The sequence below is a fragment of the Amphibalanus amphitrite genome, unplaced genomic scaffold (assembly GCF_019059575.1).
Source record: "Amphibalanus amphitrite isolate SeventyFive unplaced genomic scaffold, NRLGWU_Aamphi_draft 000865F_arrow, whole genome shotgun sequence".
Taxonomy (NCBI): domain Eukaryota; kingdom Metazoa; phylum Arthropoda; class Thecostraca; order Balanomorpha; family Balanidae; genus Amphibalanus; species Amphibalanus amphitrite.
The window spans coordinates 20,030-160,548 of NW_024882359.1; the positions used below are offsets into that span (position 1 = coordinate 20,030).

Here is a 140,519-nt window from a genome sequence, read left to right on the forward strand (position 1 = left end):
GCCATACCATGCCGCGCTTACGACGTCCTAATCACAGCTCGCGTCACATGCGACGCCGCCGCGCCGTCCGCCGCAATGCGCCGCGCAGCGCGCCACAAAGGCCTCAGTGGAGTCGGCCCGTTTTTCGTGGTCCGTTTGAAGATGCGCTAATGGTGACAATGTGACAGCGGCTGTCCGGGAGGGTCATTACCGGTCGCACGGGCGGCAGACAGAGACCGAGACGGCAGCGGGCCGGGCGGGAGAGAGGGACACGGCCGGCGGAAGTCACGGAACTCACGGGACAGTTGAGCAGTAGAAGTCGAGTGAGTCACGACTCACGAGACGCAAAGACACGGAACAGCTATACCCGTATGAACATAATTGATTGTGTGGATTGAGTCTGTGGAAAAGCAGGAAAAATATGTTACTGGTGGTGAAATTCGAACAGCTTGATAAAAATATTCAGATAAATTTCAGCGGCAAATACACAAGGAAAATAGGTCGAAAAGAACAGAATAGTTAATTGAGGTGGGAGCAAAAACATTTTATTTTTGCTTATCATATTCACGCTTGCTCATACATAGGTATACTTTATTCAACCAGGCTAAGTCATGTCAACCACACTTAGCCTACGTGTGATACTTTTAAGCGTAACCGTATGGATGTATTATTATACGCGATTTGTAACTACATAGAATGGTGGCGCGGAATTACCCGTAACACTACCGTGACCCGTGCTGAGTCGGAAGCTCAAACAAGAATTATGGTCGAACGATCTGCCGAGGGCAACAGAAGAGCGATGCACTCATCTCGGGTGTCCTGCTGTCTTTCTAAAACCGTCATCAATAATCCATGATTTACACCGCACCCAACCGGAATCACTGCTAACTGTGACGAAAAATTTTATTACACGGCACTGATAAACAATAGTGGTGAAATGAAGCGATTTGTATCGTACGACAAGGTTCTGATAACAATTTACGAGCAGAGGTCGAATGTGCCTCCTTATCCGAGAGCTATAGGGGGAAACTTTTTGTGGCACAATAACTGCGGGATAGGTATTCATATATGACACTTCAATACGTGTCGGTAAGCTTCCAATGTCCGGAAATACAAGCCGGTTATCTTCAACAATGTCCCATCTATCATGCTTTGATTTCCGTTAACCAAGATTAGACCCGGCAGCCGATATTCATGGGAAAGTCGTGCTAACGCCGCGATTTACACGCTCACCTCAGAACTCGTCATAGTCAATTAAATTTGTGCACGTGAAAATGTGTGTCAATTTTTCAGAAATGCTGCCGAGGAGCGCGTCGGCACGGCCGGTTTGTGATTTCCTCGGTACCGACCCCACTTTCGCCACGGCTCCCAACACTTATCACCTCCTAACAAGACTTAGATTAAAAATAATATACCATCCAGAGTAGAAAATTAACGCGTCGAATTTTAATTTCCCACCTCTAATTCTGTTTCGTCGGTCAGTTACGTCACGCGGCGGCGTCCAATCGGCGTGCGCCGCTGCCGCCGCTCAGCCGTCCGTTCATGGTGCATTCTGAACAATCGCCAATCAGTTTTCAGCGATTTGCACGCGCGTCAGCCGGCGTCGGCGAGCAGCGGCGTCTGATTTATCTGGTGGCTATCCATCTGGCGGCTGGGAGCGCGGCCGATTCAGGTCGGCGCCGTGCCGAATCGCCCTCGGCCGAGAACATGTGTCGGGTGAGGCGGCGGCCCGGCTGCCGGCCACCCGAACTCTTTATATGGTGGCAGGAGCGAGATCACGGCACCAGCTGCCGCCACCGCCACAGCAACAGCAGCAGAAGCGACAGCCACAGCAGCAGCAGCAGCGACAACCGGGAAACGCGGGACGGCTCTAGGAGGAGAGGCCGCCCTCTGATTCTCTGGCTGCTTTGGGCGAAGAGCGATTCACGGGGGTGGTCCGGCTAATTGTGGTAATGGCTTTAATGGGACTAATGGGGTAATGGTAGCGGTCGGCACGTGCGGATACTAATTGTACCTCCTCACGGAAGCTGCCAAGCACAGACTGGATGGGACAGACGGCCGAGAAAGTGCCGAGTTTTTGGACACGCTGGTGTGAGTTCTAAATGGCCTGGTGTAATAAAATAAGTTATATGTAACCGTGCATTTCTATTCTTTTGCCCTGTTTGCCTTGGCATGAACTGCTGTCTTATTCAAGCGTTGGAACACATTTTAGGGACGACTTTTGACAAATAATGCGAGTTGTAAGTAAATGACCCAAACGCGCAATGCCTTATTCATTGGGACAGCTGTATCGTTTTGTACGAGTAATGTGAATAAAAATGTAGAATCTATTTGCGACCAGATTCGTGCTTGTAAGGATGTATAAAATATCTTCGTGCATTTCGTATCGATTTCCTCAAGTAGTTCAATTGTTTGTGTACTTGTGACATTTGGTAATTTCTATATCAGGAAATAAAACGCGAATCATAAAATGTTAATTAAGAACGTAGAACCATTCCAGTCTTACGGAGTTCTAAGCAGTGCACTATCTCTCGCATCTCCCACCCTCCCCTCCCCTCCCTCCCCGGTCTGTGATTGCCGCGCTCCGGCGGCTGATTGCGTTCCAGACGAGATGATGCGCGGCGGCATCACGTGACACCGTTCTAATGACGCGCACTCCATCAGGTGACAGGCGAGCTGATGGGCGGCGCGCCGGTGGACGCGACTCCAGGTGTCCGGGCGATCAAAGGCGCCGGCGCCGCTGCAAGGCCCGGCCAGCAACGACGCAACGAGACAAAAACCGGCGCCCGGCCGGCCGGTAATTTACGGCCGGGACGGCGGCGACCGTGGGCGGGCTGAGGGCGCCGCCCGGCCCCGCATTGTCCGCTCCGGAAGAGGCGATCACCGCTACTGAGCTGCCCCTGTCCGCGCCGTCCCCCGCTGTCCTCTCGCTGTCCTCCCGTTGTCCTCCCGTTGTCCGCCGACTGTCCAGTCTGTCCCGGCGGACTACTCCGGTCTCTGGTAGCCCCGCCCACCCTGCGCGGCAGTCCCGGCGCGGCGGTTTACGATAGTGGCGCACAAAGGCCCCGGAATGGAGAAACAATCGGCGCGCTCGTAAACATTGTCCCAGCAGCGCGGTAACGACAGCCGGCTACCGGTGCTGCCCGGAACGGGCCGGCGTGCCGGCGTGGCGGCAGCGTGGGAACGGGCAGACGGCACGGCCGCGCACGGCCACCGGGGAGGCACGGGCACGGTTCGGCCACATGGGGAGGCACGAGTACGGTACGGCCACGCGGGGAGGCACGGGCACGGCACGGCCACACGGGGAGGCACGGCCGCGCACGGCCACCGGGGAGGCACGGGCACGGTTCGGCCACACGGGGAGGCACGGGCACGGCAGGGTCACACGGGGTGGGAGGGGCACGGCCGCGGACGGCCACACGGGGAGGCACGGGCACGGTACGGACACACGGGGTGGGAGGGGCAGGGGCAGGGTACGGCACGGCCACACGGGGAGGCACGGGCACGGTACGGCTACACGGGGTGGGGAGGGGCACGGCAGGGTGCGGCCACCCCGGACGGTATCTATAAGGTAGGGATACTATACAGATGGGATATGAGTGCGACAGGAAGTTGTTCGAGTTTGGCGGCCGAAATAGCGGCGAAAGGAGCCCGAACGATTAATTACCTATCTTCCGTGATGTAAGAAGTATTGTAATGGGATGGCTGGTTTTGACTTCACTAGAATGCTCAGGAGGGCCCACCGTTTCAATCCATAAGACATGTGCAGGACTATATACGACAAGTTATATGATATGTGAAACCAAAGTTCAAACACCATGTGTCCCATTCCGTTCTCAGTCCTCGCCTATCCTCTATACGCCATGCACCGGTCCGCCGGGGGTCAGGTCCGCTGTGTCGAGCACCTAATTTGCACGTGAGAGAGTGGTGGCCTGTTGCAGGCGCCGTCAGCCAGCGTGCGCTGATGGCTCCTCAGAACCGCGCCGGCAGTAAACGACCGGCCGCCAAATCAAACACGAAGCCCGTGACCCATTACGAGGCGCAGATCACAGGGCGCGCGCCCCGGCCGCTCCGCGCTTTACGACCTCTCCGACGGCAATAATAGATTGGCGCTGTTTTATCGTGCTTCGCCAAGATAAATGCCTGGCAGCGGCGGCGACGAGGGCGGCGCGCCATTGTGACTGTGCTGCGCCGCTATTGTCGCCACTGCGCCGTAATTGACTACTGGGCTTGAGCGTCCGCCCACCGCTCGCCGGGCCTCTCCGGCTGGGTAGGAGAGGTCGGGCTCGGCGGCGGGGGCGGGGGCGGAACTGGCCGGGCCGCGCAGGCCAGCGCACAGCGAGACGCGACTCGGGTGGGCCAGGTAAATTCGCGGGGGTCACAAAAAGCTGTTGAGTTGATTGCACTGTCATCAACTCGGCCAGCTCGTTGACACGGCTACATAAATTTGACCCTGGAGCTGTCGAATTTCCCTTATCCTAGGAGAACACACCCGAAGCAAGACATTTCTACACTTAGTCGACCTTTGTTATTGTCCTTCTTGGCTTTATCGCTTCCAATAATCTCCAGTTACGTTTAACCCTATTAGTGGCAGGCTCCTGGCTACCCCATATTAGTGGCAGGGGGGGGGGCTGTTTACGACCCCCCCTTGATATCTCGAGATCTAACCGGCCGATTTTCAAAATTCAAACGGCATTCGATTTGGCTCAACGAGATCTACATTTCTAAAAAAAAAATAAATTAAAAATATCAATAGGGGGGTAGAGGGGGGTAAAAACGGGCAAATTGCAGATACATTTTAGACTGTTTATCACGGCCAGGTTTCTGATCCAATCTTAACGCAACTTTTGCCGATCGATAGAGAATGAACCAGGAATTCACATGGATCCTAAAAATATGCATTTGCAAAAATCATAGGCGGATACAGATCATTGAGATTGGGGGTACACAAAAAGTATAGTAAATAAGGTTTTTGTTGGTACTGTTTCTAAAAAGGGTGGCAATGGTCTTGTTTTGTTACAATTTTCTTATGAGAGAACGACTAAAATTGTATTGGTCATGCATAGGCGGTGTCAGGGCACCTATGTTGGGAGGTAAAAAATAACCCCCCTTTTTGGACGCCTGGATCCGCCTATTATAGCAAAAACGTGTCAAAAGAGGATGCACAATAACTTTGTATATGTTATCACATGATACCTTTCATTCACTGTTCGTAAAACTGGTGCAGCATCGTGATCTTCGCCCAAATGACTCGCTTCACGAATAGGACCCCCCAATTCCCAGTGCTCTGGAGCCGCCCCTGGTAAAGTTATGAACTTGAAATTTTCAGGGAATGTGCCCAATTTAGTCTTAGGAAAAGTCAGAAAATTTCAGCATCGTAGCTTCAGCGGTTTCGGAGATATTCCCGAAAAACCTGAGGGGTGGATAAAAACAACCCCCCTGCCACTAATAGGGTTAAGACAGAAACGACAAACGGCTTATCCTATTCCCATTATCCTTTTTAACCAGCTTCCACACAACTTCGGAAGCCGCAACCACTCGGGCCCTTCCAGGGGACAGCCCCGGACCGACCGGGCACCGCCTCCTTCGCCTTCTCGGGTGATACCGCCGCTCCGAACGGCCGAAAACAACCAGGAATGTAACGGCGAAAACCCTGTATGGTGACGGAACTGGAATCATTAGCGGCGTCTCACTTAGGGACCCGTTGGTTCAGTTGGAAATTACAAGGGTCTCGATTAGTAGGTGATCAAAGAAGCTATGTGAATTGCATACAGCATTCCACTTTTCAGGATGAATTTATGCATGCGAAGAGCTAAGGAGTCAAGATGGGATATCTCACCTTTTCGCTTATGTGATAGACAACTGAGGTAATACTACAGTGACACGGTTACGGAGAATGACTGATATTTAGAAGCACTGCATGGACGGCAGCACATATGTATAACCTAGTTTTGTATGTGTGTAAAATGTTATAACATCTTGCTGGAAAAGAATACCTATATAACACGACAAGGAATGACAAATCCAGCTAAGAGCTGCGTCTTATAATGAATGCCAAAGGCTTATGAAACTGGATTAGCAGATCTATTTTCGGTAAAAAGGGAGCCGACAATGAAGAAGCTTGGAACTTTTCGTCAGGAACACACATCTAGTTGTCAGCTGTCATCGTAAGCACATAGTCCGATGATTCTGTTTGGTTCCTGACTCCTGTATTTAGCACTCGTCCTGCGTGATGAAAACCTTCAAGTATTTACTCAGTAGGGCTCACACCAGCCGGTGGTCCAGACCCCGTCCACCGGGTCACCACGCGGGTCGGGGTCAGGCACGTCGGCCGGCACTAGCTCCTTCGACAGCTCCAGCAGACGCTCCAGCATCGCCTGCACCGTCTCCGGCATCAGCGACGACAGGTCCAGGCGCTCGGTCGGGTCGGCCGTCACGTTGAACAGGTAGACCGGGTACTCGCCGAGACTGCCGAGACTCGAGCGGACCGATCGCCACGCGCTGGCCGGAGCGCGATCGGAGGAGTCCGGCAGGGCCTCCAGCACCGGGTACCAGTCGCTGGAGCCGGAGTTGTCTCCCCAGAGCAGCTTCATGTCGCCGATGCGCAGTGCCGCGTTCGGCAGCTTCTCGTCGATGTTATAGACCATCTCTGTGCGCGCGCTGGGCTGGCCGGCGCTCAGCATGGGCCACTGGTCGAAGCCGTCCAGAGGGTCTCCGTCGGCGCTGGCTTCGGCCAGCCGCAGCAGCGTCGGCATCCAGTCGGTGATGTGGATCAGCTCGTGGCTGACGTAGCCGGCCCGCTCCAGCAGCGGGGAGTGGATGAAGGCCGGCGTGCGGGTGCCGCCCTCCCAAAGGGTTGTTTTCTCCCCTCGCAGAGGAAAGTTGTTGCCTCCGTAGCCGTCTCGACTGTCTTCGTCGTACAGATTTTGACTGTGAAGGTGACTATGCACTTGTCCTCCGTTATCACTCACGAACAGAATCACCGAGTTGCTGTAGAGGTCAGCATCCTTGAGGGCCTGCACCACTCGTCCGACCGAGTCGTCCAGGGCGGTCACCATGGCGCTGTAGGTGCGCCGGTCGGCGTTCATCGTGGCCGGGTACAGCTCCTCGTACTCGGCAGGCGCCTGCAACACCGGAGGTCGTATAAGGCCCAACAGCTTCATAGTCACGGCAAACCCATACCGTGCAAAATGTGTGACGATGCATACAACACGCTTGTGTACCATCAGCATTCATAGAGGGTCGATACAATACCAAGCGATCTTTTATATTTTGTGAATGTTTCACGAGAAAGCCAAACAATCTCGAATTATCGACTAACCTCCAATGGTGTGTGCACGTTCTGGTAGGGCAGATAGAGAAACAGCGGCCGGCTGGCATTGTGTTCTTTGATGATGCTCTCTGCGCGGTCGGTGAAAGCAGACGCCGAGTAGATACCGTCCAGCTCAAACAGCGGCCGCTCGCCGTCAAAGAAGTCGAGTGAGCCGCTCCTCCTGTGTGTGTAGTAGTCTATCATGCCGCACCAGTAGCCCAGGAAGGTGTCGAAGCCGCGGCTCGGCGGCAAGTATTCGTGTGCGCAGTTGCCCAGGTGCCACTTGCCGACCATGTGTGTGCTGTAGCCGGCTGACCTCAGCCGTTCCGGCAGCAGGGTGACGTTGATGGTCAGACCCGTCGGCATGTAGGGATCCAGGGCGCCACCCTGTGCGAGAATAAAACAGGGGGAAACGATGATGCAGCCACTCATGCCTGGGTTCTGGGAGATTTTTTTGCCATCGGTCAACAATGCCACGCCGCCGTTGTGTTTGAATATAGTACCTTATCCAAATCGAAGATTTGTGTTCAATGGTTCAAAACACCATATATGTTATCAATTGTGTTTTCCGCATTAACAATAGGAATAAGTAAGATATATGGGTAGTGTCATAGCCGCCTGATATCACTTTATTATCTTGGTACCTATTCTCAAGCGCTACTGTTTACGGTGTGCTGTAAATTCTTGGCTGTAGGCCGCGTAACAACTGCTGTTATCTAATTGGAATGCTGTTATCGATTGGAAGTTGCCTCAGCACGTCGTTTCGTCTCATACCTCCACGTCCTTCCTTATCTTCATGTCATGTGAATAGAATGCTGACATATTTGCCAACTGACCTGTCTACCAACGTGAAAGGGATATCTGCCGGAGAGCAGCGCGCTTCTGGAGGGAGTGCAGAGCGGCTGGGCGTAGTTCTGCTCCAGAATGACACCCTCTCTCGCCAGAGCCTCCAGCGTCGGGGACAGGATGTCGGGGTTGTGCCACGACACGTCATTGTAACCTGAAACGGTGGATGAGCTCGTCCATGTAAATTGGGTACGGGTATGAAAATAATTTACCAGCTTTATACATCAACGGCTCTTTTAATGGCCATCGCATATTGTTACCCGTCAATAAACAAGAAATGACAAACTATGGATACTATGGATGAATCAAGTGAGGTATCTAACGAATAAATTCCGATAAACGATGAAAATGGTCAATGGAATGCATTTACTTTTTCTTTACGTCGGCATAAATAGTTAATAGGTATAAACTAGTGATGTCAGCTACAGAAAATCGTAATACCAATACCACACAAAATACCAACCAAAACCACGTGGAAATACCGAAACCGAACCAACTTGCGAATATGAGGGAAATACCAACTTTTTACCAAATTCACAGCCTCTTTTACATTAGTGAATAGTGAGGACTAGGGTGACCCGCGTGCTCCGCAACGCAAAAAGGGGTATTTTCGATTGACGGATGTTTGGTTGTTCTTGTGTCGGTTTGGTTATCTATCCATTTCGGTCGATTGCTTTTTGATGGCTAAATGATTTGGTTTGGAAAGAATATCCATCGCATCGAGGTGCCCGTGTCTGATAAGCATGCTTTTTACTTCAAAATCTGTCAAATGTGCTTTATAATTGAGGTGCGTAGTTTTAAGACAAATGAAAGGCGTAGATAATTTTCGCTAAAAATCGTTTTGCAGAGGTTTAAAACATTTATATTTTTAAGAATACTGTTGCTTGTCATGCAAACGTGATGATTGGATCTTGGAGAGAATTGAATGCTCTTTCTAATGATAGCATTTTCAATTGTCAAGCGTATCAGGTTAAGCAGCAAATCCCGTGTATCTTTTTAGTGGCACATTATGGACAAATACCATTTTAATTCAGCGATTTTTCCACATTGTTTTTGATCAATTAGCTGTCCACAATTTTTCCATGAGAGGCGGTACATTTCTCTTGGCAATTGACGTTGTTTCAACTCTCTCAGTCTGATGGTCACGGGAAAATAAAATAAAATCCAAAATCCGTTTAAAATGGCACTTTTTGAAATGAAATTGCCCTCACACTTGCACGTGGCGCGTGCCACCCCTGCACCGCACACTATTCGATTGCCCGTTCGATTCTCTACACGATGCTGTTTTCCCCGTGCCGATCGGGCGCACGGCTACCGAGATATTGCACGGGGAACGGACCCGTGTCGGGCAAATTTAGCCATTTTCGCCCGTTTTTGCCAGCCGATTTATACATGTAAAGTCTATGACGCGAATTTGCACTTTTTGGGCACGCGCCACGCGCTCGCTATCGATCCGATCGAGCCGAGACCGCTCAAAGGCACGTTGTCCATCCTTGTTCTAAAACTTGCGCAAATTTCAGCGCGGTAGGTGCAACGGTGTGATCTGTAACCCGCGCTACGTAGCACCATGTCGCGACCTTCGTAATAGACAGAAACTACGCCTTCCTCAAATAGTAATATAGACAAGCGACTTTGTCGCTTGCTTTGCGTCGCGAGGATATGGTTTGCGCATAATTGGCCAGTTCGAGTAGTGGATGTTTCACGTCAGTGTGACATCTATAAGCAAAGATGTACTCGAAAATGTGAATTTATGGCCACTTGCTATTAATATGGCATAAGGTCAGTATATGGGTCAAGTTAGGTCCGTTGGATTATGTCAGGTCGCGCTGAGTTGTGCCAGTTCACAGTGGTCACTGAAAGTCGGTAATCACAGGGGTTACCTTTGGCCACGCTGGAGCATGTCATATCAAATGAGTTATATGGGGTCAGGCCACCGTCACATCGGTTCGTGCCATGTCACAGGTGTTATATGTACTATGTCAAGCCAGATCGCAGGGTCTACCTCTGCCTGTGCCCGGTCAGTCCCTCACTGGGCGAGGCCTTATATTTATTTGATAATTAAGAAGTTTTAAGCGGGGCCCAAATGAATAATTGCAAATGTCATTGAAGAAGAACTTTACAGAGAAGGGCGGTGCAAGAACGCTTTGATACTTTTCTTTGCATTTTACCAATTCTATTTCGATTTCCCGACGTGACCGTTTTACACAGAAACATACATGCATAGACACAGACATGGTCAAGGACATTCAAGCGTTCAGCCGCCGATCACCGCAGCGGTGACGCAGCATGCTCCCTTGGCGGCTACAGAGACCCACCAGAACGCTATACTCGGATAATCTTTCTGCATATGCTCTCGTGAAGATAAAAGAAATATAGGTAGCCATTACGCTGGCGCTCTTCACCAAGAACGTCTGTCTCTTCGACGCAGCTGGGCGTCGTAGTGGTACCATTTATCACGGCCCACACCGTACACATCGGATACATAGTGACCTGAGTGTGTACCGCCACCGTAATTACTCACAATACCATTACGGTGGAACTTGCTCTCAGTTTGTTATCGATGTCAAGTCTTATACGATTTTCAATGGATGGTTATTGTTACGCTCTCCCCAAACCACGTCTCTGGCAAAAATTGGGTTCAGGCGCTGATGTAGCATTATGCCGATGTTAAGACTCACAGACATATCAAGATTAATCTATGACCAAGGACCTATTGTCATGTCATTCACAATTGTCCATGTATCAGATGTTCCTGGCTCAGTATTTATTAATAGGCGGTTTCCCCCTCAACCATCATCTCGTATTTTACGTTTTTCTCAGCCCCCCTTTTTCGCTGTACATTTCGCTATGTCTATTTCCGTGTTCCGATGTGAAATTTTCCATGATGGGCCCCTTTTGTTTGTCCTCATAGATCCTATGTGTCGTGGATCGCGTTCATTTCCTCACCTGTCGAGTTCCAGAATTTGCTGTTCCTGTTCCCTCACGCCCATCGTCAAACCGCAAACCTCCAGAATAAAGAGATGTAGATAACGTGAAACTCCATATATGTGCGTGTCCACTTCGGCATTATGTTTATGCACTCACCTTCCACACTATTTACATGCAGCTGTGCAGCCTGTCTAAGTACGGCTAAGATACACGTGCATTTCATAGCAATACGTGCATGCAAATGTTATAGCTCAGCGTACATACACCATTGGCGGCTATGACACACACCTTTGGAGGACAGATGAATAAATACCGACAATTTTCTGTACTTTTACAACAAATGTGAATATCAAAGCTATAAAACATCACTTATCATACAAATATAAGAAACATCCAATAAAGAAGATATAAAAAGGTCGAGCAGACGGTGCTCACCGGCGGCAGACTCTGGCGGGCAGTGCCCCTCTAACGTAGGACCTCGGGGTAGACTACGTTGCGGGTCGTTGGCCCGCCGAACAGCTCTATGCCGCCAATGCTACCCACTCGGGACATTGCGACATAGAGCTGTCCGTGAGAGAACACGGGGTTCTTTAGGCAGACTCCCACACGCTTCTTCGTCTGGCCCTGGCTACGGTTGATCGTCATCCCGAAGGCCACGCTCACGGGGAACTGTAGCCTCCGGAATGAAAATCCCAAGCCAGAGTCAGCCGAAGACTCGAGTGGGAGTCGCGGAACAAAAATACTGTTGCCGCGGTCCGGTCCGGTGAGCACCGTCAGCTCCAACACGTTGTGCATCAGCGTCTTTACGACACAGAGGGTGCCGTTGACAGCCCGAGGTGCATCCAAATTCCTGATCAAAATGACCGGAGCGCCGGTCTTCAGACGAATTTTGTGGGCCGGCATTCCAGAAAGTTCGATGTTGTTTAGCACCTCGGTTGCCAGCGGCACCGCGTCAGGGTCGGCCATGGAGTCCACGCTTGTGTACTCCATCTCTGGTCCAGGCATACGCGCGATGACCAGGTCGTTGACCTTCTTTGCGTCGGAATTTAGGACGGTCAAAATGGCGCGCTCTTCGAGCCAGCCCAAGTTGGGCAAATTTTGGGCCAGATCGGGGTATATCCGGTCTATCAGCTCGTCCAGAGTCCGAGCCGGACTCAGGACGGCTGGCGGGAGCTGTACAGTGTCGGGTGTGCCTGGACACAGAGGGAGCCGACCCGAGCCAAGCTCGGCCAGGAACTGGGCGTACTGGCCCGCCCCCGCGTCGCCCTGGAGCTGCACCCGCATGTTGGTGTGCAGCTCCACACACACCACCTCTCGCCAGAGGGGCGACGCCTTCAGAGAGGCGGCCACTACCTGGTGGCGGGCAGCGCCGCGCACCACCGGCAAAATCTGGTGCCAGTCACCGGCAAAGAGCGTGAGCAGCCCCCCAAACGGCCGGTCGCACCCCCGAATGTCCCGGAGGGTCCGGTCGACCGCCTCCACTGCCCAGCGGTGGGACATGGCAGCCTCGTCCCACACCAGGAGGCGGCAGCGCTGGATGCTGTCGGCTGCCTCCGTCCTCTTGCGGATGTCGCAGGTGGATGTGGGAGTCAGTGAGACGGGGATCTTGAACCGGGAGTGGGCGGTGGTGCCGCCGTCCAGGAGGCTGGCGGCGATGCCTGTGGTAGCGACGGCAATGGCCTCGCCACCCTCGGCTCTGACGGTGGCCAGGAGGGTGTTCTCCAGGAAGGTTTTCCCGCACCCTGCGGATCAAGCAATAAGGCTATACTGTGGAATAGTGCTTTCAGCAAAGGACAGATAGCGATGCTTTAAAGGAAGTTGCAAAGTTGTGTACGAAAATCAAAATGCGATATAGGGCAGTGTAAGAGAATGGTCTCCACCTTTTTGCTTGACGACAGTCAGCACAGGACACACCACGAACCGGAACCATCATTTGTTTTTCTTTGTATTTTTATATCCCCGTTCTTACATCAAACGCTTATGAATAAATCGGTGTTGACATTCCTACACGCTATTTGAGGAAGGGGAGAGCACTAAATTAACGCCATGAAATTTTCCAGCATTGATTAGCAGGACGTACGCAGTTTTCGGGCCGTCACGTTGGTGCAGATTCATGCGTTCTATCAAGGCGTTCGGGTAGCCTTATATCAGTGTGTATAATTACTTTTGAATTCGATTGTCTACTTGAACTGTATGACATTAGCTGTCCTGATATTTATTTTTGGTAAGAGGCACACCAAAAATAAATCTCAGGACGATTTACTAATGAATCTGTTCACATTAGACTGCACTTCTACCAACTACCACCTTAAATTTTGCAGTGAGCACCAAGCATTACGTTTGTTTGACATTGAAATAAAACACTGCAGGATGAAAATTATCTTCACATTTTATTGTTCTCCTTGGAAACGCTGTTAGCTGCAAATGAGTATCCGACGGCTGACGTCTGAAGAATGAAATGTGTGGGTAGACTTTTCCGCAATGCACACGTGTATGGCGGAACACGGCGAAAACGTAAAGCGGCAATATGCTTTCGGCACTGGTGGAACAATGAATTAATCTGCATGGGTAGTGTTTTGAATGGTGCAAAATGTAACTAACGATCAAAATGCAGCGACTGGGATTTAAGTGAAACCATATTTCATTCATACGGCTTAAAGTGAATGTTTCAATGTAAGTACGTTGTCCAGCAGTTAACTGTTTCACCAATGAAAGCGGTAGTTTCTTTCCGCTGTGGCCTGTGGAACTTACCTCCTGGCGCCTGGAGAAACATGAGTCCTCCCTCGCCGGTGGCCAGTCGTCGGCCGACCTCCTCGAACACGGCGCGCTGGTCGGGGGTCAGCAGCGGCACGTGCTCGGCCACCAGCTCCCGGTGCCGTGCGGCCGGGTCTGGCTGGTCCGGTGCGGCCTCGTCCTCCGGCGGCTCCTCAGCCGGTGCCTCCGGTGGCTGCGGCAGGCCGACGGTCGCCAGCGTGTGGCCACTGATGCGGAGGACATGTCCTCCGATCAGACGGAGCGCTTCGGTGTAGACGGGGTCATTTAGGCCGTCTCCGTCCTCGCCGTCGTCGCCGTCCTCACCGTCGTCGCCGCCGTCGCCGCCGCCGTCCATCCGCCGTCCATGTCTCTGAAGCCGCCGTCGCACGTCCTCAGACATGGCCGCCCGGTAGGTGCGCCACAGCAGCCGCAGGTCGCAGGTGGCGCGGCCCTCGATGGCGATGAGGGCGAACAGGCGCCGCAGCTGCCGGGGGAAGCAGATGACGGCCGCCTCCGCCATGGCCCGGTGCCAGTGCTGGCCGTCTTCCAGCAGGCCCAGCGCCGAGCAGGCCTCCTGAAAGGTGGCGCAAAGGCGGCCGTCCACTGTCCGTAGATCCGCGTAGGACCGTGGCCCAGGCACCTGGTGAAGCAGCACGCGCATGAAGAAGGCCTCTCCAGCGCGCGGGCTCACGCTGAACACACGACCAATGGCCTGAGCGACAAAGATGCCGGCTGCCTCTGGGTGAGGTGCACCTCGTCGCCGCCGCCGCCAGCTGCGCGTCGGCTGCTGCCAGGTGAAGTAACGCGGCACCTGGTGGTACAGCAGAGTGGCCGCGAACTCATCTTCAGCACAGAGCTTGAAGAAGCTGGTTAGCTTGGTGTCCGCCCCGCGCTGCACCACCTCGTCCAGCCTGTCGCCGGCGGCGAAGCGCAGCGGCTGGTCCTCGCCGCCCAGATGCACCGGCAGCTGCTCCACCGTCGGCGCGTGGTCGTGGACCGGGTAGGCCAGCAGACGCCAGGCCGCCTCCATGGCGCTGAGGTAGCGACTTTGCTGGTAGGTGGCGATCTCGTCCACCACTTCCTCCCCATCCGCAACCCTGAACATCACCTGATCGGCGCCCTTAGTGACATATTTGATCACATATTTTATGCACGTGAAGGCGTGAGTTATTATTTCGGCATTCACGTGGCAGTCCAGGGCGCGGCTGAGGAGGGGGTTATAGGGGACGACCCAGCGGTTGTCAATGACAACCTGGCGGCCCTGCCTGTCGAGCACGACGGTGCGTCCACCGTCCGCTGGGCTCCGGCGGCGGTACTGGGGGTACCCATTGTCGGTCACCGCGGTGACAGCGGCGAACGACTTGGGGTACCGTTTGCTGCACACGCCGTCCGTCATGCAGGAGGCTGCCGGCCGGTGGGCGCCGCACGGGCCGTGCACCATCTTGGTGGTCACGGTGGCGTGCAGCTCTGGCTCCGTCACCGGGTCGGGGATCTCGGCCGACACGAACTGGTCGATTGTGTCCGGCCGCGGCTTATCTTCGGGGTCGAGCCAGAGAATAATGTGCGCGTGTGGCAGGCCGCGCTTCTGCCACTCGATGGCGCACACGTAGGCTCGGACGTGTCCAAACACTGCCCCCTGCTGCAGCAGATGGATGAGGCCGCGGATCTTCTGGCGGAACACCTGGGAGACGATCTCCGGGTGGTCTGGAGACCGCTGCCCAGGGTAGAGACGGTGGAGGGTCTCTGTTATTTCCGGCCAGAGCGGGTTGCAGGTGGCGGTGATGAACAGGTCGCCGCCGCCGAACTCGCGCACGTACGCCAGCGCGTCGTTCAACTTTTCCACCATGTAGCGTTTGCCGCCGGTGAACGACGCCGGCAGCACGATACGTCCGACGGCGGCTCCCTGGACGTCGCCGGCGTGGATGGCGTCCGTCAGGCCGCGCACTGTGTCGGCCCGGAGAGCGTCCTGGTTGTGGCGCAGATAGCAGAGCCGGTCCGACTCCACCTTGGCGAAGGCGTCGACCAACAGCTGCTGGAAGAGCATGTAGCCCCTGGAGATGAGGTTGAAGTGGCCGGGCCGGTACCGCAGGTGGAAGGCGTAGTACTGCCCGGCCGTGACGCCGAGCTGGCGCTTCATCTCCAGGGACCAGCCGTCGGTGCCGTGCGGATGGAGCAGCACGTAGTGGAGCGGATCGTAGCTGCGGTGGTTTTCGCTGATCCGCTCCAGGTGGCCGTCGCGACGGTGCAGGACGATATCCCGCTGCCCGTGCGGTTCCTCGGGCAGCAAGAGCGCGACCTCGCCGGTCTCGGGCAGATTGAAGCGCCGCTCGTGTTCGTTGGCCGGCCGCCGCCTAGCGCTAAACACGATCTTGATGTCGTTCTGCTCGGGCGGCAGCAGCTCCATCGCCGAGCGCAGGCCGAGGACGTACACGTTGGTGGCGTGTAACATCTCCTGGAGCTGCTGCAGCACGGCCGGCTCCAGGTCGACAAAGACGTTCCGCCGCGCCTCCAACGCCTGGTCGTAAAAGTACACCTGCATGTACTGAGGCTGGTCGCCCTCAGCCGGGAGCAGGCTACCGATCCGGTGGCAGACGTTGCCGTGGACCGTGAAGGTCGGGTTCCATCCCGGCTGACGGACCTGCTCGCAGCCCATGCTGGCCAGCTGGAAGGCGCGGTTGTAGGCCCTGATGTTGTGGGTGAAGTGCCGATGGTATGGCGAGTCGGGAGACAGGAGCTGGCACAGAGCTGGCGGAGGCGGCGGATGAAATGGCAGAGCCACCTTGCCGGCGTGGCAGCAGGCGCCGGGCGACTCCTGCCGCCAGCGGAGCGCACCGCAGTGGGCACAGATGACGTCCATCTGGCCCAGCTGCAGCCGAGGTGGTGCCACGTAGACCTCGCGGCTGTAGTGCAGAGCCAGCTTGTGCGGCGCGCGTCGGCGCAGCTCTTCTCGTTGAAGACGCTGCCGCTCGGCGTCCGCTGCCAGCAGCGCGGCGCGGTCCTCCCGCTGTCTGGCGGCAGCGTGGCGGGCGGCGTCTTCAGCCAGGCGCTGCTGGCGTTCCGGAGTCGGCTCCCGGTCCCGAGCGGCGGCTTGATGGGCGGCATGTTGCTCAAGCCGTTGCTGTCGTTCCGGAGTCGGCTCCCGGTCCCGAGCGGAGGCTTGACGGGCGGCCTGCTGCTCAAGCCGTTGCTGGCGGTCAGGAGTAGTCTCTCGAGCTCGGGCGGCAGCTTGGCGAGCAGCATTTTCTTGGAGGCGCTCCTGACGCTCTCCCTCGGTCTCCAAAGCTCGGGCAGCTCGTTTCCTCGCAGCGTCTCCAGAATAATCACGGGGGCGCTTCCTGGATGGAGTGCCGTCCTGAAAAGAGGAAAAACGAAAAGGTTGTTCATGTGAACAGAATCGGCAATTAAAGTCATCACATATATACACTGGGTTACTTTGTTGTTTGGTTGAAACTGGGAGCATCGCCCCCTGAACCAATGAAGTAAAAATCAAAATTCCAAATCCGTCTTTGGCTGCGTGATGTTAATTACTGGATAAGGGTTGGGGAGAAGGTTGTCGCCTTTTTCGATTATTAAAGAAAAAAAAAATGGGTGCAGAGGGTACCTGATATTGCTCTTTTCATATGTTGCTAACCAACTTTGACAAATATTAATCAACGCCGTTGCTTTTTGTATGAAAAGTTCGAGCATTGCAATTGTACACAAACCTAACAAACATTTCGTACTTTTACTTAGGGGAGAGAGGTCATATTGCGCCATGTTCTTAAATGCGCCACACCTTCCTCCTGTCCAAAAATCGATTCGAATGAATGCTCGAATGTGTGCATTTACTTCACCACCAATAACTCGCTCTTATTCCGGTCCACGGGGGCAGGTGAGGTGTCTCAGCTTTCTCGCAGACCATTTTTTGTGATTTCCTCTATTTTCTTACGCGAAACAGCCTATTTCGACCTTTGCTAGTGTCATGGTTTATCTTAATAGTGATTCAACTAATAATCATTGTTAATTGCTCGTTTAATGGTAGTTTTGAAAGTTTATCACCACCGTGGCTTCGCTGTCCTCGCCATATTTGAAGCTCATGAAAATGTGTTCCATTCGTAATGGCGCCCACCCTATTTGCGCCCTATTCTTCAACCCAGAGAAACAGCATCCATGGTGGTTGGGACACATTTCATTGAACACTTTGATTATTAGAGCGCTCACCTTACCATTACCTTAGCCATCACAGCATAAATGGTTAATAGGCTGACACGTTCAAATAGGCTACTTAGTTAGGTGGCAAACCGTTGTTTTTAATAGGGCGCTTTTACATGAGAGGCATGGGCGCTTTTTGATGGGGTAGTCCCGAGTCCGTAAATGCGCCCTTTGCAGGTGTGTCGGAAAACTTTTCTCTTGTTAATTTTTATGGGTGTGATACAAATTAGGAGTTGTAATTTGATGCCAAAATAACTGAGGTACAATTTGAGATATCATCAAGCATGACAGCTGGTCAACTTTAGCCGCAATAGGCCGATATCCTTAAGGTGGCGCAATATGACCTCTCTCCCCTACACGTTAATTAACCCTCGCCGGCACAGGGCGGGGGGGGGGTTGATGCAAGGGAGTTGATGCAACCCCCCCCCCCCCTAAGGTTGTTCGCGAATAACTCGTGTAAAAAGCGGTCGATCGCGACAAAACTTTCAGTACCCTCGCATTGATCAATTTTACACCTACCCTGAAAATTTCATGACCCTGTCCCAAATGAACTTTGACCTGTGACCACTATTCCGAAACCATGTTTGGCCGGAATCGCGATTCGGCGTATGTCGGCTGGCATTAGCCGCGCGTTTGCAAGCTTTTCGTGGTTTCAAACGTTCAAACATGTGATTTGATGTTGCTCCCATGCATAAGGGTGGGTGTCAAGGTCACCTGAAGGTCAGGTCAGGTCATTGACCTTTGTTGACCTCGGTTCACTTTTTCGAGTTTTACATGTTTCTAGGCTAGTTTGTGGAGCTGAATTAGAATTTAGCAACCATTTGAACATTTAAGAAGTAATTTTGGTGCCTTCTCAACATGTTACGAAGCTGTCAGAGGCGGATGACAGGTACTACGAATACCCGTCACGACCCCTACCGGTTGACCCGACCTGACCTGACCCGACCTGGCCTAAACGCTTAACGACATCATCTGTGATCAAAACTAACACGATATTCGTGATCAGCACCCCGGAAAACCTCTTAGCAGCCACACTTTACGACTTTCTAACAGGTCCCGATATTCCCGATTTTTGGGTCATTGACCTGGCCTGGAAGATCAACCGATGACCTAGGACATTAAAATTGGGTTTCATTGGCTTCCTCTCGTGACGGGCAACACGCTCGTTTTTTCCGCGAAGCTCTAGCTCAATCAGGGGCCAAACGCAAGGGGGGTCGTACCCTTGTGCCGTCAAAGGGCTCAAAATGGCCTGTGCCGGCGAGGGTTAAGATTTGCCTTAACAACATGATTTTATTCGAAGGTATTCAATGCTGCGCTTCTAATGTACCGGTAATCGGTATCAAATGAAAATGCTAGCCAATGTGTCCAGAACTTAAGGTTTGATTTTTCCGTAAAATGCCCGAGCTGTACCGCAATGCCGTGTCCGCCGCATGTTACTTCCTGAATGCAAACTGTACCGCATTTAGTGACACGAATTAAATTTGTAATGCTAGTTAACTGGAGCTGTTTCCATCACACATCGTTAATAATATTCTTCTTTCCCTGTATACTCACCGATGACGGGTCAGCCCTCCTCAAGATCGCCGGCGGCCCACTGCTGCCCTCGCCGGGGTCGACGGCGGCGGCGGCCGACACCCCCGCAGCGGCAGAGGTGCCGGGACCCTGGAAAATACAGCAACAGATGTCATTAATGATGTACTACTCCCAAAAATATACAGTAAAACACAATTAAGGATAGCCAGTCTATTTAAAAGGAGCCTACCAGCAGCAATCTAAATTCTAATGCACCGGCATTGAATAAATATTGAATGAACATGTTAACAGATTTATTGCAGTCAAATGTAAATTATGCCGTAATACGTTCTACTCGTCTGAATAAGAATCTGACAGCATACGTATGGTAAAACATATCTTTTGGTGTCACTGATTAAATTGTAATGTTATTTAACTGGACTGCTGTTTCCATCAAACATCATTGTAATATTCTCCTTTCCCTGTGTACTCACCGATGAGGGGTCAGCCCTCGTCCTTAATGCGGCAATCACAGGCGGCCCACTGGTGCCCTCGCCGGGGTCGACGGCGGGGTCAACGATGTTGGCGGCCGAGACCCCCGCATCGGCAGAGGTGCCAGGACCCTGGACAATAAACAAATGGATGTCATGAATCTACTACACCCATTAATAGTCTTTTTACGACGGCCATCTGGTACACATTTGGTGCACATTTGGTGCAGATTAGGTGCAGATTTGGTCAATTAAGGATTAGTGTGTCTCTTAGTAGCTATCAGCTAGGGTTGCACTAATTGCTTATATGCCTGCTTTGCCATATTATGAGAGAGCATCATCGATTAAAACACTGAAATAAATTCATAAAATAAAGATATTTGCTGTAAAAGAGATAAGGTGCAGATTTGGTCAAATTAGTTGCACTCGCCGTATAGCCCGTCGTGAAAACGGCTACTACACAGTGTACAGCAATACACAGTGGTACATGTGTTGAAGAGTTTAATGTGAAAATTCGCCATAATACGTTCGGCTTGTTGTGTGGGAAGCTGGCATTGCAAATGCATTGCAAAACGTCTACCTTTTGGTGTTACATATTGAATTTGATATTATTTAAATGGATCGGTTTCCATCACACATGGTTATAATATTCTCCTTTCCCTGTGTACTCACCGATGACGGGTCAGCCCTCCTCAAGATCGCCGGCGGCCCACTGCTGCCCTCGCCGGGGTCGACGGTGGCGGCGACCGAGACCCCCGCATCGGCAGAGGTGCCGGAACCCTGCAAAATAAACCATCGGATGTCATTAATGATGTACTACTCTCAAAAATATACAGCAACATACAGCAAAACACAATTCAGGATATAGTCAGTCTAGTTAAATGGAGTCTATTATCAGCAATGTATTTTGTGGTGCCACGTATTAAATTTAATGTTATTTAAATGGAGTTGTTTCCATCACACGTCGTTTCAATATTCTCCTTTCCCTGTATACTCACCGATGACGGGTCAGCCCTCCTCAAGATCGCCGGCGGCCCACTGCTGCCCTCGCCGGGGTCGACGGTGGCGGCGACCGAGACCCCCGCATCGGCAGAGGTGCCGGGACCCTGGAAAATAAACCATCGGATGTCATTAATGATGTACTACTCCCAAAAATATACAGCAATATACAGCAAAACACAATTAAGGATAGTCAGTCTAGTTAAATGGAGTCTATTATCAGCAACATATATTGTGGTGCCACGTATTAAATTTGATGTTATTTAAATGGAGCTGTTTCCATCACACATCGTTAATAATATTCTTCTTTCCCTGTATACTCACCGATGACGGGTCTGCCCTCCTCAAGATCGCCGGCGGCCCACTGCTGCCCTCGCCGGGGTCGACGGTGGCGGCGACCGAGACCCCCGCATCGGCAGAGTTGCCGGAACCCTGGAAAATAAACCAACGAATGTCATTAATGATGTACTGCTCTCAAAAATATACAGCAACATTCAGCAAAACACAATTAAGGATAGTCAGTCTAGTTAAATGGAGTCTTATCAGCAATATATATTGTGGTGCCACGTATTAAATTTAATGTTATTTAAATGGAGTTGTTTCCATCACACGTCGTTTTAATATTCTCCTTTCCCTTTATGCTCACCGATGACGGGTCAGCCCTCCTCAAGATCGCCGGCGGCCCACTGCTGCCCTCGCCGGGGTCGACGGTGGCGGCGACCGAGACCCCCGCATCGGCAGAGGTGCCGGGACCCTGGAAAATAAACCAACGAATGTCATTAATGATATACTACTCCCAAAAACATACAGCAACATACAGAAAAACACAATTAAGGATAGTCAGTCTAGTTAAATGGAGTCTATTATCAGCAATATATATTGTGGTGCCACGTATTAAATTTAATGTTATTTAAATGGAGTTGTTTCCATCACACGTCGTTTTAATATTTTCCTTTCCCTGTATACTCACCGATGACGGGTCAGCCCTCCTCAAGATCGCCGGCGGCCCACTGCTGCCCTCGCCGGGGTCGACGGTGGCGGCGACCGAGACCCCCGCATCGGCAGAGGTGCCGGAACCCTGCAAAATAAACCAACGAATGTCATTAATGATGTACTACTCTCAAAAATATACAGCAACATACAGAAAAACACAATTAAGGATAGCCAGTCTAGTTAAATGGAGTCTATTATCAGCAATATATATTGTGGTGCCGCGTATTAAATTTAATGTTATTTAAATGGAGTTGTTTCCATCACACGTCGTTTCAATATTCTCCTTTCCCTGTATACTCACCGATGACGGGTCAGCCCTCCTCAAGATCGCCGGCGGCCCACTGCTGCCCTCGCCGGGGTCGACGGTGGCGGCGACCGAGACCCCCGCATCGGCAGAGGTGCCGGGACCCTGCAAAATAAACCAACGAATGTCATTAATGATGTACTTCTCCCAAAAATATACAGCAACATACAGAAAAACACAATTAAGGATAGTCAGTCTAGTTAAATGGAGTCTATTATCAGCAATATATATTGTGGTGCCACGTATTAAATTTAATGTTATTTAAATGGAGTTGTTTCCATCACACGTCGTTTCAATATTCTCCTTTCCCTGTATACTCACCGATGACGGGTCAGCCCTCCTCAAGATCGCCGGCGGCCCACTGCTGCCCTCGCCGGGGTCGACGGTGGCGGCGACCGAGACCCCCGCATCGGCAGAGTTGCCGGAACCCTGGAAAATAAACCAACGAATGTCATTAATGACATACTACTCCCAAAAATATACAGCAACATACAGAAAAACACAATTAAGGATAGTCAGTCTAGTTAAATGGAGTCTATTATCAGCAATATATATTGTGGTGCCGCGTATTAAATTTAATGTTATTTAAATGGAGTTGTTTCCATCACACGTCGTTTCAATATTCTCCTTTCCCTGTATACTCACCGATGACGGGTCAGCCCTCCTCAAGATCGCCGGCGGCCCACTACTGCCCTCGCCGGGGTCGACGGTGGCGGCGACCGAGACCCCCGCATCGGCAGAGGTGCCGGGACCCTGGAAAATAAACCAACGAATGTCATTAATGATGTACTTCTCCCAAAAATATACAGCAACATACAGAAAAACACAATTAAGGATAGTCAGTCTAGTTAAATGGAGTCTATTATCAGCAATATATTTTGTGGTGCCACGTATTAAATTTAATGTTATTTAAATGGAGTTGTTTCCATCACACGTCGTTTCAATATTCTCCTTTCCCTGTATACTCACCGATGACGGGTCAGCCCTCCTCAAGATCGCCGGCGGCCCACTACTGCCCTCGCCGGGGTCGACGGTGGCGGCGACCGAGACCCCCGCATCGGCAGAGTTGCCGGGACCCTGGAAAATAAACCAACGAATGTCATTAATGATGTACTACTCTCAAAAATATACAGCAACATACAGCAAAACACAATTAAGGATAGTCAGTCTAGTTAAATGGAGTCTATTATCAGCAATATATATTGTGGTGCCGCGTATTAAATTTAATATTATTTAAATGGAGTTGTTTCCATCACACGTCGTTTCAATATTCTCCTTTCCCTGTATACTCACCGATGACGGGTCAGCCCTCCTCAAGATCGCCGGCGGCCCACTACTGCCCTCGCCGGGGTCGACGGTTGCGGCGACCGAGACCCCCGCATCGGCAGAGTTGCCGGAACCCTGGAAAATAAACCAACGGATGTCATTAACCCGCGCCCTGGTGGGGTCTGTTTATAACGCGAGCTGGTGGGGGGGGGGGGCTATTTTTTGCCCCCCCTCGTATCTCCGAAACTACTTGACGGATCCTCAAAATTCAAACGGCGTTCGAAAGGCCTGTCAAATTTGTCGAGGGAAACCAAATTTCATTGACCTCGGGGTCACCGATGACGTCACAGGTCAGGTCAAAGATGACATGTTTCACCGTTCACGGGTCATCTAGGGAATGCGCTATAACACCGAAGAAAACGCATTTTGTCGAGAATCAGCGATAGGGCGTCAGTTGCCTAGTACATATGTTGCTATAAGAGGTCACTGACAATACCAGGTCAGGTCACAGGTCAGGTCACCAAGGGTCAGAGTCCAGAGGTCAGGTCACATGAACCTAACATTAGGTACTTAGGTTGTGTGATGCATGTTTTATGGCCAATTTTTCATTTCCAACTCAATGGTGTTGGTTATAAGACTATCAGGTACGGCTTAGGTCACTTTCTGGTGAAGGTCAGGTCAAGGTCAGGTCAAGAAAGGTCAAATTTTAAAGTTGATAGTTTTGCATAAAATGGGTATTGATTCGATGCAGCTCGTCACGGGGAGTCTAATGGTGGTCTTTGTTTTGCGCTACGGGGTCTAGAATTGCTAAAAATTGAGTTTGAAAATTTGACGTCATCAATTTTGAACAGTTTTTTCGCTATAACTTCGCCAAAAAATGAGGTATCAATCTCAAATTTGGTATGTGGATAGAAGGCGGTAAGGACTATCATATATATATTCCGGTTTTTGCGAAACTCCAAAAACTTTTTGGATTTTTCGGTTATTATATTCAAAAAATCTATTTTTTTGATTTTTGGGGGTCAAAATCCAAAAATTTCAAAAATCCGAGATAGCAGTTTTGTAGCCCTGTCCATTTTACATCTTTTATGTCTTTATCGTTTTTCTGTATTTGCAAAGCTATAGGCCTGACAGCTCTTCCCGCGAAACCCTTTTTTTGGTCGAAAACGGCAGAACATGACGTCACTCTGACGTCATTTCCAGCCAACCTATCATAGCCTTTGGAAAAATTTTTGGTCAAGATGTGTAAAATTGATGTCCGAGAGGGTACTGAAAGTTTGGTGGCGATCGGCGCAGCGGTTCTGGAGATATATCGAAAAGTCTGGAGGGGGGGGCAAAAAATAGCCCCCCCCCCCCCACCAGGGCGCGGGTTAATGACATACTACTCCCAAAAATATACAGCAACATACAGCAAAGCACAATTAAGGATAGTCAGTCTAGTTAAATGGAGTCTATTATCAGCAATATATATTGTGGTGCCGCGTATTAAATTTAATGTTATTTAAATGGAGTTGTTTCCATCACACGTCGTTTCAATATTCTCGTTTCCCTGTATACTCACCGATGACGGGTCAGCCCTTCTCAAGATCGCCGGCGGCCCACTACTGCCCTCGCCGGGGTCGACGGTGGCGGCGACCGAGACCCCCGCATCGGCAGAGGTGCCGGGACCCTGGAAAATAAACCAACGAATGTCATTAATGATGTACTTCTCCCAAAAATATACAGCAACATACAGAAAAACACAATTAAGGATAGTCAGTCTAGTTAAATGGAGTCTATTATCAGCAATATATATTGTGGTGCCACGTATTAAATTTAATGTTATTTAAATGGAGTTGTTTCCATCACACGTCGTTTCAATATTCTCCTTTCCCTGTATACTCACCGATGACGGGTCAGCCCTCCTCAAGATCGCTGGCGGCCCACTACTGCCCTCGCCGGGGTCGACGGTGGCGGCGACCGAGACCCCCGCATCGGCAGAGTTGCCGGGACCCTGGAAAATAAACCAACGAATGTCATTAATGATGTACTACTCTCAAAAATATACAACAACATACAGCAAAACACAATTAAGGATAGTCAGTCTAGTTAAATGGAGTCTATTATCAGCAATATATATTGTAGTGCCGCGTATTAAATTTAATGTTATTTAAATGGAGTTGTTTCCATCACACGTCGTTTCAATATTCTCCTTTCCCTGTATACTCACCGATGACGGGTCAGCCCTCCTCAAGATCGCCGGCGGCCCACTACTGCCCTCGCTGGGGTCGACGGTTGCGGCGACCGAGACCCCCGCATCGGCAGAGTTGCCGGAACCCTGGAAAATAAACCAACGGATGTCATTAATGACATACTACTCCCAAAAATATACAGCAACATACAGCAAAACACAATTAAGGATAGTCAGTCTAGTTAAATGGAGTCTATTATCAGCAATATATATTGTGGTGCCGCGTATTAAATTTAATGTTATTTAAATGGAGTTGTTTCCATCACACGTCGTTTCAATATTCTCCTTTCCCTGTATACTCACCGATGACGGGTCAGCCCTCCTCAAGATCGCCGGCGGCCCACTACTGCCCTCGCCGGGGTCGACGGTGGCGGCGACCGAGACCCCCGCATCGGCAGAGGTGCCGGGACCCTGGAAAATAAACCAACGAATGTCATTAATGATGTACTTCTCCCAAAAATGTACAGCAACATACAGAAAAACATAGTCAAACATAGTCAAAAACATAGTCAACATAGTCAGCCTAATTAAAAGGAGTGTACCTATTATCAGCAATCTAAATTCTAATGCACCGACATTGAATGAATATTGAATGAAAATGTTAGCTTAAGTATTCCACAGTCAAATGCTAAATTTTGCCGTAATGCGGTCAGCTGGTCTGTATAAGAATCTGACAGCCAGCGCATTGTAAAACAAAAACTGACTGGCTCCTAGATTCCAAGAGTATATACGCAAATGGATTTATTTTATGATTTATTGGCATCGAGGTAATTGAACTACCTAGCACCGATTTAAGAAACTATTGGCATATTATTGGCATGCATTAGGCCATTTTTATTCAGAAAAAGCCACTGCTAACCTGTTGCTGCCGGAGAAGACTTTGTCGGTACTTTTCTTGCCGCTGTTTACGTTTTGTCCTTTCTTTGGTCGGCATAAAGTAAGTCAATTAATAGTAACGATTGTTTTACTTAAATATATGCAAACAACACATTTCCAGATCGATACGACACAATCAGTCAGTTCGCTGATGTAAGTAATAAAAATGAAACGGTATTGTTATAGCACGTGACGCAAATGTGATAAATTTTCACGAAAACTTCCGTCACCAAATTTTGGTACCGAAAGAAAATGGGCGCCTACATTTAAAGAAATTCAAAGGCCTGGGAAAGAGAAAGCATGAACATTCTGTTTTCGAAGGTTGTTGACCGACGGCTTGTGGCAAGCTAGGGCCTTTTGGCACGCCAAGGCCGAAACTGCGATGAATGCGCCTGGCATAGCAGCCAAAACATTCATTCTCTCTCGCTAGATGGCGGAAGTGTCAAGCGCCTGAATGCACGCTGTACCGCAATGTCGCGTGCGCCGCATGTTACCACCTGAATGCATTAGTACTGTATCGCAATACTGTCTCTAGCGAATATGCACATATTAGCCGTTTTCACGACGGGCTATCCGGCGATTGCGCCTGATTTGACCAAATCTGCACCTAATTTCTTTTACAGCAAATATCTTCATTTTATGAGTTTATTTCAGTGTTTTAATCGATGATTCTCTCTGATAATATGACAAAGCAGGCATATAAGCAATTAGTGCAACCCTAGCTGATAGCTGCTAAGAGACACACTGAACCTGATTTGACCAGATCTGCACTTAATCTGTACCAGATGTGCACCAAATGTGTACCAGATGGCCGTCGTGAAAACGGCTATTAAGATTATTAACCACGTTTAATAGTATCAGGCTTAAATTTGGATCATTGAAAATATGTTCAATGAAAAATCATACCATTCTGCCCTTAAAACGATTTTGTTCAACGAATTCATCATGTTTTAATATTAACTCACCGTTGGGTTTGTGTGGCTATTAGCATTAACTGCCTATTTCTTCATATGGGTATTGGGGCTCCCACATTGTGACATGGAAGTTTCGCTGCCCCCTCCCCCTCCACACACATACACACTTTTCGTGATGCTCCAGCGCCCATGAATCCACCGCGTGTAGGCTGCCACATCGGACTACATTTCTTTGTTTACAGAAGAAACTCCGACAGGTGGTTGCAAAGCTCACCGATGCCTGCGGGTAAAGAACCCTAAGCGTGTCGTTTTCGTTGCCGTCGTCGTCGTCGCCGCCGTGGGCACGGCTCGCGGTCGAAACTTCAGTGTAAACCTTGTCACGGGTCACGCCGTGGCTGCAGGCGGGGAGGGCGAAACGCAGGTCATCTGGCCGGCCGACGCGCGAGGCCGCCACGTATAGCTGGCCGTGGCTGAAGGTGCGCTCCTCGAGGAACACAGCTACCCTGCCGAAGGTCTGGCCCGTCTGACCCTGGGCCTTATTGATGGTACAGTACAGCCAAGGCCGTAACAGCGTGCTTTCCGCACGCGATGGTGGCCTCGAGCAGCCGCGGGCTCACCACTCGGCCGGTGGTCAGACGCGTGGCAGGCCGAGGCTCTGGAATGCTTTCCAAAAACTGCTGTCATGTTGGGAAAAAATTATACCCTTATCGCATCATATTTGGAATGGAATAGCACCTATTCATGCCATTCCATTACGCTCAATCGTATTTGTCGGAAATGGCGCATTGTGACAAATGTGGCTCGTTGCAGCAAACGCGGCGTATTTTCAGCAGGCGATTGAGGCGCATTGTCACAAATGTGGCGCATCTGTACCTGTTGTTTGAGCATGCATCCTTGCACCAAATTGCACCCACATCGGACCAAATTTGAGAAAACTGTGCGATTTGCGGCAAAAATGACGCCCTGAGATAATTGTGGCGCATTGCGGCAAACGCGGTGCATTTTTATACTTGTATCGCAAACTGTTCCTGTTGAACGAAAAATCTACACATTCTCTCGCCACTTTTTATTCAAATAAATAACTTGCCCATCCGCCAATGCGAGGCACCCGCCACCGATCGGCATGCATTTAGTTCACAAAGGTTGTCGACCCCGGCTCTCAATGAAGATCTACGAACCGATCAAAATTTCATTGGCGTTCTTCCAGCGCGCCCCACGCGCGAACCGTGCACCCCAGCGAGTGGAAACCTAGAAAAGGCGTTGACCCGCTCTGTCATCTAGAAGGTGTGCAAATTTCAACCACCTACGTCGTACCGTCTGCGCTGTAGGCGAGGTCAATTGAACCCACTACACGATGTGCGGACACACAAACTCACAGACGGATTCTGTTAGAATAGTAAGTTAGACAAGCGGCTGCGCCACTTGCTTTGCTGCGTGGTAGGAAAAAAATTGCGGCACCGGCCAATTTGCTTTCGAATGGTGTTCGATTCAAATCGATGTGTCGTCTAGAAGCATAGATATGGACGGAAATGTGAAGAGAATAAAAAAAAACTGTTCTGAGGGCTTCGTTGGATGAAAGTGGGGTGATACGGGGTCAAGACGGGTCAAAGGGGTCAGCCCCGGTCACTTTGGGTTAGGCCAGGTCACCTAGGTCACCTCTCGTCCGATGGGATCAGCCCGGGCCACTGTTTAACTTTTGCCTCCACCACTACCCCTACCACTACCCCTACCACTACCCCTACCCTTACCCCTACCACTACCCCTACCACTACCCCTACCACTACCCCTAACCCTACCCCTACCCCTAACACTACATCTACCACTACCACTACCCCTACCACTACTACTACCCATACTCCTACCTCTACCACTACCCCTACTACTACCCCTACCACTATCCCTACTACTACCCCTACCACTACCCCTACCCCTACTACTACCCCTACCACTACACCTACCCCTACCACTACTCCTACCACTACTCCTACCACTACCACTACCCTACCCCTACCCCTACTACTACTACTACTACTACTACTACCCCTACCCCTACCACTACCCCTACCCCTACCACTACCACTACCTACCACTGGGTCATGTCAGCTCACATAATAATTGGATCCATTTAACTTTTTTTTAAAATCAGACTTTAAAAGTGCTTCTAGCCCTGCTCCTACTCGTGCCATTCCATTAGCCTTAGTCGAGTTTGTCGGAAATGGCGCCTTGTGACAAAAGTGGCGCATTGCGGCAAACGCGGCGCGTTTTTACCCGGTGGATGAGCATGCATCTTTGCACCAAATTGCACCCACATCGGACCATATTTGACAAAACTGTGCGATTCGGGGCAAAAATGACGCCCTGTGACCAATGTGACGCCTTGCGGCAAACGGGGTGCATTTTTATACTTGTATCATCAACTGTTCCCATTGAATGAAAATCACCACATTCTCTCGCCACTTTTCATTCAAATTAATAACCTGCCCATCTGCCAATGCGAGGCACCCGCCACCGATCGGCATGCATTTAGTCCACAAAGTTTGTCGACCCCGGCTCTCAATGAAGATCTACGAACCGATCAAAATTTCATTGGCGTTCTTCCGGCGCCCGCCACGTGCCAACCGTGCACCCCAGCGAGTCGAAACCTAGAAAAGGCGCTGACCCGTGACGTCACCTAGAAGGTGTGCAAATTTCAACCCCCTACGCCGTACCATCTGCCGTGTAGGTGAGGTTAATTGAACCCACTACACGATGTGCGGACACACAGACTCACAGACAGACGGATTCTGTTTGAATAGTAAGTTAGACAAGCGACTTTGTCGCTTGCTTTGCGTCGCGAGGATATGGTTTGCGCATAATTGACCAGTTCGAGTAGTGGATGTTTCACGTCAGTGTGACATCTATAAGCAAAGATGTACTCGAAAATGTGAATTTATGGCCACTTGCTATTAATATGGCATAAGGTCAGTATATGGGTCAAGTTAGGTCCGTTGGATTATGTCAGGTCGCGCTGAGTTGTGCCAGTTCACAGTGGTCACTGAAAGTCGGTAATCACAGGGGTTACCTTTGGCCACGCTGGAGCATGTCATATCAAATGAGTTATATGGGGTCAGGCCACCGTCACATCGGTTCGTGCCATGTCACAGGTGTTATATGTACTATGTCAAGCCAGATCGCAGGGTCTACCTCTGCCTGTGCCCGGTCAGTCCCTCACTGGGCGAGGCCTTATATTTATTTGATAATTAAGAAGTTTTAAGCGGGGCCCAAATGAATAATTGCAAATGTCATTGAAGAAGAACTTTACAGAGAAGGGCGGTGCAAGAACGCTTTGATACTTTTCTTTGCATTTTACCAATTCTATTTCGATTTCCCGACGTGACCGTTTTACACAGAAACATACATGCATAGACACAGACATGGTCAAGGACATTCAAGCGTTCAGCCGCCGATCACCGCAGCGGTGACGCAGCATGCTCCCTTGGCGGCTACAGAGACCCACCAGAACGCTATACTCGGATAATCTTTCTGCATATGCTCTCGTGAAGATAAAAGAAATATAGGTAGCCATTACGCTGGCGCTCTTCACCAAGAACGTCTGTCTCTTCGACGCAGCTGGGCGTCGTAGTGGTACCATTTATCACGGCCCACACCGTACACATCGGATACATAGTGACCTGAGTGTGTACCGCCACCGTAATTACTCACAATACCATTACGGTGGAACTTGCTCTCAGTTTGTTATCGATGTCAAGTCTTATACGATTTTCAATGGATGGTTATTGTTACGCTCTCCCCAAACCACGTCTCTGGCAAAAATTGGGTTCAGGCGCTGATGTAGCATTATGCCGATGTTAAGACTCACAGACATATCAAGATTAATCTATGACCAAGGACCTATTGTCATGTCATTCACAATTGTCCATGTATCAGATGTTCCTGGCTCAGTATTTATTAATAGGCGGTTTCCCCCTCAACCATCATCTCGTATTTTACGTTTTTCTCAGCCCCCCTTTTTCGCTGTACATTTCGCTATGTCTATTTCCGTGTTCCGATGTGAAATTTTCCATGATGGGCCCCTTTTGTTTGTCCTCATAGATCCTATGTGTCGTGGATCGCGTTCATTTCCTCACCTGTCGAGTTCCAGAATTTGCTGTTCCTGTTCCCTCACGCCCATCGTCAAACCGCAAACCTCCAGAATAAAGAGATGTAGATAACGTGAAACTCCATATATGTGCGTGTCCACTTCGGCATTATGTTTATGCACTCACCTTCCACACTATTTACATGCAGCTGTGCAGCCTGTCTAAGTACGGCTAAGATACACGTGCATTTCATAGCAATACGTGCATGCAAATGTTATAGCTCAGCGTACATACACCATTGGCGGCTATGACACACACCTTTGGAGGACAGATGAATAAATACCGACAATTTTCTGTACTTTTACAACAAATGTGAATATCAAAGCTATAAAACATCACTTATCATACAAATATAAGAAACATCCAATAAAGAAGATATAAAAAGGTCGAGCAGACGGTGCTCACCGGCGGCAGACTCTGGCGGGCAGTGCCCCTCTAACGTAGGACCTCGGGGTAGACTACGTTGCGGGTCGTTGGCCCGCCGAACAGCTCTATGCCGCCAATGCTACCCACTCGGGACATTGCGACATAGAGCTGTCCGTGAGAGAACACGGGGTTCTTTAGGCAGACTCCCACACGCTTCTTCGTCTGGCCCTGGCTACGGTTGATCGTCATCCCGAAGGCCACGCTCACGGGGAACTGTAGCCTCCGGAATGAAAATCCCAAGCCAGAGTCAGCCGAAGACTCGAGTGGGAGTCGCGGAACAAAAATACTGTTGCCGCGGTCCGGTCCGGTGAGCACCGTCAGCTCCAACACGTTGTGCATCAGCGTCTTTACGACACAGAGGGTGCCGTTGACAGCCCGAGGTGCATCCAAATTCCTGATCAAAATGACCGGAGCGCCGGTCTTCAGACGAATTTTGTGGGCCGGCATTCCAGAAAGTTCGATGTTGTTTAGCACCTCGGTTGCCAGCGGCACCGCGTCAGGGTCGGCCATGGAGTCCACGCTTGTGTACTCCATCTCTGGTCCAGGCATACGCGCGATGACCAGGTCGTTGACCTTCTTTGCGTCGGAATTTAGGACGGTCAAAATGGCGCGCTCTTCGAGCCAGCCCAAGTTGGGCAAATTTTGGGCCAGATCGGGGTATATCCGGTCTATCAGCTCGTCCAGAGTCCGAGCCGGACTCAGGACGGCTGGCGGGAGCTGTACAGTGTCGGGTGTGCCTGGACACAGAGGGAGCCGACCCGAGCCAAGCTCGGCCAGGAACTGGGCGTACTGGCCCGCCCCCGCGTCGCCCTGGAGCTGCACCCGCATGTTGGTGTGCAGCTCCACACACACCACCTCTCGCCAGAGGGGCGACGCCTTCAGAGAGGCGGCCACTACCTGGTGGCGGGCAGCGCCGCGCACCACCGGCAAAATCTGGTGCCAGTCACCGGCAAAGAGCGTGAGCAGCCCCCCAAACGGCCGGTCGCACCCCCGAATGTCCCGGAGGGTCCGGTCGACCGCCTCCACTGCCCAGCGGTGGGACATGGCAGCCTCGTCCCACACCAGGAGGCGGCAGCGCTGGATGCTGTCGGCTGCCTCCGTCCTCTTGCGGATGTCGCAGGTGGATGTGGGAGTCAGTGAGACGGGGATCTTGAACCGGGAGTGGGCGGTGGTGCCGCCGTCCAGGAGGCTGGCGGCGATGCCTGTGGTAGCGACGGCAATGGCCTCGCCACCCTCGGCTCTGACGGTGGCCAGGAGGGTGTTCTCCAGGAAGGTTTTCCCGCACCCTGCGGATCAAGCAATAAGGCTATACTGTGGAATAGTGCTTTCAGCAAAGGACAGATAGCGATGCTTTAAAGGAAGTTGCAAAGTTGTGTACGAAAATCAAAATGCGATATAGGGCAGAGAATGGTCTCCACCTTTTTGCTTGACGACAGTCAGCACAGGACACACCACGAACCGGAACCATCATTTGTTTTTCTTTGTATTTTTATATCCCCGTTCTTACATCAAACGCTTATGAATAAATCGGTGTTGACATTCCTACACGCTATTTGAGGAAGGGGAGAGCACTAAATTAACGCCATGAAATTTTCCAGCATTGATTAGCAGGACGTACGCAGTTTTCGGGCCGTCACGTTGGTGCAGATTCATGCGTTCTATCAAGGCGTTCGGGTAGCCTTATATCAGTGTGTATAATTACTTTTGAATTCGATTGTCTACTTGAACTGTATGACATTAGCTGTCCTGATATTTATTTTTGGTAAGAGGCACACCAAAAATAAATCTCAGGACGATTTACTAATGAATCTGTTCACATTAGACTGCACTTCTACCAACTACCACCTTAAATTTTGCAGTGAGCACCAAGCATTACGTTTGTTTGACATTGAAATAAAACACTGCAGGATGAAAATTATCTTCACATTTTATTGTTCTCCTTGGAAACGCTGTTAGCTGCAAATGAGTATCCGACGGCTGACGTCTGAAGAATGAAATGTGTGGGTAGACTTTTCCGCAATGCACACGTGTATGGCGGAACACGGCGAAAACGTAAAGCGGCAATATGCTTTCGGCACTGGTGGAACAATGAATTAATCTGCATGGGTAGTGTTTTGAATGGTGCAAAATGTAACTAACGATCAAAATGCAGCGACTGGGATTTAAGTGAAACCATATTTCATTCATACGGCTTAAAGTGAATGTTTCAATGTAAGTACGTTGTCCAGCAGTTAACTGTTTCACCAATGAAAGCGGTAGTTTCTTTCCGCTGTGGCCTGTGGAACTTACCTCCTGGCGCCTGGAGAAACATGAGTCCTCCCTCGCCGGTGGCCAGTCGTCGGCCGACCTCCTCGAACACGGCGCGCTGGTCGGGGGTCAGCAGCGGCACGTGCTCGGCCACCAGCTCCCGGTGCCGTGCGGCCGGGTCTGGCTGGTCCGGTGCGGCCTCGTCCTCCGGCGGCTCCTCAGCCGGTGCCTCCGGTGGCTGCGGCAGGCCGACGGTCGCCAGCGTGTGGCCACTGATGCGGAGGACATGTCCTCCGATCAGACGGAGCGCTTCGGTGTAGACGGGGTCATTTAGGCCGTCTCCGTCCTCGCCGTCGTCGCCGTCCTCACCGTCGTCGCCGCCGTCGCCGCCGCCGTCCATCCGCCGTCCATGTCTCTGAAGCCGCCGTCGCACGTCCTCAGACATGGCCGCCCGGTAGGTGCGCCACAGCAGCCGCAGGTCGCAGGTGGCGCGGCCCTCGATGGCGATGAGGGCGAACAGGCGCCGCAGCTGCCGGGGGAAGCAGATGACGGCCGCCTCCGCCATGGCCCGGTGCCAGTGCTGGCCGTCTTCCAGCAGGCCCAGCGCCGAGCAGGCCTCCTGAAAGGTGGCGCAAAGGCGGCCGTCCACTGTCCGTAGATCCGCGTAGGACCGTGGCCCAGGCACCTGGTGAAGCAGCACGCGCATGAAGAAGGCCTCTCCAGCGCGCGGGCTCACGCTGAACACACGACCAATGGCCTGAGCGACAAAGATGCCGGCTGCCTCTGGGTGAGGTGCACCTCGTCGCCGCCGCCGCCAGCTGCGCGTCGGCTGCTGCCAGGTGAAGTAACGCGGCACCTGGTGGTACAGCAGAGTGGCCGCGAACTCATCTTCAGCACAGAGCTTGAAGAAGCTGGTTAGCTTGGTGTCCGCCCCGCGCTGCACCACCTCGTCCAGCCTGTCGCCGGCGGCGAAGCGCAGCGGCTGGTCCTCGCCGCCCAGATGCACCGGCAGCTGCTCCACCGTCGGCGCGTGGTCGTGGACCGGGTAGGCCAGCAGACGCCAGGCCGCCTCCATGGCGCTGAGGTAGCGACTTTGCTGGTAGGTGGCGATCTCGTCCACCACTTCCTCCCCATCCGCAACCCTGAACATCACCTGATCGGCGCCCTTAGTGACATATTTGATCACATATTTTATGCACGTGAAGGCGTGAGTTATTATTTCGGCATTCACGTGGCAGTCCAGGGCGCGGCTGAGGAGGGGGTTATAGGGGACGACCCAGCGGTTGTCAATGACAACCTGGCGGCCCTGCCTGTCGAGCACGACGGTGCGTCCACCGTCCGCTGGGCTCCGGCGGCGGTACTGGGGGTACCCATTGTCGGTCACCGCGGTGACAGCGGCGAACGACTTGGGGTACCGTTTGCTGCACACGCCGTCCGTCATGCAGGAGGCTGCCGGCCGGTGGGCGCCGCACGGGCCGTGCACCATCTTGGTGGTCACGGTGGCGTGCAGCTCTGGCTCCGTCACCGGGTCGGGGATCTCGGCCGACACGAACTGGTCGATTGTGTCCGGCCGCGGCTTATCTTCGGGGTCGAGCCAGAGAATAATGTGCGCGTGTGGCAGGCCGCGCTTCTGCCACTCGATGGCGCACACGTAGGCTCGGACGTGTCCAAACACTGCCCCCTGCTGCAGCAGATGGATGAGGCCGCGGATCTTCTGGCGGAACACCTGGGAGACGATCTCCGGGTGGTCTGGAGACCGCTGCCCAGGGTAGAGACGGTGGAGGGTCTCTGTTATTTCCGGCCAGAGCGGGTTGCAGGTGGCGGTGATGAACAGGTCGCCGCCGCCGAACTCGCGCACGTACGCCAGCGCGTCGTTCAACTTTTCCACCATGTAGCGTTTGCCGCCGGTGAACGACGCCGGCAGCACGATACGTCCGACGGCGGCTCCCTGGACGTCGCCGGCGTGGATGGCGTCCGTCAGGCCGCGCACTGTGTCGGCCCGGAGAGCGTCCTGGTTGTGGCGCAGATAGCAGAGCCGGTCCGACTCCACCTTGGCGAAGGCGTCGACCAACAGCTGCTGGAAGAGCATGTAGCCCCTGGTGTTACCGAACGTGAAACCGCCGCCGATTTGGCGGTCGTGGGCGGCTGTTGTGTCCCCCTGGCGGCGCGCCTGGAAAGCTGTAGTTGGATCGCGAGAGTCGGTCGGTGGCGCCGAGTGGTCGGCCATGGCCATTGTCGTTGATAAGCGTGTGGGATATGCCACGTGTCGCTCTCGTATCGCAATCGTCGTATCGTATCGTGTCGATGTGTTCGGGTTGAAAATACGACCTAAAGCTAACGTCATTCGTTTCGTTTCGTAACATATGGTGCCGAAACTACCCGGGATCGGTTGGAATCGCTCGTGAAATGGCCGATCTTGAGAAACTGAAGCGGCGCAAGATAAGCGCTCAAGGGTGGCTCACTCGAACAGTTGTGAAACTCGAGCAAAGCCTGTCTTTGAAGGAGGTTAAAGTGATTGACCTCGAAAGTTTGCTCTGTGACTTTGATAAGCGGCTGAGTGATTTTGATGTTGCTGAGGAGCTACTCGAGCAAGAGCTTCCAGAAGATGGCATCATGGAAGCCATCGAAGCCGCTGGTGAGATCAGAGACCGTGCTGTGGATGTGCGAAACAAAGCCCAGCAAACTCTTGGTGTTCTTAAGGTGAAGGATGGGGCTGATGACTCGGCTTCTTGTGCCAGTGCGTCTCAGCTTGGATCAGCTGATCCTTCCGTCAAGCTCCCAAAGCTTCAGTTGCCCAAGTTTTCTGGCAACGTGCTTGAGTGGCCTCAGTTTTGGGATGCTTTTTCTGTGACTGTGGATGCCAGTGACTTACCCGAGGTGACCAAGCTGACATATCTCAGATCCTTGCTGACTGGAGAAGCAGCAAAGAGTGTCGAGGGTCTTGCGTTGTCAAAAGTGAACTACAAGACAACCTGTGAGATTCTCAAGGACAGGTTTGGCAGAAAGGAGCAGATTATATACAACCATATTCAGGCGCTCCTGCAGTCGAGTTGTGATAAGAAGTCTGAAGGCCTTAAGTCTTTCCAGGATGAACTCTTAGTTCATGTCAGGAGTCTGGAGAACTTGGACATTACTGGTGAGAGGTATGGCGTCGTGCTGACACCTATCATTGTGTCACGCCTGCCTGAAGTGATTCGGATGGAATGGGCCAGGAAGAGTGCTGGTAAGGAAGCTGACTTGGAGTTTCTGTTAGAGTTCTTGAAGGAGGAGATTCAGTGCCGTGAACGCTCACAGACATTCAAGTGTGGTGCAATGGCCAGTGATTCTGGAAGAGAGACGGAGAAGAAGAGAGATCATCAAGCAGGCCGATTTGCTGGTCAGAGACAGAGAGTGGCTGCAGCGTCAGTGCTTCACACTGCTGCTGCCAGGTCTAACTGTGGGATTTGCCATGACTCCCACCCGCCGGCCAAGTGTCCGGAATTGCTGAAGCTGGCTGTAAGGGACAGGCCAGGGAAGATAAGAGACTCAGGTTTGTGTTTTCGATGCCTCAAGGAGGGCCACAGAGGTAACTCGTGCGGTGCGAGGTGTGATAACTGTCGAGGTAAGCACCACGCTGTGTCATGTTTCAGGATGGCTGCCCCAGCTGCAGCCCCAGTGAGTTCTCATGTGATGTCTCAGTCAGCTGATGATGTTAGAGCTCAAAGTGTGCCCAAATCACCCAATGTGAACCTGTCATGCTCAGAACCAGCTGGCAGTCAGAGTGTTGTGCTTCCTACTGCTGCTGTGTTAGTGCAGGGTCGTGATGGTAGGACTGTCCGAGCTACTGTCCTCTTTGATACTGGATCGAACAGATCGTATGTGTCATCTAGTCTTGTGCGCAGATGTGCTCCTGAGTGGGTTGAGAGCAGGGAAATATCTTACACTGCATTCGGTGGCAGTGAAAGTGGCTCTAAGTCCAGGAACATCTATTGTGTTCAGATGTCTGGTGCACATGTTTCAGACCCGGCAGTGGTCCGGGTGGAGGCTGCTGAGGTTCCAGTGATTTGCTCCCCTCTGGCCCGGCCGTCGGTTCCCTCCAGCCTGCTGGCCTTGTTCGGCAACCTGGAGCTGGCTGACCCTCCGGGTGATGGTGGTGAGCTCACTGTTGACATCCTCATCGGCCTTGATTACTACTGGCAGCTCATGGGCACTGGGTGTCTGAGATCTGATCTGGGTCCTGTAGCGCAGCAGACCGTGTTTGGGTGGATCATATCTGGGCAGTACGAGTGTGCTAACAGTCAGAACTCGAGTGGTACCCAGTTGCTGGTGATGTCTGATGTCTCTGAGGAGAGGCTCAGGCAGTTCTGGGATCTGGATGCAATAGGCATCAAGCCTCTAGATGATGACATAGGCTCTGACCCAGTGTTAAAGGAGTTTGAATCATCAGTTTGTTTTAAGGAGGGTAGATATGAGGTCAAACTACCATGGAAGCCTGATGGGCAGGATAAGTTGATGGACAACAGAAAAACAGCAGAGGTTAGACTACGCAGTCTCACTAGGAAGCTAGAGAAAGACCCCCAGTTGCAGTCCGACTATGACCACGCTCTAGAGGAGCTTGAGGCAGAGGGGATTATTACTGAGGTGTCCTGTGATGCCGACGATGCTTTCCCTGTGTTCTATCTGCCTCACCGGCCAGTAGTCCGTCAGTCGAGTGTGACCACTAAGGTGCGTCCTGTGTTTGATGCCAGCGCAAAGGGTCCGAACTTAGTTAGCCTCAACGATTGTCTAGAGACTGGACCATGTCTGCTCCCTGATTTAGTTCAGGTGCTCTTGCGATTCAGACGCTGGAAGTTCGCTGTGTCAGCTGATATCCGAAAGGCATTTTTGATGGTGCAACTCTGTGACAAGGATCAGGAGGTCCACAGGTTCCTGTGGCAGCATGGGGACAGGATCAGAACTATGAAGTTCTGTCGTGTCACGTTTGGGGTGAACTGTAGCCCGTTTCTTCTCTCAGCTACCATTCGTCACCACCTCAAGGGGTTTCCTCCTTCCAACACTGTCTCTGAATTGGAGGAGAACTTGTATGTCGACGATTTTCTGAGTGGTGCTGACACTGAGCCTGAGGCTTGCGCTCTGTTCGCTGAGGCTCGTGATGTGTTGGGCCAAGCAGGGATGACACTGACGAAACTGAACTCGAACAGCAGGGTAGTGCTGGACAAAGGTCCAGCCTTGTCGAGTCTTGATGGTGAAAGCCACAAAGTGTTGGGTGTTCAGTGGGATCCGTCACAGGATGTGTTGTCGTTTGAGGGTGTGGATATCCCATCAGACATTGCTGTGACAAAGCGAGTGATCCTGTCTTTTATAGCCAGGCTGTTTGACCCACTGGGTCTGCTCACGCCCTACATCATGACTGTGAAACGCCTCTTTCAGGAGACGTGGCGTTTGGGACTTGACTGGGATGACAATGTGCCTGAACATGTGAGAGTCAGGTTCCTGAGGTGGCTCGATGGGCTGAGCTATGTAAAGAGTATCAGTGTGCCCCGTTCGTACTGTGTGAAGGGGTGGCATGATGTACACGTTGTTGAAGTCCATGCATTTGGTGATGCTTCAGAGGTTGGCTATGGAGCTGCGGTGTACCTGCGCCTGACACTGAGGGACGGCTCGGTGGTGACACCGCTGGTGATGTCTCGAGCCAGGGTGGCCCCGCTGAAGCAGGTCAGCTTACCCAGGCTGGAGCTGCTTGCCAGCCTGCTGGCTGCTCGTCTGCTCAGGTTTGTCTGTCGCGCTTTGAAGCTCCCCTCTGAGACTCTGTATTGGTGCTGGACAGACTCTATGGTGTCACTCGGCTGGATCAAAGGTGATCCATCCAGGTGGAAGCAGTTTGTGAAGAATAGAGTGATTGAGATTCAGAGTTTGACTGATCCTGCACAGTGGTCTCATTGTCCTGGTCAGGACAACCCGGCTGACCTGATCACGAGGGGTGTGTATGCTGAGGCACTGACTGACTCACCTTGGTTCTCTGGCCCCGACTGGCTGAGTGACTGTGCTGGTGCTGACTTGTTGAGTTCACCTGAGGTCTTGCTGCCAGAGTCTGAGCTGTTCTCAGCAGCAGAAGGTGAGCCGGCAGCAGCAGCTGTCGAGTCGGCCAGTGCTGACGTGTCGAGTTCTCCGGAGTCAGAGCTGTTCGTGGCAGCTGAGGGTCAGTTGGCAGCAGCAGCGGCCACATCTGACTGTTCGCAGCCTGTGTTTGAGGTAACACGCTTTTCCTCATTGACCAAGGCCATCCGTGTGGTTGGACTAGTGTTGAGGTTTATTGGGAGGCTGAAGGAGAGTAGGTCTCTGAGACTCTCCCAGGGTCGCCACCCTGCCTCCAGCTACCGCAGCCCTTCTTTGAGCTATGTTGAGTTGTCAGAGGCCAAAACATGTCTGATCAAAGTCACCCAGCTTCAGGCATTCCCTGACGAATGTCGAGCCCTGAATAAGGGCATGTTTGTGGACGGAAAGTCTCGTATCGCGTCTCTACGTCCATTCGTTGATGACAAGGGCCTGCTTCGTGTGAGAAGCAGACTTGCGAACACTGATCTGACTCTGGGAGAAAAGTGTCCGATTTTGATTCCCAAGGGTCATCTTGCTGACCTCATGATCCGTTTCCAGCACGAGCTGCTCAAACACTGCGGTGTTGACACCCTCCTGACGACCCTGAGGAATGAGTACTGGATCGTTGGAGGGAGGAGAGCGGCCAAAAGGGTGAAGCGGGCCTGCACAGCGTGTCAGAGGCAAGATGCTGCTGCCCTCAACGCGCCAGTGGCGCCTCTACCGGCTCAGCGGGCTAGTAAGGCTCCGCCTTTCTCAGTGACGGGCGTTGATTTTTGTGGCCCGCTCTTCTGCTTGCCCAAGCAGAAGGTGTATGTCTGTCTATTCACATGCGCTGTAACCAGAGCTATTCACCTTGAGTTGACGGATTCCATGTCCCAGTCAGATTTTTTGCTGGCGTTCAGAAGGTTCTGTGCCAGACGTGGTACCCCTACGATGATGTATTCGGACAACGCCAAGACGTTTAGAGCCGCGGCTACCAGCCTGTTAGCTGAGCTGGGTCCGGCGGGCCCAGAGTGGAAGTTTATTGCCCCCCGCGCGGCATGGTGGGGCGGTCACTGGGAGCGGTTAGTTCGTACTGTTAAGAGCTCCCTGAGAAAGACTCTCGGCAGGAGCGTCCTCTCCAAGGTGGAGCTGGAAACGCTGCTTTTGGAGGTGGAGGCCTGTGTAAATTCTCGTCCACTAACCTTTGTCAGTGATGATGTGGACGGAGCTCGGCCTCTAACCCCGAGTCACTTTCTGTCCGGCAGAGTAGCCGGTGTTCGTGCGTTTGTGGTTGATGATTCGGACCAGGTTTCAGCGTCGTCCCTGACGGAGAGGGACGTTGAGCACCAGAACATGTTGGCGAAGTTCTGGAGTGTGTGGCAGACTGACTACCTCCGCAGCCTGCCGCATTCGGTTAAGAAGTTTAAGTCTCGTGGGAAGCTCCAGATAGGTTCCGTTGTTCTCATTCGGGAGGACAATGTCCCGAGGCTGCACTGGTTGATGGGAGTAGTAGAACACCTTCATCCGGGCAGTGATGGTGTCGTGAGAGCCGCCGACGTCAGGACGGCTCAGGGCGTTCGTACGCGGCCAGTACAGCGTCTGCATGACTTGGAAGTCTTGGATTAGGAGTAGCTCAAGTTCCGATGTACCGTGCCTTTGATGAAGCGTTGCGCGCATTGTCATCGTTGCGAGTGTTATTTTATCGTGTATATCGTCGTGTGTTAGTATTAAGTGAAGTGTCGTATCTCGTTTGCTGTTAGACCGTTAATGTATGTTACCGTTCTAACAGGCGGGGAGTGTTACCGAACGTGAAACCGCCGCCGATTTGGCGGTCGTGGGCGGCTGTTGTGTCCCCCTGGCGGCGCGCCTGGAAAGCTGTAGTTGGATCGCGAGAGTCGGTCGGTGGCGCCGAGTGGTCGGCCATGGCCATTGTCGTTGATAAGCGTGTGGGATATGCCACGTGTCGCTCTCGTATCGCAATCGTCGTATCGTATCGTGTCGATGTGTTCGGGTTGAAAATACGACCTAAAGCTAACGTCATTCGTTTCGTTTCGTAACACCTGGAGATGAGGTTGAAGTGGCCGGGCCGGTACCGCAGGTGGAAGGCGTAGTACTGCCCGGCCGTGACGCCGAGCTGGCGCTTCATCTCCAGGGACCAGCCGTCGGTGCCGTGCGGATGGAGCAGCACGTAGTGGAGCGGATCGTAGCTGCGGTGGTTTTCGCTGATCCGCTCCAGGTGGCCGTCGCGACGGTGCAGGACGATATCCCGCTGCCCGTGCGGTTCCTCGGGCAGCAAGAGCGCGACCTCGCCGGTCTCGGGCAGATTGAAGCGCCGCTCGTGTTCGTTGGCCGGCCGCCGCCTAGCGCTAAACACGATCTTGATGTCGTTCTGCTCGGGCGGCAGCAGCTCCATCGCCGAGCGCAGGCCGAGGACGTACACGTTGGTGGCGTGTAACATCTCCTGGAGCTGCTGCAGCACGGCCGGCTCCAGGTCGACAAAGACGTTCCGCCGCGCCTCCAACGCCTGGTCGTAAAAGTACACCTGCATGTACTGAGGCTGGTCGCCCTCAGCCGGGAGCAGGCTACCGATCCGGTGGCAGACGTTGCCGTGGACCGTGAAGGTCGGGTTCCATCCCGGCTGACGGACCTGCTCGCAGCCCATGCTGGCCAGCTGGAAGGCGCGGTTGTAGGCCCTGATGTTGTGGGTGAAGTGCCGATGGTATGGCGAGTCGGGAGACAGGAGCTGGCACAGAGCTGGCGGAGGCGGCGGATGAAATGGCAGAGCCACCTTGCCGGCGTGGCAGCAGGCGCCGGGCGACTCCTGCCGCCAGCGGAGCGCACCGCAGTGGGCACAGATGACGTCCATCTGGCCCAGCTGCAGCCGAGGTGGTGCCACGTAGACCTCGCGGCTGTAGTGCAGAGCCAGCTTGTGCGGCGCGCGTCGGCGCAGCTCTTCTCGTTGAAGACGCTGCCGCTCGGCGTCCGCTGCCAGCAGCGCGGCGCGGTCCTCCCGCTGTCTGGCGGCAGCGTGGCGGGCGGCGTCTTCAGCCAGGCGCTGCTGGCGTTCCGGAGTCGGCTCCCGGTCCCGAGCGGCGGCTTGATGGGCGGCATGTTGCTCAAGCCGTTGCTGTCGTTCCGGAGTCGGCTCCCGGTCCCGAGCGGAGGCTTGACGGGCGGCCTGCTGCTCAAGCCGTTGCTGGCGGTCAGGAGTAGTCTCTCGAGCTCGGGCGGCAGCTTGGCGAGCAGCATTTTCTTGGAGGCGCTCCTGACGCTCTCCCTCGGTCTCCAAAGCTCGGGCAGCTCGTTTCCTCGCAGCGTCTCCAGAATAATCACGGGGGCGCTTCCTGGATGGAGTGCCGTCCTGAAAAGAGGAAAAACGAAAAGGTTGTTCATGTGAACAGAATCGGCAATTAAAGTCATCACATATATACACTGGGTTACTTTGTTGTTTGGTTGAAACTGGGAGCATCGCCCCCTGAACCAATGAAGTAAAAATCAAAATTCCAAATCCGTCTTTGGCTGCGTGATGTTAATTACTGGATAAGGGTTGGGGAGAAGGTTGTCGCCTTTTTCGATTATTAAAGAAAAAAAAAATGGGTGCAGAGGGTACCTGATATTGCTCTTTTCATATGTTGCTAACCAACTTTGACAAATATTAATCAACGCCGTTGCTTTTTGTATGAAAAGTTCGAGCATTGCAATTGTACACAAACCTAACAAACATTTCGTACTTTTACTTAGGGGAGAGAGGTCATATTGCGCCATGTTCTTAAATGCGCCACACCTTCCTCCTGTCCAAAAATCGATTCGAATGAATGCTCGAATGTGTGCATTTACTTCACCACCAATAACTCGCTCTTATTCCGGTCCACGGGGGCAGGTGAGGTGTCTCAGCTTTCTCGCAGACCATTTTTTGTGATTTCCTCTATTTTCTTACGCGAAACAGCCTATTTCGACCTTTGCTAGTGTCATGGTTTATCTTAATAGTGATTCAACTAATAATCATTGTTAATTGCTCGTTTAATGGTAGTTTTGAAAGTTTATCACCACCGTGGCTTCGCTGTCCTCGCCATATTTGAAGCTCATGAAAATGTGTTCCATTCGTAATGGCGCCCACCCTATTTGCGCCCTATTCTTCAACCCAGAGAAACAGCATCCATGGTGGTTGGGACACATTTCATTGAACACTTTGATTATTAGAGCGCTCACCTTACCATTACCTTAGCCATCACAGCATAAATGGTTAATAGGCTGACACGTTCAAATAGGCTACTTAGTTAGGTGGCAAACCGTTGTTTTTAATAGGGCGCTTTTACATGAGAGGCATGGGCGCTTTTTGATGGGGTAGTCCCGAGTCCGTAAATGCGCCCTTTGCAGGTGTGTCGGAAAACTTTTCTCTTGTTAATTTTTATGGGTGTGATACAAATTAGGAGTTGTAATTTGATGCCAAAATAACTGAGGTACAATTTGAGATATCATCAAGCATGACAGCTGGTCAACTTTAGCCGCAATAGGCCGATATCCTTAAGGTGGCGCAATATGACCTCTCTCCCCTACACGTTAATTAACCCTCGCCGGCACAGGGCGGGGGGGGGGGGTTGATGCAAGGGAGTTGATGCAACCCCCCCCCCCCTAAGGTTGTTCGCGAATAACTCGTGTAAAAAGCGGTCGATCGCGACAAAACTTTCAGTACCCTCGCATTGATCAATTTTACACCTACCCTGAAAATTTCATGACCCTGTCCCAAATGAACTTTGACCTGTGACCACTATTCCGAAACCATGTTTGGCCGGAATCGCGATTCGGCGTATGTCGGCTGGCATTAGCCGCGCGTTTGCAAGCTTTTCGTGGTTTCAAACGTTCAAACATGTGATTTGATGTTGCTCCCATGCATAAGGGTGGGTGTCAAGGTCACCTGAAGGTCAGGTCAGGTCATTGACCTTTGTTGACCTCGGTTCACTTTTTCGAGTTTTACATGTTTCTAGGCTAGTTTGTGGAGCTGAATTAGAATTTAGCAACCATTTGAACATTTAAGAAGTAATTTTGGTGCCTTCTCAACATGTTACGAAGCTGTCAGAGGCGGATGACAGGTACTACGAATACCCGTCACGACCCCTACCGGTTGACCCGACCTGACCTGACCCGACCTGGCCTAAACGCTTAACGACATCATCTGTGATCAAAACTAACACGATATTCGTGATCAGCACCCCGGAAAACCTCTTAGCAGCCACACTTTACGACTTTCTAACAGGTCCCGATATTCCCGATTTTTGGGTCATTGACCTGGCCTGGAAGATCAACCGATGACCTAGGACATTAAAATTGGGTTTCATTGGCTTCCTCTCGTGACGGGCAACACGCTCGTTTTTTCCGCGAAGCTCTAGCTCAATCAGGGGCCAAACGCAAGGGGGGTCGTACCCTTGTGCCGTCAAAGGGCTCAAAATGGCCTGTGCCGGCGAGGGTTAAGATTTGCCTTAACAACATGATTTTATTCGAAGGTATTCAATGCTGCGCTTCTAATGTACCGGTAATCGGTATCAAATGAAAATGCTAGCCAATGTGTCCAGAACTTAAGGTTTGATTTTTCCGTAAAATGCCCGAGCTGTACCGCAATGCCGTGTCCGCCGCATGTTACTTCCTGAATGCAAACTGTACCGCATTTAGTGACACGAATTAAATTTGTAATGCTAGTTAACTGGAGCTGTTTCCATCACACATCGTTAATAATATTCTTCTTTCCCTGTATACTCACCGATGACGGGTCAGCCCTCCTCAAGATCGCCGGCGGCCCACTGCTGCCCTCGCCGGGGTCGACGGCGGCGGCGGCCGACACCCCCGCAGCGGCAGAGGTGCCGGGACCCTGGAAAATACAGCAACAGATGTCATTAATGATGTACTACTCCCAAAAATATACAGTAAAACACAATTAAGGATAGCCAGTCTATTTAAAAGGAGCCTACCAGCAGCAATCTAAATTCTAATGCACCGGCATTGAATAAATATTGAATGAACATGTTAACAGATTTATTGCAGTCAAATGTAAATTATGCCGTAATACGTTCTACTCGTCTGAATAAGAATCTGACAGCATACGTATGGTAAAACATATCTTTTGGTGTCACTGATTAAATTGTAATGTTATTTAACTGGACTGCTGTTTCCATCAAACATCATTGTAATATTCTCCTTTCCCTGTGTACTCACCGATGAGGGGTCAGCCCTCGTCCTTAATGCGGCAATCACAGGCGGCCCACTGGTGCCCTCGCCGGGGTCGACGGCGGGGTCAACGATGTTGGCGGCCGAGACCCCCGCATCGGCAGAGGTGCCAGGACCCTGGACAATAAACAAATGGATGTCATGAATCTACTACACCCATTAATAGTCTTTTTACGACGGCCATCTGGTACACATTTGGTGCACATTTGGTGCAGATTAGGTGCAGATTTGGTCAATTAAGGATTAGTGTGTCTCTTAGTAGCTATCAGCTAGGGTTGCACTAATTGCTTATATGCCTGCTTTGCCATATTATGAGAGAGCATCATCGATTAAAACACTGAAATAAATTCATAAAATAAAGATATTTGCTGTAAAAGAGATAAGGTGCAGATTTGGTCAAATTAGTTGCACTCGCCGTATAGCCCGTCGTGAAAACGGCTACTACACAGTGTACAGCAATACACAGTGGTACATGTGTTGAAGAGTTTAATGTGAAAATTCGCCATAATACGTTCGGCTTGTTGTGTGGGAAGCTGGCATTGCAAATGCATTGCAAAACGTCTACCTTTTGGTGTTACATATTGAATTTGATATTATTTAAATGGATCGGTTTCCATCACACATGGTTATAATATTCTCCTTTCCCTGTGTACTCACCGATGACGGGTCAGCCCTCCTCAAGATCGCCGGCGGCCCACTGCTGCCCTCGCCGGGGTCGACGGTGGCGGCGACCGAGACCCCCGCATCGGCAGAGGTGCCGGAACCCTGCAAAATAAACCATCGGATGTCATTAATGATGTACTACTCTCAAAAATATACAGCAACATACAGCAAAACACAATTCAGGATATAGTCAGTCTAGTTAAATGGAGTCTATTATCAGCAATATATTTTGTGGTGCCACGTATTAAATTTAATGTTATTTAAATGGAGTTGTTTCCATCACACGTCGTTTCAATATTCTCCTTTCCCTGTATACTCACCGATGACGGGTCAGCCCTCCTCAAGATCGCCGGCGGCCCACTGCTGCCCTCGCCGGGGTCGACGGTGGCGGCGACCGAGACCCCCGCATCGGCAGAGGTGCCGGGACCCTGGAAAATAAACCATCGGATGTCATTAATGATGTACTACTCCCAAAAATATACAGCAATATACAGCAAAACACAATTAAGGATAGTCAGTCTAGTTAAATGGAGTCTATTATCAGCAACATATATTGTGGTGCCACGTATTAAATTTGATGTTATTTAAATGGAGCTGTTTCCATCACACATCGTTAATAATATTCTTCTTTCCCTGTATACTCACCGATGACGGGTCTGCCCTCCTCAAGATCGCCGGCGGCCCACTGCTGCCCTCGCCGGGGTCGACGGTGGCGGCGACCGAGACCCCCGCATCGGCAGAGTTGCCGGAACCCTGGAAAATAAACCAACGAATGTCATTAATGATGTACTGCTCTCAAAAATATACAGCAACATTCAGCAAAACACAATTAAGGATAGTCAGTCTAGTTAAATGGAGTCTTATCAGCAATATATATTGTGGTGCCACGTATTAAATTTAATGTTATTTAAATGGAGTTGTTTCCATCACACGTCGTTTTAATATTCTCCTTTCCCTTTATGCTCACCGATGACGGGTCAGCCCTCCTCAAGATCGCCGGCGGCCCACTGCTGCCCTCGCCGGGGTCGACGGTGGCGGCGACCGAGACCCCCGCATCGGCAGAGGTGCCGGGACCCTGGAAAATAAACCAACGAATGTCATTAATGATATACTACTCCCAAAAACATACAGCAACATACAGAAAAACACAATTAAGGATAGTCAGTCTAGTTAAATGGAGTCTATTATCAGCAATATATATTGTGGTGCCACGTATTAAATTTAATGTTATTTAAATGGAGTTGTTTCCATCACACGTCGTTTTAATATTTTCCTTTCCCTGTATACTCACCGATGACGGGTCAGCCCTCCTCAAGATCGCCGGCGGCCCACTGCTGCCCTCGCCGGGGTCGACGGTGGCGGCGACCGAGACCCCCGCATCGGCAGAGGTGCCGGAACCCTGCAAAATAAACCAACGAATGTCATTAATGATGTACTACTCTCAAAAATATACAGCAACATACAGAAAAACACAATTAAGGATAGCCAGTCTAGTTAAATGGAGTCTATTATCAGCAATATATATTGTGGTGCCGCGTATTAAATTTAATGTTATTTAAATGGAGTTGTTTCCATCACACGTCGTTTCAATATTCTCCTTTCCCTGTATACTCACCGATGACGGGTCAGCCCTCCTCAAGATCGCCGGCGGCCCACTGCTGCCCTCGCCGGGGTCGACGGTGGCGGCGACCGAGACCCCCGCATCGGCAGAGGTGCCGGGACCCTGCAAAATAAACCAACGAATGTCATTAATGATGTACTTCTCCCAAAAATATACAGCAACATACAGAAAAACACAATTAAGGATAGTCAGTCTAGTTAAATGGAGTCTATTATCAGCAATATATATTGTGGTGCCACGTATTAAATTTAATGTTATTTAAATGGAGTTGTTTCCATCACACGTCGTTTCAATATTCTCCTTTCCCTGTATACTCACCGATGACGGGTCAGCCCTCCTCAAGATCGCCGGCGGCCCACTGCTGCCCTCGCCGGGGTCGACGGTGGCGGCGACCGAGACCCCCGCATCGGCAGAGTTGCCGGAACCCTGGAAAATAAACCAACGAATGTCATTAATGACATACTACTCCCAAAAATATACAGCAACATACAGAAAAACACAATTAAGGATAGTCAGTCTAGTTAAATGGAGTCTATTATCAGCAATATATATTGTGGTGCCGCGTATTAAATTTAATGTTATTTAAATGGAGTTGTTTCCATCACACGTCGTTTCAATATTCTCCTTTCCCTGTATACTCACCGATGACGGGTCAGCCCTCCTCAAGATCGCCGGCGGCCCACTACTGCCCTCGCCGGGGTCGACGGTGGCGGCGACCGAGACCCCCGCATCGGCAGAGGTGCCGGGACCCTGGAAAATAAACCAACGAATGTCATTAATGATGTACTTCTCCCAAAAATATACAGCAACATACAGAAAAACACAATTAAGGATAGTCAGTCTAGTTAAATGGAGTCTATTATCAGCAATATATTTTGTGGTGCCACGTATTAAATTTAATGTTATTTAAATGGAGTTGTTTCCATCACACGTCGTTTCAATATTCTCCTTTCCCTGTATACTCACCGATGACGGGTCAGCCCTCCTCAAGATCGCCGGCGGCCCACTACTGCCCTCGCCGGGGTCGACGGTGGCGGCGACCGAGACCCCCGCATCGGCAGAGTTGCCGGGACCCTGGAAAATAAACCAACGAATGTCATTAATGATGTACTACTCTCAAAAATATACAGCAACATACAGCAAAACACAATTAAGGATAGTCAGTCTAGTTAAATGGAGTCTATTATCAGCAATATATATTGTGGTGCCGCGTATTAAATTTAATATTATTTAAATGGAGTTGTTTCCATCACACGTCGTTTCAATATTCTCCTTTCCCTGTATACTCACCGATGACGGGTCAGCCCTCCTCAAGATCGCCGGCGGCCCACTACTGCCCTCGCCGGGGTCGACGGTTGCGGCGACCGAGACCCCCGCATCGGCAGAGTTGCCGGAACCCTGGAAAATAAACCAACGGATGTCATTAACCCGCGCCCTGGTGGGGTCTGTTTATAACGCGAGCTGGTGGGGGGGGGGGGCTATTTTTTGCCCCCCCTCGTATCTCCGAAACTACTTGACGGATCCTCAAAATTCAAACGGCGTTCGAAAGGCCTGTCAAATTTGTCGAGGGAAACCAAATTTCATTGACCTCGGGGTCACCGATGACGTCACAGGTCAGGTCAAAGATGACATGTTTCACCGTTCACGGGTCATCTAGGGAATGCGCTATAACACCGAAGAAAACGCATTTTGTCGAGAATCAGCGATAGGGCGTCAGTTGCCTAGTACATATGTTGCTATAAGAGGTCACTGACAATACCAGGTCAGGTCACAGGTCAGGTCACCAAGGGTCAGAGTCCAGAGGTCAGGTCACATGAACCTAACATTAGGTACTTAGGTTGTGTGATGCATGTTTTATGGCCAATTTTTCATTTCCAACTCAATGGTGTTGGTTATAAGACTATCAGGTACGGCTTAGGTCACTTTCTGGTGAAGGTCAGGTCAAGGTCAGGTCAAGAAAGGTCAAATTTTAAAGTTGATAGTTTTGCATAAAATGGGTATTGATTCGATGCAGCTCGTCACGGGGAGTCTAATGGTGGTCTTTGTTTTGCGCTACGGGGTCTAGAATTGCTAAAAATTGAGTTTGAAAATTTGACGTCATCAATTTTGAACAGTTTTTTCGCTATAACTTCGCCAAAAAATGAGGTATCAATCTCAAATTTGGTATGTGGATAGAAGGCGGTAAGGACTATCATATATATATTCCGGTTTTTGCGAAACTCCAAAAACTTTTTGGATTTTTCGGTTATTATATTCAAAAAATCTATTTTTTTGATTTTTGGGGGTCAAAATCCAAAAATTTCAAAAATTCGAGATAGCAGTTTTGTAGCCCTGTCCATTTTACATCTTTTATGTCTTTATCGTTTTTCTGTATTTGCAAAGCTATAGGCCTGACAGCTCTTCCCGCGAAACCCTTTTTTTGGTCGAAAACGGCAGAACATGACGTCACTCTGACGTCATTTCCAGCCAACCTATCATAGCCTTTGGAAAAATTTTTGGTCAAGATGTGTAAAATTGATGTCCGAGAGGGTACTGAAAGTTTGGTGGCGATCGGCGCAGCGGTTCTGGAGATATATCGAAAAGTCTGGAGGGGGGGGCAAAAAATAGCCCCCCCCCCCCCCCACCAGGGCGCGGGTTAATGACATACTACTCCCAAAAATATACAGCAACATACAGCAAAGCACAATTAAGGATAGTCAGTCTAGTTAAATGGAGTCTATTATCAGCAATATATATTGTGGTGCCGCGTATTAAATTTAATGTTATTTAAATGGAGTTGTTTCCATCACACGTCGTTTCAATATTCTCGTTTCCCTGTATACTCACCGATGACGGGTCAGCCCTTCTCAAGATCGCCGGCGGCCCACTACTGCCCTCGCCGGGGTCGACGGTGGCGGCGACCGAGACCCCCGCATCGGCAGAGGTGCCGGGACCCTGGAAAATAAACCAACGAATGTCATTAATGATGTACTTCTCCCAAAAATATACAGCAACATACAGAAAAACACAATTAAGGATAGTCAGTCTAGTTAAATGGAGTCTATTATCAGCAATATATATTGTGGTGCCACGTATTAAATTTAATGTTATTTAAATGGAGTTGTTTCCATCACACGTCGTTTCAATATTCTCCTTTCCCTGTATACTCACCGATGACGGGTCAGCCCTCCTCAAGATCGCTGGCGGCCCACTACTGCCCTCGCCGGGGTCGACGGTGGCGGCGACCGAGACCCCCGCATCGGCAGAGTTGCCGGGACCCTGGAAAATAAACCAACGAATGTCATTAATGATGTACTACTCTCAAAAATATACAACAACATACAGCAAAACACAATTAAGGATAGTCAGTCTAGTTAAATGGAGTCTATTATCAGCAATATATATTGTAGTGCCGCGTATTAAATTTAATGTTATTTAAATGGAGTTGTTTCCATCACACGTCGTTTCAATATTCTCCTTTCCCTGTATACTCACCGATGACGGGTCAGCCCTCCTCAAGATCGCCGGCGGCCCACTACTGCCCTCGCTGGGGTCGACGGTTGCGGCGACCGAGACCCCCGCATCGGCAGAGTTGCCGGAACCCTGGAAAATAAACCAACGGATGTCATTAATGACATACTACTCCCAAAAATATACAGCAACATACAGCAAAACACAATTAAGGATAGTCAGTCTAGTTAAATGGAGTCTATTATCAGCAATATATATTGTGGTGCCGCGTATTAAATTTAATGTTATTTAAATGGAGTTGTTTCCATCACACGTCGTTTCAATATTCTCCTTTCCCTGTATACTCACCGATGACGGGTCAGCCCTCCTCAAGATCGCCGGCGGCCCACTACTGCCCTCGCCGGGGTCGACGGTGGCGGCGACCGAGACCCCCGCATCGGCAGAGGTGCCGGGACCCTGGAAAATAAACCAACGAATGTCATTAATGATGTACTTCTCCCAAAAATGTACAGCAACATACAGAAAAACATAGTCAAACATAGTCAAAAACATAGTCAACATAGTCAGCCTAATTAAAAGGAGTGTACCTATTATCAGCAATCTAAATTCTAATGCACCGACATTGAATGAATATTGAATGAAAATGTTAGCTTAAGTATTCCACAGTCAAATGCTAAATTTTGCCGTAATGCGGTCAGCTGGTCTGTATAAGAATCTGACAGCCAGCGCATTGTAAAACAAAAACTGACTGGCTCCTAGATTCCAAGAGTATATACGCAAATGGATTTATTTTATGATTTATTGGCATCGAGGTAATTGAACTACCTAGCACCGATTTAAGAAACTATTGGCATATTATTGGCATGCATTAGGCCATTTTTATTCAGAAAAAGCCACTGCTAACCTGTTGCTGCCGGAGAAGACTTTGTCGGTACTTTTCTTGCCGCTGTTTACGTTTTGTCCTTTCTTTGGTCGGCATAAAGTAAGTCAATTAATAGTAACGATTGTTTTACTTAAATATATGCAAACAACACATTTCCAGATCGATACGACACAATCAGTCAGTTCGCTGATGTAAGTAATAAAAATGAAACGGTATTGTTATAGCACGTGACGCAAATGTGATAAATTTTCACGAAAACTTCCGTCACCAAATTTTGGTACCGAAAGAAAATGGGCGCCTACATTTAAAGAAATTCAAAGGCCTGGGAAAGAGAAAGCATGAACATTCTGTTTTCGAAGGTTGTTGACCGACGGCTTGTGGCAAGCTAGGGCCTTTTGGCACGCCAAGGCCGAAACTGCGATGAATGCGCCTGGCATAGCAGCCAAAACATTCATTCTCTCTCGCTAGATGGCGGAAGTGTCAAGCGCCTGAATGCACGCTGTACCGCAATGTCGCGTGCGCCGCATGTTACCACCTGAATGCATTAGTACTGTATCGCAATACTGTCTCTAGCGAATATGCACATATTAGCCGTTTTCACGACGGGCTATCCGGCGATTGCGCCTGATTTGACCAAATCTGCACCTAATTTCTTTTACAGCAAATATCTTCATTTTATGAGTTTATTTCAGTGTTTTAATCGATGATTCTCTCTGATAATATGACAAAGCAGGCATATAAGCAATTAGTGCAACCCTAGCTGATAGCTGCTAAGAGACACACTGAACCTGATTTGACCAGATCTGCACTTAATCTGTACCAGATGTGCACCAAATGTGTACCAGATGGCCGTCGTGAAAACGGCTATTAAGATTATTAACCACGTTTAATAGTATCAGGCTTAAATTTGGATCATTGAAAATATGTTCAATGAAAAATCATACCATTCTGCCCTTAAAACGATTTTGTTCAACGAATTCATCATGTTTTAATATTAACTCACCGTTGGGTTTGTGTGGCTATTAGCATTAACTGCCTATTTCTTCATATGGGTATTGGGGCTCCCACATTGTGACATGGAAGTTTCGCTGCCCCCTCCCCCTCCACACACATACACACTTTTCGTGATGCTCCAGCGCCCATGAATCCACCGCGTGTAGGCTGCCACATCGGACTACATTTCTTTGTTTACAGAAGAAACTCCGACAGGTGGTTGCAAAGCTCACCGATGCCTGCGGGTAAAGAACCCTAAGCGTGTCGTTTTCGTTGCCGTCGTCGTCGTCGCCGCCGTGGGCACGGCTCGCGGTCGAAACTTCAGTGTAAACCTTGTCACGGGTCACGCCGTGGCTGCAGGCGGGGAGGGCGAAACGCAGGTCATCTGGCCGGCCGACGCGCGAGGCCGCCACGTATAGCTGGCCGTGGCTGAAGGTGCGCTCCTCGAGGAACACAGCTACCCTGCCGAAGGTCTGGCCCGTCTGACCCTGGGCCTTATTGATGGTACAGTACAGCCAAGGCCGTAACAGCGTGCTTTCCGCACGCGATGGTGGCCTCGAGCAGCCGCGGGCTCACCACTCGGCCGGTGGTCAGACGCGTGGCAGGCCGAGGCTCTGGAATGCTTTCCAAAAACTGCTGTCATGTTGGGAAAAAATTATACCCTTATCGCATCATATTTGGAATGGAATAGCACCTATTCATGCCATTCCATTACGCTCAATCGTATTTGTCGGAAATGGCGCATTGTGACAAATGTGGCTCGTTGCAGCAAACGCGGCGTATTTTCAGCAGGCGATTGAGGCGCATTGTCACAAATGTGGCGCATCTGTACCTGTTGTTTGAGCATGCATCCTTGCACCAAATTGCACCCACATCGGACCAAATTTGAGAAAACTGTGCGATTTGCGGCAAAAATGACGCCCTGAGATAATTGTGGCGCATTGCGGCAAACGCGGTGCATTTTTATACTTGTATCGCAAACTGTTCCTGTTGAACGAAAAATCTACACATTCTCTCGCCACTTTTTATTCAAATAAATAACTTGCCCATCCGCCAATGCGAGGCACCCGCCACCGATCGGCATGCATTTAGTTCACAAAGGTTGTCGACCCCGGCTCTCAATGAAGATCTACGAACCGATCAAAATTTCATTGGCGTTCTTCCAGCGCGCCCCACGCGCGAACCGTGCACCCCAGCGAGTGGAAACCTAGAAAAGGCGTTGACCCGCTCTGTCATCTAGAAGGTGTGCAAATTTCAACCACCTACGTCGTACCGTCTGCGCTGTAGGCGAGGTCAATTGAACCCACTACACGATGTGCGGACACACAAACTCACAGACGGATTCTGTTAGAATAGTAAGTTAGATTAAGAATACCAACAAAATAGCAAAAACATTAGGATTAAAATACCAAATGCCAATTTGATATCGGTTTGGTATCGGTATACCAAGAAGTTGGTATCCGATTGACATCTCTAGTATAAACATTAAACAGGTATTATTTTCTTATTCTCTTACCGAGGTCATCTGCCAGAATGAAGACGATATGCGGCTGGTTTGCAGTGGCGCCGTCACAGAGAGCCAGCACCAGCACCAGCCCTATCACCAGCACCAGTTGAGCGGGTCCCCGCCAGCCCATGGTGTATCCGGGCCGCACCAGAGCAGCTCTGCCTCGTCTGTGGCGGCGGACCGGGCGGTGGAACTGCATGCGAGCCGTGAGTTCCCACTTCTCAGGCAATGGGAGCCGGCAGGTGCGGCGCTATCGAGGCAGCACACGGTTTACTGCGTATCTACGTGTTTTTGAATAGAACGCAAAGACCAAAGCACGCAAGATCATGCTTTTTTCCGTCGATTGAAGATCTGTTTTGTGCAGGATGATAAGAGGTTTCGGGTTATTACAGGCCTTGACAGTGGTGCAGGCCGCAGGGTTTTCTCGTGGCAGAAAAAATGGCATTTTAACGACAGTAGGCAGATGTGCGTGACTGAGTGACATTGTTTCCAAAATCGTGAAAATAAACTTGGCTGAGGTAAGCGCTAAAAATATAAATGCAACAATAATCGGAGGTCCTAGTAATGGAGACATGTGACAATCGATAGTACGGTGGCTGGGATAAAGTGCCCACTCGTGTTTGTCAATGACCTCACCACTCATGAAACATATCCTCTGTTCCCATATCTGGGAGGTCGCGACTTCCCGAGAAGTACGCGAGTCTGGCTATCAAGTATCGCTGATAATGTCATCACACCTGTCCGCTCCCAGTCTCCGGTTCCTGGGACCTCTCAGATACAGTTCCGCCGCCCGGTCCGCCGCCACGCCGCGGCAGAGCTGCCAACCGCAGACAACATGGGCTGGCGGGGACCCGCTCAACTGGTGCTGGTGATAGGGCTGGTGCTGGTGCCGGCACTCTGTGACGGCGCCACTACAAACCAGCCGCATATCGTCTTCATTCTGGCAGATGACCTCGGTGAGACTATCAATAGATTGTGTTTGTTTTGATGTAAAACATTAAAAGCATTGTACAATGTACATACCTTGTTACGATTGCACCTCAAAGAAAGTATAGATACACCAGGCGGATGTATTTCTGGTCGACAACAAAATCAACAGCCATGGCAGGGCAGGGCTCCAACTCGGCCCAGTACAAACGCGACACCCAAACCAAGAGAAACCTACGAAATGAAAGCCGCGTTTATAGCTCCCCAACCCGTAAATAGCCTCCCTGAATAGGGGGGTTGCCGTGTAACAAAGCGTCCGTACATGGCACGCTCGATTGATACAGACAGCTCCGTGAATGTGCTCGCCGATCAGCCACTCAGACTGACACGGCTAACATATTCACGGCGCTGTGTTAACGGCGCTTGGATCCAAAAGCGTCTGTGGAAGCTAACCGGTCAGGCATAGCTCCAGATTTTGACCACCGAATGTATATGCGTCGCCGAGTAAGCCGACAGAATGCCACTCAGACAAGACTGCCGACGTCCCCAGCAAACGCATATGACATTCGAGGTCCCAACGCACCAGCCGCGACAACAGACATTGCCCGACTGCCCTCCGCCGGCGCGACCCCACCCGACCTCGCTTCACAATCACGTGGTCTGCGGCCGACCAATCACTGCACGAGCCCGCGCCGCACAGCCCCGCTCCAGCGAGAGATGCTGTGCCGCAATACAGCGGCCGCGCGTTGGCCGGGAAGCTCAGCCGGCGGCCGGGCTGAATCACTGATCACAAGGTACAAATAAATAAGGCACAACTTCACTCAAGACCGAATTTCAACATACCTACTTGAACAATGTTTTGGCACGTATGTACATACTATTTACATACTAAGTATTATTATACATACTAAGTATGTATAATACCATTATTATACATATATCTTGTCATTATTATACTAATATCATTATTATACATATATACATATATATTCATTATATATGTCATTATTATACATATATATTGGGTTGATGTCACCTCTGTATTAAAATTTGGGACGGATTGGCCCAGGGGTGCGCCGTCAGCACGCGCTCGCGTGCGCCAAAGGGTTAACACGGGAAACGGTCAAATCGAAGATCGGGCGAAAACCGGCCTGCGGCGCCCGCTTCCCGGCTGTATAAATCGGCAACGGAGAGTCGCAGCGACACGGGGTTGTCACCACTGGATAGAGGAGAGATGGAACTAGCGTATCGATATGGTTTCATAGCAAAGCACGCGTCACGTGCAAGACAGCACCCCCAGTTGTGAAAAAATGACCGATTTCGTGCATTGTGACGGGAAAATCGATGCCGCTGGAAAACGGCTTGATGGAATGAAATCGGTGTGGTACCATTTTGCAGGCAAATGTACGTGTAATCAGAGGATAGCACATAAAAAGTGATGATCCGTACCATTTCCTTAATAATGAAACATTAATTGGAAAATTTGATTCGCGCGGAGCGCGATGTCCTTTACAACATCAACACGTATTGAAAACGCTGACCAATGGCTATGAAACCTACATATTCGGAAAGAGCATTCTTTTCTGACCAATATCCACCCAAAATATTATCGAAAAGTCAATAAACTTTTGTGAAAATGACTCAAGCATGTGACCGTGTTTTGTTAACGTTACCGGTATTTTTTCGACAAAATGCGATCGATGGCTTATGGCCGGCAAGTCATTCAACTTTTGACAATATGTAGCTATCAAAGCATGGGCTGCAATACACCGCCCGCCAAGGGGAATTCCAAACACTGAAAATAAGCGCCTTCCAGTAAACAGCACATTTTTGTATTAGGAATAACTCAGCTACTACTGGGCCGATTGCGCTCAAACTTGGACTGTGGGTGGAGGGGGCACTCATCCGGCGATGCATGGTCATTTGTGACAGGTAGGGTGGATCGATTGCACGTGCGCACGTGAGGGGTCCACTTATACATCTCAAGAACGGCTGGGCCGAGTTCGCTCAAATTTTGTACACAGGAACAATTTAGAAGGGTGGCTGGCACAAGTCATCTAGAGTCTCAGTTAGCGCGTGCGCACGTGCAGCGGGCCGCTTTTATATCTCAAGAACGGCTGGGCCGATTGCGCTCAAATTTGGTACATTACTTTAATCGAGTATGAGAAGGGTACGAGACCTGATTACTTAGTATGTACTTAGGGACGGTAGTAAGATCGTCTCCAAAAATATGGACCGTGACTAAGAAGCCATCTGTGAGATCAAAAATCGTTTGTGCAATGTTCGCATATGGGCGCAACCTAGCGTTAAAAGTTAAAACAATCAGCGTGGCCTTGTTCATCACTAATTCGGGCTGCCCTGAAAGTTAGCAACTTCGCGACCATTCTAAACCAAATCCGACCAAACGCACATCGCTGTTATTCTACGATTTCTACGCAAAACACCAAGCTTACTTGCTTTTCAGGTTACAATGACGTGTCGTGGCACAACCCCGACATCCTGTCCCCGACGCTCGAGGCTCTGGCGAGAGAGGGCGTCATTCTGGAGCAGAACTACGCCCAGCCGCTCTGCACTCCCTCTAGAAGCGCGCTGCTCTCCGGCCGATATCCCTTTCACGTTGGTAGACAGGTCAGTTGACAAAAGAAAACGATACACCAGAGGAGTGAGATTTTCAGTAGCGAAATCATCCACCGATGGCAGTACGACCTACTACCGGGCTTCTCAAAAAAGTTAGACGATTTTATAACTAACGTATTGAAGGGTGCATCAGTGCAACAACACATAATTGGGTATCACCTAAAAGCCTCATCAAAGACATTTCGTTTGAGGGGATTTCGATCCTCGGCAGTCGCCTTTCTGAGCCGCGCCGAGGTCTTGTTCGAGATGATTCCCTGTTTGCTCGATGCACAGTTTAGCCCGGCGCAGCGCGACCTCTGCTGCAACACGACCCACGGAAAGCTGCAGACGGCACACCGCTGACTTCACTGCATCCCTATGATCTTCGGAACTTTTTGAGTGGTTTCGGTACACCTGGGACTTGAGGTGGTCCTATAGGAAAAAGTCCGGTGGGGTTACGTTCGGGGAATTCGCCGACCACGGGAGTCTCGAACCTCGCGATCACGCGCTGCTCGAAACGCTCCCACAGCCCCTCTCGGTTTTCTTTAGCGGTATTGGCGTGGCACCGTCTTGCTGGAAACATTGGATCTTAAGCGTTTCCGGATCTCTGCTCATCCTGATATTGCAGAACCCTCCAAAACGTCGCTGCAGAGCCACCCGATATCGCTGACCATTGACAGTCTGAGTAGCGCATCTCTCACACGAGTGGTGTTCGCCGTGAGCCTTTGATTGGGTTTATGGCCGCCGCTGTGTTCCTTGAATTGCTGAACCTATTGTTAACACTTCCTCGAGCCAGAAACTTGTCAATAATGTAGAAAATTTTGTTTCAAGATGTTGCTCTCTTTGCCCGAAAGTGTTTGCGGATCTATCGTGGTGTCGAACCGACCGACTTAGTCTGGGAAAGCATAATTTCACGAGTTTTTGCTTTTACTTCCTAAGACCACGGCTTCATTTTTTAAGCTCAAACCATGGTGTCATATAAATATACAAAAAAAATTCTCCGTTTTTCCACGTGCATTGATTTTGCTTAAATGTTGTTAGGGGTCCTCTATTCGCAAAAGAAATCCGTCTAACTTTTTTGAGAAGCCCGGTATTATTATAGTAAAACTAAGAGAAATTTAACAGAGGGTCCATTATATCTATGTCATCAAAGAAAAAAAGTTTTCTTTTACCTGTTAGTCGATGTCCTGTAAGAGAGGTCTATCGACAAGTGTGTACGATATCTTAACCCGCACCCAGTTGGGGTCTGCCGAGCAACGCGCCCCGCTGGGGGGGGGGCAATTTGCCCCCCCCCCCCCCTAAGATCTCGAGAACCACCCAACATAGCGACAAGCAGCAAACGGCGTTGGATAGCCCAACAGGGAACTAGCTTGTGACCCAATTTCTTTGACCTAGGTCAAAACGATGACGTCACACGTCAGGTCAAATGTCGAATTTTCACCGTTTACAGGCATTTCAAGAAATGCGTTGTTAAATCGAGTTAAGTGCATTTCATTTAAAATCATCGATGGGGTATTGCTTGTCAAACACATATTTTGCTATTTAAGGTCACTGATACCAGGCCAGGGCACAGAGGTCAGGTCACTGAGGGTGACAATATGAAAATATCATGTGATGCATGTTTTATGGTCCATTTTATATGCCAAATGCGATTAGGTGGGTCAAGCAGCCTTTGGGGTCAGTTTAGATTATGTTCTGGTCAAGGTCAGGTCAAGATCAGGTCAAGGTCAGGCCTAGTAATGTCAATTACGGAAAATCGTGATACCGAAACCAAACCAAATACCAACAACATCCATTGAAAAATATCGAAGCCGAACCATCTTGGGAATATGAGGAAAATACCAACTTTTTACCAAAATCTCAGCCTCTTTTACATTAGAGAGGATTCATAATACCAACAAAATACCAAATGCGTTCGTCTTGAAATACCAAATACCAATTTGGTATCGGTTTGGTATCGGTATACCAAAAAGTTGGTATCCGATTGACATCTCTAGTCAGGCCAAATTAGGTCAAAGTTCAAAGTTGATATTTTTGCATACAATGCATATGTACTCGATGCAGCTCGTCACGGGGAGTTCAATGGTGGTCTTTGTTTTGCGCTACGTGCTCTAGAATTGCCAAAAAATTGAGTTCAAAAATTTGAAGTCATCAATTTTGAACAGTTTTTCGCTATAACTTGGCCAAAAAAGAGGTATCGATCTAAAAATTGGTATGTAGATAGAAGAGCGCAGAGGGTATCACATGTATTCCAGTTTTTTTTTGAAATTCAAAAACCTTTTGTTTGTTTTTTTGCTTTTTTCTAAAAAAATCAACTTTTTGAATTTTGGGGGGTCAAAATCCCAAAAGATTAAAAATCCGAGATGGCAGTTTTGTAGCGCCGTCTTTTTTCTACATGACCATATAAAGAACTTTGAAATTGGCTTGTAACTGTAGTTTTTTGTGAGCGTTTCAAGATTTCATGTTTTTGCTCATTTTTGCTCGAACATGACCTCAGTTTGACCTCACTGAATAACTCCTGACCTAAGATGACCTAAGGCTTGAAATTTTTGTGTCAAGGTGTCAAATTGATGCCCGGTAAGGTACTAAAAATTTGGCGGCGCTGCGCGCCGTCGTTTTCTTGTTATTCAGGAAAACCACAGGGGGGGGGTCAAATTGCCCTCCCTGCGGGGCGAGTTAACACTCGTTATAGGCTGCATCCCAGGTAGTCCATTTATTATGCCTGTGCTATTTGACGTTTTTGTGCTCCTCACAGCATGACGTCCTGAGCCCGCACATGCCGACGGGTCTGACCATCAACGTCACCCTGCTGCCGGAGCGGTTGAGGTCGGCCGGCTACAGCACACACATGGTCGGAAAGTGGCACCAGGGCAACTGCGCGCCCGAGTACCTACCACAGAACCGCGGCTTCGACACCTTCCTGGGCTTCTGGTGCGGCCAGCTGGAGCATTACAACCACACCGTGCAGGACGCACTGGACTTTTGGGACGGCGATCGGCCGCTGCCGGAGCTGGATGGCGTCTACGCGACTTCTGTGTTCACCGACAGGGCTGAGAGCATCATCAAAGAGCACAACGCCAGTCGGCCGCTCTTCATGTATCTGTCCGCCCAGAACCCCCACGCGCCTCTGGAGGTTCGCTCGGATCGCTAAAAAATGAACGTTTGCCCAGAGTCCAGACACGGTCTTTGCCATCCCCATCTGTGATACTCCGAATATTTTATGAAGTTAGATTAAAAACTTATTCTTCATCAGTATGAATCTCTGGAGCATTTACCTAAAATAACCTTTCACTTGTCATATTCTTCAACCACCCTCAAATGATGTATTCGGTTGGCAAAATCGTAAACAAATGCAGCTTGCCAGTAAAAAAAAAAAAAACGACCAGGATTACCTACCTCAACCCGAGATCCAAACACCTAAACGAAGCTGACCAGCCCTATTCCGATCGCAGGTTCCATCGGAATACGAGGAGCTATACCCGGCCACGATGAACGCCGACCGTCGCACCTACAGTGCCATGGTGACCGCCCTGGACGACTCGGTCGGACGAGTGGTGCAGGCCCTCAAGGATGCCGGCCTCTACAGCAACTCGGTGATTCTGTTCGTGAGTGATAACGGAGGAAGTGTCTTTAGCAACCATGGCTCTCGTGACGGCTTCGCAGGCAACAACTATCCCCTGCGAGGGGACAAGAACACCCTCTGGGAAGGCGGCACCCGCACGCCGGCCTTCATCCACTCCCCGCTGCTGGAGCGGGCCGGCTACGTCAGCCACGAGCTGATCCACATCACCGACTGGATGCCGACGCTGCTGCGGCTGGCCGGAGCCAGCGCCGACGGAGACCCTCTGGACGGCTTCGACCAGTGGCCCATGCTGAGCGCCGGCCAGCCCAGCGCGCGCACAGAGATGGTCTACAACATCGACGAGAAGCTGCCGAATGCAGCGCTGCGCATCGGCGACATGAAGCTGCTCTGGGGAGACAACTCCGGCTCCAGCGACTGGTACCCGGTGCTGGAGGCCCTGCCGAACTCCTCCGATCGCGCTCCGGCCAGCGCGCGGCGATCGGTCCGCTCGAGTCTCGGCAGTCTCGGCGACTACCCGGTCTACCTGTTCAACGTGACGGCCGACCCGACCGAGCGCCAGGACCTGTCGTCGCTGATGCCGGAGACGGTGCAGGCGATGCTGGAGCGTCTGCTGGAGCTGTCGAAGGAGCTGGTGCCGGCCGACCTGCCTGACCCCGACCCGCGTGGTGCCCCGGTGGACGGGGTCTGGACCACCGGCTGGTGTGAGCCTTACTGATTCCACGACAGGTTTCTTCAGGGAATCGGTAGGGTGGCTGATAATGCTAATTGTGTGATAATGCGGAAGTGTCTTTTGCCATCAAGTGGTTAAAAATCAAGAAACATCAAGAACTTAGCGTACGAGTATAGCTGATGTCTTGCGACCTAGCCCTACCTCGGTCATATTCTTGTAACTAAAAGATAACATCAATAACTTAAGTCACAATCATCATGTACTCGTACTTGTAGTGACGGTGTTGTGACACGTATATTGATACGCATAAAATGATGGTGTGAGCATTATCACCGATTAAATGAAATCCATAGAATCGTATCGCCTACGTAGTTCCTTAATACAGTCGCCTCCTAGCGGTGGCTTTTCATTTTATCTCTAATCAAAGGCGATGAGAATAGCTCAGTCATCATCGATAGCATGAAGCATAATAGCATACCTACAAGTAAGTACCAGCAATGCTATATTTCATTTGCAAGTTGAATTCCTATATCTTATCCTTTCCTATCTTTGTGTATGTGCGTGTGTGTGTGTGTGTGTGTAAATGTAAATACCATTTTCTTATTCTCTCACTGAGGTCATCTGCCAGAATGAAGACGATATGCGGCTGGTTTGTGGTGGGACCGTCACAGAGAGCTGGCACCAGCACCAGCACCAGCACCAGCACCAGAACCAGCACCAGCACCAGCACCAGCACCAGCAACAGCACCAGAACCAGCACCAGCACCAGCACCAGCAACAGCAACAGCACCAGATCTGCCGGTCCGCGCCAGCCCATGGTGTCAGCGGCCACACCAGAACAGCTCTGCCGGGGCGCCAAACAGGTGTCCAATCGACCAAAAAGTATGTCATTGGCCTTGTGTTGTTATCTTTGGGTGTGATTCAAAATTACGTAGGTGCCTACTGAAATCATGAGCCGCTGATAATGTAACATCTGCCGGCTCCCAGACTCCTGTCCTTGGGACCTCATGCATGCTGCCTGGTCCGCCGCCACGCCGCGGCAGAGCTGCTCTGGTGCGGCCCGCAGACACCATGGGCTGGCGGGGACCGGTCCAGCTGGTGCTGGTGCTGGTGCTGTTGCTGACTCTTTGTGATGGTGCCACCACAAACCAGCCGCATATCGTCTTCATTCTGGCAGATGACCTTGGTGAGACTTTTTTTCAAACATTTATTGACAAACCATACAAATATGACACAAGTAAATAATAATCGAGGGCTCTCACGCCCAACAAGGACAGTCTCTGTCATGGCTTCTGACACGAAACAGCCGGTTTCCCGTCTATGCTAACGCGCGCTCCAGGTTGAGACGTTTAAACCCGCAAACACCTGATATGCACCGACACAATAGGGCTTTCAAAACCCCCACAACGTGCGAGTAATATTTGGCGAGCGTACACGCTGGCATACAGTGTTGGCAATATACACAAAACGGACGCCACATTTCAACTGCATTTTGACTGGGTGGCGGCCGAATTATAAAAATATAGCTCGCCACCACCACGTGATGTGGTGTGGCCCGCCTGGCCAAGCCGCCCCGGACCTTGGTGAGACTATCAATAGATTGCGTTTGTTTCAATGTCAAACCTTAAAGGGACCTTGCCGGCTCCCACCTTCAAAAAAGTTAATGAATTGGCAAAAAAGTGATGTCGTATGGTTCAGATTGAACAAAAATGAATATCTACCAAATTTCATTGAAAAATATAAACTGGTTTTTGAGATATTAGACAATTACTCTTGTTTATTTTTCGGAGCTTTCGCCGTTCCTGCGACGTCATTTGTAAGCAATAATTTGGTTACGGAGCGAGCGAAGCGAGCGTAGCCTTTCCTTAGATTAACGGAAATTTCTGAGAATGAGCGGCCGGCCGTGGTCACGATTTTGCGAGGCTTATATCTCAGCAACAACTTGACCGATTTACATGCGGTAATTTTTGTAGGGTAGCTTCATTCCTTCTACCAAGTATTGGACTATTCCCGATGCATGTGGGTGACCCCTTATGCACGTGCCACGTGCAAAACGAAGAGGTGTCACTTTTGTAATTGTTGCAACATCTCGGTAACTACTGGGCCGATTGCGCTGACAGTTGGCATGTAGTAGGCACCCACTAGGCAATGCATATCCATGTGCCAGAGTTGGGGTGCTGCTGCACGTGCGCACGTGCAGGGGTCGATTCCAGATATCGAGAACGGCAGCCGGCTTGACCGATTGCGCTCAAATTTGTTACACAGTTACGGAGCAGTTAGTAGGGTGCCGTGCACAAGTCAGTTGGGACACATCTTGCACGTGCGCACGTGCAGGGTGCCGCTTCCAGATCTCGAGAACGGCTGGGCCGATTGTGCTCAAATTTGGCACATCGCTAGAGACCGGTTAGAAGGGTGCCGCGCACAAGTCAGTTGAAGGTACCCCCTCGCAATTTCGCACGTGCAAGGCCCACCCTCTCGCTCGCTCCGTTAGTCGCCCCAAAAGGCGATATACTGGTATCTTAAAAGTGCGGCACTTGCGGCAGATGTTGCCCGCAAATAGCATATTGGCACACACTAGGGTTAAAATCATAAGCGTGGCCTTGTTCATCACTAATTCGGGCTGCCCTGAAAGTTAGTAACTTCGCGACCATTCTAAACCAAATCCGACCAAACGCACATCGCTGTTATTCTACGCAAAACACCAAGCTTACTTGCTTTTCAGGTTACAACGACGTGTCGTGGCACAACCCCGACATCCTGTCCCCGACGCTGGAGGCTCTGGCGAGAGAGGGTGTCATTCTGGAGCAGAACTACGCCCAGCCGCTCTGCACTCCCTCCAGAAGCGCGCTGCTCTCCGGCAGATATCCCTTTCACGTTGGTAGACAGGTCAGTTAACAAAAGAAAACGATACACCAATGGAGTGAGATTTTCAGTAGCGAAATCATCCACCGATGGCAGGACGACCTACTATTAGTAAAACTAAGAGAAACCTAACAGAGGAGCCATTGTATCTATGTCATAAAATAAAGTTTTCTTTTACCTGTTAGTCAATGTCCTGTAAGAGAGGTCTATCGACAAGTGTGTACGATATCTTAACACTCGTTATATGCTGCATCACAGGTAGTCCATTAAACGCCTGTGCTATTTATCGTTTTTGTGCTCCGTACAGTATGGCGTCCTGAGCCCGCACATGCCGACGGGTCTGACCATCAACGTCACCCTGCTGCCGGAGCGGTTGAGGTCGGCCGGCTACAGCACACACATGGTCGGCAAGTGGCACCAGGGCAACTGCGCGCCAGAGTACCTGCCACATCACCGCGGCTTCGACACCTTCCTGGGCTACTGGTGCGGCCAGCTGGAGCATTACAACCACACCGTGCAGGACGCACTGGACTTTTGGGACGGCGATCGGCCGCTGCCGGAGCTGGATGGCGTCTACGCGACTTCTGTGTTCACCGACAGGGCTGAGAGCATCATCAAAGAGCACAATGCCAGTCGGCCGCTCTTCATGTATCTGTCCGCCCAGAACCCCCACGCGCCTCTGGAGGTTCGCTCGGATCGCTAAAAAATGAACGTTTGGCCAGACACGGTCTTTGCCTTTCTCATCTGTGATACTCCGAATATTTTATGAAGTTAGATTAAAACTTATTCTTAATCAGTATGGATCCCTGGAGCATTTAACTAAAATAACCTTTTACTTGTCATATTCTCCGACAACCCTCAAATCATGTACTCGGTATTTGGTTGGCAAAATTGTAAACAAATGAAGCTTGACGGTAAAAAACGACCAAATTACCTCAACCCGAGATCCAAACACCTAAGCGAAGCTGACCAGCCCTGTTCCGATCGCAGGTTCCATCGGAATACGAGGAGCTATACCCGGCCACGATGAACGCCGACCGTCGCACCTACAGTGCCATGGTGACCGCCCTGGACGACTCGGTCGGACGAGTGGTGCAGGCCCTCAAGGATGCCGGCCTCTACAGCAACTCGGTGATTCTGTTCGTGAGTGATAACGGAGGAAGTGTCTTTAGCAACCATGGCTCTCGTGACGGCTTCGCAGGCAACAACTATCCCCTGCGAGGGGACAAGAACACCCTCTGGGAAGGCGGCACCCGCACGCCGGCCTTCATCCACTCCCCGCTGCTGGAGCGGGCCGGCTACGTCAGCCACGAGCTGATCCACATCACCGACTGGATGCCGACGCTGCTGCGGCTGGCCGGAGCCAGCGCCGACGGAGACCCCCTGGACGGCTTCGACCAGTGGCCCATGCTGAGCGCCGGCCAGCCCAGCGTGCGCACAGAGATGGTCTACAACATCGACGAGAAGCTGCCGAACGCGGCACTGCGCATCGGCGACCTGAAGCTGCTGTGGGGAGACAACTCCGGCTCCAGCGACTGGTACCCGGTGCTGGAGGCCCTGCCAGACTCCTCCGATCGCGCTCCGGCCAGCGCGCGGCGATCGGTCCGCTCGAGTCTCGGCAGTCTCGGCGAGTACCCGGTCTACCTGTTCAACGTTACGGCCGACCCGACCGAGCGCCAGGACCTGTCGTCGCTGATGCCGGAGACGGTGCAGGCGATGCTGGAGCGTCTGCTGGAGCTGTCGAAGGAGCTAGTGCCGGCGGACGTGCCTGACCCCGACCCGCGTGGTGACCCGGTGGACGGGGTCTGGACCACCGGCTGGTGTGAGCCCTACTGATTCCACGACAGGTTTCCTTAGGGAATCGGTAGGGTGGCTGATAATGCTAATGGCGTGATAATGCGGAAGTGTCTTTTGCCATCAAGTAGTTAGAAATCAAGACAAATCAAGAACTTAGCTCATTGCTGAGTTCTTTCTAAGTTAACCCTACCTCGGTCATATTCGTTTTACTAGAAAATAACATCCATAACTTAACTCACAATCAAGATGTACCTATTTTAAGTGACGGCGTTTTGACACATACGAGTATACAAGGATACGCATAACATGATGATGTGAGCATTATCATCGATTGAATAAACTCCATAGAATCGTATCGCCTACGTAGCTCCTTAATACGATCACCTCCTAGCGGTGTTTTTATGATTTCTCTCTGATCAAAGGTGATGAGAAAAGCTCAGTCAGCATCTTAGCATGAAGCATAATAGCACTCAAGTAAGTACATTAGCAATGCTTTATTTTCTGTGCAAGTTGGAATGCCTATGGCATGGCTTATACTTTCTTCTTTTTTATTCTTGTGTGTGTGTCTGTGTGTGTAAGTGTACCTAAATACCATTTTCTTAATCTCTCACTGAGGCCATCTACCAGACTGAAGACAATATGCGGCTGGTTTGTGGTGGCACCGTCACAGAAAGCCGGCACCAGCATCAGCACCAGCACCAGCACCAGCACCAGCACCAGCACCAGCACCAGTATCAGCACCAGCACCAGTACCAGCATCAGCACCAGATCTGCCGGTCCGCGCCAGCCTATGGTGTCAGCGGCCACACCAGAGCAGCTCTGCCGGGGCACCAAACAGGTGTCCAATCGACCAAAAAAGTATGACATTGGCCTTGTGCGCTATCTTTGCGTGTTATTCAAGATTACGTAGGTGCCTATTGACATCATGGGCCGCTGATAATGTAGCACCTGTTGGCTCCCAGGTTCCTGTCCTTGGGACCTGACCTCATGCATGCTGCCCGGTCCGCCGCTACAGACGAGGTAGAGCTGCTCTGGTGCGGCCCGCAGACACCATGGGCTGGCGGGGACCGGTCCAGCTGGTGCTGGTGCTGGTGCTGTTGCTGACTCTTTGTGATGGTGCCACCACAAACCAGCCGCATATCGTCTTCATTCTGGCAGATGACCTTGGTGAGACTATCAATAGATTGCGTTTGTTTTGATTCAAACCTTAACCCTCGCCCGCACATGGGGGGGGGGGGGGGGTTGCTACCCCCCAGGTAGTCGTTCTGCTCTACACTCAACATTTTGAGAGCTAGAAGGCTGATTTTTTGTATAACTGCTCCTCTATCCTTTCTTTTTACTTTTGACTTTTGACCTTAAAGGTCAAATATTTTTAACAAGGTATATATTAGGGAACTCGAGATTCTGACCCTAGCTATCGAATGCGACCATCAGAAATTGCATCGGACGATCGGTGTAGAAAAAATCGGGGGACTCAAAATTTCAATCCATGATTTCACCTTCAAGATAAAATATTTTTAATAAGGTATATATTAGGGAACTCGAGATTCTGACCCTAGCTATCGAATGCGAGCATCAAAAATCGCATCGGACGATCGGTGTAGACAAAATCGGAGACTCCAAATTTCAATCCATGATTTGACCTTTATGGTCAAATATTTTTAATAAGGTATATATTAGGGAACTCAAGATTCTGACCCTAGCTATCGAATGCGACCATCAGAAATTGCATCGAACGATCGAGGTAGAGGTATGTATTTGGGAACTCGAGATTTTGACCCTAGCTATCGAATGCGACCATCAGAAATCGCATTGGACGATCGATGTAGAAAAAATCGGGGACTCAAAATTTCAACCCGTGATTTGACCCTTCAGGTCAAATATTTTTAATAAGAAATATATTAGGGAACTCGAGATTCTGACCCTAGCTATCGAATGCGACCATCAGAAATCGCATCGGACGATCGGTGTAGAAAAAAATCGGGGACTCAAAATTTCAATCCGAGATTTGACCTTGAAGATGACCTTGAAATTTGAAATGAATGCGATATTAGGGAACTCGAGATTCTGACCCTAGCTATCGAATGCCACCATCAGAAATCGCATCGGACGGTCGGTGTAGAAAAAATCGGGGGACTCAAAATTTCAATCCGTGATTTGACCTTTAAGGTCAAATATTTTTAATAAGGTATATATTAAGGAACTCGAGATTCTGACCCTAGCTATCGAATGCGACCATCAGAAATCGCATCGGACGATCGGTGTAGAAAAAATCGGGGACTCAAAATTTCAATCTGAGATTTGACCTTGAAGATGACCTTGAAATTTGGAATGAATACGATATTCGGAATCAGCGTCCCAAACTGCATCGGATAGGCTGGGTTTAGTTGAAATTCGGACTCGACGCTGAATCCGTCGCGGAATACGACGCTAACTTCACGTACTTTAAAAGTGCGGCACTTGCGGCAGATGTTGCCCGCAAATAGCATATTGGCACACACTAGCGTTAAAATGTTAAAATCATAAGTGTGGCCTTGTTCATCAATAATTCGGGATGCCCCGGAAGTTAAAAACTTCTCGACCATTCTAGACCAAGTCCGACGAAACGCACTTGGCTTCTATCCTATAACGCAAAACACCAAGCCTTGACCAAGCTCAACTGCTTTTTCAGGTTACAATGACGTGTCGTGGCACAACCCCGACATCCTGTCCCCGACGCTGGAGGCTCTGGCGAGAGAGGGTGTCATTCTGGAGCAGAACTACGCCCAGCCGCTCTGCAGTCTGCACTCCCTCCAGAAGCGCGCTGCTCTCCGGCAGATATCCCTTTCACGTTGGTAGACAGGTCAGTTGGCAAAGAGGTTATTACATAGTACATTCATGCCCCATTATGAAGGCGAATGGGGACTATGATACTTTAATTAAGGTGAGGTAATCCACTGAAATTACAGATTGATATTCACCTTAGTCTGCCATCGACAAGGGTCTTTGCGATGTAGTTTTAGCGGCATCCATGTTGTTTAGATACACGAACACTGCCTACATGACAAAAATAAGCGCTGTAAACGTACCTATAGTCAAATGCAAACATATTGCCAAGGAGTGTGGCATCGCCGGCTCTTGGTTGGACATGACCCTAGCAAAGGTGGTTAGATAAACGGTTTTGCCATATTTCTCTTCGTGTTCTCCACAGGATGATGTTCTGAGGCCGCACATGCCGACGGGTCTAACCCTCAACGTCACCCTGCTGCCGGAGCGGCTGAGGTCGGCCGGCTACAGCACACACATGGTCGGCAAGTGGCACCAGGGCAACTGTGCGCCAGAGTACCTACCACATCACCGCGGCTTCGACACCTTCCTGGGCTTCTGGTGCGGCCAGGTGGACCATTACAACCACAGCGTGCAGGGCGCGCTGGACTTTTGGGACGGCGATCGGGCGCTGCCGGAACTGGAGGGCGTCTACGCGACTTCTGTGTTCACCGACCGGGCCGAGAGCATCATCAAAGAGCACGACGCCAGCCGGCCGCTGTTTCTCTACCTGCCCTTCCAGAACCCCCACGCACCTCTGGAGGTTTGCGCGCACCGTTCTAGGGCTTGCATGACTTCCGTATCAACGGGGCATCGTGAAATAATATTACGTAAACGGCGCCGGGGCGGGAGAGGGGAGGGCAAAACCATTCGACAACTACTCGAGATTTTTGCGGGGTGGCTCAAAATGCCCCCCCCCCCCCCGCTACGGGTGGCAGAGTCTGGGAATACCCCTAAGGAGCAAAGGTTAACCCTCGCACGACCAGGCCATTTCTCATAACACGAACGACCAGGGGGGGGGTTGTTACGACCCCCCCCTGGCGTTTCGAAACGGAAGGTCGTAGAGCTTAGCGGAAAAAACCATCGGATTGCTCTCAACGAGATCTCGCGATTGGTGGTATATTTTTTGGTCCTAGGTCAACATTTGACCTACTTTTGACCGGTCAAAGGTCAAATTTTCGGAAAAATAGACTTTTTTCAACTTTCGGCGGCGATTGCGGCAAAACGGTGGGAGATATCGACTTGAAACCTTCACTATCGTGTTCCTTGATCAATTCTCTATCGTTTGGTATGTATTTCGTTTCCCTAGCTCTAAAAATGGCGCGTTGGGAGCGCCGGAAGTCGGCAAGGTCACAGTCGGCGGCAGAAATTCGAAAAATCAAAATTTAAATTTTTGAAATCTGATTGTATTTTTGGATTTGGGAGGTCCATTTGCTCCCTATAGAAGCTAATATTGCTGCATATTCCCATTGAGGTGACAAGAATTAGCAAAATAGTGGTTCGGGCGCTTTTCAAAAATAGTACCGGACGCTGTTCCTCTTGTGACGTCATAGCTCCGTGACCTGACCTGACCCGGTCAAATTTCTTATACCATATGATAGCCAATACTTGCCCCAACATGCATGGGAAGTTTCATCACGATCCATCAACCGATGTTTGTACCACCGGCAGGAAACCTCGGGCGTTGGCACTCAGTTTGTGAAAATCCGGCCGGAGGCTGTACCTCTTATGACGTCATAACTCCGTGACCTGACATGACCCGATCAATTTTTCTTCGGCAAAAGATGCGCAAAGGTTGTCCCAAAGGGTATTGAAAATTTCAGCCCGCTACGACAAGCCGTTTAGCGTGCACTTCGAAAAAACCTCAGGGGGGGGGGTTGATACAACCCCCCCCTAGGCGTTCTAGGGTTAAAAAGAGATCGTTTCACACTGGATTAGTTAGAGCCATAGGCGGCGGAACGGGGGGGGGGGCACCGGGGCACCGTGCTCCCCTTGATTTTGGCATTTTAACATTAACCCTATGGACGTTGCGTGGAAAGAATGGGACCAAAAGTCGGCAGTGCCCTCCCCCCCCCCCCTTTAAAGGGACCCTCCCACCTTCAAAAAAGTTTATGAATTGGCATGAAAGTGATGTCGCTCAGTTCAGATAGAGCGAAAACGAATATCTACCAAATTTCACCGAAAAATATTCACCGGTTTTCAAGATATTAGACTTTTACTTTTGTTTACTTTTTGGGATCTCTGCTTTTCCCAGCGACTTTATTTGGAAGCAATAGTTTGGCAGCTGAAAGTGCGGCACTTGTTGCGCGTAAAGCAGCATATACCACCGCGTGCTACAAAACGTTTTAGTCAAACATTTAAAAATCGTTAGATATCTGCGCTGACGTCACACATTCAGAGGGGTATTCCTATGCATTAGCCCCTCTGAATCAAAATGCTGCAATTTTGAAATTCAATATTTCCGATTTAAGGCATTTCTCGATGTTGTGAGTGCCGAAACCGGTAATTGTGAGCCAGGGACCCCATTTTGGCTATCTCAACTCAAATCTAATGTTAAGGTGGGAGGGTCCCTTTAATTGAAGGTGTTCCGCCGCTTCTGGTTGGAACGCGAAAAAAAAAACGTTGAAAAACCTTAGCCCTCGTCAAGACGGAGCATTTATTACATATTTTGTCCGTTTGATCCTTTTGATACCTGATAAATCTTAGCAGTTGCCTTTTTATTAGTTGGGCTTCCACATTTCGAATGAGATGATTGCTTGGCTTCCTTGCTTTCAAATTAAATCAAATATGTGCCCAATGCTCCGTCGTGAAAAGCGCTACTGTTCTTTCTCAACTAGTTCACGAGCCATGAGCTGCTTTGTGAATGTCGAAATCGTGAAAATTTGACCATCAATGATCTCTGATGACACATCCTTCAAAAACTGCCCTTAAATGACAAGTGTTTTCTTCATGATTGTTGACGCTCTGGAGAAAGCTTCTTACCGCCTGTCACTACCCCGGTCCCGGAGATGAGTAAGAGGGAGGGTGCTTGAAAACTCCCCTTCCCTTCCTACGCCACGAGGTGTTACGATTGTGCTACCACCCTGTCGCATTTTAAGATAAAATGACCTTCATTTTCTGTTTTATAAATATTTACATTGAACGAAAATTGTTATCTGCATATTAGCAACCCCAGCAAGTATATATACGTACCTCCAAACTGACCGCACCAGTCCCGACTTTGCAGGCGCCTGCCGAGTACGAGGAGCTGTACCCGGCCACGATGAACGCCGACCGGCGCACCTACAGCGCCATGGTGACCGCCCTGGACGACTCGGTCGGACGAGTGGTGAAGGCCCTCAAGGACGCCGGCCTCTACAGCAACTCGGTAATTCTGTTCGTGGGTGACAATGGAGGAAGTGTCTTTAGCTATACCACAGACTTCTCTATATATGGACTGTGCGCTGATTTGGGAAATCAGCATTGGAGGCCCAAATTTCTGAAGCCCTAATATGAACCCATATGTTGTAACACAATACCCTTTTATTGTTTCCTGTCGACAGGCTGAATTTTATGTAATATATTTTGTTTTTGTACTATCTATTGCTCGTAGCTCAGAATAAGAAAGGCTTCTGGTCGATATGAATCTGTATTGGAACATCCATTCACGTTCATCGACACCCATTGATGTCCTCATGTCAAGTTCATCTCACATTGCACCAGTGGGCTTGAAAATGGCGTTAGTCCATTTTCACCGCGGGATCCAGCGAGAAAGGGTGGCTATCATCCCTTTCTTCTTCCCCCGTGTGGATTGTTCACATCTCTGACATGGCTGGCTACAAACTCGCGCGACAGTGCACCGACCGCGCTGGTAATGCCGCATATCGCTGGCGGTAATGCCGATGGGGGACTTTACGGGAAAATGTGTGTCTGCTGCAACGGTGTCTTCACTGTTCTTCTCTGCTACCCACTTTTTCGCACCACGCATCTACACATAGTCGCACTTTCACACATTCGCACATGCGCATCACCAATTGCAACGTATCCCTCCGTCTTCTCGTTTTCCACTCGCTGCTGAATGATAAGGCGATAGCTCTTGTGACGGTCGTTCCCATCACGTTGTCATGCTGTAGCTATTGTTGCTTTTATTGTGTCCCTTCGTCCCATGGAGACGTAGCCGAGCAGCTCTGAAGGGACCTGTGGGCGGCCCCCAGGGCCACCACGATGCTGCCGCTCCGCACCTCCTCCATGTTGGGGTTGATGGTCGCCATCAGGCGATGTCGGGTGCCCATCAGAGCCGGGCACCGCAGGAGGACATGCTTGGGCTGTCCGCCTCCTCTCAGCAGACGGGTAGAGTGCGGCTCTGCATTGTCGGTCGTCGCACTGGTTGCACTCCGACAGCCAGGAGGGCGCCAACCCGACTCTGTGGCGCCATTGGGAGGAGCTTGTCCAGTGGCCGGCGCGGAGCTGGTGGATGTCCACCGCCGCTGGCCGGTCGCCGCCGGCAACGGTAGGCGGGAGTCGATCCCCGTCAGCTGGTGGAACCAGCCGGCTGGCCAGGCCCAGACGGTGCGAGCCCTCGCCACTCTGGCGGCGGCCCAGTGGGCCTTCTGGACGTCTATAAGGATTTGTTTTTAGTCGAGTATGTTTGCCTGCTTGGCGATGGTGTCGGCCCTCTCGTTGCCTTCCAACCTGCATTGTGAAGGCACCCACTGTAGGTAGACCAACAGGCCTCCAGCTGTCAGTCCCCAGAGGGCTCTCCAGATGTCCACTCCGAGCGAGGAGTGCTGGGCGGCCCAGCCACCTCGGATGGCGGCGAGGGCGGACTGCGAGTCGGTGCAGGCTACGATGGTGTCTTCGGCGTGCGGCGGGTTCTCCAGCAGCTAGGAGAGATCAGTTCGGAGGGCGACCATCTCAGCTCGGAAGCTGGAGTACAGGTAACCTGCCGGGGCGCGGATCGAGTGCTCTTCCCCGTTCGGCCAAACGATTAGTGCCCCCGGCGCCTCCGTCATATTCTGTAGCTCGTTAGTTACAGTATGCTCTTCGCCATTGGCACATTTCTTGGCTTCTCCATCAAAAATGTCCACAGCTGGCCTAGAAATGGTGACCTGCCAGTTTCCTGAGATATCCAAAGTAGAAGTTCCTGTAATAACAGGCCACCACCGGCACAGATGTTGTCCCAGCTACTTATACTCAAATCAGTCCTATGCATCTTGTTTCTGCTCCACCGCTATTTTTCCGTCCGTTCTTCGCAGACTGGCGTATTCTTGAGCTTCCCGATCCCGATGCAAGTTTTGCGGTAACATTTAAGAGCGGCAACCTTCATCGTTTAACATTGATGCGAAGGGTACGAATTCCATCATTTCATCGAGCATTCTTCCGAGATGATTTGATCCAGACCATAATGAACTACAACCCCATACGACACACTGGATAAACTTCATTGTTTGATTGAATAAGCTTACTTCTTTTGGATGTAGTGGCGTATCACTGCCATGGGTATGACATTATTTAGCGCGGCGTAGCTTCGAACTGCGATGGCGAGTTGTTCTTTTCACATTAACTGCTGGTCAAGTTAAGTCTTTGTAGCTCCTTTCAGTGAGTCTTTTTTTTTTCTCCAGAATAAAATAAGGCACTAGGCATTATAGGAAGTGTGCTGAGACTGGCGCCGTCGATAGCGTCCTGTTTTTCTTCTTGCTGTGTGAGTCTCACAGGAGTCAGTGTTTGCAAAAGTAAACTTGCAAATCTGATTGTCCTCAACGTTATCTCTTATCTCGATTGATGGTTTCGTCTGTGAACATTTTTTCCTTTTAGTTATACGGGAGGCTAAAAAGTTGCCTTTTTGCTAGAAATTATGTTTCGTTTCACATTTTTCTTGCCCTGACTCTGGCTTGATACCCGGAATGACATCAGCGCACCACACGTTTTCTGATCCGGTCGTGATGAGGTAGTGATCGATAATATTCTTTCCTTTTTTGACCATTTTTTCGAGCTATTTCTTACTTATTTTTACTGCTTCTTGTGGCCCTATATAATGTATCGTTATTTCTCAAACCCCTTTTCAAAACCAACGTAAATGACTAGTTCCGACAAATTAGCAACGACAACCAACAATGCAACCAACATTCAAAAGCAAGAAAATGCTCGCAAAGTACGGCTGCATTTGTGAAGTATATACCTCCAGCGTGAACAAATGGCTAACTGAACGAGAAAACATGTTCTCATTTATATACATTTATTTCTTATTTATTTTGAATTCAACAAAAAAAATGTAATCCGACAGGTAGATAAAAGTATGGGCTATCCTATATCCAAATTTGTAAATATTCTGACACCCTTTTCATTGTAAAAAGATGGATAAAAGTGCACTTATTTTTGGGCCTCCAATGCTGATTTCCTCGGATCAGCGCACAGTCCATATATAGAGAAGTCTGTGGCTATACTGATTCTAAAACAAGCGATGGGGGCAACAACTACCCCTTACGAGGGGAGAAGGGCACGCTCTGGGAAGGCGGCACCCGCACGCCGGCCTTCGTCCACTCCCCGCTGCTGGAGCGGGCCGGCTACGTCAGCCACGAGCTGATCCACATCACCGACTGGATGCCGACGCTGCTGCGGCTGGCCGGAGCCAGCGCCGACGGAGACCCCCTGGACGGCTTCGACCAGTGGCCCATGCTGAGCGCCGGCCAGCCCAGCGCGCGCACAGAGATGGTCTACAACATCGACGAGAAGCTGCCGAATGCAGCGCTGCGCATCGGCGACATGAAGCTGCTCTGGGGAGACAACTCCGGCTCCAGCGACTGGTACCCGGTGCTGGAGGCCCTGCCGGACTCCTCCGATCGCGCTCCGGCCAGCGCGCGGCGATCGGTCCGCTCGAGTCTCGGCAGTCTCGGCGAGTACCCGGTCTACCTGTTCAACGTGACGGCCGACCCGACCGAGCGCCTGGACCTGTCGTCGCTGATGCCGGAGACGGTGCAGGCGATGCTGGAGCGTCTGCTGGAGCTGTCGAAGGAGCTAGTGCCGGCCGACGTGCCCTTCCCCGACCCGCGTGGTCACCCGGTGGACGGGGTCTGGACCACCGGCTGGTGTAAGCCCTACTGATTTAAATGTTTTTGTTTCTTTGGCTCATTCGGTATGGCGACTGAATACGAGATCTAATGTTCAGGGCATCAGATGGCTATACGGCCCAAAGAGATGTCATAAATTAAACACCATTCGTAAGGTTGTTCTATTATTTTGCGTAGTTCTCCCTCGAGTTTACAGTTTTTATCCGGAAAAAACGAAAAATGTTGTTCATGGCCTACGATAGCCATTCGCCGGTGTCTTGATAATCTTTTTGAAGCTTAAAGACAACAAATAACACTAGCAATAAGCACTTTTCATGGCGACAATATTGTGATACGCATTGCATACCATGGGGATGTGAGGGCCGTCTTACTCTCTGAGGGTAAATTATGGCCTCGTATCGTCTACCCATTCATTCAATATAATCACCCAGAACAGGTTCTTTGTTTTGTCTTTGATCAAAGCCGATGCCGATAGCAGCTGGCGATTTTACCGATTTTCCTTTTCTTCGTCACGCCCAAACACGGAGCACCATTCTCGCGATCAGTGGATTCCTGGTCACCTCCGTGTCCTCTCAGTTACCGCCCTACCACCGGCCACTCCAGCGGAATAATAACCCCGGCACGACACAAAGGTAAATCCCCGCTGAAAGAAACTGATTGCTCCTTTAGGAGTGCTCGCGACGAACCCTTCAAGCGAGACCCTCTCCAGGCGTCAGCGAGTACTCATCACACTGAGCAAACAACCGGCGCCGGCCGAAGCGACGACGGCTGATGAAGCGAGCCGATATCGGCGGAGGAGGGCCCAGTGGAGGGTGTGATCTCAGATCTGTCGGTGCGCGCTGGAGCGGTAACGCCTCACCGCGGTCACCCCAGCGGGGGACGGTAGAGCGGGCGGGAGACTGACGGCTCTGAGGAACTTGGGAAACTGTGGAAAACGGGAATGTAACGAGAGAAAAACAATGGATGAGCAGTCACCAGTAGGGTATCATGGTGAATGGTGAGTTCACGTTAATGATACCGCGAGGACGATCGCTGTAACGCAAGTCGTCAGTCGCCAACAGTGGCAATGAGGCTACCAGTACGGCAAGGGATACGAAGCTGATCACGTGGCGACTTTGGCGAAGTTGGCGAGGGCGGAGGTGGGTGTGCGGAGGCGGCGGTCGTCTTTGGCCGCGGCCACCGACAATGGTGCGACAATGGCGCCGGTCTCCGTGCCGGCGGAGAATGGCCGGCGCGCGGCGGGGGCCGGCCGCCACCCGTGTCGCCGCGTCCGTCATTGTGCGCCGCGCAGTGCCGCCAGCGCGCCGTGTTGACAGCCACTAATGTGCGCCGGTGGGCGGACACGGCGCGGCACCTCTGAACACCTCCGACCTCACGTGACTGGAGAGAATCGACGCACAAAAAGGCCACCGCGAGCCGAGAGAGTGTTGACAAAAAATTAGAAAAAGTTCGGACCACCGGGGCGGCGGCCAGCTGCGGCCAGGCGGACCGGCCGCGCCGCGCTGCCGCCGCAGCCGCCCAGCGATCGCCGGCGGTGGCCAACCAAAGCTCGGCGGGGCACTGCGATAGGAATGCCCCGGCCCTGTGGGACTCCGGTCAGATATGTGCTGGCTGATTGGTAATCGGATGTCATCTAACAGAGGCGTTATAGCCGCACCTCTGAGGTTAATTTGATAAGAATGTGAGGCATTTGTGAGATCGCCCTCTCGACGCGAGAAATCTCCGAGCTCCTTGGAGCCTAGCTTTATTATATTGTTTTGCACCACTTTTTTCATATGTAAGTTGGGCCAATTAACGATCATATTTATAATACATTCTTTGCAAAAAAACGACATTGCTGCCCTGGCTTTCCTCACGCTGTCTGAAAATTTAGATTTGGAAGAATTTCGCATTGGTCCACAACTTTGAACTCACAAAGTTCATGCATAAAATTCCAAGACAGATGCCTGCATTATCCAATTTGTAGATTGTATCATTCATATTTAATAAAATGAACATGCACATTATCCAGCAATCAGCACATTATTGTAAATTCAGCAGGGAGAATGGATATAAACCAATATATAAATAATGCTTCCCGCCTCCCGGGTCCTGTTTTTGGCGCCCTTATCATCCCATTGATGACCGGAGCCGTGGCGAGCCCAGCTAGTGGCCGGTGGCCGTGACGACCTGCCTTCCGCCTGTAGGCCGCGCCCCATAACGTTCTGTGACGCTTCGTGTCACGGTCGTCAGCGACGAGCGACGCGGTCGACACCGCCGGGGTCCGCCGAATCGGCCGCGACGCGCGGGGGACGATACGCTGACGGACGGACAAAGTGAGGAGAGGAGAGAGAGTGTGTGAGAGAGAGAGAGAGAGTGAGAGAGAGAGAGAGAGAGAGAGAGAGAGAGAGAGAGAGAGAGAGAGAGAGAGAGAGAGAGAGAGAGAGAGAGAGAGAGAGAGGAGCGGGTACGGGGTAAGGGTTAGAAATGAGTGATGTAGAGTACAATGATGAACCATCAACCACTACTCGTTAGTCACGAAACGAAAATGTTTCTAGAAAAGTCTAGTTTACAGTTACGAAGAGAGCGAACACGCATTTTCTATCCAACATCCGGGACTTTGTGTCACTCAGGCGGAAGCCGCGTCACGCGATCTGGCCCAACATCCGGGACCTCTGAGATGTGGGCTAGCGTCTTGTGCTGCAATGCAGTCACCCAGACCAGGGACCACAGATGCAACGGCTGGCTGTTCGGCTTTGAGGAGAAGAGTGGCGTGATTGTGGATACATACCTGCATCAGCGTGACTACATAGTAGACACATGCCCAGGTGTGGCCTGTTCCCGTCTTGGTTTCGGCGTGTTTCTATCCGTGTTTATCTGCTCACCTAGTTGCTTCCGTGTCCGACGTCCTTGTATGGTATCTGTTCTTGTGCCCGCCTCCGCGTGTGCCCTTTCGTTTGTACCTGTATCTCTAAACCCGTGTACCCTGTATCCCGTATCCACTATCCCCTATCCCGCATTTGAGCGCACCAGGTCGGCGCTGGCGCGCTCTCCGGGCCGGCAGGGCGGGCCGGGCGGCCACAGGCGAGTCGGCTCGTCCCAATTCGTCGCGCCTGTCGGCTCACATTAGACGCCACGACGGGCCGCACATCATCGCGCCATAATTGGAGCAGACGCGCCGCGGGAGGCCGCCGGCCCTATCAATCGACGGGCCGGCCCGCCGAGATGTTCCTCATCGCTGACAGCCGGCACTGACCCGACCTGACCTGATCTGACCCGACCTGACCTGGTGGCTGGCCGGAGTCTCTCGACGAGCTTCGACACACATCTTGAGAACTTCTGCTTGCTGCGCTTTCTCTGGACCATCTGACCTGACTTTTGACCTGTTGCAGACACGTTCGTTAGTTGTTCATGGTTCATCTAAGGATGCCATTTCTGATCTATCTGAAAGCAGGGTTAAACACTCCACTCTCCAGTGCATTCCTCTACTTCATGTCGAAACTCGCGACAACTGACGCCACTGAATGAGGGTTAATTGGCCCAGTCAGGCGACAGCCGCCTCTCTCAGACACCCATCACCCCGAGTCTCATCCTCGGCCCGGCAGCGACGTTGGGCAAGCGCCGCTTCTGGGGCGCGCTCGACACGGGCTGACGGGAACCGGTGGCCTTCCGTCACGGCGCCGCGACTGTCACGAATCGATCGGAACGCCTCGAGTGGCGCTCTCAACGGCCTGCCCCACGAGGGGAGCGAGACAGGGAGAGCGAGAGGGGTGAGGTAGGACAGAGCAGCACCGGTGCGGCACGCCGCTATCCGAGTCTTTGTTGATATCGATTTTCATAGCTGGTTATATTTGATTAGGGAAATTTTAGACATGGCCGTTCAAACCACTAAGGCTCAGCGTTATGCTTGTTGATATTTGCGTCAGCTAAATTGAAAATGCGCTTGATTTACTGATAAAAGAATGCTGGAGGGGGAAGAGCAAGCAAATGCAAAAGTGACGGCCTGTACAATAAATGCAATAATACCAAGTAGGATGGGTAAGATTAAGATGATTTTCTTATTGCACCATGCTCAGCTACTTTCCTTGGGCACCACGTTGATTGTTGACCCGCTATTAAAGGGCCTTAACCGCATGTGCGTGTGTATGGCATTTAGAAACCGTTAACAATCTTACCGAGTTTGCCGATAGAAAACTAAGGATACGGGTCACCTAACTAAGGCTTGTGAGAACATTTCATAAGCACGGCGTGAGATGAAAGATCAACTGTCCAGAATGCATTAACTAGAAATGACCGCTATTCATTGCACGTTATGATGGACCTAGCCTCATCAACCATTGCAAGTATGTCATTAGTGAAGGGATTGGGGCCTATTGCGTCGAATAAGACGTCCGATAAAATAAATTGCAATTGAAGTGATTAACACTCAATAAATATGATCAACGGAGAGTGATGCTCATTAGTATTGCAAAACTAAATTGCTGTTCTCATGGCTTAGCTAACTATGCTGTATTGACGACTGTCCAGCCAGTGACGACTACAGCCGCTGTATTGAGAAATCGCAGTCAATGGACGCCCTTCCAAGGATTACACATTTTCCCACATTCACACCGGGCCCCGCCAAATGCATCTTACGCCACCACACCGCCTACCTCGAGAGTTCATATAAAGGCGGCGAACAAAAAGCATCTGGAGAATTTCCCCACTTCCCGCCGGTTCCGTGAAATGCTGCGGAATTTTGCATCCATCAGCCGAGCGCCCCGTGTGCGCTACCACCGATCCGTCATCATCGATTTGGCCCGGAGCGGGCATTTTTCCATTCGGTGCCGCCATTTGGCACGCCTAATGTGTCACTCTTGTTTTGGGAGGAGGGCTCCCGTGGTGACGACGGCAGCAGCGGCGGTCGTGGTGGTGGCCTGGAACACGCCAACGGCGACGTGCCGTGGACGTGGCACAGACGTGGCACTGACGTGGGCCACACGTGCGTGGATGTGCCCAAAGGAAGCGTGGCACAGACGTTGGAGTGATGCCCGCATTTTCTGCTGACATCTGCACGGATAGTGAGAACGCTTCAGGGGTGTGCACGAACTTACGGGATATGATTATATATAATATCACACGTCACCAAACGCAACATAAGCGGTGAAAAATGGCACTTAGTAGACAACATCGTAGAAAATGAAAAGAGAATAAAGCGAGGATCAGGAGTGTAGGCAGGATTTTACAAGCGTACTGCATTCACCAAAAGGAGCATTTACCTAATTCTACTTAGGCTTCCTCTCTGTTTATTATTTTCTTTTTGCTTAGCATTTTTAGGGAAACTCGCGAGGCGCGGTGCAGTGAAACTTGTATATGTATTATACCGTGTCAAGGCTTCCCTCTTGCTTCAATTTTGACCAAAGGCCACGAAAGGTTATGCATCTGAAACATTCTTGTACGACAAATCATGGGCATTTTGCACGTTCAATGTTTCGTGTAAAATGTCGGTCAATGTTCACGTTGTCATAGTTGATCAACTCAACAGCCTACAACTACATATAAGATCAGGAGGGTCGAAATCTCTCCCGTTTATTCCCACAGCCGACCTCTTCCGCATTCTCCCGGCCTCCCGCTGTCGCTCTTCTTTGCGTCCAGAGAGGAATAGCCATTAAGTCTCCATCTTGAACCGCGCAATTTGCTAGCATATAATTGGTTAACGAAAAACCTATCATCCGATGGGATCTCCGCAAAAACTGGGAGTACGCGTGGCACGAGCAGCGAAAGCCGCCTCACCGCCCATAAAACCTCGCAGGATCATGCACTTGGGTCTCAGCCGGCCCGAATTCCAATGGAGACAGTGAAAAGGAATGCTGGAATCAAAAGAAAATAAGCTGGGATTGAATGAAGAACGGCCTCAAAGAGTCGTGCTTTTTTTAGATAATCCCATGCATTCCGGTCACATTTTAAATATGAATATGTCTTGCAGCACATGTCAATAGACGAAATGCAGAGGTTACCGCCTCACCTCGCTATATCCGGCCGTCCGGCCCCCTTTCCACAGTCCCCTCTCCATGCACTATGGATATCGGGAGTGTCGGCCGAGTCACCGTGGACCACACATGACGTACGGAAGCCCGCCCGGCCCGGTCCGGCGCCGCCGCGTCACCGACTACAATACCGAGCGGGCCCGAGCGGCGACCGACACCGCGCGGCCGCCTTGATTTCAGGCCTTTTCACTGGTCGATAAAATTCCGTCGTGTCACCGTCATATAGGCAGCGGACCGCGGGGTCATTTTCCAGGCCGGTGGGTGCTCTGTTAGAGGAGAAGGACCACCAGGCGACTTTACATCTTATTCGCGACCATTGGCCGGAAGAATTGACGGCGTCAGGCGCGCGCTCTTGGGTGGCCTGGTGGCGCGTTGGCTGCGTCGGCTGCGTCGGCTGCGTCGGTGACGGCGCAGTGGCACACCCCAGGACCCGTCAGCGGGGACAGGCCGAGTTCAGCGCTGACACCGCACCGCATAACTCACACTCGGTTCCACACCGCTCCCCGCTGCCGCCGCCGCGCCCCGCCGCTCCCCAACCTCCGGCAAAATGGCCGGGTGGCGCAGCATCCACCCCTTGATCCAGCTCACTGGAATGTTAAACATCCAAATCGCACGAAAATCATTCATACCTTTTATTTTCCTGTCATTTTCCACCGTCATTAGGTCTACCGGAGGCCCCGCCCCTTCGCGCCCGGCCCGCCAATCAGCGGCGAGCGGCCGCCACCAAAGGGACCGCACAGGAGGCGGCGGCGGCGGCGGCGGCGGGGCGGGCGGCCGGCGTGCGCCCGACGGCCGACACTGAGCCGACGACACGGGACATTGCGCGGTGGCAGCGGCGGCCACAGTGACAGCAGCGAGCTGGAGCACCAGGGCAGACACGGGATGGCCGTCTCCGGGTCTCTGGCCATCTCCAACATGAGACCCATCTTCTCTGGATACCCGTTCCAAGGTGAGGGTGCGCAAACAGCGGTGGTGCGGTGGCGGCGGCGGTGGTTGTTGCAGGGGGCGGTAGCGACCGGCCGACCGTGCGCACATGGGCGCTGACTAGCCGATGGACCGTGGTGACCCGGTGCCGCATCGATTAGGACGCGTGGAATGTCGAGGTCAGCGTGGTATTGAACGCCTTCGGAAAACTCTACTAATGTGCCACGAACGTGTTGACAAGTTGTAATTGCAGAAAAGTTGTAAGAGCGTGTTGTGTCTGCGCTTTGCCAATCACGCTCGAGTCGAGACAGAAGGGCTACGGGTCGGGTCGAGGCGAGTCGCCGCGCTGCGTCGCGTCGGGTCGCGTTTGGCCAAGTCAACTCGAAATCAGTCGTGAGTGCTTGAGCGGCGAACCGAATCCAGTCTGGCTGCTTCCATCCAGCTGAGTCTAGCTGGGCGGTTCGATGGTCCTCAGCGCAGCGGGTCCGTTCCAGGAACAGAAACTGACTAATTGCCACCTCCTAATGAGCCCTGAGCGGTGTCGGCGGACACTTGGCACGTGAAGATTGATATACGGCGAGGCGCCGGGGTCGCGGATGGCGACTTCGCCCGTGCATCGCTCATGAATGGCCATTAGACCGTGTATAGCTTAGCTGGATAAGTACCATGAGGACTGAGGAGTGACTCAGGACTACGAGTAAGTCACTGTGTTCGCCAGACATTGGGTGTGACCTGGGCTGGAACCTAGGGATGACCTCTAGGCATGGGGGGCGCTGATGACATCTGATTGAATTATCGGTGGCCTCGCTATGATAATCCAAGATTCTAACTACAATAACAAACGTCGCCAGTTGGTTACCAGCTTTGTTACCATGCTGATAGAGCAGTTGGTTGGCAATATTTGCCCCGCTTTCGTTTGAAAATACCTTAAAGGAAATAGTTCACTTTCACGAAATTATTTTTTTTTGCAACGATTTATTATTTTTTATGTTCAAAATAATCAGCAAAGAAAATAAAACCTTTTTGTAACAAAAGATTTTTTTCTATATTTTGATATAGGAAGAACTTTTCAGTTTCTGTAAGGCACACGCGATCCAGTATGAAAAGAGCATGGGTCCCGAAAATTCTTCAGAAACAGAGAAATTATCGCAGCCACCGGCATTTGGGCGATCTGCTCGATCTGATAATGTTCCCCTGAATGTCCTAATTGATCAGTAGGGGCGTTCCACGACAGATCGACCAAGCCATAACACCCTACCTCTCAGATTTTGATGAAATTGCGTCTATGGGGTTATCCGTACCGTAGATTCATAATCTCTTATTTTTAGCGTTATACTACGAAGGGTTTACGAGTTATAACCAGAAGCATTTTTCAAAATGCCCAGAGTAACCCTCTTTTAAACTCGTATTATCAAAAAATATAGCCAGTAACCTACATTAATATGCATATCATTGGAATCCTCATTGACAGTAGAAAATTATCCAACCAAAATATTTTGAAAATTTTCAAAATCGCAAGATTTTTTGAAATAATGAATTTTTGATTTTCGATTTTCAAAAGGTGGCCATTTAATTTTTGACAAAAATATCATGCCAAAAGATGCCTCTGGATATGGAAATTTAATGTCCAAAAAATAAGAGACATGTTTTGCCTTTAACTTTTTATATAATTTTTTGTTTACGACAATGTTTGTAGTAAAAGGGAACATTTGGTGATGCCTTCCAGAGCCAATCATTCTCCTACCCACATATCCTCGAACTGTTTCATGAAAATTAGAAATAAAAGCCTGGCACTCACACTCACAGACCAGGCATGCGATTATTGAATGATGTTTGCTTCACCTTCGCTGTAGTTTCGAACATTGTTCAGGCAAAAAAAAAGAGCTGAACACTGATATCGGCCGCCTCGCATGTAATTCTGATATGCTTCTAAGCAGCTTGCACTGGTGAAACGTTACACTGGCGGATCCAGGGGGTAGGGCCATGCTCCCCCCAAAGCCCGTTTACCCCCCCCCCCCCCCCCCGCAAAAACCCGAGTTTTAACATTGCGCCTATGGCGGTGCATGGAAAGGAAGGGGCCATTTCGGCCATTTGCCCCCCCCCCCCAAAAAAAAAAAAACGTCCGGCTCGATCTGCCAATGAAACGTTAGGAATTATCAAAATTGCTAATCGGACATTGTGGCCGGACATACCTACACAACTTCCGTTCATAAGAGCCGAGGCTGTGTTAGAGTTAAATGAGGAGAAGGCTCTAGCTAGTAATCGCATGAAGTTCGCTCTGTCCTTGTAATAACGGACTTTCAGTAATTTTGATGAATAAATTTGCCACAAAAAAATTATATGAGTACCAAAATGCGGCATTTGAAGGTAATTGATTGCAATTGCCAGGGGCGTGACCAGGTCAGAGTGGGCGGGGGTGACAAAATTACAAATACTTGAAAACTCGCCGATATTGAATTCTGTTTTCTTGAAACTGGAAGCATCTCTAACGTTTTGAAATTAATGCATTTCGAGGTAGCTAGTGGCTTGGGATGCTCCATGTTTCGCTAACATTCACTTTCATAGTATTTTTATTCCCACCCGGCCGAAGGGGAGGGTTTGATGTGCAGCCCCAACGGTTTTCTCGATATTGTTTGCAGTGGTGTAAGGCTGGAGAGCTGAAAGTTGACATTCCGAATCTGTTGACACCAACAGAACAGGCTCAGGTCAGCTTACTGACATATGACGTCACAAATAAACCTCGGAATAATGCAAAAAGTTGCAGCTTTGCACTGTACTCTCAGTGTAAGGGAACCTTTTGCAGGGGATGACACAAGTAACGGCAGTAACGGCTCTTGAGATTTCACAACATCAATTCCCCTAACTTTCCTAAATTTTCACCCGAAGTCAAGCTGGTCACGTGACTTCACTAATATAAGTCAATGGGAAATATTGAAACATTTGAACTGTTATTTGGATGCCGAAAATGATCCAAGCCCATCTCAAACGCCTGTAATCGTGATTTCATACACTTTTGCGAAGAGCGATTCTTAGGTTTTGCATTGAGGACCTTGCAATGCGCCGTATATGCCGTTACATTGTACGGTCGTGTGAGGTCATCGGTTTTCTTTTTGTCAATGACTGAATGGAATTTATCTAACGAGTCGAATAAGCCACCAGTGAACTCAGGGAACCCTGCTGAACTGAATCATATACTTACAATAGCCGTTTTCACGACGGTTATCTGACACACATTAACTGATATTTGATGGGATTTGGTCAAATTTGGTTCATAGTTGATTCTTAATTGTTTTTAGCTTAGGTTGCGCTAGTTGCTTATTGACCTTATTTATCAAATTATCAGTCGTTACTTTTTACTCAAGCATAAGAATAAAATTACGTTATGAAAATAGCGGTAGTAAAAGATTTGGCTAGATTCGTCAGATATCCGTCGTGAAAACGGCTGAAATGGCGTCATTTGAACAGCTTCTTGACCTCAGCGGTTTTGATGTGGCCTCGACCTGAGGAAAACATCTTAAGCTGACCTCTTCCAAACCAAGTTTTATCATTCCGGCAACCGGTAACCTCTGAGGTCAGGTCAAATGCATTGAGGCAGGGATCCAATTTTCGGTCAATAAATCCCTTAAATGGTCGCAGAACCGTCATTTCGGTATCTGGCAAAATATTTTAGGTCCCGAAACTGGTCAATTGAGATAATACCGACCTACGGCAAAAGTATCTGTCGATTCGACAGCTCATTCTCAGTACATTGATGTCCCTCCCCTCAATGTCGTCATTTTGTTTGGAATCTATTAACGAAAAACTCTCGACTCAATCAGCGTTAGTGGCGTCACAAATGACGTTGCGTCATTATGACGTCATGCAAGGCCCACCAGCAAAACTAAAGCATCGGACCTTGCAAAGAATGCGTGAATTACATACGTTCTCTCCGTAAACTATTGTTTGGCGTTTCGCAATAGTAACATTTTTAAGCATTAGATAGGCTCACTTACGTGACGTCATAGTTCAGTAAAGTGACCTTATATGAAAGTTCATTTGATGTCACAAAATAAATCAACTAGATAACTTGTAATAACTTTCCGGCTTCAGCACTCTATCGCCAATGCGTCCCCAGCAGTGGCGAGAAAACCGTCAAAGGTGATTAGCATTCGCTCCCTCGGCCACAGGGGTTAAACCTCGCTCTCTTGAAAACAATACGCCATTATGACGTTTTTGGATCTTTGGGTCCTAACTTAGCTTTCGTAGGTGTCTTAAGCATCTTTAAAAAGAATTAACAGCGTCGCAATGAGCTCTTGATCACATTTCACCGTACTCCGTTTAGACTGGTTGACAGTTATTGTTATTTTTTTCACTGTACGACGAAATACAATGTTGTATAGCGACCTTTAGGGGAAAAACATGTTTTTAATATTTTCATCATTGAAAGTCAATGCGTTGACAAGACTTTTGCTGCAAAAATAAATTGTAAAAAAAGATGGCCACGTTCTCAAAATTTGATTTTTATAAATCAATTTTATGGTAAAAAATTAAAAGAGCAAAATTTTCAAAAATAATTGATATCACCAAAATCTTTGGTTAATTCTTATTGTGATGATATGCAGTTTTATATGAATCTAATCAGTATTTAGCTAAATATTTGCGGATGAAACTTAGAGTTTTTATGGTAGCCATTAAGTTGCCTGGGGCAATATCTCCCAAAGTATTGGACGAATGAGATTGAAAATGTCACAACACGAATCGCCGGACAAGATAACCCCATAGACGAAATTTCATCAAAATATGAGAGGTAGGGTGTTATTTCGCGATTTTTTTGGTCGATCTGTCGTGGAACGCCCCAGTACGAGAATTTCTCTAGAGTTCTCGTAGATAATTTCTCTAGTTTCTGAAGAATTTTCGGGACCCATGCTCTTTTCATACTGGATGGAAATATATGCAAGGCACACATCCTCAACGCAAGACACCTTTTTCGGAACGAGAAATAGAATATCTTTGCCTAGGGTGATCGTTGGGCTGTAAAAGCTCCTGATTTATGCTCGTCTCAGCCCAAGCTACGGAACTGCTATTCCAGTTCAAAACCCATGTTAAAAAGTGAACTATTTCCTTTAAAGGCGTTCTTATAAAAGTGCTATTAAGTGTTAAGCCTACCGCATATACTACGCAATGCAGGCGAGCGAAGAAGACACATCAGACTTTTTTCGGTCACACCTTATATTGAAACAGCTTACTGCGGATGCGTATTTTAGTAGGTTGCATTGTGACTTCTTAGTTTTTCTCTGGGTCTTTCTTACGTACATAGGCAATGGGCATGAGAATGTGATAAATAACTATTTGCTCCACACAAATCATTCACTTATAATATTATTTTTCACTACTGTGTGGAAGTCGAAGCGAAACGATGAAAGATAACCAGAATAAGGCTAAGAAGAATTTCCTTATAGATGAATTGCCTGCATGATCATTAGTCACCACAACCCTCACATTAAGTTAAATCATAGACGTGCGAATTGGCTATTGGCCGGTCATTGGGTACTTGGGGACTCAGTGAACTGCACATTTATATGCATATTTATTTGCTCATCTAATGTCGACACTGCAATTATCTCTCCTTTGACGAGCATGCACCGCTAATATGCTAATGTTGCATGATCAATGCCCAAATCATGCAGAAAACAGATGCATTGGTGGCCAATATCCAAGACATGAATCAGATGCTGAAAACAACTGGTATGTAGGCATAAGCCCATCGCACACCATTGCACGAAATTCATTTACTCAAATACAAATTTGCTGTACGAACCTGCAAGACATGGATTACTGGACACTGGACAGATATGGAATTGAAGAAATGAAATGTATGATAAGGCGTCCTTTCAGTCATCCATGAACCTATGTAGGCATCAACCTATACCATATAACACCTCAAAAGTTGATTTCATTAGCGCTAAATGACGCCTTTATCTTCCTGACCCTATGAACAGCGATAACCAGCGATACCAACCAGAGCTCCAAACAGCTGGTCAAAAGTTATCGTTGATATCACATTTCATTTCACGAACTTCATCGCAACCCACAAGTTAAGTCCCAAAAGAACATTTGGAAATCCCAAAAATGCAAACATAGGTAATTGTAGGATAAAAAGGTGTGCAGCTAAATGCGAAAGTTAGATGCGTATAACTGCAATTTAAATTGACGGTGGAATGAACAAATCACACAATGCTTTCATATTATTATAGGTAATGCGAGAGAATTTCGACGTTTGGTCTTATTGCATGCTTCTTAAAAGTCATTCATCAAGGAATTTAAAGGGACCCTCCCACCTTAACATTAGTTTTGAGTTGAGATAGCCAAGTTTGCGGCCAGGCTCAGAAACCACCATTTATCCTGGTCGCAACCCCCGCAGCTTTATGGTGTTCAAGAAATTTCTTCCCTTTACTTGCAGGGTGGGACCAGCGTGGTCCCTATCTCTTAACCATTACGGGAATCTGATGACGTCATCAAGCTTTCGAACGTCCGTTAAATGTTTGACTAAAACGTTTTGTAGCACGCGGTGGTATATGATGCTTTGCGCGCAACAAATGCCGCACTTTTAAATAAAGTCGCTAGGAACAGCGGAGATCCCAAAAAGTAAACAAAAGTAAAAGTCTAATATCTTGAAAACCGGTGAATATTTTTCGATGAAATTTGGTAGATATTCGTTTTTGCTCTTTCTGAACCGAGCGACATCACTTTCATGCCAATTCATTAACTTTTTTGAAGGTGGGAGGGTCCCTTTAATTGGAACAGGACCGTCTCATGAACTGAGACACTCTTTGATCATAATAAAGTGTCTGCGTAGGCACGCTTTTCAGCTATCTAACCACGTTTGAAGGACGAGCGCATATGATATGGCATAAGAGCATGGGGAGCACGGATTTTGCCTATATGACAAGGTGATACATGTAGTACGCTAAGGTGGAATGTATGGAGGCTTTATGCTTACATCCATTGTAGAACGACAGAAGAAATGGTGGCAACATAGAAAAATTAATTCTGTGCAAGCCAGTGTTACTATAAAGAATGCCACCAAGTATGACTCGAGCCGCTTGACGGAGCATCTCCAGCAGCTCTAGCCACTCCGTCCAGTCCCCTGCTGTGAGCCAGGAGCACCCGCCCTCCTCCAACTCCCCCTATGTCTAACGTCCAGCAGCGCCGCGCCGGCGCCCTCCGAGATTACACCGCACAACGCGCCAGCTCGGCCGTTATTGTTATCAAATCATTAGCCCGTCTCCTATTACGGCACGCTGCTCAAAACTAATTGAATCCAATTTCATGCGTTTCGTTTTTCAGCTGCCGTTCTGATTGCAGTGTGCAACTGGCGCGGGCTGGTCAGTAGGGCTGAGATGGGCGGTCGGTGGGCTCCGCTGAGGTTCAGGTGCAGCGCGGCGCGATGAAATAGCTCGCCACACGCGCGCTGGCCGTGACGCGGCATTACCGGCGCGACTGGGACAAATCCGGCGGCGGTGGTGGGTAATAATTCGGGTAATTACCGCACGGGCTACCTGATCATTAGACCAGTGCGCCCCGGATTGGTTGCCGACTTATTACACAGTGTCACTCGGTCCTTGGCCGACAGATAACCGGCTACGCGTGTGGCGAGGCGTGAAAAGGATTTGTAGAGAGAAATTATAGTGACCTAGGTGTCAATTGGCTACCCGATGTAAGATAGGTAGTTGATGCACCATATAACAGGTGTAAGTGGAAGCCTTTATAATTGACGAGTTGCGAAATGCGAACTTACACAAGACGGTGACACGGATGTCGTTTGTTTTTCACGCAATACGAAATATGTCGGTATCTTGGCTCCTGAAGCGGCCAGTCCCACAGAGCCCATTCCGTTCAACTTCCAGTGAAGTTGATGGCTGTGGAGTGATGTTGCACCAAGCACTTGCACCCAGCTCATGCCTAAGCTGAAAGTAGACACCGCAAACCGTAAGTATGCGAAGAACGTCTTGGATGAATCCTGAATCCTGGCAATTAACAGAACACCCAATAATGGCTCTAGCGTCTAGTGACAGATGGGAGCTGTGAAGTCAGGTCTCCATCAATATTCCAGGCTCACCTTTGCATTTATTGAAGCCTTTGTTGTTCGTTATTTGGGTCACAAATAATAAATACGACTATACCTACTCTTATATCAATCTTAGAACCCCTGGGAACCACCACCAAAGGCGGACCCATAGCCATTTTCAAAGGAAGGGGCCAAAACCGGTTACATTTTGGCCCTCCATAACGGTTGCGGGCTGTACCGATCATCCCCTTCCCAAATCAAAAGCATCCCGACGAAAGTTTAATCCACCCCAGGGCGGTTGTCCGTAACACATCGATGTGCGTGAGACGTTTTTACGCCCCCTCTCCTCTAACTCCGCATATGGGCCGCCACGTAAAGACACACGCCAAACAGTATTCAAAACAGAGAAAAAAAATCATGAGAATGGTACTCTTGGTATATCAAAGGTCACGACTCCGAACTTCATCAAAGGCCAAATATCCCTGATTTTGACGTAGGTAAGTACTAAGTACATTGGACTGGCGTGGACTGGCTTCGGAAATGAAGTTTCCCATGTATCTGACAGGCATCTATAATCTATACCTATCAACTGTTGTGAATCGCGAAAAAGGGACGAGCTCTAATTGGAAATGGGAAATGACATATTAGCTGCCTCGCTAGGCCTGAGTGTGGCCCGGTTGCACCCCCCTGGATTTGCTAATTCGTACCACCCATGCAAATGTGCAATCATACGGTTAGTTACAGGTGCAGTGTAGTTATAGGCCTTTACGTTTGCGGATCATGGAACTCCTGAAAAAGCGGTCATCGGACGAAAAATCAGAACTTAGGTACCCCGACCAGCCACTACTGCTACTAACCAATCGCCCCCTCTGTCGCTGCCAGGTCAGGGTCGGGTCAACCAGTTGGGCGGTGTGTTCATCAACGGACGACCGCTGCCCAACCACATCCGTCTGAAGATCGTCGAGATGGCGTCAGCAGGAGTGCGACCCTGCATGATCTCCCGGCAGCTGCGCGTCAGCCACGGATGCGTCTCGAAAATCCTGAACCGTTACCAGGAAACGGGCAGCATCCGGCCTGGCGTGATCGGTGGATCCAAGCCGCGCGTCGCCACGCCCGAGATCGAGAACAAGATCGAGGAGTATAAGAAGGAGAACCCGGGCGTCTTCAGCTGGGAGATCCGAGACCGGCTCATCAAGGTAAGTTACGTCTGGGGTTCGGTGAGATGGGTGAGATCGGTAAAGATGGTTCAAGGATTATCAGGTGCAACTCGCGCTACCCTTGATCGCCACGACAGGTTGACAAATGGTATTACGAGAGTTAGACTTGGCTTGGGGCATTCAGGGCATCTGTCGTCAATGTTCAGGTTCTTTAGGTTTTACTGATAAAAAGATTCAGCCTAAATCTTTTGTAAATGCTTCCTGTGGAATGTGGGGAGAGGGGGACAGTTTGGGCAGAAACAAATTGTATGTTTTCGTCTTAAAACCAGCAGCTCTTTGTTCCAGCCATCATGCTCAGTGATCATTGATCACTAGCATTCACATCACAGTTCCATCGAACCCCTGCAGCTCAGCACACTCACCTGTTCTCTTCTCTCCTCGCTGTCCGTTAGCCGTCGGTGGGAACGCGAGGTCGTGCGGAACACCTCTCCCCAGTGACACCAACGCCCACGCGAAGTCCACCGCGCCGCCATTATCGCCGCCACGGACCGGCCGTTACATGGACCCTCTCTGGCTCAGCAGACCCGTAGAAAAGGGAACGTCACGCCGGCGGGCCATCGGCGCTTAACGACAGACCGGCCGACTGTCTGAAGCCGATGCACTCGGGTTTATTTGTTGGGGGATGTTTGATGATATTGACAGGTTTATGTGGCCGCAGGGAAGCTTGTTCTCCGAATGGTCGGGCTCTCTGACTGATCTGGGCCTTAGTTTAGGACGGTTTGTGCAACTAATTAGGGTCTTGCTACGACACATGAAGTTCCGTTTCTCCGGGTTACTGGCCTACACCCTGTTTGAAGACGGTCTGTTTGGCTGCATTATCGCGTTTCTTTATTAAAAATTAAACGGATTAATCCGTGCGTGACTGACCTGTGCCCTGTTTCAGGACGGTCTGTGCGACCAGTTAGGGTCCTGCTAGGACTCAGAAGGTTTGCGCCCTATGTGACTGACCTGTGCCCTGTTCCAGGACGGTCTGTGCGACCAGTTAGGGTCCTGCTGGGACTCAGAAGGTTTGCGCCCTATGTGACTGACCTGTGTCCTGTTCCAGGACGGTCTGTGCGACCGCAACTCGGCGCCCTCCGTCAGCTCCATATCGCGGATCCTGCGCGGAGGACCGGCAGGAGATGAGCTCAGGAAGGACCACAGCATCGACGGTATCCTCGGAGAATCGGCAGGTGGGTCGGCCATCGGATTTGAGTTGGACTTGAAATATTTTCGTTTACCGAGCCCTCTTGGATATACGAGTATGTGATTTGGTCACAAATGCAGTTGTGAAGCCCACTGCCAACAGCTTCTGGTAATGGCTTCTGGTCAATACGGCATGACAGAATTCATCCATGATTCTGCGCTTAAAAAGCTTGTAACGCTCCATACATAAGCTGCATTTAATTAAATTCGACGAAGATGATGACGGATTTACATTTATTTGCCCTGCTTTTTTTCTAATCTTTGAGTAAGAAGCATGACATAATTTTCCCGGTATTGAACGTTCGCAGTACTTCTTATGTATGCAATGAATGCACACTCAGCTGACAGTTCCGACAACTGGCGGTATTGCCGTTACTCTGTGACCCCGTGAGTCGCGTACGGAGCCCGTGGCGCAGCTCGCGGCCTCTGCGGCGGGCCGTAAAGCTCCGTTCACACGGCGCCGCCGATCCGCTCTGTCGCGCCCGTCGCCAGCTGCTCACACAAAGCCGCGGCTAACAAGACAGCCGCGCCGCCGCCGCCGCCGTAAACAATACGACGCGCCCGACTTGCAGCCGGTGCGCCGCCGCTCGTCGCCGGCAATCTCGGCTCATCACGTGACCTGTGCGGTCGGCGCTGCGGGCCGGGGCACGTGGCGGCGGCGGTGGCCATCCCCAGTCTGGTCATGTGCGCCGGCAGTTTGTAACAGCGCTCCCCGCTGCTCCACCGATGTCGAGAGGCCGGACCGCCGTGCGCGCGCACACCGGATATTAATTACGTCGGCGTGCTGCGGCGCGGCGCGGCGGCCGCGGCGCGGGCGGCGCTGGTGGCGCGCGCGCGGCAAAAAGCGCCGGTCGTGGCCGGCCGCCGGCGCGGAGAGGTGTAATCTAATTAGGTGCCTGGGTGGCGGCCGACTTCTGAACGGGCGGCGGCTGATTTTTCACATTCCTGGCAGCCTCCTGGCGAGCATTCCTCGAAGTCCAGCCAGGTGTGCGGTGTGAGGTCCGACCGACCGCAGCTCGCCGGGATAGATGGTCAGGCGCCCGCCACCGGGAGGGCTTATTCAGTTCTGATCGCCGCTCTGTGGGTGAACGGCCACACTACAGCTCTGTCTCAGTGTAGAAGCCAGGCCTGGCCAGACCCACGGCCTGAAGAACAGAAGGTTACCGATTCAGAGGCGTCACGAACGTATGTCAGTGTTTGCGAAGATAAAAATGCCTAATAAAGACACAAACCAAGTTAAGAAATCATTGCTTTTGTGTTTTCTAAATGAATGGCCCAAGATCAGCCGCCTAAATCTCACGGGAACCAGCCAGGCTACGTCAGTCAGGCTACGTCATAATGAAATCGACTCACTTAGCGGAACCATAGTTTGCACTTTGCCTTTCAGAGTTTCCAGTTTAAGCCAAGTCTGACAGTGGTTTTCAAACGCTCCACCCTTTAGCAGCAAAAAGCCGAACCCAGCTCTTTGCAGCGATTTGCAGCGCCGCACTCTCTAAACGGTGCAATACATCATACGAATACTGTACAAAGCCGACGGTGAACAATGGCTCCCAGCGAAATATGAGCTCCGAACAGAGGGGTTGATGAGTGGGAAGGGACCGGTGAATGGTGGCTGGTCGAGCGTCCCGCTCCAGACTGGGATGTCGGGTGCAGGGGTGCGCGATGCTGCCATGCTGGTGGAACGGGGGACGGGCCCGGAGGACTGACTATAGGAGGGTGGAGCGAACGGCCATTTTGGAATCAATGCAGGTCACGAGCCATTTAGTTCAGTTGACACGGACCACAGCGTATATTTGGATGGCTGATTGATCAGCAGTTATGATCAAAGACGCTCTGCTTCTTTGACAATTGTGTTATTTCGTAAACTGATTTATGACATTGAAATGGAAGAGAACCGCTGGAACTCGACACTACGGTGATTATTTTCACAGATGAAAAGTGTCGAATGTCTTTTTTCTGCTGTCGAGTAGAAATCATACACCGATGTTATACAGCAATGCAGTTATGCACGCAGCTCGCGGACCCCTCCGGCCTCCCCCTCCTCCCGGCCCTCCCACCGCCCCCTCGGCGCGTCGGCCGCCTGCCGCCGACGGGAGCTCCCATAAATCTGTGTGTCTCAGGAGGGGGTCGGCGGGGCGAGCCCGGCGGCCGCGCGGTCCGGTTAATGCCACTGCGCGGACCCCACGCACGCCGCGGCGATCCTTCACTCGGCGACGACAGCCGCACAATGTTAATTGCCACGATTTAAAATGTAATTGAGTGCCGGCAGAGCTAGGTGGCTGGACCGCCGGTCCGCGCAGGCTATTTGTCTGCGAGTGACCGCGCCGGGGTTTCGGTTTCTTCCGACTGGCTGCAGTTCGGTTGGGCTGTCATTCCGGTGCAATTAGTGGTGTTTGAACAGCTCGGATTCATTACACACGGCTCATTGGCCGTGAGAAGGGGAAGGAGCGGCGGCCTGGAACGTGCACGCGCCGGACAGACGCCGTCGGTCGTCGAACCGGGGTCAAGTGACAAGGTGCAAACAGACTGACAGGCTGTCATCGAATAAAAAAGAGCAGGGAGCTAGCCGCCGAGCGCAGCCGATGCATCGCATCTAAACTTTTGGATAACGCTGGTGGCCCTCCTTCAGTGGTGACCCATCTCCTGGCCTACGCGACTGTAACATACCCCAGGTGACTGTAACCCACACCTCTCCCAGCTGATCGTTACCTCTCCCTCCGATAACCGCCGCCGACCCATTCTCTCCCCAGGTGACTGCAGTGACACGGAGAGTGAGCCGGGTCTGACTCTGAAGAGAAAACAGCGCCGATCGCGAACCACCTTCACCTCAGAACAGGTCGAGACGCTGGAGAAGAGCTTTGAGAAGACCCAGTACCCGGACGTCTACACACGCGAGGAGCTGGCCCAGAAGACCAAACTCAGCGAGGCCAGGGTCCAGGTAGGGTAACACAGTAAAAGATGTCTCAGAGGAGGTTTTGTGGTGAAACGGTTTGGCTAAAACGTCCCGCTAACAAAGTGACTTAAGGTTATTTATGCTACAATTATTATTTCGCTTGCGTTGATTTTAATGGCTTGTGTAAAGCGGTTGCTTTTTACTTAGCGCCTACTACTTATTCGACTTTTACTTAACCCATGCAGTTCGTAACTACTTAGCCCTAGTCCCTACCAAAACTGACATGAACGAACGTAAACCAAGGTAATTTCAAACGCTGGCATACCGTACAATAATCCTTGACCAGTCGGCTGAGCTGATGCACCTAATGCTCTACCCCGTTTCCAGGTGTGGTTCAGTAACCGGCGGGCCCGCTGGAGGAAGCAGATGGGTAACCAGCAGAGCGGCTCGTTCGGCTCCCTGGCCTTCCCCGTGTCCTACACGGGCGGACAGTACGGCGGACTGGCGGACACCGGCGGACAGCACGGACACGGTGAGGGGGATAGGGCATAGAGATCTTATAATATGGGATAGGGTTGGGGAAGAGAGAGAGAGAGAGAGAGAGAGAGAGAGAGAGAGAGAGAGAGAGAGAGAGAGAGAGAGAGAGAGAGAGAGAGAGAGAAAGAGAGAGAGAGATAAAGAGAGAGAGGGAAGAGGAGTAGAGGGACATGAGACGTGTTAAACGAAAGGAGACAAGTCACGGATTGAAAGAAATATGAAATTATGACATTGACATCGAGATGAATCTGGATGCTGGACGGAGCATTCAATGCCACCACTCTGGTCACTTGAATAGCTTGTGAGGAGGGAGGGTGGGGAAGGCGATAGGACAGATAAGTGTCCACACAGCACCATCTCACAGCGGGGTGCCCCCTCAATGGAGACTCCCGGCCAGACGTTTACGAGACGCTGAGAGGCGTAAACGTCGCCGCCGCGCTGCTGGCGAAACAGCTTTTGTTTGATCGTAGAACACTTTGCAGAGACACCCAGGAGCAGAGACCTTACTTTCTTTAGTTTCAACCTTTGCGGTACAATTTTATGTTATTTACAGAACAGTATGCTGACATTACCAAATACGATTGGAGCGTTACAAGAGGCGAGAAGCGTAATAACTGGTTTGGCGGTGTCAGAAATATTTGCACGGCACTGAATGTCTGTTGTCGGCAAACCAAGAACATTTTTTCGCGTTTTGGTTGTGTCCTGTCTAAAACGAGCCTTATTTTTTGGTAAGTATTTTTTTTAATTTTGTGCCCAGTTCTAAGAACCAAAATGTGTTGAAAGTGACAGCTCACTGCAATCCCTGAAGTTCTGCAGCCGTTCGCCGCTCCGGTCCCTCTCCGCCCTGTCCCTCCCACCCCGCGCCGCCACCCTCAGCCCTCAGCCCTGACCCAGCCCGCCCTGTCCGCAGACCCGTCGGCCTGGAGCCGGTCGGCGGCCGCCGGGTACGGGCCGTCACTCCTGCAGCAGCAGTCGTGCTCCAGTGGCTTCCAGGCCTTCCCGGAGGCGGCTGCGGCCATGCCCAGCCTTCAGACCCAGGCGGCGCTGCAGACCCAGATGGCCAGCCTGCTGGGGTCTGCAGGAGGCACTGGAGCTGCTGTAGCAGCCACGGCCGGCTACGGCGTCCAACAGGGCACCGCGCAGGTGAGGAGATCGGAAGATCGGAGAGATAGGCAGGTCAGGGCACAGTTTAAGATCTTTAGGGCACGAGAGAAGCGATCGGGTGAGTGCCTGGGCTCAAATAACGGATCGTGCAGATCTTTTCGACGCTGCTATGGGCTGCTGAAAGCATGCTAACAAAGTCCCTGCGTCTTGTTCCAGCAGTCATCGGCGGCAGCGGCGGCCGGCTGGAACTTCCACAGCAAGGAGACAACCACGACGGCCCAGACGGTGGGGGCCAACACCAACCCCGCGGCGGCCGCCTGGAGCCACTCCTTCGGCGCTGCCGACAACTACAAGTGAGTGCAGATCACGGGGATCATCTCAGACAGTCATCATTATCAATGGGCAGATTATCTACAACTGCACGCTGAATTGCGAAATGGTATGTTTCTATGTTTTGTTGCTACCAGAAAGTGATAAGCTGGATTGCAGATGGAATTCAATGTCGTATCGCTAGGTCAGTTAGAGGCCCACTCAGGCCTTTGCCATTTTTTTTTTGTTAAGGTAGAAATGAGTTAATTGATACGTTGCATGCAGCTAACTTGCATCCAATTCATGATCTTTTTTCTTTCAGCGTGGGTACCGGCAGCGAGTTCCTGATGTCGCCGCACTACGGCGGACAGTTTCCCGCGAACGGCTACAACCACCACCAACAGCTAAAGCAGCGAGGGCTCGGACTCTTCTGAACGGCTGCGACTTATACAGCTATTCACCAATTATCATCACACAGTGATTCTGTGGAGTCAGAACGGACAGATCCAGCCGTGAAGTGAGACGGCTGTCACAAGTGTGTGCTGACAGACCGCTCGACTATATTGCATTCTGGCGAGCAGCGGTGATTTATCTGCCCGTGCGCAGCTCATCCCAGCTGTCGAAGGGTTCCACGGTCTCTATCGAAACCCTTTAGTGTTAACCTTGCCTTTCAGTATTATGCCTTGCTGCCCAAAATCTCGGATTGTATTGTATGTATGCTGACATATCGACTCGTGTGTGATTGCGTACACTCCCATAGACATTGGTGAGACGTCCGTCTGTTTTTGTGTTATTTGATGCATTGATTCATTGTGCGCTATTATTTTGTTGGAGTGCCATATCTTTCTATATGTCGGGCACTGACTCTCCGGCAGAAGTCCACCTATAAAGGTTCCCGACAAGTTTGGTTGCTTCTTTTTGCTGCATGCACTTTATAAAGGCGCATGGAAAAAATAAAGCCGACATCTTTCAATACGATGCGTATCAAAAGGTCGGCTTAAGGCCTGGCTACACTATGCGTTTTCTTCGTGCGTTTTTTGCGTGTTTGCGTGTTTTGCGTGATATCGTTCTAGAAAAAAAAGAAGGATATTACGTTTTTGTGATGTTTTTTACCTTAAATTTTAGTTACATAAGAATTATATTAGCTTTTGTATATAACCAAAGTAAAAATTATATAGTTTATAACTTTTTCCTAGAACGATATTACGCAAACACGCAAACCTGCAAAAACGCACGCAGAAAACGCATAGTGTAGCCAGGCCTTTATCGTATTTATTCCCACCATTATGCAGATATATCTGGTCAACTATTATAAGCGCGGCGTGATCTGGCTTTGTGCAGCTGTGCTATGGCCAACTGATGTGCCAATTATGGTGTATGAAATCGTCATTTAAGTGTATATGTCTATTTTGCATTAGAGTTGTGACGTGCATTGCGAGTTTCAAGGCGTGCTGCTTCCTATGTGTCCCAGTTGAAATATTTTCACCACGCATCTAAACTAGCGAAATTTCATGACTTTTCGGCAGGTACTGTTTGACTAATCGTTTTAACAATCCTCATTTCCTGCTTGTTAACAGACTGTAGGTTACATAACATGACTTGAGCTTGAGGTGACCACTGACCATTGTATGCCGTGCATTGTTTTTTTTTTTCTTTGCGTTATTGCATAGTAGGTACGAGTATTGGAAGTGATAGTTGCCTTTTGCGGTTCCTTGGAAATCAATAAAGGTAAAAACAACATAGGTATGTGAATCTTATCTGGAAAGAGATGAGCTGGGGACATTGAAAGTGGGGAGTCACAAAAGCACAGGTGCGGTCTCTGTTCTTTTCTATTCTATATCCGCTTGTCGACCAATGATTTATGCCCTTTTCCGCTATCTTATCGTAAACAAATGAGAGCGACCAAAAGCTGGTTTCTACGCAATAACACTGATTTAGCTATGATTTATGGTACGCACCTACTGCTAATCCACATTAGTTATCTAGCAATTACATAATGGATACCTGTCTTTCGTCATTTTGGACATAAGTTGTTTAATGTTTACACTTCCGCCCTCCAATACATAAGGTCACTGATGAATTAATGCAAACGGATAGCTAATAATTTCTTATTATACAGTAGCAGTACAGGCTGTCTCAAAAGTTCGTTTACACATTTCCCATGTCAATAAAGCATATAAGAACCGGCCAAAAATCTAAGGTTTTGGTGTCCGTGTGTACACTAGACAAATATGCATGCTTTGACAACTGATTCGGAAGGTTGGAAACCAAACCCTTTGCTGTACCTATCTCCAAAAATATTTGCCCATACCGATTTTCGTCACTCCGTCAGCTGCCGGAGGCTGATAAAAGGTTACCAGCTTTCAAGCTCTTGTAGGGGAATCCCCTGCAGTTTCTGCGTCGGATTTAGGTTTGACGAGCTCCCCGGCAACATCCGCTTCTCCTTGAAAGCCGACAGCTTGCATCGACACCATCCGTGAGTATTTTGCAGGTCTTCTCTGGCGCTAACTCCTTCATGAATGACTGGCGCCGACTTCCCAAGCACCATTTTCCTTTTCAAAACAACCCCATTCCTGAACAAATGGGAAGTGCCAGGGGCAAATTTTTCGCTGCATATCGTAGCAGAATGTGTCGGCCATCTGTTTCTTAGACACATTTTGCAAATTTTGCAAATCCCGAACGCTCGTCATTCCCAATGCCAAGACCTTCGCTGGGTTCCGGAGTGTTTTCCTCAGGAGAGGTTCTGCTTTGTAAACGGCCAACACCTGTCCATCGTGCGGTTTTGTCCGGATTTTGTGTGTAAAAGAAAGCTATTTGCTCCAGATCTGCCTCTTGAAACTTCGTTAGATATAACTTTACATTAATTGACACTTTTGGAGGGTCATTTGTCCTCGGCATTGACGATTTTCGCATTATTTTCCCTCAAAATTTAGCGTTATAGATATTATAAACAATTTTAAATGATATTTTGTCTTTATTTTATGATGACCTGCAATTTTTGAAACTGGGTAACCTCTGTCTGTGAGCTTCTAGTCAGTTTTCAATAGTTAGGACTGCATTTTCAGCTTCTTTCCGGAGCACGAGTCTGCTGCGGTACAAGGGTCGTTCAAAGCGCTGTTATTCTCGCATGGTTTTGTCCTTCAAAAATTTTAGCCACCGTTTTTATTAGATGACCATCATGTTGTACTCATCCTCGCCGACACTTTGCCATGTGTCATTTCCGACCTAACCATTCCCATTACTCGTGAAGCAGAGAGTTTCTCAGCCGACCCGAGTATGCGACCTCCATTTTCATGCCTGATCCATGGTCAGAGGTGAACCCTTTTTGTGAGCTCATGAAGGGTCGAATGCGCTTGAAAACAATGAAGCTGCTTGAGGAAGGTTGTCACCAATGCCCATGCAAAATTTCGACTGTTAATTTCTTGTTGATTCAGAATTATTGACAAAAAAAAGCATGGCTGGTACCTGTAAACCAACTTTTGAGACACCCTGTAGTACGTAGTAGCAGCAATACCTAAAAACACGCAAATTTGACATATTCACGTAGCAATGTATAAAACTATATGAAACTTGCTTATTCGCAAATATCTCTATATCTCTGGCGTGCTGAATCATTAAAATATGAGAGAAACTCTTATCCCGCACCGTAGACAGTGTTTGCCATTGCTTCAGGTGCAAAGAGAGAAAATTATCAGATGTCCTTTAATTGATTTTTTAAACGTCCGAACGATTAACAAACTGTTAAACGTCTAGTAGACATTTGGTCTAGTCTGAATAATGTCGTATTTTTTATATAAAATATACTTATTACCTTTAAGCGCCCGAAACATATCGGTGGTAAGGGATAAAATTATTAAACCGCTCGTAGGTAGAAAAATCTTTTAAACGTCTCGCCTATCGGCTCGAGGTTTAAAAGAATTGTTCTACCTACTCGCGGTTTAATATATAGTAAATGAATGTCTCTACCTATCACATATAGTCTGACTCGCTACATAACGCATACGAACTCACAAATGTCCTTCTTTGAGGAGAGAACGAGAAAAGCGAGGAAGGAAAACCGATATAAATGACCGTATTTGCGGGGGATTAGGAAGAATTCACAACCCATGGGAGGGAAAGGGAGGGTAGCACAACGCGGTACCAGCGCTACAAGTCACCTCAGCCGGGGAGTCGCCATTCAGCGGAACGATTACAAACCGCAGCCAGTTTTTTGCCCGTGAGGATGCACAAAAGGGGCAGATATTTTAACGGAACTGAAGAAGTAGAACGTCTTTAAATTGAGCGTATGAAATGAATGGAGTGGATGTGGGACACAGTGGCCAGACATGTATCATATTTAGTGACTTGCGTGTGTTGGAGTCAGATTCAGTTCACAAAAAAGTCCAAAACGTGTTTCCATTGATGGGCAAGGAATAGCCGGATGTCTCAAAGCAAGCATTCATGGACACAATACAAATTGTGTTGTGTTGGGATTATAAAGGCTCAGTGGCATAATGCGTTCAAAGTTCAATTCCGCACCCAAGCGAAAGGATTATCTGGTAACTGATGACGTTATATTGAACAGAATCCCATCCCCCGCTGACTTCCGACGCTGTATAAAGCCGAGGTAGGGGGAAGACGGTGCCTTTCCGTGCCAGGGTAATATACGGCTGGTCTGGGGCGGCCACCAGTTTCCAGCCGTTGCCACCAGACGGCAGCAGCTCCTCATTCCCCGGTGCCGCCAGCGAGCGACGGGCCGCCCGTGGGCCGTGAGGCCACCGATACACATATGGTCCCGTAGATGTCCAGTGAGGCCCAAGTTCAATATCCAAAACCAGGGGGTCTAGACTTTTGGGCATCTGCAGTGCACATTAATTTTGGTATGTACAAACATTTTGGTATGTGTACGTTTATGTACCTACTTCAGATATGATGACTTGATAATGCATGAAGATAAATGATTGAATGTAAACAGGATATGACATATTTGTAGTGAAATAGACGACATTTCGCTCACATGTTCTGGTTGGTGTTAGGGCTACCATCGGCCCTCAGAATGTAGGGACAATCGGCTATTTCACGGACGTTTATCGCTGACCACTGCGCTGATCAGATCGCGATCGAGTCAGTCAATTTATTGCGATATATTTCGTCTATCAGACCGAGCGCCCATGTAGCGCCCATTGTCTATCGCCGCGAGCAGTACGGGAGCCTCATTAGGTACTTCTTTTGGTGCATACCTGAATTTTATGAGTTGTTACGTTTCGTCCGTTAACACACGACCTGTAGGTGCTTTTCCCCCTCTCATTTTCTTGCGATGTCTGTTTAAGCTTGCCATGTCTGTTAAAGTATAATAGCAATAGCCAAACTTGAAAGCTACATACAGTCCGTTCTCGCGTAACACTAACACAAGTTGACAAGCAATCCAGGTCATGAACATTGGCGGATCTGCAGAAAGGCGATCTTGGCCGCTGCGAGGCAAAGGCATACCCCCAAAAAAGTTTCTCCAATTTCCATAACTCCCTGGATTTCGATTCCTTGCGCACTGCTGAGCAGTTTAAAAAACTTTTCTTCATAAAAGTTGTTTTGTTTTCTTTTTATTCTAAAAACGCAGAATTTTGTCGACTTTGGGTGCCTCGGAGGGCATTAGCCCCACATCCCCCCCCCCCTGGATCCGCCAGTGGACACGAAAGGTCGACCCAAAATGACACAAAGGTGTCTGTCGTTTTAGATGCATTGGATTCACGGTGCAGGATGCATTTTCTGGATAGCGTTTTTTTCTCTCTCTTTTGGTGGGGAGAAAGCTTGGTATCATTAGTGCATACCCCTTAGGTACTTTACGTTATAGAGTACGTACCCATTCAGTTCCTTATATTAAATTCATAAATCATCGTTTATCATGGCATGTTATTAGGTATCGTTTACTGTGTAGAGATAAATAATCGAATTGAATGCTTAATGTTTATGCTTAGGCCGAAATTATTGAAAATTATGTTGTTTTTATTATACCTAAGGAACATTAGGTCTGTGTGTTGCTCTCAGCTAAAAAGACTTGGGAAGGAATATGTAACTGTTCTGTTCAGACGCTACAAATCGATGCATTTTACACCATCTACTCGTGAGCTGAATTGATATAAGGCTAAACACCGCGTTTTCTTATAAAAGACCCGGGTCTTCATCCATCCCACATTTCCTCTTCCCATTTGTGGACCAAATTGGGTGAGACGTCTAGCGTCCTTTTTATCGGCCAAATTACAAATCACCCCGTTTAGCGCACCGATGCCCTTGAGCTGCGTCACACCACTCTGAAAGTATCACACCACCAGTTCTAACACGCCCTGAAAGGGAAGGTGCGGCTGTCTCTGCCCGCGGTCGCTGTTTACAAAGCCCTACAGGATCCAATCGACGTGCCGCTGTTGTACGCCTGTGTCGTAGACCCGAAAAAAGGCATCGGAAGCGTCGTCCCACACAGCGGCGGACGCTCTCCTTTCCCGGGTGTCTCCTCCTTTCGCTCTGAATTTTTGTCATTCTGCGGCGGCGCGTTTGACGCTTTGTGCTCCTTTGATGCGCCCTGAATGGCGGCACACCACAACTGTAGCGGTCCGCGTCTGGGAGGCGGCGCGCGCGACACCGTCGGATCAGTGGCACCGCCGCCGCCGCGCCTCAATGAGCTGCCGGCCGGGCCACCCCGATAGTGTCCCGCAGGGCTCTGCGCTGGCGCCACCGCGATTGTACGCCGCCCAGCCGCCGCCCAGATGTTTACAACAATTTGACAAATGAAGCAGGGCATAATTTGCTGCGCCGAGATAAATGATCAGGCCGCCTGTCCTGTTGCGGCCGGTTTGTTGGTAAATAGTGCTGGCCCATCGCGGGGTTCTTCAAAAAGGCATTCCCGGCGCGCGGCGATCACGGCGCGATTGAGCGTCGGTTTGGGATCGGAGCGCTGATGTCGCGCCACAATGGCCGCAGAAGAGCCGCCGGTGACGGATGGCGCGCAGACGGCGATCGGCCGACCTGGCGGTGTCGCGCGGCGCCCATGGAGACCCGGCCGGGGAGCGCCAGATTGCGCTGTGGGATCTATTAGTCGCTCGTGTGCCCGTGCGTCCGTCGGATTCCACAGATGCCGGTGTGACTGGATGAAAACGGTGAGCACAAAAATGCCAGTTTTATTTCTATTCTGGAGGTGTGAGAAGGATGACTGTGGAATCTTCAGTTGAAGGTTCAGACGTCGAGAGATCAAACATCGAACTAGAGGACTTTGGAGGAGTGGTTAACCGAAAACCGAGGGAAGAACCTTGATGTTTGATTATTGAACAGAGAATGGCATAAGTAACACATTTGTGACGTTACCACTTCATTTATTGCAAATCTTGAATAAAGCTCATCTTCTCAATGTGAACGACACGATCAAATGCATTCTCATCAGGCCGTATCGCATGCATGCTATAGGGCACACATAATAAACTTGCAAAATAAGTAATTAGGGAAATAATGCATACAGCATACATATCACAAAAACATCTGTGATCACATGTACTTGGCGACTAATAAGCCAGTAAGGGCAAAAAATGTTGCCATGCAAAAGACCGCATGTGTGCGTAAATGTCATTTATCCGATGATGTCCCTCGCAGCTTGCGTGCGGGCCCTCAGCTTACGGAGCCTGTCGATCGTGTACGCCAGGCGATCTCCGCGCGGGGGTGCGTGGTTCACCAGCTTCACCCCGAACACTCCCCTGAACTCGTCCTCGGCAGCCTGCAGCACTGAGGTCATCCGGTGACCGGCGAACGGGTGGTAGCAGCAGCGCATGTCGCCCACATCACTGCAGATGCGCGCCGCGCGCCCGGACGGGTTCGGGTCGGAGGGCTCGGCGCCGCGGCAGCAGTGCAGCACGCGCCGGCCGCGCCTGCGCTGCTCGCACTGGCCGCTCTGTGTCAGAGTCGGCAGCAGCGGCACCAGGTCAGCCGGCAGCCGCGGGTACTTGTCGCGGCCCGGCAGCATGTAGCAGCAGCTCGCAGAGAGGAAGGAGGAGCAGAGCCGCGGCGCCGGCAGGTTCTCCAGCATAGGCCGGTTGAAGCAGCAGACGAGGTTGTTGCGGTGCGTGCAGCCCTGGAGATTGACCTTGATGCTGTCGTCTCCGACGTCGAACAGAATCGGACGAAGCTCCGAGGCCGAGTAGGTTATCGACGTGATGTTGGTTTCGCTGTCAAACACCTCCTCTCCTGGAATAAGCGCATTATAACGATCAGATGAATACACTAATAGCGATAATATATGGTCTTGAGCTGGACTGACAGGGAAATAAAAATTGCAGATATTCACGACTGTACTACAAGAAAACTAGCAGTCACTTGCAGATATATTTACTGTTGCCAAGCCAGAAGATATAACAACAAAATATCCGTTACCAAAGAATAAAAAAGCAAGACTGGTCTCTCACGAGATGATTAGATTGCCTCAATTATTAACAGATTTATGCAAAACTGTTACGATTCCTGCATACCTACTTTTAATTCATAAGCTATCTCTTCCAACGCAAGGCAGCACATTCAGCTTTTACGCAGATAAGAACCGAGTGAATTTAAGGTTAAACTAACCGGCAACAGCGGCCAGAGTCAGCGCCTGGCCGACGATCAGCAGTTTGACGGCGCTCTGGAGCTCCATGGCTGGCAAATGATGTCTGCTCTGCCACAGCGCTACGTTTATATACCTGCATGTACTTTTCCTGGTAGTGTGATATGTGTAACATATATACAAGTGGTTACTGCATGACCCCGGGTGACACTCTGAGAACTCCCAGTGTTGTTGCGTTCCACAGCTGAGTGTGGAAACCCCAATATGCACGGGACGGTATAGCGCCTGAATGTTTAGACGATGATGGGTAAGGTATGTTATGTTTCCGGTAGTCCGTGAGATGTGTTTGTGCATTTGCCTTCTATGAATCATTTTGGGTTTTACGGAATGGTCGCCATCAGCCAGCTCAAGCGGTATGTACTTGCAGACACTGATCCATGTCTCAGCTCGAGCATTCTCCGTCTTAGACAAACCGGTCATGTTTCCGTCAGTTCCCCGGTTCCTGACCTGATATACGGTAAGGAATATCGAGGACATTGAGTTAGAGCCTGGGCAATTAGCAGAATTCAGGTGTTTCGCACTGCAATGATCCAAGTGTAACGTGCATGGTTCACAGACTTTTTATTCGATGACACGATGCGAAAACACCCCTCCCCATGATGCTGAGTGTTTCTCTTGATCTGACCAGCTGCTAAATGGAGTAAATAACGAACTGAAAAGCCATTAGATGCATGCTGCATGACACATGTCAATATTAAATTTGGGTGAAAATGTCTACAAATGAGCGACAGAAATTTCAAATTTTAACAAACATGCACATTGCACATGCTACAATATTTATAGGGCAGACCAGTCTACGCGCCGATTAAAGTACCTTAGGTACACAATACACATGTTACATACACAATCACATGGCTCAGCTCAGCATATTGACTGGAAAATACATGCAAGATCTATGAACATCCAGAAGTTACTTCCGATGTCTGCGCGCCGGGCTGGCCCGTTTTGTGAAGCAGGCTCGTGCACTGTGCGGGCTTCCCATTTGCCGTGACGAAATTGTCGGAATTGAGGGTTAGCCCGCACGGCGCTGGACACGGCTCTGCAATGTGTCTACCAAATATCGATAAACATTGAGAACGTCTTGTGGTCTCTAAACACGTGTTTTCCAGTCGAATGATTGATGTAGGTGTACTGCCTATAAGCAACATCCAGTCGGGATAATCAGACGGCTCATTCGCCCCTGTGCCTTTCCCAGATGCACACGGGATTCTAAATCTCTCAACCTGCACAATGGGCCACCAATGGGCGCCTCGCGGGTCGAAGCCCGAAGGACGTGCAACGACTCGTATCAACCCGCAAATGTATGTATTTCAGTGTAATGTGTCAAGTCGACCTGTATCCCTACGTTTGAGAGTGTTTAGAATGGCGTTCGTCCAAAAGAGACGCCTTTCCATGTTTTCCTTCAATTGTTTTATAATGGAGAGGGCGCAAAATTAACTGACTTAAGGTCACCAATATTAAAATTTCGAGATACACAATTTACACATACTGTTATCAATCAATACGTACTCTTATCAATCGCTGGAAGTTTGAAGACGATCGTTTAGTTGGTATAGCTATAACGAGCATTCTAACTTTTTCTTAGATGAGGTCACGTGTGGTGACCCCAAACACACCCGGTCCGCCGCGGGTTAAGATCACCATTGGATGCGTCTTACTGAGGGAGGTAAACAGGTTGCTGGTTGAGTAGATATCAAAACAAGCGCTGATAAGCAATGCATCGTGTAAAAAAAGTATTACAAAAACAAACTTCTATTATAGCAGAAAGTCTCTTTAAACGGTGTTTGCCCTTTGGATGTCACACCGTTAGGCCTGAGATACTAAGTGAGGTCACATCTTAGTGAAGAAGTGTCAATAGAGTCCTAACTGATACCACGTAATTTCTTGATTATTTTTATCTTCCGAACACTGCTATATCCCGTGGCTCTCCCCCTCCCCCGCCTCGTTTTTGTTTGGGATCAGACTAATCTCCGGCATTTCAATCAATACCATGTGCACATATATAGTTATTTGTTTCAGCGAAAAAAAAGCAATTTCATCCGCCCAACATATATGGACACTGGACAGAGTAACAAAGAAATGCGCGGAATCCCTTCACTTGCATTGTAAGTGAACACACTGAATACGCATTGCCCAAAACGATATCATGTCAAACCCTCATTGACAGTCCCTAGGTACAAGTAAAACTTCGAACCTAATGCATGTTGCATAGTGCATACCTACCCACAGCTTTCCGTGATGTCACTTCGTTCATGAATCTAAACACCACTCTCATGTCCTCATGAGCCAGCTGACTCACACCCAGCCCATGTTACGAGGTCTGGGTTTTTATCCGGCCGGTGTTGTAAACATCAACTGAGTTGCATTGCAGCAACGGATCAATATATAAGCGTTGTGCTGTCGCAGAGGCGGCATCATTCGCCAGCCATGGAGCTCCAGAGCGCCGTCAAACTGCTGATCGTCGGTCAGGCGCTGGCTCTGGCCGCCGCTGCCGGTAAGGAAAACTTCAAACAGCTCTGACTGGGAAAGGACGATGGCTTCTTTCATGGAGTTGACTAAGACAACTTGTGATTTTTGGACGACTTTTCCTAAGTCCTCTTGTCTTTGCCGGTTTTTACATTCCCATGATTTCAAGTGTTGACTGCTATAAAGATACTTATCGTACGATTAAATCTAGTCAATAGTCATGTATGCCTCATGTCTGCTTTCATTTTTAGTGGACAACTCTACGGAAACGGAAGAGCTGGTCTTCAACACCACGACGTACAGCGCCTCAGCTCCGAGTCCGGAGCTGTTCAAAGTTGGCGGCGACCGTATCGACATGGAGGCGGAGGGCTGCTTCAACTTCGGCAGCATGCTGTGCTGCTACAACACGGCTGTGCCGGACAGCCTCACCGCCGCCCGCGTCTGCCAGCAGTTCTCCGGGGCGAGCTGCTGCTACCTGCTGCCGGGCCGCGACCAGTACCCGCGGCTGCCGGCGGACCTGGTGCCGCTGCTGCCGACTCTGACACAGAGCGGCCAGTGCGAGCAGCGCAGGCGCGGCCGGCGCGTGCTGCACTGCTGCCGCGGCGCCGAGCCCTCCGATCCGAACCCCGACACTCAGGCGACGCGCATCTGCACCGACGTGGCCGACATGCGCTGCTGCTACCACCCGTTCGCCGGCATCGACTTCGGCGTGGTGATACGGGGTTCTACAGAGAACGGGGGCTCTGTCCTGGGCGTCAGCGTCAAGAGTGGGGCAGAGGAATAGCAAGCGATATACAGGGCTTTACCTTATGTGATAATTTTTTTCTGGTTATCTCCGAGTGATGGGCGTACCTATAAAATAACGGCTGTTTTTTTTTTAGTGTTTCATCAGTGTTCATTTCATGAAGGCTCAACCTTTATGGCATTTCGACAAATAAAATGGATAAATAACGGCTTTTATATAGTAGGTACATGATAGTCGGTATATATATAGTCGTTACATGATAAAAGGCACGCCTACCAAGCGTCCCATTCAAACTGAATTGGACAAAAAGTATAACTTGACATCAATTTTTATTTTGTTGTGTTTACTTCGATTTTTAAACGTTTTGAAGTGTTTCCCTCCTTTCAATAGGTATGCTAGAAACATTTGTTGGGCAGGTGTATAGTTAAAAACATTATATTTTAATTTCGATTTAATATCTAATGCTCAAAACATCATCCCATGCGTACGCCGTGCATGGTGCCCTAAGTTACAAAACACTCATATCCGAAAAAGACTTTTATCCACATGCCCTTGCTGCATTCAAATTAAGCTTTCTCAGCCTTTTTCGATTGACACTCAATTCCACAACAATGCGGGTTCGGAGGCCGGTGACGGCAAACGGTGGATAGTTGCGCCATCTCCACAACGAAAGGCTGGTGCTGCGGTCTTTGGACTTCATCGGCGGTGTCACCAGTTACTGACTGGCTCACTTTGTGACCGTGCTGAGGTATGTATGTACATACCGGACCACCCTTCCCGCCGCTCGTCAGAGAGCTCGGTGGCATTTGTAACGGCCTACATACATGACGGAGAGGATGGGATGGTCAATGAGCCGAGAACGAGAGGGAGAACGGTGGTGGCGTATTGGGCATGTTGAGCCGAGCGATGCATGGACAGTGCAGAAGTAGTCTGTGAAAATAGGATGGATCACTCGCATCCCGGGAAATAGAAAAAAGACAGGAGAGGATAGACTTTAATGCTTTGGGATACATGAAAGGACTGACACGGGGAATCGGAATAGGTATCAGTGTATGGAGAGGCGTGAGTCCTTCGTACCGTATCGGTGGCCTTTTCCGTAAAAAGCCCATGTCATATAATGAATCCTGCTCGGGAACCCAATGCAAACTGGCTGAAACCGTGTTTGAAGGGAGCGTCTCGGACATTCCTCACTTCACAACCTCTCTCCACCCACCGCGCTCCTTTCTCAATGTCCGCTACTCGCGTGCACCGCACCTTTTCCAACCGTGCAGCCCACCGGAGCCCCGCTGCAGCTTCCGTCCCCTCCGACCGGCGTGTCGCCGTCTCATGGACCCGGCGGCGGCACCTTCAAAGGCGGCCGCCGTCGCCGAGAGGAGCGCGTGGGAACCGTCCCCTCCCCTCCCCTCCCCACCGGGCGGCGGGGAGACGGGAGAGGCGGCATACCTGTCGAGGGTATTCACTGGGCTGAGCGAGATACCGTGGTGTTGCCTGTCCGGCCGAGGCGCCGCTCTGTCTGGGTGGCTTTTGGAGAGGAGAGCAGCGAGAGGGAGGGAGGGAGGGAAGGAGAGGGAGGAGAAAGAAGTTCTAGAGTCTAGACCATGACTTCTCCAGCACTGTAGATATCGAGGCTCAGAGACAAATGCACGTCACTATTTCGTAAAAATAAAACAACTTTCTGATCAGTGCTCGACGCTCGTGTTTATCGAGAATAAACAATTCATGTCACTTGAGTCATAACTGATTTGATCTAGGGTGGAACCATCTCCAACATTTTATACCATGCGAGTAGCAATAACCGTGTGCATCAGGTCGAACCACGCAGGAGCCCAATCGGCCGACCCGTGCGTGTTATCCTGCGGCCTGCCCCCCCCCCCCCCCCAGTCGGCGGTCTGCGCTGATCGGAGCAGCCGCGTCCCTCCCCGGGTCGGTACCAAACCTCGCTCCATGCACCAAGCTCAACACGCGCTGCCCTTTTTGCCACCGAATTAAAACAATGCCCAGTCAGCAAAAACAACAGCTCGACTAATGGACGATAAATTCCGGCAATATTTGCATTATCGGCCACGGTGGACCGCCGACCGTGCGCGGCTAATTTATAGGCCCGATTGCAACTGGGAAACAATATCGCGGAATCGATAAATAATTGGGTATGGACAGGCGGGCGGGCGGGCGGCCGCTGCCGGGGTCCTCGCTCTGAAGAACAATCACAGCCGTAATCGGCAGCGGAGAACCGTGCAGGCCTGTGGGTCGGGAGTCGATGTATCACTGAGCCCGGAGCCGTGGGAACTGGTGCCGGCAGAGCTCAGAGACGGGGCCGCTGAACTAGCGGACGTGCCGGGTAGGAGGTGGGCTGTGACCCGAGACCTGAGGCGGCGCAGTAGGACACCTGACGAGGTCAGAGTTGGTGAGCAGGCGAGTGTGTATTCGTAATATGAAGAAGGTTGCAAGATATAACTGTAATAAGTAACAAACAGCTCAGCCACCAAATTTCCGAAACGTGAAGCTCTGGTGCACATTTTTACAAAAGGTCTGGTTCTTTTAATCGATTAATGATTTCAAGCGAGTAAAAATCAACTTAATTGGGTACGTCAAACAATCAAACTGATAGTTTAGCCGCTCATACATAGTTGTTACGTTCAAAATGCAACTTTTCGGGCCTTCCATCTTCCAAGTAAGGCATGCGCAAACACGAAACGTAAATAGTAATTCATGGAATTGCAACGTAGCCTTATTTTTTATGGAGAAGACAATACCTGGGCATAAATGATAGAAGATAAATGGTCGGTGCACGGCGTACATAACGTTTAGGTATACGTTACGATTAGGTACATCGCATCAGAAAATTACCGCCACACATTAATTCCACAGGAAACATGAAAACTGTTACCTTTAAAGTTACTCAGCATAAGTGCTTTATGCCGAATTAGCCCGTCAAAAACGCATGTCGCAGCAAACAGCCGTAAGGACTTTAGATTTTAGAGGAATATTGCCGTAAAAACACTTTTAACTTGCAAGCTACCTACTCCATTTTCCACATTTCTAAGCCTAACTAGTCATCAACTGCGAGGCACGATTCAATTTCAAGACGTGCTTACTGGTTCCTTAGACGAATGAGCAAAACTCTTCAACCCCTCCACCCTCCCTTTAATTCCTGACTGAGCCCTGCCAAGAGCGCCGTGGCAGTCTCCCACAACCCACGGCCACCCACCTAATAATACCATTCAACTCTTGTCTAACAAGCCCACAGCTACCGCCCTCTAGGCAGTCAATAGTTCACGCTATCTAGATGTCGCAGCAGCCTCTGTAGCCGACAAGTGCCAATGTACTTTTCCTTGATAACATTTGCAAGTGGTGTAGGCTGCAGTCTCAATTGAAATCATATAGCATTCGTGTATACTGGGAAATTAGATCAATGAAAAAAAAAAACTGCCTTTAAAGCATGTTTATTATTCTGGATCTCATCCATTGGATATCATTACATCTCAGTCTATGCATCTGCATAGTGAATAAAACGACATCTTAGCTCGACATTAGAGGACACAAAGTTTGTTAGCTTCGAAATTCTTCTCTCGTAGAGCATTACGCTCCAGATTAAAACCGAATGACACAATAGATTGAATGTCTTACTCTAATGATGCCATTGAAGAATTTATGTGAACCGGTTAATTTCGACTATTGTAGTCTCTAGCATCGAAGAAACAAGGAAGATATCAAAATTTGTGACCAGCGAACACTGAAAATAGTGTTATAAGGCCTCCCCGTTAGCTGTCTCCGTACGAGGTCCGGAACGCGCGCACGTCGATCGCGTATTGGTTGTCCGCCATACATTGGTAGATGCCCTTGTCCATTTGTGAGGCGGGGTCGATCTCCAGCTTGGACTTGAGACGGTCACCGGTGAGCTTCCACTCCCAGAGCTGTAATAGAAGACAGAGAGCGAGAGTTTCCACTACCAAAGCTGCAGCAGACAGACTCAGAGTGTGAGTTTCTACTCTCAAAGCTGCAGAATGCAGACAGAGAGTGAGCATAAACTCCCAGAGCTATAACAGACATAAAGTGCGAGTTTCAACTATTGAGCGGTAACAGTGCGAGTTTTCACTCCCAAGCCCTGACAGGCAACATAAAATGCGCCTGAGTAACATTTATCAACAAATCAGCGCAAATCTTATCCTAATATTACGATAGATCACTTACATCAGACATGCCCTTGAGTTGACTTTAAAAAAGTAAAATAGTACGGGGACCCGCAGTTGCTTCTGTACACGAACCCCAACTCGAGCCGTCTGTCCTGTACAGTAAAAACCGATAACATTGATATCGACTGCCGGTCCCTGTACAAGAGCAGCTGAGGTTTTCTGTACGTGCCCTCTGACAGCCTATCGTTCTTCCCTGTGAGGGTGTTGGGACAATTCATTCAGGGTCGCTGTACAGTAGCAACTGTGGGTCCCCGTACCACCGTCTACACTGCTCACCTTGAGGAACTTGTGAGTGGGGATCTCCTGTCCGTCCTTACGCCATGTGATGGTTGGGCGAGGACTGCCTCTGGCCACGCAGATGAAGGAGATCTTGTGGCCCAGTTCGTACACCGACTCAAAGTGCGACGCCTTCACAATGTGCGCCTTCTGAAAACCGGCCGTTCAGGGGTACGCTCAATCATAGGGGCATCACGTCACCAACGATCACTGTTCAATCCAAGATAAGCCTTACATAACTTGGCCCTTTAATACATCGCAGCATAAGCCACAAAGACGTTCAAGAAATTCCGTTGCATTAGCACCGTGGTACAGCTTGAACCCATCCAGCCAGAATGAAAGAAAAGTTTGGACGTTAGATCTCCACAACCCCTTGTCATCGCGCACTCACTTGAATTCCCGACCAGGCTCTGCCCCTCTCCCCTTCACATCGACTCACGTCCTCGTTCTCGTAGTAGTGTTTGGTCTCGGTGTTGCGGTACCGTCCGCCGATCGGGTGGTTGTTGTACACGTGGTTACGCAGTCTCCGCTTCAGTTTGAACCAGTACTTGGGCAGGCTGGCGTCGGCGCGGGGCGGCTGCGGCAGCAGGACGGCCGTCACCAGCAGCAGCAACACCAGCTCGCGCCGGAGCCCCATGGCGCGGCCGGACCGCCACCGCCTTGTGAGCGCGCCGCAGCGGCGGCGGCTGCCGGAGAGCGACCGTCGCCGGCAGGTCGTTACGGTGATGGCCGACGGGTCGCCATTGGTCCGGCCCGGGCGACGGCAGAGCTGACTTATTAACGCATCCGGCCAGGAGGCAGAGGTCGGCCGGCCTGGGTCACCCCGGCAGCCGGGTACGCCCGCCCGTCCGGTGTCAGTGCCGCTGGCCTTGACGACATCTAGAGCTGCTGTCGCCAAGGATACTGGCGCCTGTGAAACAGTCTGGGCGTCTTGTTAAGTCTTCGTTTCAGCTAGCACAACTATTTGTTCTCTACTCTATATTGACATTGTCATAAAACAAAGCATGATAAAAGTCAAGTCACGTAACATTCGTCTAAAACAATCATGTTATTGTTAGGGTAGTCCCCCTGTGCCGCTGGCCTGGCTTACTTGCTGTCACGCAAGCGAACGTTCCGAGAGGCATGTTCGAGCCATGTCTACGACCGCCCTTTTCCGTAACACTCCTTTCAGACACGCAATAGGACAATACTACTTGGTCTTGTTTGCTTCGTTGTCAGAGGCGTTCATCTTGATCAGCCTCATCAGCTAAATGAGCACTCAGCCGTTGGAAGAAGTTGTTCGCGTGACAGTAACACATTTCCCAATGTCGGCTCCTTTCTCATATTGTCTGTTCCGGTAAAAGATCTTGTGAAAGCGTTTAGGCTGCGCAAGACCCTTTAACAAGGTCTGATGACTCAGTTTGGACAATTCGCATCAGCATGACCTAATGTAAGGATAGGGTATGTAAACGCACTTTCTTTTATCATGAAGGCTTGTATAGAGAATAAAAGGATTATCAAAGGCCACTGCATGTCACTGCTGGTATATTATCGATCATTCAATGCCTCACACCAAGCCATATTCATGACAAATACATAAAACAGTTTGCCAATTTTTAAGCAATCATTCAATTCTTACTGAATATCTATCGGGACAGCAATCATCGATGCGTACCTAATTAAATATCTCCTTAAACAGAGCTTTATTTCGCATCGACCTTTATTCGAGCCGCGATGCCGCGATCCCATACTATTGTTTACGCTGGAACCTCTAGCGGTGCCTTTGATCTACTTCGGTCGCTCCTCCCACTTCCGAACAGCAAAAACCACTGGCGACCCAGTAAGCCTCCTTTCCGTCCCCAAGAACTTCTGTAACCCATGTCTACTCCCTACTGACAATCAAGGCCAGGGTTTCGACACACTGTGCCATTCCTGCGCCAGAGACACTGCCAGATCACATTCTCCTCCATCCACGACTGGGAAGACCACACAAGTCTCAGGGACACGCCGCAGTATCCGCCCGAACCGCTGCCGTCTACTACTCCATCTGTATGATGAAGTCTGTTCGGAAGCCGCGCCGGTCGACGGCGTACTTGTTGTCGGCCTCGCACTCGTAGAAGCCGGCGTCCTTCTGCTTGGCGGGGGTGATCTCCATCCGAGAGACGGTGACGTTGCTTCCCACCTTGTACTCGGTGATCTGCCGGGAGAAAGGTGTGTCAGCCACCAGCGTGATGCAGCGACAGCGGACATATGTAAAAGTTTTGAGCCGCGTAGTATTCATTCAGTATTCAAAATCGTGAATGCAAAGTTTAGCCATATTACGGGAATAGTACCGTGGCAATGTGGATTTCATCTTCTCCTTGGTAATAACACTCTGCTCTGCTGTGAGGTTTAAAACTGCACTCTGAGGTTAATAGATGTGCTGGTTTTTTTTTCGTCCAGCTGCTGGCAAGGATCAAAGCAAAATGCATTCGGAAATAAAACTACATAACGTTCGCATGCAAGCTTAGCTGTCTCTCAGTTTGGAGCAACGGATACCAAGCCACAAAAACTACACGCAATTTTTTTTTGCGCGACAGAAATGCTGCTTAATAATACGCGGGTGGGATCCAATTCTTAGGGTTAAAGAGTCCCTAAAACGTATCAGAGAGCACGTCAGCTAGCTTAACCCGCGCCCGGCTGGGGGTCCTGGATTTCCACGCCCTGCTGGGGGGGGGGGGTGTTTGAACACCCCCCCCCCCTTCTAACTCGGCTCCTGGGCCACGTAGCGATACGCGGAAGGCGGCGTTCGAAAGAGCGTCAAAAATAATGAGGAAATCACTTCGGTTAATTTTTTGGTCAGGTCAAAGGTCAGGTCACCAGAGGTCATTGAAGGCAAATTTTCGCCGATTTCCAGGTCGAATGTCGAAAATTTCCAAGAAGCCAACGCATAACTCGGGAACCAATAGAGCTACAGCGCCGCGGAAAAGCGCATTCGATAGCCCTATTAACGCCCTTTCTGAGTAATTCTCTCAGATTTGACCTAACGTCAACGGTTTTGCCTGCAGGGGGCAAAAACTGCAAAAATAGCCGATTTTTTCGGAAACAGTTTTTCTGCAATAACTTTTGACCCAAGCATTGTACGAGCTTACTTTTACCGGCATCGTGTTCCTCTCGTCAAGACGCATCGAAAGAACTATAATTTGACCTTGAAAGGTCAACTTGAAAATTTGACCTCAGGTCAAGGTCATGACCTGACCGGAAAGGGTCATGTTGCATATCAGTCGATCCGTATCGTCGAGCTGAACACATCTAAGGCGTTTTCATCGCTCTAGCATGCCTCTATCAAAAGTTATTTGCGAAAAATTGTTAGATACCATTCGTGACCTAAGATGACCTCAGGGCATAAACAGGGGTCACAGACACCATTTTCATGTTCAGTGTGTCTAAACCACTTGTAATTCAGTGTTTGGGAGTGTTTATAATGTCTTTCGTCCAAAACAGGCGCATTTCAATTTTCTCCCATTGACTTATAATGGTGAGGTCGCAAAATTGACCTGACCTTAGGTCATCGATATCAAAATTCTGAGATATACATTTTGTACATGCTAATGCTCTTAGCAATCGCTGAAAGTTTCAAAGCGATCGGTCACTCGGTGTAGCTATGACTGACATTGAAACTTTTTATGAGGTGAGGTCACTTCGAGTGACCTGGTGACCTGACCTTGAATGACCTTGGTCTGAAATTTTCACAACATGTGTAGAATTGATGTATGATAAGGTGTACCAAAAACGGCGGCGCTCCGCGCCGCCGTTTTTGAGATATTCGCGAAAAACCACAGGGGGGGGTGTTCAAACACCCCCCCCCAGCAGGGCGCGGGTTAACGATAACACTGAGATGTTAAGCTATCAAGAAATCGGTATCCACAGCGCATTTCAAAACAACACCAAAGCAGACACACAATACGTAAAAAGGTGCATTGGCACATGGCGTGTATTCGGCTTCGGCTGATCTGTTTCAGGCAAGCTTTTCGATAATCCTTGAATCTGGCTCCCCTCTCGTGATTGCACCCTTCAATGTGACCCTTACACTCTCAGAGACCTGCATCAATCAATGTGACCCTGACATTCCTATGGCGGCCCCAGCCTACGATGTAGCCCTGACCTAACGATCTCCATCCTCCGACGCAACCCTGACCTATTGCGACCCGACCCTCCCAACCGCGACCTTGACCTATTACGACTCCACCCTCCCGAACGCGACCCTGACCTGGAAGAAGCTGTGCGCGTACACCTCGATGCCGTTCTTGTACCAGGAGATGTGTGGCCTCGGCTTCCCTGTGGCGGTGCACATGAAGACGATCTTGCTTCCCAGGATGTACTCCGACTCGAAGTGAGACCACTTGCTGATCTGGGCGCCCTGAGGAACGGTGGAACAGTCAGCGAGATTGATATGGAGGGCGACGAAAGGCTACAGAAAGCCAGGAAACTATAATGGCAGAAGCGTGAAAGTTAAAAAGCGTTGACGAAGTTATTTGATGCAGTGAAGTCAAGGTGACTTTCTTATTGAAAGCCAAATTAAACGTCACTTACTTTTACAAAAGCTCCAAAACACCAGCATTACAGCAAACGAAAGCGCTGAATATCATTCAATGAACTATTCAAAACTTAAATCAAGGGCGAGCACCGTTAAAATCAAGGTTTCAAGATACAATACATTGTCAGACCACTCATAACTCAATCGGTGAGAAATCATGTCAGTAGCGATAGCTCATCGCCTATTTCCCTTACCTACCAGCGCACAACCCACAGGTTCCCCGCCCTCCACACCTTGTCGAATCCCCGCGAAACACTCACGTTGGGGTTCATGTAGTAGGTCTTGGCGGAGGGGTTCCGGTACATGCCGTCGATCGGCACGTTTCCGAAGCGGTTCCTCCTGCTGCCTCCCCGGCGGCGTCCTCCTCTTCTCGCCTCGGTCGGCTCACAAACGAGCAGGAGCAGCAGGGCGACCAGCAGCAGCGGCAGCAGCGGACGGCGGCGAGGGGCGCTCATGGTACGGCCGGCGGCGGACGGGCGGGCGGGAGAGGACAGACTGGACTCGGGCCGCACACCGCGCCCGCAGCGGCCGCCGGCGCGCGCTCCGTGCGGCCGGCGCGCGCAATTGTCGGCAATGAGGTACTTCCCGATTAGCCGGAACAGTGTGCGACACAGGACAGAGGAGGGATAGCGAGGGCGACGCACCGCCCAAACGTGCCGAGACAGACCCAAGCGGAGGGAAAGAGGAAATACGGTGCATAGAATCGAGTAAAACACAAAATATGTATGGAATGAACTATATTGCGCACAATGCGGTTATAATGATGAATGAATGATATGCATAATGTCAAGACAAATAAATCACTGCGGAACAGCCCAGTAAACCTCAAACCGACCAGCAGTTACACACAGCTCCCTGTGTGCATTTGAGGAGCACTGGAAACACGCCCCGCGGCGCCACTGGAAACTTACCAGGTGCCGCGTCATCACAAACACTCGACGTTACGAGGGCCGACGAGGCCCCAGGCGGCGGTCTGAGCCTCTCGTGAATGGAAACTCACGACACTCAAAAACGGCGACGGGCGAGCAGCGGCAGACTAGGCACTCCACCTTACCCGGTTCAGCACTAGAACGGCACGGCTCCTGACTCGAACGAGCACGAATTCTGACTCAGAACGGCGCGGTTTGACTCGAAGGACAGGACTTCTAACTCTATGCACCATGACTGTCTGAACTCGTCCCGGAGACAGCCCACCCCCACTGGCCACTGTTTTCTTCCCATTGAATTAAATAATCTCCAGTTTCAAACTCCTTCTAGACACAGCGACTACTTTCTGCCTTTGAGCTTAATCTGTCCACCCACACCTCATCTTCAGTATGACTTATAGAGTCGCTCGCCTATGAAAGACGTCGGCAGATGGCTCCTGGAGTCACCCGGGACGACCCAGCACAGCCCTGAGCGCGACGGGTGAGGCCTCGACAGCCCCGACAGCCGCTGGGAATGGAACAATCCGAGACTGGCACCGCACAGCACAGCAATACAACCCCACCGGCCGGGCACTGGATGAGCTGAACTATCAACTTTACATAACTGACGTAAGGCTGCGTCAGCTCTATCCCAAACCGGCCAAGGCAACGTAGGAGTCAAACGCTACTACCCGCCTTGACACTTCCCATACAAACGCAAACCGTGAATGTCTGTCATGTCAACTTCCACCTAGCCCTCCCCCGCGACTTTGGCAGCTTACCGCACCTGTTGGCGACGTCTGCCAGTCTCTCTGACCATATCACAGCATGCATGCATCAGCGGCGGTTCCCCTTGGTGTTCCTTCGCGTCACACCGGGTACACCAGGTTTCCGCGCACCAGCGAGTCGAGAAGCTGGCCCCAGCGGAGGGGCGCCAGGCCCGGGTCGGCCGGACACCAAAACCACCGCAGAGTGTCGCCCAGCGGCGCAGTGGTCAGCTCGACCCGGGTGACCAGACTGCGCCGGTCCTGGCGCAGAACGGTCACCAGAAGACTGCCTAAAGGTGGAGAGCGGGACCACGGTCAGTGGGGAAGGTAATGACCAGAGGACAGCTGGGCGAGTGGCATCGTATGGGCTACTTCATTAACTGCGGGACTGTGAGACGGCGTGAGGTCATGCTAAAATGGCGTCCAAAGGCACCAGAGCGAGATGCTGCTATAACTCCCCCATGTGACAACATTTACTTGGAACTGGCCCTCATATTATCAAACTACCACAAATATCAAAACATTTCTCCACTCCGACACTCTCATAACCAATGAAGAAGCAATCTACATAAACACTGACACACTCATACAGACTCCTCCATCCTTCATCGTCCACCCCTCTCGAACACTAGAACCACCTACCGCCCCTCCACTCCCCCGCACCACTCACCGGCCACGCAGTTGGCGCGCGCTAGCCAGCTGACCACCACCAGCAGCGGGTTGACGTTGATGACGTAGATGAGCAGCGTCAGGAGACCCACGGCTGCCAGCACCGTGAGACGCAGCTGCGGCGGCGCAGCGCGGGGGAGGGAGTTGAATGGGGGAGCTTTAACAGGAGCTTACAGCACCGATATTACAGCTGAAGAGACGTTACAGCTACAGGTAGGCAGCTACCAGCCACTCTACTTAGCTAATAGAGCTTAGCAGCGATGACACAAGCCAATCACAATGCTATAAGTAATGTTGAGTGGCGCTGGATGACAAAAAACGAACCAGCTATAGCAGCCAGCGGAATAAAACCAAACGGATATCCCACACAACGTAAGCGTCCAGCATATTGTAACTGCGTAAACAGTTGACAGTATAAAGTCGCTGGAGTAAACATCAAAATGTACGAGGCAGAGGGCGTCTCATCCACCCACCCAGCCAGTCACAAACTCGAGTTCCCAGCCCCGCCAGCACCCCTCACTCACCACGACAAACACGGCATAGTAGAGCAGCACTGTGGGGAACAGGAACAGCAGGATCGTGAAGCAGAGCGTGCCCAGGAACAGCTGCTCCAGCGTGTAGGGCCACGTCTCGACGCGCTGCTTCTCGGGGTTCCAGCGGCGGCCGCGGAACAGCCGCCACAGTCGCACCAGCCACCGCACCTCCAGCTGGTACAGCCTGAGAAACGGAAACGGTCAGTCGGCTTTTCAGTCATACAGGTCAGGATATATTAAAACATGTATTTCTCAGGGTATTCAGTGTCTGGCAGCCGCGTTCAATAAAATGTTGCGTCGTTACATTCGTTTTATTCGACCTGGGCCTCGTTTCATAAAGCGAGTCCGCAACTTACGGCAGTTTTTGGTCTTGTATTGCAAGCGCATGTGAAGCGATGGCGATAGTTTGAATCGTTGCATTTATTTATCTTGCAAGCAAGAACAGAAGGGAGAAGGGGAAATAAATTTATCGCTTCACATGCGCTTGCAATACATGCCCAAAAAACGGCGTAAGTTACGGACTCGCTTTATGAAACGAGGCCCTGAACACAGCCGAAGCAAGGAAATAAACATTCGTTTTTTAACGCCTCATCTGGGATGAAAAACGCATCTTATTTGGCTTCAAGATCTTGGCTATCCTAAAAGTCTAACGTACAATCAATTTTTGTTATTTTTCCCAAGTAAAAGCATGCATCGCATAGGTAAAACTCACTTCGTTGCATAGACATAGACGCAGTACACGTGGAATGTGGCCAGCGAAAGCAGATCCGACAGCAGGCTGAACAGAAACGACGCTCCCAGGTAGCTGAAACAGACCGTGTTATTGTCACATTCAGTCCGCAGCGGTGGCCGCACCGCGGTGAAATCAATACCAAACCGGCGTGGCCGTCACCCGCTCGGCACGCACATCCGTGGCACAAAGACAGGTGTCACACAGGTGGGATGGTGACGGGTGGCCTCAACTGCGGTCAACGGGGGGGGGGGGAGGGGGGAGCTCGGACAAAGACCGAGCGGGGCTAGGACGGGGAGGGAGAATGGATGATATGCTAGTGAGGAAACATGCTTATGTAGCAGAGTGTGAAATGTGCGCAATAATCAGACGTGAAGAAACTATCGGAGAAGGGGAAAAGAACGCGACTGACAAATGATGAATAACTCTTTAACGCTAATATAGTACGTTATCCCTATTCAGGTAGAAGACAGATTCATATTTTTCATATTTTTGAGCAACAAAGTTTCACTAAGTATTTCTCACTGCAAAACACACAGTTGAAATCTTGATTTTACAATTTACTATTGATCGTTGTTCGTAGGGATGTCCTCAATCGCCCCATAAATATGCATTATATTACGAGCCAATGCTTAACGTTCTACACGAGCCATTGATAATATCCTAAGAGCTCACTGCTCAATGCCCATTGCCTACGCTTACCTAAACCGAGTTATTCTTGCCCCTTCCCATCAAACCCACAGACACCGTCATCCTGCCCCGTCTCACCCCATTGGTAGCAGCAGCTGGATAGCTGTGATCATTGTGGGCGTCACCAGGGTGATGAAGGCGCCCCACAGCTGCACGTGGTACAAGAAGAAGCTTCCCAGAGCCGTGGTGAGCGGCGTGTTCAGCTTCAGGCCGGCCGGCGCGCCCATCATCCACTGCAGCAGCGACTGCAGCTGCAACATCACGCCCTGGATGGAAGGACGGACAGGGGTGTTCAACACGCCCTGGACAGACGGACAGCGGAGACAGAGGTGTTCAGATGCTGTGCTGGCATCTAGAGCCAAACAACGAACTGAGGAGTGTAAAACATTGTCACAAAATGTCACATGGTACCTAGAAGATTATCTTAACGTGAGTGGTCAATAATTTCAGCCAGCTTAGTTTCTCGAGCTCAGCTGCAGTAGAGCTCTACATTCAATGATACTCAAAGGACCGACGCTGAAATAGCGCAAAATGAAGCGATGATGCGCTTACGTTCACTAACTGCAAAAACAGCGATGCCCCTCTCCTTTATGAGCCCGTAGACACCCCTCGGCGTCCGTCCGATCGACTCACCGTGGAGAGCTCGGTGACCGTCTTCAGGAGCGCGGCCGAGTCAAGCCGACGCTGCACCAGCCGAGTGAGGATAACGCCCAGCGCCACATCACACACCAGCGCGCACACGCAGCCCAGCCAGACCACCGAGCGGCCGCGGTGCATGGCCAGCCGCGCCACCTGGCTCAGCCGGAGCAGACACTGCGCCAGCAGGCTGCTGCAGCGCGCCGGCGCCGAGAGCAGCGAGCGGCTGGCGCTGCGCACGTCCACCCGCAGCCAGACCAGCAGCCGGTGCAGCTGCGAGACGCGGCAGAGCAGCGCCAGCTCCAGCAGCGCCCACTGCAGCCAGCCGATGCGCAGCGCCGCCGCGCCGGCCGCCGCCGCCGGCCACGGCGGGCCGACGAACGCCAGCGAGCACAGCTCCAGCACCAGCCACTGCAGCCAGCCGATACCGAGACCGAGCGGCATGCGCGCGCGCGCCGCCGGCGCCGGCTCGGCGGCCAGCACGGCGCGCACCATCAGCTGCAGAGGGTCCCACGAGCCGTCCGGCGCCGGCGGGGCCCGCCGACCGTTCGCGACACCGTCGGCAGACGCGTGGTTCGTCTGAGCATTACCAGCAGCCGCGTCACACGCTGCTCCCACTCCGGCCAGACTTCCTCGGAGCATGTCGGCGCCGCGCACCGCCGCCGGACTGTAGAGCGCCAGCGTCACCGACTCGGCCGGCACCGGCTGGCCGTCGATGACACAGCGCAGCACGCGGGGCACGCGTCCGTTCGTGATCACCACATAGTTGTGCAGGTAGGCGAACACGGCGCCGGAGAAGTCTCGGCTGTCCGCCGGGCTGATGAGGTAGCCGAGACTGCGCGCCTCCGGCAGCCGATACTGGAGGCCCGTGACGACCAAGGCGGCGCGACGAGGGTCGCGAGGGTCGCGTTCAAACAGGCCTGTTAGCGAGCCCTGCTGCTGCCTTGTCAGCTCCTCCGGCAGCAGGACGGTGATCATGGCCACCTGCTGGGGAAGAGTGGGGCAGAGGAGGGAGAGGGAGAGGGAGAGGGAGAGGGAGAGGGAGAGGGAGAGGGAGAGGGAGAGGGAGAGGGAGAGGGAGAGGGAGAGGGAGAGGGAGAGGGAGAGGGAGAGGGAGAGGGAGAGGGAGAGGGAGAGGGAGAGGGAGAGGGAGAGGGAGAGGGAGAGGGAGAGGGAGAGGGAGAGGGAGAGGGAGAGGGAGAGGGAGAGGGAGAGGGAGAGGGAGAGGGAGAGGGAGAGGGAGAGGGAGAGGGAGAGGGAGAGGGAGAGGGAGAGGGAGAGGGAGAGGGAGAGGGAGAGGGAGAGGGAGAGGGAGAGGGAGAGGGAGAGGGAGAGGGAGAGGGAGAGGGAGAGGGAGAGGAGAGGAGAGGAGAGAGAGAGAGAGAGAGAGAGAGAGAGAGAGAGAGAGAGAGAGAGAGAGAGAGAGAGAGGGGAGAGAGAACATTATTCATGCTCATTTGCCAGCATGCCCCTGCTGTTTTCAGTGGTGGTCACATCAAACAGGCTGCTCTAATTCTGTACACATCTTAGGAACCAGCACACTGCCTCTGTTCAGGCAGAGTGTTTGATTAAAAGAACAAATCATCAAATGGATAAACAAAAAACAGCAATGGAATGTCAACAAAGGAGGGTTAAGCTGGACTTTTCTAGCCTGGCTAAAAATTTATGAAAATTAGCAGCAAAAACTTAGGTATTAGTAGAGCAGACTTCACAGTCACACGAAGGTTTTCCAACCAAGGAGAGGCGCTATCCCCGGAGGTGCTACTTTCTAACAAAACCTAAATAAACCTAACTAATTGGTGTCATTGTCATTAAGTTTCACATTGAGCTGTTATTGGTTGAAATTCTCCTAATGCAAACTGTTATTGCTTGGTCAGATGGTAGAGTGCATAGGTATGTCTCTACAGGTTGTCCTTGTTGTTTCCTGCAGGTTTTGGCATAAGTAGAGCAGGTGTCAAACGAAAGTTTTCCAACCGAGGAGAGGCGCTGTAGGTTTGTATGTTGGAAGTCTTTAGCTCCTCTCCTTTACCTGAAGTCCACCTCACTGGCATGAAACAAAATGGTCTGATTTCACTGCTCGGCCAGAAATCAGATTATTTAATTCTTCCGCGCATCAGCAATATAAATGGCTAATATTTCGCCAAAAGAACGTACAAAACAATTAACCCACCCAAATTTAATTCATCCCAGCGTTCATTCCTATTCATTTTCACACGGTATATAGAGAACTCATATTCAGTGCTATTCGTGCTATTCAGCAACTTTAAGCACAAAAGTGGCGCAACAAACATCACATTTTTGTCCATGTTCAATTCTCACACAGTCTGTCGATGTAGGGTATTCTTTCCGGAAGTGAGCCAATCATAACCTGAGTTTAGCATGACGTAATGGCAGGAATGAACCAATTGAACGTGTCACTGACGTAGCAGTAGCATGCATTTTTTAAACATGCTTTTTACCTTTATTTCAATGCTTTTTTCTCATGTTTTCATGTATCGATGAGCTAAATATATTTATAAAAAACTTGAATGAAAAATTATTGAATATTTGATCAAATGATACCATATTAATGAGAAATTTAAATAGGTTTTCCAATCAAGCCGCTAGGTGTCCCAAGAGCGTATGCAGCATTTCACCGAATAATCTAAACCCTAGCCCGTCAAAAGGCAAAAGCGACAATTTGCGGCATATATCTTGAATAGTACAATTATATTTTCATATTTTTATCATCTTTTGAGCTATTCCAAGGATATTCGATTGCAGTTACATGTTGTAAGTTTTAATGCTGCATGCATTGCATGATCATTGTTATACGATGGGTGGTAATTGAGCAAAATGACAAAAGAGCCTCTTTTTTACTCATTTTGATATCCATTATTGTCTTTTTCCAGTTATTTCACCTGAGGGCATTGTATCATACTGTATTTTAAGTTAACGCAGCAGGAGGATAGCTCAGCAGGGTGACCGTTTTGGAGAAGTGGCTGCAGCAGGCCCTGCTGTACTCTGCCCTGCTGCAGCCACTGAGCAGGGTGTATTTCACAATCACAGAAGTGTGCCTGAATTACCCAAATATCAACAATATTTGTTTTAAAAAACAAGCCTATATTGATATAATTCAATAATTAACAACCTGCCAGAATTTGGAATAGCATTATTAAAAAGTGCCATAATTTGTCACTGTCTAAATACGTGCCCTGTATTTACCTCCCCCGAGCAGGGGTTATTATGTTTCAAAGGAAGTGATTTCAAAACAGTGTCCCAAAATTATAATTTTGCTTGGGTGTCAGAGGGGAACATTCGTCACTACAAAGAGGGCTGAGACTGAGAGTGGAAAATTGCCAGTCAGAAATGCACAAAAAGAGCGGAAAACAGAGATCATTAGTTTTATTTGTGAATTTTGGACTTTGGAGGATGTAGGAGCTGCTTTACCTATAAGATTATTGAATCGAATATGTAGGTAGGGAAAAAATGCATGCAGATACTCCTTATTGGTAGAATAGGGAGCGAAACATTGTTCTGGAAAATTGGATGTGGGAGTGGAAAATTATTTTGATTTGGATGCCCCTTCCCACCCAAACTGGCAAATTTTGGGCCACTGTAATTCAAAAGGATTAAATTGTGCTTTCCAGGCCTGACTGGACCTGGGGTCTGATTTACCCCATCCCCTCTGATTGATCCATCCCCTGAACAAGAGAGTGCAACTGCACTGCTCTAGTGCTAGAGGGGCTTTTTCAGCTGACTTGCAAGCTGCAATTGCACCCTTCTTGTTGGTCTCTCGCGCTGCGCTTTATTTTAGCACAATCGGCTCAGTTGTTTTCAAGATGTGGAAGCGTCCTTCTCAGCGTCCCAAAATTTGTTGATTTGGGTGCGAAATGACATCCAGCTGAAAGTCATTTTCCACTCTCACCTCCAACTTTTCAGAACAATTTTCTACTCTCAACTTAACCGAGAAAAGCATTGTTGGGATGGCCATTTTGCATTGCACATTTTACCACACCCGTATAGAAATTTATGTTACCTATCCTTTTATCACTCTTTTTGGGCCTTATCTGGCCAGCAATTTTCCACTCACATCCCCTTTTTGCTGAGAAATTTTCCCCTCCGACACCCAAGCCAGAATGCAATTTTGGGACACTGGTCCTTCTGCATGTGCGCACTTGCAAACTGGGTCTACTTTGAACAGACATGGTTTTCCTGGCACCCTAACTTACTGGTTACTAAGGGTGTACCAACTTTCAGCGCAATTAGTCCAGCCATTCTCATGATGTAAAAGTAGCACCCTGCACATGCGCATGCCTATCTGCTCTAAATAACCCCTGCCTGTGCACTGCAGTCCCCAACCTGACTGCTGACATATGGATATACATAGCCTGATGAGTGGTCAGTGGTAAGTGCCTACCCACATGATAAGTTTCAGCACAATTGCCCAAGTAATTATTGAGCTTTTGTAATTAGAACAAACTTTGTGCCTCTTCATTTTGATTTTGCACTAATAGTGTGGGTCTCCCACATGCATCGAGAGTGTCCGATGTTTGGTAGAAGGGATGCAACTACCCTACATAAATTACCATAACTCAAATGTTCCAGCAATATAGGCCTCTCAAAGAGCCACTTCAGCAGAACAACTTGAACACCCCTGACTTTCTTCGTGGCACGTGCCATGACAGTGACTTAGATGCATCAAGAGTAGTCAATTTTGGGGTAGAAGGGAATGGATGGTGCTACCCAATAAAATGACCACAGATCAATCGGTGCAGCAGCTGCTGAGATATAAACCTCTTTAAAGCGTGAGAGACCGGACTGGGCCAGGCCGCTCTACTGCGATTTTTCCGTTCTATTGGAAAAACTTCGCTTCACTCGCTCACACTAACCTAGAGATTGTGGTTAGAACACATCTGACTTTGATATTAACTTCTCTTACCGTCTTATCTGCAGTGTTTGGTGAGACCTAGCAGCAGCACGTCCCGACGAGCCTCGCCGCACCATGGACGCCAATAAAGGGGAGGCGGAGCGGTGTGTGGAGGCCGCCGAGAGGGCCATGAATGCCGGCGAGCGGGACAAGGCGGCGCGCCTGCTGCGGAAGGCGGAGAAGATGTACCCCACAGAGAAGGCCCAGTGTGAGTTCTGAGCTCGGGACTGGGGGGGAGGGAGAGGGTCATCAGTCATGTGACTGTGAGGGTGGGGGTTATATAATGGGACATGTGTACTGTTCACTCTTTGTTTATCTTGTAAATGTCTTGTTGGTTTCTTATCACTCCCAAAACATATTTTCCAACAGGAAATATCAGGGCATTTCCGATCTATTTCGTCATACACACGGTTTCTGGACTTTCCATTCAATTTGTATCTGATTTGCTATTCTACTTTTGAGTTGTAACCTACACTGAATAAATGTGCTTTGACATATGGATTGTAGATAAGCTCTGTAAGCCTAGATACTCCCGTTGTCGCCTTCGTGCCCCGTGCGCCTACCGTCGATGCCCTGCCCTGACCGGGCCCGGCGCTGCCCGGGCTTACAGCGCTGCTCGAGCTGCTGAACCGTCTGGGCGAGTCGACACCAGACGGCGCTCGCTCCCGTCCGGCGGCCAGGGCGCAGCACCGCCGCTCGGAGACGGAGGAGCCGCGCGCCGCCCCGGAGGAGGCCAGCTACACCAAGGAGCAGCTGGAGGAGGTCCGCAGGTCAGTAACGACGGGGGATGGGAGGGACAGGTGGTGGGGTGGAGTGACTTCGGAGTACGCCGTACAAAACACTTGTTGTGGTGAGAGTGAGAGTGACCTGAGAGTGCCTCCGGATTTAGTATGTGCGGCATATATTTCAGCGCTCGCTTGCATTGGAAGTTAATTTTTACGGACGTATCACGAGTTATGTTTCATTTTGATGTCACGATTGAGTAAATTGGTGTGCATCATATTAGGTATACACAAGTTGCCAGCAATAATTGATCATAATGCCACATCTCATGCTGCTCAGCACGCTGTTGACGAGTGCCATATCACCTGGGTAGCCACACCCGACTGCTCGAGAGGGCTTGAATTGAGTTTGACACGGTTCGTCGGTGGGCGTGATTGGTTGGACCATGTTGGGCTCATCTGATGCGTGTCGATTCTCACTAACTTCTCTGTTTTAAAGACATAGTTTGACTTATTCGAACGAAAGCTGCGACAAAATACTTTAGGCAAAGTTTTACCTGTACCTGGAAATAAACATCTGCTGACAAATGTAGCGTTATTTACATATAATTATAGTCCATTTTTTTTCAAAAGGCTTATAGCCCGAAGTATTATTTTGGAGTTAGCACGTGCGTGACGCTAGAAAATAACGCAAGCCGAGATGAATTTCTCGGCCATTTTTGAAAGATAACCGCAGTGCCGCAGTGCAACGGAGCGAGTTGTTCAGTTTAGCTTATAAGGCAAGCTGTGCCACGTTTCAAAATGTTAGTAAATTCATAAATTTGAGCCATTCTGTTAATTTTGCATGCTAATTTAACGTCACTCCTGGAGTACCCTTGATTCCACAGCCAGCCCATCACTTGAGAATTAGCAAGCGGCAAATCCTTAAACAATCAAGACAGAACAATAATTTTTGCACAAGACTCTGTCGGGGGCCAGAATTCTGAACGGCAGGCTCATGGAAAACATGTCATTGTGAGACGCTGAAGCTGGTGACGTTCTATATTGTTGTCTAACATTGTGTTTTCGCATGCTAAGTACAAACTTCGGTCACGGTCGCCTTTTTATAACTCCTTCCAGGTTTAGTAGGCGCATACCCGACTTTTTCCCAGTGCAGAAATCGATCGATCAGTACCTATTGTAATAGGTCGCCAGAGATGCTGGCGCATGTTTCTATTTTTACTTACCAGAAATAAATTCAAAACAAAATGTCAATCCGTGTGTTATTTTTGTAGGCCTGCAAACAGGTCATCCACGTGATCATTTTAATCATTTGTTTAGTGCCTATGGTTAGACCCCGTGTGGAAGCATTTTCGATTCACATTTCCTCATGAGCCGTACGTCTGTACTTCTCTCAAAACTCGTAAATCAGAGGATCAGAGACCAGCCGTTTCGAAACATGCCAAGCCGGTGTTCGTTGATTTTTGTCAAAACCACCAATTTGCACGTGACAATTCTAAAATCGATTTTCGGGCCGTGCGCCTTTTGAAATAAAACGGACTATAACTCCCCAAGTTTTGTGGTGAACGCCCACCTGAAGCTTTTAGTACGACCCCGTGTCGATTGTGTCGAACCCAAGTAGTACTCACCTCATCTCCCCTCCCCCACAACCTTTCTTAAATTCATGAACCTTATCAGCAGTCGGTACCAAATTGCCTCATGCATCAGCAGGCAACCAAACTGAGCGTAGTACGCAGCATAGCAATGCATATTTTACGTCAAACCGGTCTGTATCTTCCAGGATAAAAGTTTGCAAGGACTATTACGAAATTCTCGGCGTCAGTAAGGAAGTAACTGATTCCGAACTGAAGAAGAAATACAGGAAGCTGGCTCTGCAGTTTCACCCGGATAAGAACAAGACGCCGGGTGCCGGAGAGGCCTTCAAAGGTAAGTGCTGTGCCGTGCCGTGCCGCCGAGTCCGTCACTGGTACATTGTGGACGCCGTCGAACAGAACAGATTCCGGTGATCGTCCCGGCCGCAATCAGGATTATACATGGCTGACGTGTGTGGCGGGCCGATTTAAATGCATGGGCTCGCTTTCAATCGGAGAGGAGCAGTGAGCTGTCTGTCTGACCGACTTTTGCGGGATCCGCTGCAACCCGCCTTGTGTGCCCCCGAGCTGAGCGGGGTGAGTCAAACTGGTGAGGGTGTAAAGATTCATAGATGTATTTTCTGCCAGCGCAACTCTCATTTTAGTCACCAAAATTGTACTGAAAATAGATTTGTCGTTAATATGGTTAATGCATACTTTTTTGCAGCTAAGGAGATCAGTTGACAAGTCACTTCACAAAAACAGATTTCCAGAAGCGTGACCCCACCTTTAAATGTTGTCACTCTTTAAAGGTAGTGTGCCACCTTTGAAAGATTTCCCATTTTATTTTTCCTAGGATAAGAAGCTTCTGTTTTTACCTAATATCGCAAAAAAAATCAAAAATGGGCCTGGAATAGTGCCTTTTTCGCCTAAAAGTTTATCGGTTTTTAGATATGTATAACAACTGTAGTGGGCTCACCTGCAAACAGGCGTCGGGCAACAATCGCGAATGCGGCGCACTTGTGACAATAAGCAAAGGTCATTATAGTGTTACGACTATACGACGTACGGGAATGAGTTATCAGCTGTCTAATCGTAGACAACACAATGTCGAGCCTTAAACTGTAAGCCCGTATTGGTATTGTTTCTTTTATTTGGCTGTCGAACATTATTTATGGTTTGAAATATGATTTTATGTAAAATAATTGATATGAAAAAGCCGTCTTATAAGTTATGACCCCATTTCACCACACGTAAGTGGCAGAAATGACAATGATCAGCTGACGCATTTTTCTTGGCCGAAGTCAGAGCGCGCGGCCCGACGCACCACGCGTATTTGGAAATTCCGACCTCGACGAGCATCAGAAGCCAACTAACAGGCGTGTTCGAAACCGCAGGAGCTGATGATGAACGGGTTTATCGAAACTTGATTGGATGAGCATATCGGTAATAGCGATTTCAGTGTGTGCATTTATTGTTCATAGTGGTGTGAAATGTGGTTGGGGTACGACCGACAACCCGTCGGGGCGAATTTCGCACTGGGGTACTCAAAATTTGAAGAATTTAAGACGTTTCCATGAGTTTTGAAGGTATGGATAAGTTCTAAAAATCCGGTTCTCCTTATCTGGGCCATTAACTCCATACGGTCCAAGAAAGCTGGCACACTACCTTTAAATGTTGAAAGAAAAACAGCGTGAACCATTAAAGCTCATTTGCAGAATACCTGTCACATTGGCGGGCTTCTCTCGGCTCCTGAGCGTAAGGTTTCCGTAAATATGGTGTCTTGGCGATACTAATGTCCATACCAAAGGTCAGCACGGCTCCGGATGTCAACAGCCTGTCACGTGCTCTAAAGGAGGCTGCACTGATAGCCGATAGGCGACTGCACTACGTTTTTATTCTGTCAGTAGTGAACCCCCACTCCAGAGTGTTCACACTTCACACTCACCGGTCATCGTACCTGAAGATTCCAGGCCGATCGAGGGATATAGGCTGTTGCTGCTGCTGATTTTTCTTTTTGGCTCTTCGCGATGTCGTAGGCATAGGAATGAGGAAACTGAACTTTTAGTGGACGGACCAATACCTCACAAATGTTTTGTATGCATGTGTTGGATTGACTCGTCGAACCTCTTACCAACGACATTCGTAAACCATTCGTATTCATTAACTTGTTGTGAATTTGTAAGCCAATGTAGTGCTCTGAACGCCTGCCAGTATCGTATGCTCATGAACGTTAACCAGTATCGTCATTTTTTATCATGTCCCGAGACCGACAGACCATGACACTCGAGTAGTAAAGTAATCTTGCTGACGCTCTACCGTCATCTGTCGTGCGCTGCGTGTCTGTTGTAATTTGACGCCCGCGGCGCAGCTGGCGCGGCAGGCGTTCAGTTTTGTTCGCTGTCGTTTCCCGTGCCGTATAGCGCCGCACCGTTTCCGCTGATTGGCTGCTCAGTTCTGAATTAGCCGCTGAAGCCACAGAGAGAACAGATGAGCGGCGTGCTGCTCGCACGCTCAAATGCCATGGATGGAAGCCGACTGTTCTTTTGATGTGGGTATGGCTGTAGTAGCTGGCTGTGGGCGGGTGGCTACATTGCGATGGAAGCCATCGTTTCTCAACTTGTTCTTACTCTGGGCTTCATCTGCACATGTTGTAACCACCCACATTCCACATTATCAACATAACTGAATGTGCCTTTGATAATTTTATATTGATTAAATATTTGATATATTGCCAATATTTGTGGGATTTGCCAGAACAAAGGCGGTGAGCGCGGCTGATGGTTTACCAGTCGGACGTTTCTCTTACCCTTTCGGCTAATTTTTCCCGAGGGATGCCCGTGCTTTTCTGTAGGGAAAGGTAGCACTACGTGTCTGGCCGACTTGCGTTAGTAGTCCCAGCTACGTGCTAACGGGCTGCTATGGCTGTGGGCGGCGGGTGACTATAACGGTGGGCAGAAGGCAGGACGACTGAGGCGGTGAACGTCGTGAACGGTGGTGGGCGGTGGTTAGCAGCGCTGGTGGGCGGAGGGCGGTGGGTGTGGACGGTAGGCGGCTGGCAGTGGGTGGTGGGTGGTGGACGGTGGGCGACTGTAGCAGCGCCGGTGGGCGGAGGGCGGTGGGTGGTGGACGACGCGTTGTTGGGCGGTGGACGGTGGGCGGAGGACAATGTCGGTGGGTGGTGGTCAGCGGACGTCTGTAGCGCCGCCGGTGGGCGGTGGACGGCAGCAGCCGCTCTAGCCCATTTCCTGCGCGGCGCACGGCACACCTCTGGGGGAGGGCCTCCAGAGCACGCTCCCCGGACGCGGCTCCGAGTGGCCCGCCCTCGCGCGGCACTCGACCAGGAAACGGCACCCTACCGGGGACCTCGGACTGTCCGAGCGTGTCCTGTGTGGCTCGTGCCGCTGTCCGCCGTCTTCCTCTTCTTTTTTTCCTCCGTCTTCCTCCGCTTTTAGCCGGGAATGGTCTTGACGCTTCCAGAGTGGTGGCTTCATAGGCGGCGGAACGGGGAGGGCACCGGGGCACCGTGCCCCCCTTTGATTTTGGCATTTTAACATTAGCCCTATGGGCGTTGCATGGAAAGAATGGGACCAAAAGTCGGCAGTGCCCCCCCCCCCCTAATTGAAGGTGTTCCGCCGCTACTGGATGGCTTCTATGTTCCTTGCAGACTGGATTCCTATAATATACGGATACATGACGGGTAAAATGACTCTGTTACGGTTAAAATACTTATTTTTGGCAATGAGCAACATACGCGAGTGAACTTGAACTGATGATGAAGTGACGCTTGTTTTTTTTTCATGAATGTAATCCGAACCTTTTGAATGGAAGTATTCACAAGGACAGAGCTCCCGCTAAGCTGAGCTTGTTGCCTTGTCCCTGCCTTCTACCCTCCGATCGCGTAATTCCGGTTCTATGGCAGAATTTGGAGTTCCGAAGTTTAACGTGCGCGCATAGCCGCACACGGCCGGTCCCCTCACTGACTTCGCCTGGTTACAGCCTGCCACCAACCGCAACCATGCCCGTCAGTTGGCTTATATGCAAACATCTTGTCCCGTCATTTGTCAGGAAATTATAATTAGCAAGCATGTTTGCATGCACAACTGGTAAGGCGCGGTAGCAGAGGTGGCTCTATTTGCCTTCAGTGAACAAGTTGTTTCGACGGTTTGTCTTTTTCGTTCTTGTGTTCATGGTCCCACTTCGCCGCCCATCCAACCATCTCTTCTCCAATATCTCCCCATCCTCTCTCCCACCCATCGGCCTCCCCTCTTCCCTCCCTTCCTCTGTCACCGTCGCCACTGGTTTCATCCGGCAGCCGACAGGGTCTGATGGTGCCAATGATGTAGCCGGATACGGACGGTGGGGGAGGCGCCCTAAAGATGTGGACCTCCCCGGCTGGAATATTTCGACCTGTGCCGCCCTGTCGTACCATCATTACCGACATATGTCGCTGTAACATGACTAGTCAGGGGGTGTACTATTTCTGGACGTTGCTGGGTGATACGCATGTCTTTTTTTTGCATCCCTCGGCCCGTTTTTCGGCCGTTCAACTCTCCTCTACCGCTGTTGCAGCCATCGGCAATGCGTTTGCGGTGCTCTCTGATACCGAGAAGAGGAAGCAGTACGATCTGTATGGCAACGAGGACGTGCGCTCGAGCCGCGGCCGCGGACACCATCACTATGACCCCACGCACGGCGGCTTTGAAGGTCAGTCGGGCGGGCGCGAAGGTCAGTGGGGTGGAGTAAAGGTCAATCGGGCTGGCTCGAAGGTCGGTTGGTGACCTGTGTTGATCACTATGGTAACCATTTGTCGCGTTGGAGTTAAACGCTACCTGCCACAGCAGTATTACGATAAAGATGAATGACTACATCATTATCGACATATAATAGCTCTGTTTTGCCTGGCGTTGTGGTAGGGAGTGGATATATCCGTAATACCTCGCAAAGCTGTGCGTAACTCCCGTTATGACCGTTCCCCTCTATGTTTCAGCCGACGTCACTGCTGAGGAGCTGTTCAACATGTTCTTCGGTGGTGGCATGCCCTCGCAAAACATCTACATGCGTCGTAACGGACGATGGACGCGGGCGCAGCAGCAGCACCGCGCCCGCCAGGAGCGCGAGGAGGTGAGAAAACGGGGGGAACGTCCAGGCGGGATGCGGGACAACTGTGAGAGTGTCTGGGCGGGATGTGAGACAACACTGTGAGAAAGTCTGGGGGAGAGGTGAGAAAACTGGTCGGTCCGGGCGGAGGAGCTGGCCCGCCCGCCGAAGAAATGAGCTATTGAGGACTGTGGACTGAGGAGTGGGCTGCGATGGGTAGCTGTCGGTTTAGTTATGTTTGCCTTTGCTGGCCATTGTATAGTGGATTTGACACGATTATTGATGAAAAGAGATGCTATTTCAAGAGTCGAATTATCTACTGATTTGTCGAATGTCGAGCATATGGTGTAGAGAATACTGAAGAAGGAACGAAGAAAGGAAGGAAAAACGAATGTCCTGATTTGGTTATGATTTGAACGATTCTTCCGTACGAAAGCTGTATATGTTTAGTGGTACTTTTTGCAGATTCCCGTCATTCTATACTGTTCATTCAGAAAGCAGCGTCTATCTTTGATCGTCACGCGTGTGAACCCCGCCACCTGTTATCAACCACCTCATAAAACGAGTCCCGGGACCGGTACAAACGATCTCTCTTTCCCCGTGTCATCTCACGTGCCGCGATGAACGATAGCTTCAATTTAACCGGCGATCTTTGGCTCCCATTAGAAAAGAGGCCATCCCTTCTGTGACAAGGCTGTCGGCCGGCGCGCAATATAGAGCCACCGACTGGCCGGCGGTTCCTGTCGCTAATGAAAACGAACACGGCCGTAGCTCGGCCGGTGTCCGGCGGATGCCGGTGTTTTGACGGCCCTGGAGCCCCTGCTGAGATGTTTGCGCGTGCGGCGCGCTCGGCTGTCGTGATTAGTGATGACGCTAAGGTGACGGACGTGACGGTGACCGGTCTGTGGGGGTCACACTACGTCCTCCCGCCCCCGTCCCCGCCCCCGCCCCCGCCCCCGCCATCGCCACCGCCACCGCCTTCCGCCTACGACTCGCCCGTGAGTGTCGGATTCCCTGTAGGTGTGTGTCGCGTGTGCGGACAGGCGTATTTCCAGAAACTGATGTGCGTTACATTGAGCTAAGACGGATACTACCGGAGAATACTGGCACAAATGGAACTGAGCTGCCTTTCGTCACTAGGGGACCAGTAAGAGCTCATCAGTTTGCTCAAATGACGGCTATTAAATTGCGTACTGTTAGGTTGTACAGGATCAAGCCAATTTCGAGTCGTCGTAGGCGGATAAAAGAGCCATTAAGCTGTGAATACTAACCTTGCCAGCTTAAAAATAAAATGGCCGTGTACGCGGGCTTTGTTGTTTCGACTGCCGCTGTGCGTTGAACATTTATATTGACAAAAGTAATGTTTGCTTGTCCGTCATTTATAAAATACCGTCACTGCAGTGCACAGGGTCTACGATTTATTTCGTTACAAATGTGCTTGTCATCTGCCACGTCCATCCATGTTTCAAATTGATACGCGAAGCTTATAAATATTGGCCTAGGTTTGCAAATGTTGGCGCTGCAAATTGCTTTCGTTCTTGTTTTGTTTAAAATATTCAAGCAGATACTCTTCGTTCACAGTTGTTGTTCGGACAGTCGTACCATAATGAAAACATGAATTAACTGTTGCGACGAATCCCCTATATTTTCTTGATGTAAGGAAATATTGTTTGGTGCCAAACTTCCGCCGTAGTATTTCCCTTTTCATGAATGAGTAAGTTAACCGACAATCTAATTATCTGTTTCGACAAATAAGTTATGCTTAAGCTCATTATGATTGTGTATCAATTGATGCATACCATTGAATTCACCCTTGTCGAATGTGAGGACTGTATATTTTCCACGCCATGTATATCGTATGTGTCTGTAGCTCTGAACGGCAGCGCCGTCCTGCCCGCAGGCGCCGACGTCTTCACTGGTGCTGCAGCTGATGCCCATTCTGCTACTCATCTTCATGTCAATGATGTCGAGCTGGTTCGTGTCGGACCCGCTGTACAGCCTGCAGCCCTCCAGGTGAGAGGCCGTGACGTCCAGCTGGCTCGTTAAGGACCTGCTGTACAGGCCAGAGCCCTCCAGTGGGAGCTTCTGACGGTCGGTCAGCCATGAGAACTGCT

At 50.2% G+C, this 140,519-nt stretch overlaps 10 protein-coding genes across 26 annotated transcripts in view; 6 read left to right on the plus strand and 4 right to left on the minus strand.

The window, feature by feature from the left end:
- Positions 1-6,049: 6,049 nt before the first annotated feature.
- On the minus strand, positions 6,050-55,991 carry LOC122367373 (arylsulfatase J-like). Its single transcript, XM_043340399.1, has 4 exons — positions 55,810-55,991; positions 8,128-8,291; positions 7,301-7,678; positions 6,050-7,103 (listed from the first exon to the last, which is right to left on the minus strand). Exons 1-4 carry the CDS (start codon positions 55,928-55,930, stop codon positions 6,234-6,236), a joined length of 1,533 nt encoding a protein of 510 aa, XP_043196334.1. The 5' UTR covers positions 55,931-55,991; the 3' UTR covers positions 6,050-6,233.
- Positions 36,513-42,504, plus strand: LOC122367371. Of its 9 annotated transcripts, none has more exons than XR_006254049.1 (3): positions 36,513-38,539; positions 39,998-40,638; positions 41,041-42,504. XR_006254049.1 is itself a non-coding variant. In XM_043340387.1 (3 exons), exons 1-3 carry the CDS (start codon positions 36,814-36,816, stop codon positions 42,088-42,090), a joined length of 4,476 nt encoding a protein of 1,491 aa, XP_043196322.1. In that variant the 5' UTR covers positions 36,513-36,813; the 3' UTR covers positions 42,091-42,504. The 9 variants fall into 9 exon arrangements, 7 of the variants coding, with proteins under 7 accessions (XP_043196322.1, XP_043196324.1, XP_043196329.1 ...); XM_043340387.1 differs by having other exon boundaries at positions 36,513-38,008; positions 38,408-40,638; XM_043340389.1 differs by having other exon boundaries at positions 36,513-38,008; positions 38,408-38,539; positions 39,998-42,504.
- Positions 55,992-56,569: 578 nt separating the features above from the next.
- LOC122367374 (arylsulfatase I-like) lies at positions 56,570-64,005 on the plus strand. Of its 2 annotated transcripts, XM_043340401.1 has the most exons (4): positions 56,570-56,756; positions 59,192-59,355; positions 62,099-62,476; positions 62,796-64,005. In XM_043340401.1, exons 1-4 carry the CDS (start codon positions 56,636-56,638, stop codon positions 63,639-63,641), a joined length of 1,509 nt encoding a protein of 502 aa, XP_043196336.1. In that variant the 5' UTR covers positions 56,570-56,635; the 3' UTR covers positions 63,642-64,005. The 2 variants fall into 2 exon arrangements, with proteins under 2 accessions (XP_043196336.1, XP_043196337.1); XM_043340402.1 differs by lacking the exon at positions 59,192-59,355 and having other exon boundaries at positions 56,677-56,756.
- A 509-nt stretch (positions 64,006-64,514) lies between these two features.
- Positions 64,515-78,545, plus strand: LOC122367372 (arylsulfatase B-like). Of its 4 annotated transcripts, none has more exons than XM_043340395.1 (8): positions 64,515-64,782; positions 66,319-66,482; positions 66,766-67,143; positions 67,449-67,601; positions 70,927-71,097; positions 71,446-71,823; positions 74,287-74,474; positions 77,483-78,537. In XM_043340395.1, exons 1-8 carry the CDS (start codon positions 64,608-64,610, stop codon positions 78,138-78,140), a joined length of 2,265 nt encoding a protein of 754 aa, XP_043196330.1. In that variant the 5' UTR covers positions 64,515-64,607; the 3' UTR covers positions 78,141-78,537. The 4 variants fall into 4 exon arrangements, with proteins under 4 accessions (XP_043196330.1, XP_043196332.1, XP_043196331.1 ...); XM_043340397.1 differs by having other exon boundaries at positions 74,287-74,427; positions 77,498-78,537; XM_043340396.1 differs by having other exon boundaries at positions 64,516-64,782; positions 74,287-74,467; positions 77,476-78,545.
- Positions 78,546-84,904: 6,359 nt separating this feature from the next.
- LOC122367376 (protein gooseberry-like) lies at positions 84,905-100,210 on the plus strand. Its single transcript, XM_043340407.1, has 6 exons — positions 84,905-85,060; positions 93,965-94,278; positions 95,345-95,471; positions 98,235-98,422; positions 98,765-98,909; positions 99,825-100,210. Exons 1-6 carry the CDS (start codon positions 84,994-84,996, stop codon positions 100,208-100,210), a joined length of 1,227 nt encoding a protein of 408 aa, XP_043196342.1. The 5' UTR covers positions 84,905-84,993.
- Positions 100,211-107,643: 7,433 nt separating this feature from the next.
- LOC122367378 lies at positions 107,644-109,107 on the minus strand. The gene is made up of 2 exons (XM_043340409.1): positions 108,902-109,107; positions 107,644-108,526 (listed from the first exon to the last, which is right to left on the minus strand). Exons 1-2 carry the CDS (start codon positions 108,966-108,968, stop codon positions 107,916-107,918), a joined length of 678 nt encoding a protein of 225 aa, XP_043196344.1. The 5' UTR covers positions 108,969-109,107; the 3' UTR covers positions 107,644-107,915.
- Positions 109,108-111,343: 2,236 nt separating this feature from the next.
- On the plus strand, positions 111,344-113,134 carry LOC122367365. Its single transcript, XM_043340382.1, has 2 exons — positions 111,344-111,432; positions 111,656-113,134. Exons 1-2 carry the CDS (start codon positions 111,366-111,368, stop codon positions 112,186-112,188), a joined length of 600 nt encoding a protein of 199 aa, XP_043196317.1. The 5' UTR covers positions 111,344-111,365; the 3' UTR covers positions 112,189-113,134.
- A 2,435-nt stretch (positions 113,135-115,569) lies between these two features.
- Positions 115,570-121,789, minus strand: LOC122367366. Its single transcript, XM_043340383.1, has 7 exons — positions 121,434-121,789; positions 120,847-120,996; positions 118,640-118,794; positions 118,237-118,243; positions 117,058-117,528; positions 116,619-116,768; positions 115,570-116,063 (listed from the first exon to the last, which is right to left on the minus strand). The coding sequence occupies exons 1-7, from the start codon at positions 121,626-121,628 to the stop codon at positions 115,911-115,913; spliced, it is 1,281 nt and encodes a 426-aa protein (XP_043196318.1). The 5' UTR covers positions 121,629-121,789; the 3' UTR covers positions 115,570-115,910.
- Positions 121,790-121,897: 108 nt separating this feature from the next.
- On the minus strand, positions 121,898-128,395 carry LOC122367380. 3 transcript variants are annotated; one of them, XM_043340410.1, is made up of 7 exons: positions 128,133-128,395; positions 126,101-127,087; positions 125,546-125,733; positions 124,760-124,852; positions 124,039-124,231; positions 123,516-123,630; positions 121,898-123,135 (listed from the first exon to the last, which is right to left on the minus strand). In XM_043340410.1, the coding sequence occupies exons 2-7, from the start codon at positions 127,079-127,081 to the stop codon at positions 122,948-122,950; spliced, it is 1,758 nt and encodes a 585-aa protein (XP_043196345.1). In that variant the 5' UTR covers positions 127,082-127,087; positions 128,133-128,395; the 3' UTR covers positions 121,898-122,947. The 3 variants fall into 3 exon arrangements, with proteins under 3 accessions (XP_043196345.1, XP_043196346.1, XP_043196347.1); XM_043340411.1 differs by having other exon boundaries at positions 126,101-127,090; positions 128,133-128,362; XM_043340412.1 differs by having other exon boundaries at positions 128,258-128,265.
- A 283-nt stretch (positions 128,396-128,678) lies between these two features.
- LOC122367381 (dnaJ homolog subfamily B member 12-like) overlaps positions 128,679-140,519 on the plus strand; it is a 16,832-nt gene continuing 4,991 nt past the window's right edge. Inside the window, exons 1-7 of one of the 3 annotated variants that reach the window (XM_043340414.1) lie at positions 128,679-128,875; positions 131,039-131,220; positions 131,623-131,782; positions 133,515-133,660; positions 137,878-138,012; positions 138,296-138,429; positions 140,306-140,418. In XM_043340414.1, the coding sequence (XP_043196349.1) occupies positions 131,088-131,220; positions 131,623-131,782; positions 133,515-133,660; positions 137,878-138,012; positions 138,296-138,429; positions 140,306-140,418 (821 nt within the window). In that variant the 5' untranslated portion in view covers positions 128,679-128,875; positions 131,039-131,087. Of the gene's footprint in view, positions 128,876-129,083; positions 129,102-130,436; positions 130,491-131,038; positions 131,221-131,622; positions 131,783-133,514; positions 133,661-137,877; positions 138,013-138,295; positions 138,430-140,305; positions 140,419-140,519 lie in introns of those variants that run through there. The other 2 variants (XM_043340416.1, XM_043340415.1) reach the window with 2 other exon arrangements.

Coding starts and splice junctions, on each gene's coding strand:
- LOC122367371 (XM_043340387.1), top strand. CDS start 36,814: ATGGCCGATCTTGAGAAACTGAAGCGGCGCAAGATAAGCGCTCAAGGG. Junction 38,009..38,407: donor GAGGTGTGATAACTGTCGAG/GTAAGCACCACG, acceptor CACATGTTTCAG/ACCCGGCAGTGGTCCGGGTG. Junction 40,639..41,040: donor GTTCGCAGCCTGTGTTTGAG/GTAACACGCTTT, acceptor ATCCGTTTCCAG/CACGAGCTGCTCAAACACTG.
- LOC122367373 (XM_043340399.1), bottom strand. CDS start 55,930: ATGGGCTGGCGGGGACCCGCTCAACTGGTGCTGGTGATAGGGCTGGTG. Junction 7,679..8,127: donor CCTTTCACGTTGGTAGACAG/GTCAGTTGGCAA, acceptor ATTCTCGCACAG/GGTGGCGCCCTGGATCCCTA. Junction 7,104..7,300: donor ACGTGCACACACCATTGGAG/GTTAGTCGATAA, acceptor CCGGTGTTGCAG/GCGCCTGCCGAGTACGAGGA.
- LOC122367374 (XM_043340401.1), top strand. CDS start 56,636: ATGGGCTGGCGGGGACCCGCTCAACTGGTGCTGGTGATAGGGCTGGTG. Junction 56,757..59,191: donor CATTCTGGCAGATGACCTCG/GTGAGACTATCA, acceptor CTTGCTTTTCAG/GTTACAATGACGTGTCGTGG. Junction 59,356..62,098: donor CCTTTCACGTTGGTAGACAG/GTCAGTTGACAA, acceptor TGCTCCTCACAG/CATGACGTCCTGAGCCCGCA.
- LOC122367372 (XM_043340395.1), top strand. CDS start 64,608: ATGCTGCCTGGTCCGCCGCCACGCCGCGGCAGAGCTGCTCTGGTGCGG. Junction 66,483..66,765: donor CCTTTCACGTTGGTAGACAG/GTCAGTTAACAA, acceptor TGCTCCGTACAG/TATGGCGTCCTGAGCCCGCA. Junction 67,144..67,448: donor ACCCCCACGCGCCTCTGGAG/GTTCGCTCGGAT, acceptor TTCCGATCGCAG/GTTCCATCGGAATACGAGGA.
- LOC122367376 (XM_043340407.1), top strand. CDS start 84,994: ATGGCCGTCTCCGGGTCTCTGGCCATCTCCAACATGAGACCCATCTTC. Junction 85,061..93,964: donor CTCTGGATACCCGTTCCAAG/GTGAGGGTGCGC, acceptor TGTCGCTGCCAG/GTCAGGGTCGGGTCAACCAG. Junction 98,423..98,764: donor TCAGCGAGGCCAGGGTCCAG/GTAGGGTAACAC, acceptor CCCCGTTTCCAG/GTGTGGTTCAGTAACCGGCG.
- LOC122367378 (XM_043340409.1), bottom strand. CDS start 108,968: ATGGAGCTCCAGAGCGCCGTCAAACTGCTGATCGTCGGCCAGGCGCTG. Junction 108,527..108,901: donor GACTCTGGCCGCTGTTGCCG/GTTAGTTTAACC, acceptor CGCTTATTCCAG/GAGAGGAGGTGTTTGACAGC.
- LOC122367365 (XM_043340382.1), top strand. CDS start 111,366: ATGGAGCTCCAGAGCGCCGTCAAACTGCTGATCGTCGGTCAGGCGCTG. Junction 111,433..111,655: donor GGCTCTGGCCGCCGCTGCCG/GTAAGGAAAACT, acceptor TTTCATTTTTAG/TGGACAACTCTACGGAAACG.
- LOC122367366 (XM_043340383.1), bottom strand. CDS start 121,628: ATGAGCGCCCCTCGCCGCCGTCCGCTGCTGCCGCTGCTGCTGGTCGCC. Junction 118,795..120,846: donor ACGCGCACAGCTTCTTCCAG/GTCAGGGTCGCG, acceptor TTCTCCCGGCAG/ATCACCGAGTACAAGGTGGG. Junction 116,769..117,057: donor ACTACTACGAGAACGAGGAC/GTGAGTCGATGT, acceptor GCCGGTTTTCAG/AAGGCGCACATTGTGAAGGC.
- LOC122367380 (XM_043340410.1), bottom strand. CDS start 127,081: ATGATCACCGTCCTGCTGCCGGAGGAGCTGACAAGGCAGCAGCAGGGC. Junction 124,853..125,545: donor CAGCTGCTGCTACCAATGGG/GTGAGACGGGGC, acceptor GGTCTGTTTCAG/CTACCTGGGAGCGTCGTTTC. Junction 123,136..123,515: donor GCGCGCCAACTGCGTGGCCG/GTGAGTGGTGCG, acceptor CTCCACCTTTAG/GCAGTCTTCTGGTGACCGTT.